Source organism: Eumetopias jubatus, unplaced genomic scaffold (assembly GCF_037043125.1).
Source record: "Eumetopias jubatus isolate StellerSeaLion01/CBP00866 unplaced genomic scaffold, mEumJub1_p1.0 scaffold_12, whole genome shotgun sequence".
Taxonomy (NCBI): Eukaryota; Metazoa; Chordata; class Mammalia; order Carnivora; family Otariidae; genus Eumetopias; species Eumetopias jubatus.
Window position 1 is genome coordinate 104,023,493 of NW_028274818.1, and position 121,896 is coordinate 104,145,388.

The 121,896-nt window shown below is 49.1% G+C and overlaps 7 protein-coding genes, 2 long non-coding RNA genes and 2 pseudogenes across 17 annotated transcripts in view; 5 read left to right on the plus strand and 6 right to left on the minus strand.

Moving 5' to 3' along the window:
• NYAP1 (neuronal tyrosine phosphorylated phosphoinositide-3-kinase adaptor 1) overlaps positions 1-2,655 on the minus strand; it is a 7,871-nt gene extending 5,216 nt beyond the window's left edge. For both annotated transcript variants that reach the window (XM_028110104.2, XM_028110103.2), the window contains exons 1-2: positions 2,591-2,655; positions 1,197-1,348 (exon numbers count right to left, since the gene is read on the minus strand). In XM_028110104.2, the coding sequence (XP_027965905.1) occupies positions 1,197-1,264 (68 nt within the window). In that variant the 5' untranslated portion in view covers positions 1,265-1,348; positions 2,591-2,655. The remainder of the gene's footprint in view (positions 1-1,196; positions 1,349-2,590) is intronic.
• A 3,889-nt stretch (positions 2,656-6,544) lies between these two features.
• TSC22D4 (TSC22 domain family member 4) lies at positions 6,545-16,801 on the plus strand. Its single transcript, XM_028109871.2, has 5 exons — positions 6,545-6,652; positions 7,072-8,105; positions 10,426-10,592; positions 15,710-15,758; positions 16,151-16,801. The coding sequence occupies exons 2-5, from the start codon at positions 7,344-7,346 to the stop codon at positions 16,358-16,360; spliced, it is 1,188 nt and encodes a 395-aa protein (XP_027965672.1). The 5' UTR covers positions 6,545-6,652; positions 7,072-7,343; the 3' UTR covers positions 16,361-16,801.
• Positions 16,802-16,887: 86 nt separating this feature from the next.
• Positions 16,888-21,751, plus strand: SPACDR (sperm acrosome developmental regulator). Its single transcript, XM_028109872.2, has 3 exons — positions 16,888-18,105; positions 18,294-18,611; positions 21,281-21,751. Exons 1-3 carry the CDS (start codon positions 18,052-18,054, stop codon positions 21,512-21,514), a joined length of 606 nt encoding a protein of 201 aa, XP_027965673.1. The 5' UTR covers positions 16,888-18,051; the 3' UTR covers positions 21,515-21,751.
• A 19,989-nt stretch (positions 21,752-41,740) lies between these two features.
• PPP1R35 (protein phosphatase 1 regulatory subunit 35) lies at positions 41,741-42,931 on the plus strand. The gene is made up of 4 exons (XM_028110096.1): positions 41,741-42,044; positions 42,125-42,377; positions 42,457-42,593; positions 42,678-42,931. The coding sequence occupies exons 1-4, from the start codon at positions 41,826-41,828 to the stop codon at positions 42,849-42,851; spliced, it is 783 nt and encodes a 260-aa protein (XP_027965897.1). The 5' UTR covers positions 41,741-41,825; the 3' UTR covers positions 42,852-42,931.
• Positions 42,932-43,943: 1,012 nt separating this feature from the next.
• Positions 43,944-49,415, minus strand: MEPCE (methylphosphate capping enzyme). Its single transcript, XM_028110132.2, has 4 exons — positions 46,428-49,415; positions 44,982-45,200; positions 44,677-44,803; positions 43,944-44,548 (listed from the first exon to the last, which is right to left on the minus strand). Exons 1-4 carry the CDS (start codon positions 48,129-48,131, stop codon positions 44,496-44,498), a joined length of 2,103 nt encoding a protein of 700 aa, XP_027965933.1. The 5' UTR covers positions 48,132-49,415; the 3' UTR covers positions 43,944-44,495.
• Positions 49,416-49,938: 523 nt separating this feature from the next.
• ZCWPW1 (zinc finger CW-type and PWWP domain containing 1) lies at positions 49,939-81,580 on the plus strand. Of its 5 annotated transcripts, none has more exons than XM_088016672.1 (18): positions 49,939-50,089; positions 52,100-52,179; positions 55,991-56,049; positions 56,679-56,902; positions 57,388-57,466; positions 58,321-58,405; positions 58,699-58,856; positions 59,060-59,182; positions 64,766-64,882; positions 65,627-65,747; positions 66,379-66,454; positions 66,860-66,964; positions 68,055-68,138; positions 68,985-69,051; positions 69,482-69,585; positions 79,628-79,688; positions 80,204-80,338; positions 81,092-81,580. In XM_088016672.1, the coding sequence occupies exons 3-18, from the start codon at positions 56,022-56,024 to the stop codon at positions 81,397-81,399; spliced, it is 1,875 nt and encodes a 624-aa protein (XP_087872798.1). In that variant the 5' UTR covers positions 49,939-50,089; positions 52,100-52,179; positions 55,991-56,021; the 3' UTR covers positions 81,400-81,580. The 5 variants fall into 5 exon arrangements, with proteins under 5 accessions (XP_087872798.1, XP_087872801.1, XP_027965728.2 ...); XM_088016675.1 differs by having other exon boundaries at positions 52,103-52,179; positions 80,180-80,338; XM_028109927.2 differs by having other exon boundaries at positions 52,103-52,179.
• Positions 81,581-82,087: 507 nt separating this feature from the next.
• Positions 82,088-100,550, minus strand: PILRA (paired immunoglobin like type 2 receptor alpha). 2 transcript variants are annotated; one of them, XM_028109929.2, is made up of 7 exons: positions 100,301-100,550; positions 99,579-99,968; positions 89,075-89,284; positions 83,546-83,576; positions 82,895-82,944; positions 82,632-82,687; positions 82,088-82,454 (listed from the first exon to the last, which is right to left on the minus strand). In XM_028109929.2, exons 1-7 carry the CDS (start codon positions 100,353-100,355, stop codon positions 82,320-82,322), a joined length of 927 nt encoding a protein of 308 aa, XP_027965730.1. In that variant the 5' UTR covers positions 100,356-100,550; the 3' UTR covers positions 82,088-82,319. The 2 variants fall into 2 exon arrangements, with proteins under 2 accessions (XP_027965730.1, XP_027965732.1); XM_028109931.2 differs by lacking the exon at positions 89,075-89,284.
• Positions 82,894-89,068, minus strand: LOC114214351 (importin subunit alpha-1 pseudogene; annotated as a pseudogene). Its single transcript, XR_015766405.1, has 3 exons — positions 84,608-89,068; positions 83,546-83,576; positions 82,894-82,944 (listed from the first exon to the last, which is right to left on the minus strand). The product of XR_015766405.1 is annotated as an importin subunit alpha-1 pseudogene (transcript).
• Positions 99,302-110,337, plus strand: LOC148162874 (uncharacterized). Of its 2 annotated transcripts, none has more exons than XR_015766407.1 (3): positions 99,302-100,072; positions 106,827-106,941; positions 108,588-110,337. It is a non-coding gene; the product is annotated as an uncharacterized LOC148162874 (long non-coding RNA). The 2 variants fall into 2 exon arrangements; XR_015766406.1 differs by lacking the exon at positions 99,302-100,072 and adding an exon at positions 105,766-106,261.
• LOC148162875 (uncharacterized) lies at positions 104,997-110,337 on the minus strand. The gene is made up of 3 exons (XR_015766408.1): positions 109,494-110,337; positions 108,675-108,812; positions 104,997-105,638 (listed from the first exon to the last, which is right to left on the minus strand). It is a non-coding gene; the product is annotated as an uncharacterized LOC148162875 (long non-coding RNA).
• On the minus strand, positions 106,721-107,434 carry LOC148162876 (NADH dehydrogenase [ubiquinone] 1 alpha subcomplex subunit 1 pseudogene; annotated as a pseudogene).
• Positions 110,338-121,896: the final 11,559 nt, after the last annotated feature.

Consider the following 121,896-nt stretch of genomic DNA (forward strand, 5'->3'; position numbering starts at 1 on the left):
GCGCTTGTGTGGACAGCTTCATGCGCAGGTAGAGATGCAGACAGGCAGCACAGCCCCGCCTGGCACATACACCCGCCGCCACGGCTCTGCTCCTGGCGCGCGCGCCGGCCCACACCTGGCCTCTGGCCTCTGGCCTCCGGCCTCCCAGCGTGTCCGGCTCCTGCGGCCTCCGCTCCCAGATGAGGCCTGTGCAGCCGCATTGGCAGAACAGCCTCCCCCTGCTGATTCTTTTACTCCCTTCCCCTCGCTCTCCCTCTCCCTCGGTGCTGTCCTTTCTCTGTCACCCTCCCAGGCTCACCCCCATTCCCTCTCACTGTCCCTGAGCTTCCGTGTGAGTGAAGGGAGGGGCGGCTGGTAGGGAAGAGGGGAGAGCCACTGTGGGGTGGGCTCTCATTAAGGCCCTGTCTACTAACCCTTCATTAGGGAGAGATCACTGCAGTCATAGCTCTGATTAATCTAATTAACAACAAGAATTAAACTCCACAGTTTCGAGGAGGAAGGGAGCAGGGAGGTGGCTCTGACTCAGGCTCCAAGAGGCTGTGCTGTCAATGGGGGTGAAGAGAGAGGGGAGCGAGAGGGGAGAGGCCAGGGTCCAGGTCCCGGGGAGCGAGAGGAGAGAGGGCAAGCAGGGGGAGATCCCCAGCCCTGGCCCCTCTGCAGGGCCCAGCCTTCACCTGTCCCACCACCACCACCACCACCGCCACACACACACACACACCCCTGTCACTTGGCCACTGACCTCCCCCAGCAGCCGTGGTGGGGAGGGGGCCAAACAGATCTTCTCGGGTACCCCGCAAATGACCCCGTCCCTGGACCAGGAGGGCAACAGGGCCTGCCCCTTCCAAGGTCAGGTGACCTGGAGCCTGGAGCCAACCCCACATTGACAGAAAGAAGACTATAGGCCAGAGGTGAGTCAGGAAGGAGTGACTCGGGCCTCCAGGGGTGGGGAAGAGCCAACAGGGTGCTCCTGAGCTGGAAGCCCCCCCAAGAGGCCAGGACAAGGGCTAGAGCCAGGAGCCAGGAGCAGGGTGGGGACAGGGTGTATGCAATCCCAGCAATTCTGTACTGAGCACAGACTCTAAGATCAGACTCATGACCAGGCTGTTGGACCCGGGAAGGGCAGAGGGAAGTGGCCCCAGCCAGCAGGGAAGCAGACGTGGGACAGCCCGGAGGGCAATCTGGGACTGCAGCCTTACCTCCTCTTGGCCTCCTCCTCCTTGTGCTGCCTCCACTCCAGCTTGGTTTTTCGGTAGAGGAGGTTCATGTCGTGGGGCAGGAGGTGGGGGCTGGGGGGCCCTGCTCAGCGCCACCAGGCCCGGGGGGCGGCCCTCCCTGGGTCCCGGATCCACTTGGTGGGGGAGATGGGAAGGAAAAAAAGAAAGATGTGGGGTGGGTGGGGGCCAGGAATGAATGAGAGAGAGAGAGAGAGAGAGAGAAAGGAGCGGAGATGTGACTTGGGTCCTCAGAGAGTGGAAAACAGATGGAGGCAGAGAAAACCCAACACTACCTCTAGGACCCATAGACAGACAGACACGGAAGGCTATGTGTACACAGAGTCACACACCCTGACAAAGGTGTTCAGAGCCACAAATACACATCCCGGAGAGATCAGCTTGATACAGACTCCCATCCTGTAAATACATCCCGATCTACCACACAGACAGGCCCCACAAACACACATTCAGACACACAAACCACCAGGCCACAGACCCGTATCTACAAACAGAGGACCAGACACATAGATCAGCATGGGTAAACACAACCTAGGAACAGGCAGACACACACAGACATAAACACCCCCGACACACCCACAGCACACACAGACCTCCAGACACACACACCCGGCTACAGGGAACTGGACATACCTACAGACAAGGAGTTCTGCTACGGCCTACTTGCGTACATTGCACCCCACTGGGGAAGGGGGAGATGGTCAGAATCCCCACCCCCTCTTGGGCCCTGAGGCTGGGGGTGTCATGAGGGCAGGGTGGGGATGCTGGCGAAGGGGTGGGGGCGCTCGGAGTTGGGCATCTACAATACGACCCATCCACCTATTTCCATTCCCTGCGGGCAGTTCCCCCTTCCAGTCCTGTGCTGGGCCCGGGGCCTCCGTCCACCCCTATTCCTGCGCCCTGGCCCCTCAGTGACCGGCTCCACCTCCCTCGACGATGGCCCAGATCCCCTTCTTCCTCCTCCAGGATCTGAGAGGCTCCCGGCTGCCCTCTTCCAGTCCCTGCCCTCAATCCCACCCAGGGGTCTCCGGTCTGGCCCCATAGCTACCTTCTGAGCTTCGGCCTCCAGACCTGCTCTGGTTTCCCTCCCCCCAAACACACTCTCCTTTTCGCCGTCGGCCTCACCTCTCCTCCTGGGCGCCCCTCCTCCCCGCCGTCCTCTTCCTTCCCTGTTTGTTCCAAACCTGGCGGCTTCATTCCCCTCTCCATCCAAGGGCCCCAGGTTCCCGGGCACCCCTCCCCTTCCCCTTGTCCTGCTACCCTGGGTTTCTCCGTCCCTCTCGCCCCGCCAATCCTCACTACTCCCTGCCCCCCACACCTCCCCGCACCAAGGCTCCCCAATTTCCACATCACCGTACCTGGCCTGCCGGGCGCCGGCCCCCCCATGCCGGGCTCCGCCCGGAGCAGGAGGAGGGAGGAGGAGAGACAGAGAGAGACCGGGGGGGAGCCGAGCTGGGCCCTGCCGCAGAGACAGCCCCGCCTCCGGGTCCGCCCCCAGACCCGCCCCCGGCCCCAAACCCACCCTTCCACACCCTCCAAGGACGGAGTGGGAGCGGCCGGGCTGCGCTGCGCCGCCGGGCTCGGGTGGGAGGCGCGGGGGACGCAGAGCCCGCGGAGCTCGCGGGGGCACTCGGAGAAAGGCCGCGGGGTGCGGGGGACCTGCCGCCGGCCCGCCCCCGCTTTGAGGCGTCAGCTCCTCGTCGCCCCTCGGCCTCTGCCCGGCCGGGCGGTGTTCGGTTCGGTGTCCGAGGCCCCGGCGGAGCGCAGCGGGGCGCCGCGCCTAGCGGCGCCCCCCGGTGGCAGCCCGGGACCTGCACCCCCCGCGCGTACCCCGCGCGCGCCCGGCGCTCCCTGGGTGCGCACCCCGCGTCCGGCCGGGGCGAGGCTGCGGCTGCGGGGCCCTGAGTGCAGTGAGCCGGCGAGACCGGCAGGGGGTGCCGCTTTCCGGGCCGAGGGGCTCGGGAGAGTCGTGAGCTCTACCATCCGCGTCTCTGCCCAGCAGGGGGCGTATTCCCTTGGCTGCCCCCCATCTTCCTGCCGCCCCCTAGGTGCGGGGAGGGCACCCGGATCCTCGTTTCACGGCCTGGGCTCAAAGGCTTCCGCCTGTCCGCCCTGGCGGCTCAAGTCATCCTCCCGGTAACCTCTGACTCCGCGGCGGCGCCCGCCAGGTCCTGGGTGCCCCGGAGGTTGGCCTCTTGACTGGCACCAGCGCGGCAACGGCCCTGGGTGCGGTCCAGGCAGCCGCTCAGGGTCGCGACTTCGCGCCCCCCTCCTCAATGTCCCATCACCTTTCTCATCAGCTCCGAGAAATCCTCCCTCGGAAATCCCTGTGCCGAACATTAGCTGCAAGAAGATCTGGGTTCTACCCTTACGTGGCTGAAAAACGGACCTCCAAAAGATATCCATCCCTAATCCCCGGAACCTGTGCACTTTTACTTTATGAGGCAAATCTTTACAGATGCGCTGTGTGGCTTTGGGCAAATCACACCACCTCTCTGAGAGATGCCTCATCTCACACCTACCTCCATAAAGTTGTGGGCAGCAAAGGAATTAATACAAGGAGCTTTGTAAGCTGTAAAATACTTAAAAGGGCTATTGTTGCCCCCCGGAGAGGGAACACATTAAAGTACAAAACAATCCTTTCACATTTACACCTTAGTGTGAATGAATTTTTATTTATTCATTCAATAAACATTTCTGCAGAGACCAGCAGTGTCCCAGGGCCTGCAGACACGGAGGAGTCCCCAGCTGGTGCTGAGCGTCTGAGTTGGTGGGAAGGGAAGGGTCCAAAGATAAATTTTGAATAGTTTGTAGCGAGTCAGCGCTGAAGGAGGGAGGATCTGGGGGTGGAGCAGCAGGGCAATGTTCTGAATATTGCCAGAGGGGATAGAGCTGGAGGGTGGGGGTTGTGTGGGAGGCTGCTTCCTGGACCTCAGGACTTGGGAGGTCTTTAGGACCTGGACGTGGTAGCCACTGTTACTATGAAGGGAGGAGTGCAGATGCACTTTAACCAAGAAATTCAGAATAAATCTATAAATGTGGAGGCAGGAGGCACCATTTTGTTTTTCCCTAACCCTAAAGAGTGGTTAAAAAATTTCCATGAGCTAAAGCTGAAGAAAGAGGGATGTGTCAGCCCCAGTCCTAGTCTCAATGCCATCAACTACCAGCTCTGAGGCCTCGGGCAAATAACCAAATGCCTGTGAGCCTTTGTTTCCTCAGCAGAAACACTGGAGTTTAAAACCTACCCCACCCTTGCCCTGGGCTGTTTTGAGAATCTGCGATAACTACATAAAGCAGACGAATATAAGGAATTTTTTTTTAAGATTTTATTTATTTATTTGACAGAGAGAGACACAGCGAGAGAGGGAACACAAGCAGGGGGAGTGGGAGAGGGAGAAGCAGGCTTCCCGCCGAGCGGGGAACCTGATGCGGCACTGGATCCCAGGACCCTGAGATCATGACCTGAGCTGAAGGCAGATGCCTAACAACTGAGCCACCCAGGCGCCCCGAATATGAGGAATTTTCGATGTGCTCAAGAATAGTTCCATATGACCAAAATTAATTAGAATCCATTTCCTTCTGAAGCTAGGAGTGAGGGCAGATGTGGCCTTTATTTATTTTTTTTTAAAGATTTTATTTATTCATTTGAGACACAGATACAGAGAGAGAGCATGAGCAGGGGAAGAGGCAGAGGGAGAGGGAGAAGCAGGCTCCCCGCTGAGCCAGGAGCCCAACATGGGGCTCGATCCCAGGACCCTGGGATGTGGACCTGAGCTGAAGGCAGACGCTTAACCATCTGAGCCACCCAGGCGCCCCCAGATGCGGCCTTTAGACCCTGTTTTTGCTCAGATTGTCGGCTGAGGGTGCCAAAAAAGAGAAAATGGCCGTTGGAGGTTTATTTTTTCACGCCAAGCACACAGTAGGCCCTTCATGCGTGTGTGCAGATCTTCCAATAGCAAAGGAGGGATGGGATGGGAGAGGTGGGGTGCTTTGGGCCAGCCGGGTTTGTCTTCCCCTGCATCTGTGTGGGGGAGTGTGTGTACATGATGTATAAATGTGTATGTGACCAGGGTTGGAGAGAAAGTGCAAGTCAGCACATTTCTGGGCAGATCTCTTTGTTTCTCTATGTGGGGGCCAGACAAGGGCGCACCTGAGTGTGTAGAATGTTCCAGCTGTACTACTGACAGTCTTTCTGAACCTTCCGGGTCTCAATATCCACGTCTAAGCAGGGGGATAGTACGGTGCCTGAGATGTGGTTCAAATACTCCAGCACAACACTACAAAAGGTACTGGGAGTCGAGATGAACCAAGGCTGGTTGTGAGTTTTTCATGTTGAAACTGCACGATGGGGACCTGGGAGTCCACCATATTCTCTCTCTACTTGGGGGCCTGTTTGCAAATTGTCACCATAATCCCCCTTTAAGAAAAAAAAATCCTTATTTTTTTTAAAGTAAGTACAGAGGACGGAGCAACAGCACCTTCCTCGTAGAGTTACTGTGAAAACCAGTGAAGAGACGCCAATAACAGCGAAGCAAGCACCCGTACGGGTACGCGGTGCTTACGGGGTGGCGGGCTCCCACTACAGCCCGGGGTTGGTAAGTTGCTTCCCACTCTTCGCAGGCTCGGTAGGCCAATGGCAGCCAGCGCCTACAAGTAAGGGAATCCCTGGCCTCCCTGCAAACTCCTCCCCTTTCACTCCGCCCTCCACGGCCCCTCCCTCCGAGGAAGCGCGGGACTGGGGCCCAGCAGGTGTGGGGTTAAGCCCGTTCGGGGGCCCCGGGGAGTCGCAGCAGTAGCGGCGGCGGCGGCGGCAGCAACTGCACCAACAGCGGTGGTGGCAGGTCTGGCCCCCGGCCAGCTGGCCGGGAGCCCCAGGAGGCAGAGAGGGCGGACGAAGGGGAGGAAGAGGGGAAGGAGGAGGAGAGGAGCAGTCAGCAGGCCGGAGGAGGCAGGACTTCCTGGTGTGGGGGTTGTCAACAGCCCAGAAAGAGAAAGGCAGAGACCGAAGCGAGAGGACCTGGGGAGCGGAGAGAGACGCAGCCCGGCCACGCGGAGGAGATCTGGGAGACCCACTCGCCCCAACCACCCAGGCGGCTCCACCTGGAGGCTCGGGGCGGGGGGCGCAGAGCCGCCTCTTCCCGCACCAGTCCGGAGACCCTTGGGGCTTTGAGAGGCCGCGCCTGGGCTCCACCAAGGAGGCGGGGGTTCCTTTTCCGGAGAGCAAACTTTTTACTGAGATGCCTTGCGGGGCGAAGTGCGGCCCCCGAAGAGAACTGGACAGCCTCTGATTGCCGCCTGCGTCCTCCCCCCTCCCCCCCCCCCCCCCCCGCTGCTGGGGCCAGGAGGCCCCAGGGGAAGGACAGCCCGACATCTTCGGCGGCCGGGACTCCCGGCCCCAGCTCGGTGGCCGAGGCCGAGAGGTAGGGCTCTGGGCTGGGCGGGGCGCCGGGGCAGCGGGGCAGGGACTGCCCCAGGGATGGGGGAGCTGGGGTGCGAGGGGGGGCGCTGGACACCCAGCAGAGGCCTCTCGGCGGCGGGGCCAGGCTGAGGAGCTGCTCACCCCTGCTCAACCAAGGCCCTGGAGCCCCGCTGCCGTCGGGCGACTGGGTCCTGTGAGTCTGAATCCCAGATAAGAAATACCCAACTTTGGGTCTGGGCCGCCCCTTCCTACTCTGTGGGACTGCTGGGGTCTCCGGGTCTCTGGGTCTCTGGTGGTTTCCCCTTCCTCCCCCATCCTGCTCCCCAGAGAGGAAGCCCCGGAGGTGGCCTGCCCACTGCTTTCTCACACACACACACACACACTCACACACACTCTCTCTCTCTCTCTCTCTCTTTCCAGTTTGCAAACTCAGCTCTGGAGTTGGGCAGCGCCAGCGGCAGGAAAAACCTGCCCCTGCCCCCATCTACCGCCACCTCCCCTGCCGTGCCCCCTTCACCAGCCAGGCACCCCCAGTTCCCGCAAGGCCCTGCTGCCATGTCGGACCCAGATGTCCCCAGGGGCCCTGATGCCCCCGCCATGTGGCCCCCCTGTTCCAGGGGTGCCTGAGCCCTTTGGAGGAGCCCCAGCTGCACCCCCCGCCCACCTTGGCCGAGTCCTGAGCCCCAGGGACCATGAGTGGGGGCAAGAAGAAGAGTAGTTTCCAAATCACCAGCGTCACCACGGACTATGAGGGCCCAGGGAGCCCAGGGGCCTCCGAGCCCCCTGCCCTGCCGGCCCCCACTGGGCCCCCACCCCGTCTACCTAACGGGGAGCCCAACCCCGAGCCAGGGGGCAAGAGCACCCCCCGGAACGGCTCCCCACCGCCTGGGGCCCCCGCCTCCCGTTTCCGGGTGGTAAAGCTGCCCCACGGCCTGGGAGAGCCTTATCGCCGAGGCCGTTGGACGTGTGTGGATGTTTACGAGAGAGACCTGGAGACCCCTGGCTTCAGCCGGCTCCTGGAGGGAGTTCGAGGGGCCTCGGGAGGCACCGGGGGCAGATCTTTGGATTCCAGGTTGGAGCTGGCCAGCCTGGGCCTTGGTGCCCCGACCCCGCAGCCAGGCCTGTCTCAGGGCCCCACCTCCTGGCTCCGTCCGCCCCCCACCTCCCCTGGACCTCAAGCCCGCTCCTTCACCGGGGGGCTGGGCCAGCTGGCGGTGCCTGGCAAGGCCAAGGTGGAGACACCCCCTCTGTCAGCCTCCCCACCCCAGCAGCGCCCCCCAGAGCCCAGGACTGGGGAAAGCGCTGGCACGTCCCGGGCTGCCACGCCCCTGCCCTCCCTGAGGGTGGAAGTGGAGGCTGGGGGCTCAGCAACGGGGACCCCTCCACTGTCCCGATCAAAGGATGGAGCCCTGCGGCTGAGAATGGAGTTGGCTGCTCCAGAGGAGATGGGGCAGGTAAGAGCTGGGTTCTGGGGTGGGGGAGACACCTGAGGGGTGGTGCTGGCTCCTCTCAGTCTGGGCCTAACCTCCAGCCTGGGCTTTCCTGCCTCCACCTCCATACCGCCCTCTCCCCACTCCCTCGACACCGGTGTCAGGTCAGGTAGCCCCTCTTTTCTCTTCCTGCCCTCTCCCTGGGAAGTCGATCCCACTCTTCACACAGCCTTGTTTTCTTTCTCAGGCTCCCCTTGCCCCTACATTCTGCACCTTCTTTCTTTCTCTTTGGCCTTTAATTTGTTACCTTTGACCCCCGCCTCCGTTTCCATATAGCCCCCTCCTGTCCCCCCATCACAGAGATGTGCCTTCCTCACTTTGGCCCTCACCTTCTGTCTTGGTTTCACGTCTTCTGGCTTCGGGCACTGAGGGTGGCGGTCCCAGGTGGGGCTGGGTGCTTGGGTCTCTGGGAGAGGAGCTGCCAGGGTTGGTGGGGAGGGGTAAAAAGTAGGCTTTCCATTGTCAGTCTCCCTGGCAGCGCCATTCCAAAGGTGGGGGTCTGTCTTCTCATTAGCCGCCCATCCCAGCCCCATCTGCAGCTTTGTCCCGAGTCAGATTTCTCCAAGGACCTGAAGGATTGGGTGGGATAGAGGGTTTGGTCGTTTGTCCTTTCCACCCCTAGGTGTCTGTCTGTGGTCCCTGCATCTAGGCCTCTCCACGATTGATAACTGGGGGTGGCCACCAGGGAGTGGGTGAGAGGCAGGAAGCAGTGGAGAAAGAGTTAAATCCTCTGCTCTTTCTGCTTCCTGTCTCCAAAAGAGGAACAAGTCTGGGCTGGGGGGCAGGATGCCTGGGTCCCTCGGGTGGGGGTGGGCAACCAGGGATGTGGGGGATGGATGTGTCTGTCCTGAAGGAGAAAATAACACCTTGGACCTCAGGAGGAAAGGCAGGGAGTGTGAGCATGAGAACTTTTCCCCCTTCCTGGCCTTGGGCACAAACCACAGTATAAAAATAACCTGGGACTGGATGTCTGGGCCCTGTCAGGACCGGTCAGGACCGGCTCCCCCCACCCCCTCCTGGCCTCAAGCTCACATCTCTCATGCTGCGCCCCCTACTTTTCTGGAGCTTTCATTCAGTTCCTACCCTAGGGGAGAAGATGCTCTTTTCTTTACTGGTCCCTGTCCCTGTGCTTTTCCAAAGCAAGCCTTCTTTGCCCCAGTCTCTCTGTGTCCCTAAGCCCTGCCTGAGCTTCCCTAGGGGCCTGCACACCTCTCTCCCCAGCGCCCCCAGACCCCTTTCCTGTGTGCACATCCTGATCCCTTCCTGTGTGCATGCATCTGTGCTGCCGTTTCCTGGCCCTGAAGTCTGGCTCCCTTCCACACACACCCCCACCATGTCTCTTCTCTCTCAAGAGAGAGGCTGGGAGGAGGGCCGGGAGGACACCACCTGGGCCCCCTTCCTCTGCTCTGTCCCTCTAACCACTCTGGACTCTCTGTTCTTGGCTTTTCCGAGAAGCAGGGGCCTCCTGGGGCCTCACAGAGGCGGCTTGTTCCTGTGGCCCCCGCCCTTTTGCAGCCACCCCCAGCGCCTGTTAGGCTGTGTGGGTCTATGCCCAGGCTCCGCCCCCCCCCCCCCCATCTCCACAACCCAACCGCTCTCCCCGCCCCAGGGCCCAGCACAGGAGCAGAACTTCACCTGAATCCGAGAAGTTTGAGCGAAGAGGCTAGAATGGATAGAGTGGGCTGGGGGGTGGGGGAGGACCAGTTTCTGAGGATTCATTCATTCTACAAATAGCTATTAAACAAACTCTAAGCTCTACCCTCTGGAGCTTACCTTCTAGCAGCAGGGAAGCAAAAATACTTTAATTTCAGATACTATTCAGTGCTCTAAAAAAAAAAATAGAGCAGTTCGGTGGAATTCACTAGTTGAATGATGGGGAAATGCCTCTCTGAGGAAGTGACATTTGAATCGCTTTAATAAGTCAGGGGGCAGAAGGCAGACACCCTCTGACTAGCCTCTGATTGGGGGTTCCTGGATTAGCTGGTGGAAGGGTGCTGGAGTGCAGACTAGAGCCCCTCTCTGGTACTCTGATACCCCATGGGCCACTTTCTGGAAGCTACTCACCCAGTCCTCAGGATGGGCACTGTTTTCCTTGCCTCCAATATCTGCCTAGTACCTCGACCAGACCTGGGGGAGAGCGGGCCTTTGGGGCAGGACTCCTGGGTCCTCAGAAGAGAGCAGAAGTACATGGGGAGAGCTGGGGAGGCAGAGTACTAGGCAGGTTGTAAGGTGGCTGGTTCCTCTCTTGCCCTTGATGTGATGGTTCCTACCTCTCTGCCTCCAGGTGCCCCCACTCGACTCTCGCCCCGACTCCCCAGCCCTCTACTTGTTCCCCGATGCCAGTCTGGTTCACAAGTCTCCAGACCCCTTTGGAGCAGCAGCAGCCCAGAGCCTCAGCCTGGCCCGCTCCATGCTGGCCATCAGTGGCCACCTGGACAGCGATGATGATAGGTAGGTGGGCTCTGGGATAGCCGCATGAAGCTGCCCGGTATAGGTGTCTTTCCCCCAAGTTAAGCTTGGAGAGGACCTCTCCAACAGAGAAACCTGGCCTGGGCACAACCGCTGGGCAAAGTTGATCTGGGACCCACTCCCTCTCTGTGGAGAGAGCTGGGTAGGACTCCCTGGCTTAGGATTGTCAAAATCGTAGACTTTTTTTAGAGTTTGAAGGGAGTCATTGTTGTCAAATTCCAGAGCTCTTGCAGATTTAGCGATCGTTTGGCCAACCCTAAGAATTTACTGGCAAATGCGCTTGAGAGGGGAAAAGATCAGCGGGTCTCCTCCCGGGCTCGCACCTCCCTCTCCCTACTGAGGGGAATGGAACTCCTGCCTTTGGAGTAACATCCTTAGGGACCATACGCACTACTTTAGGCTCCTGGGACCTCTGGTACCAAGAAAGTGCATCCCTGGGGTTCTGTTCTCCGTGCCAAGCCGGAGCCGGGACAGGATGGCTGTGGGACACAGGGGAGGCACAGGAGGGCAGGATCGGCTGGGGTTTGCCCTCCAGGGGAGAATGGCCGTTCCGTTCAGAGGCACGGTGGGCAGAATTTCCTGTTTCAAGGGCCAGGTTTCGACAGAGGAATGTCAGCAAGCTGAAAAGGGAGGAACGAAATTGCGAGGCCGATAGGCAGGCTGCTCCCTTCTGGCCGTGGACTGATAGAAGGGCTAGGGAGTCACCACTTTTAGTTTGGAGGGAGGAGTGGGACTTCCTGTTTGAGGCTCGGGGGAGGGACTTCCTGTTTGGAAGGAAATAAGGGGTGGGGCTTAGCCCTGAGTTTTGTGGGTGATGGGGGAACCCATCCCAGGAGGGAGTCTCTCCTTCCTGCCTGCCCCTCGCGTGGCACCCGCCCCCACACCCTCACCCCTCGGAATGAGGGACTAAGTCTCACCATAGAAAAGGGCTTGTGGCCTTGTGGGGAGCCTGAGGCAGAGAGGAAAGAGAAGGGGTGGCGGGGCCGGTGGGGTGGAGGGCGAGGGACCTGGTGGCGGCTGGTGGAGAATGAGGGACACAGTGGGGCAGGGCAGTGCGGCTTCTGGGCTCCCAGCTCTCAGGAATGTGTGAGGTGTGAGGGGGCCAGGACTGGGCGAGTCCACCTGCCCCCGTTGCTATTCTCGGCGCTTCGCACCCGTACTCCCTCCCACTTGGGAGGTTCCCTGGCGCGAGGGCTCCCTATCCCGCCCCACCCCTGTTGATTTCAGAGCCCAGCCTCCCGCTTCTTAGAGGGCTCTGCCCTCCAGGAGCCTCCTCAGCTCTATTCTTTGGCTCGTGCCTTCCCTCTGTCCCACCCCTCCCCACACCCCAGTCTGACCGGTCAGGTACCCAGCCTCCACTTTGTCCTGCTCCACTCCAAGCCTCGGGGGCTCTGCTCTAGCCCAGCGCCTCTCTTGCCCCACCCTGCTGGGCCAGTAGGTAGGATTGGGTTGGGCCACCCCCTTGGCCCCCTGGAATGAGGCATGTAGCCCCCACCTCATCTCTCTGGTATGCCCAGAGCTGGCAGGAGAACAGGGTCTGAGTGGCATGGAATCTCCCTTTCAAGAGGGAGAGTGGGCTGGGGAGTTAAGTGCCTGGATCCCAGTTAGGAAATTGGGGATAATACCTGCCAGTCTCAGAATCTGGGGATGGGAGAACAGAGGGTGCCTGGTGAATGGTGAATGCTCACGTGCTCCTGGCTGGCAAGAACCTTTGTGTCCCTGACACGGCCTGTCAGTTGGAAGGTACTTGAAAAAGTGGATGGATGGACGAGTGGATGGGTGGGTAGATGGCCAGCATGGGGGATCCAGGCATTATAGGGAATGAATCCCAGGGACTTGGGAAAGAAAAAAAAAAAAAACATTTATTTATCCAGTGCCTCCTTTGGGTCAGGTGCTACCTTTTATCTCACTAAAGCAAGCCCATGATCCCCACTTTCCAGGTGAAGAAGCTGAAACTCAGAGGAGGGAGGTTTTAGAAACTTGCCAAAGTTCACCGAGCTAGTAAGGCTAGTAAGTGCTAGGGCTGCATGCAGAGCCTGGGTCTGACCCCAAAGTCACATTCTACATTCTCCTACTGAAATGCCTACGTCCCACGAGGAGGAGGCAGTCATCTCTAGGATGCCTTTTCTCTCCGGGACAGGGGCAGGGACAGCTTTCCTAAGCCGGGCAAGGAGCCACCCCCCCCCCAACTCTGGCCTGGCCCCACCCCAAAGGCACCACAGATCCGGGAGGGAGTAGTGCAGAGAGGACAGCCGGATGCCACTTTGTTGGCCTCAGGCCCATCCCCTGCAGGCTCCTCAGAGCATAGCTAGGGAGCGGGGCTGGCCCTTGTCCCCAGGATCAGAACCTTGCCACCTCTCCCAGGTGTCCTGCTTCTTCGTCTGATCCTCATTTTAAGAGGCTGTTTCATTTGACCTTCAAAAAGGAAGACCAGTCTCTAGGGCTGTCCTTGTCCCAGGCCCGGAGAGTCCTCCTGCAGGGCAAGAGTCCTCAGCTGTGCATATCCTGCAGGCCCAACCCCAGGGGGCGCCACTCACATTTGAAGTCATTGTCATGGACACTTAAAGTCATGACATTTTTCTTGAAGATGGCAGTAAGTGTCTTGAAGGAGGGGGCATTTTGTTCTAATGCACACGGTCACCTTTTGGGCTTGTGGTGGGGGCTGATCCCACACAGCCAGCTCCAAGTTTCGGGGTCCTGACTCTGCCCCGGGGAATTCCAGCACAGTGCCCTCTGCTCGCTTACTTACTGTGGGGCGGGGGAGGCTCTCAAAGGGTGGGTTTGGGTTGCCTGCCAGAGTCCTGGTCCCTTGAAGTGTTAACGTTAGAGTGTGACAGTGGAAAGTGCTGTCAGAAACTCTCCAGCACTAGACAAACAGGAGATAGTCATCTATCAGCCAACAAATGTTTATTGTTGTATTATTCCTTTATTTCTGGCAAGAACAAACAACTTACTTGGCATCTTTACCTGAGTGTCCGCCAAGCAAGGCCGGTGTTCCTATTCCTGTGGATCTTCCCCTCTTTGGTCTCTGTGTGTCTGTGTGTACGGGGGGAGGGGGGACGGGCTGTGTGCCCTGTGGTCGCCCAGACTCCACCCAGGTGTCTCAGATTGAAATAGCTTAAAAACTGCCCTGACTTTCCAGCTGGCCGGCTCACCCTCCACTCTTCAATTTGTCGTCTCCCCCCGCCCCCGCCCCCACCCCCACCCCAGGAGTCCTAGTGTCCTTTCCTCACCTTACCCTGTCCTCCTCTCTCAGGTCTGGCCACCCCTTTGGTTACTCCACCTGTCAGCGCCTTCTGCACCCAGAGCTTGGACAGGAAATGGAAAATTCCCAGCTCCCTTGTGTTCCCTTCCTGGCTGCAGGGCCTCATCCAAGGGTCACCTTGAATTGAGTGCTCATTCCCCCCACGGGGAAGTGAGTTGGAGCCGACAATCAGGAGAGAGGGCTCGACAAGGGAGCACAAAGAGTGCAGGATGCAGCACGTTGAGACCACCCACTCTGAGAGAGGCGAAGCTGGGGGCTGGAGGACAGACAGGCTCGATCCTGCAGCACAGGGAGGCCTGGGTGTAGGGCTGGCCACAGGGCTGACGTGGCTGAGGGAGAAGCTGGACCCGGGTGGATCGTGAGCCTTGGGATGAGGCAGGAGCCTGAGACCTGGGTGGTGACAAGAGGGAGACTTGGGGCGGGGAGGGGGGCGGGGAGGGCAAGGCAGAAAGGCTTGTGCAGGCCCTTGGCCCCGGAGAGGCAAGACATGCTTGAGGGATCCAGAGGCTGGCCCTGGGAACCGTTTCGCTGGGCCTGAGTCGGCCTCTGCTGGCCATTTAGCAAACTGCAGCCAGACAGGTTCTCCCCTGTCATTCGCTCTCAAGGATCTTCAAAGGATCTTCAATTCCCGATGTCCCACCTCCAGCCTCCCTACCTCTCCTCAAGCCTCTGTTCCCTCTAAGACCCCAGCCCCGAGACCCAGGTTCCAGATCCATAGGCTGTGCTTGCCTTTCAGGGCTGTTTTCGTTGCTTTGGTGACCTTTCCATTTTTCTTCTCCCTCACCATGGGAGGTGGGAGATCCTCTCTGGCCAGGCCCCAGGCATCACCCACTATGTGGGCTTTGTGTCTGGGATGGCCGGGGGGGGGGGGTTGTGGGGGGCGATACTTACAGTCCAAGGAAGGTGACAAGTTTTATCAGAAACGCCCGCTATCCCAACTGAGTGGAGCTGAGAGCTTGAGGGAGGCCAGTATTAGCCGAGAGAGGCGGACGGGGTGAGGTAGGGGTAGGTCTCCCTCACCCTTCGCAACCCCACCCCCCCACCCCGACCCAGGCCTCTGGCCTCAGAGCCCCTCCCCTGACCCAGCCCACCAGCTGCCTTCCCTCGGCCTGCCCCCTTCCCTCTGCTCTGGGATTGGTGCCAGGGTGAGAAGGGGACACTGGCACTGACCGAGTCTGGGAATTCCCGCCCACCGTGGAGTCGGTGGGAGGGGGTCCCCGTGTCCCCGAGGAGCCAATAGCAGCCAGGCTTTGCCCTGGGGGGCGGCGTATATCTTGCAGACCAGCACCCCCTAGGCACTGTCTCCTCTCTGCCTGCCTGGCACCAGCCAGACCCCGCTGTGCCCCGGGGGGCTCTGAGCCCCCCAGGCAGTCCTTCTGATAGAGCCCTCTCCCTTTGGAGGGGGCCTCAAGCCCTTTCCCTTTGGGGATGGCCCAGCCGGGCACCTCTGTCAAGTCCCTGGTGTCATCTTATGAGACCCGAGTGGTGGGGATGGCACCGGGGCCTCCCCGGAAAAGGGGCTGTGTCTCCTCTCCTTGCTCCCCTCGGGGAGCATCCCCTATCCGAGGGGCATCTGCACCCCCACCCCGCCGGGGCCTGGGGGGGCCTGGGCAACGGCCCTCACCCCGCCGGGGGATGGACAAAACTCTCCTCTCCCTGATTCTCTGTCACAGGTACAGGCAGGGGTGTGGGTGGGAGGCTGCAGTGAAGGGTTTGTGGAGGCGGCCAGAGCCTGCTCTGAGAAGCACCTGGAAGGCAGCCGGCTGGGGTGTCCAGACACCTGGCTTGGCACCTACTCCTCCTCCTCACCTCTCAACTCCCTGTGTCTCTCCAGCGGCTCCGGAAGCCTGGTTGGCATTGACAACAAGATCGAACAAGCCATGGTAAGAGAAGCCATCTTGGTCCCGGGAGGTTCCAGCTCATGTCCTGCTCTCCTCCTCAGGGAATACCACCTCCTAGCTCCTCAACCCACTCCCCAGCTGGGTTCCCTCCTGTCTCCACCTGAACTCCCGATCTCCCTTGGCCCCTGGCCTGGCCCCCATCTCTGTCCTCAAGCCCTGACCTTGTCTCTGTCCGGCATCCTTGCACACTGCGAACCCCACACCCCCACCCCCACCCCCTGGCCTCTTCCCTGCTTTGCTGCTTCTCCGGTGGTCCTTCATCATTTGGGAGCAGGCAGGGGCATCTCTCACACCCAGGCCCTCGAGGCCCTGGGCAGGGATGAGGTTGGGGTGGCCTGGGACCCCTGACTCTTTGTCTGTCCCCGGGCCCCCAGGACTTGGTGAAGTCCCACCTCATGTTTGCGGTCCGGGAGGAGGTAGAGGTGCTGAAGGAGCAGATCCGAGACCTGGCCGAGCGGAACGCCGCGCTGGAGCAGGAGAACGGACTGCTGCGTGCCCTGGCCAGCCCCGAGCAGCTAGCCCAGCTGCCCTCCTCGGGAGTCCCACGGCTTGGGCCCCCTGCGCCCAACGGGCCCTCCGTCTGAGCCTCCCTTCCCTCACAATGTGCCTTTGGGGGGCTGCCACGGCTGCCTGCCCCCCTTCCTATGCAGCTTTAATGCCTCCTGATCCCTGGGGATGGGAGTTGAAGGCTCAGACTTGGCCTGTCCCCCCGATTCTTCCTCAGTCTCCCCCTAGTGCCCAGGGACTGGGCGGGGGCACCCCCAGGCCTTGAAGGAGGAGGGAGGGCTTCAGGATGGGGTGTTGGATGGAGCCCCCCTCCTGCCTCCCAAGGTGTCAGTGTTCTGGGACCCCTGGCAGTCGATGGCTGGGGGAGTCTCCCTGGCAGACACCCCATCCCCACCTTGTTCCCTCAAAGTACCCCCTCTCCTCTGCCCAGGGGAGGGAGTGTGGACAGTCTGCAAGTTCTGGGATTCAGGTTGTTATTAAAATAATAATTATAATTAAAAAATCCGGAGAAACTTGAATCTGGAGGTTGGCATCTCGTTGCTTGTGTCCAGATGTGGCCTGCAGTGGCATTTCCACGTGTGGGGGAAAGACGGAGCTGTGGACTCCCTTGGAGATCTTGTCCAGACTGGGGAGGTTGAATGTGGCTTAGACACAGTGGTCAAAAGAGTTGAGAGGGGGGGTGTGCCAAGGGCCCAAAGGGGAGTCAGCGGCCTGGGTCCTGGGAAGGGGCAGGCAGGGTGGTGGGGGGGCAGGGGCGTCAGCCCACGTGCTGAGGGGGGCCAGGGAAACAATGAGGCCTTTGGTGATTGTGCAGGATCCACCCCCAGCTTCCCAGTGTGTCCCCTCTGTGGGCTGGATCCCGGTGGCGGCGGCTTGGGGGGGCGGGGCTGGGGGCCCTGAATGGGCCCCTTGTCTCAGCGCTGGGTGTGGGCCAGGTTCCCCGGGCACACGGTGCCCTCGCCAGGCCTGGCCAGCCTCCGTGGCTTCCACCCTCCGCTGGATGAGGACGGGCCCTGTGGGTGAGGGGGGGGCCCCCTCCCTGACAGCCTGGGCTGGGCTCCCACCCCGTGGGGCAGCAGAGGCAGGTAGGGAGAAGGACCCCATCTAGTGGGGAAGGGGGGAAAGCAGCAGCCTCCGCTCAGAGCACCCGGGGCCCCAGACTAAAGGGGCCCCGTGAAGAGTGGGATACTGGAGGCCACCCCAGGTTGGACTTCCCGCCCTATAGCTCCCTAGATTTACGACCTTGGGCAGGTTCTTTGTGGTGTCTGCATCTCAGCTTCAGCTTCCTCGTGGGTAAAATACCTACCGGAGGGCCGCTCTGCTGATTATGTGACATCATACGTGGGGAATGTCCAGGGAGGACCAGGTGCTCAGAAGCCCTCCCTCCTCCGTCAAGGCCTGCTTAGTTTCCCTCCCCTGGACCTGGGGGAAGGAGGGCTGAGGGCGCAGGGATTGGCTCCGCGGATCCTGGAAGGGCCTTGGGGGTTGGGGTCAGGGCCAGGCAGGCTCTCACAATGGGCTAGAACTCTGCCTTCCTCTGAGTTCTTATCCGCTTTGACTCCTCTCCCTGTCTCAGGGAGGGGAGGAAAGACTTAGGATGAGTCGTTGGTGAAGGCTTTCCCCCTGGATTCTCTCTTTCTTCTCGGCTGTGCCTGAAGCTCCCAAGGGACCTCTCAGGTGGTAGCCACTGGCCTGCAGCCTGTTCCCCTCCCCCCTTTGTACCAAATGCTTGTCCTGCCCCCTGCTTGGTGTTCGTGTATTGGGAGAAATGGCTGTGGTAATGCGGTTCTTCCGATGGATTTGGCAAAAGATTACTCGCTGGGTGAGTTTCAGAGAGTGCCCCTTCCTCATGACATGCTGGGGTGGGAGGTGCTGCTCAGTGACCTCTAGGTCACAGAAACCCATTTGGGGGAGGAGGTGGGGACACTCACGGCCCCTACCCCTCTGTGATTGCTTTTTGCCAACCACACGCCCCTCTCTTGTCTCTCCTCTCCCTGTCTCGGTTCTTAGGTTTTCTTCTGGAAACACAAAGCTAGGTCAACTGTCTTGGAACACCATGACTCCCAGAAAAGTGTAGAGGAGGAGAGTCCCAAGGTGATTGAGACTTTCAAGTTGGTTGAGCCCTGCGAAGAGGCCAAGGTCTCCAAGACAGCAGAGACCCCCAAGGTGGCTGATCCCTTCACGTTGGTCAAATCAACAGATAAGGATGAGGTGGAACAGAAACGTGTGGGCCGGTCCCTGCTGCAGCTGCCCCGGACAGCTATCAAGTCTGTCTCCACACTCATGGTCTCGGCCCTGCACAGTGGCTGGCAAATGTTCAGCTGGAAGGTGAGCACCCTATTACCTGGTTCCCCGTGGTCCTACCACCCTCCCTGATCCCCCATGACTCCCCCCCCCGCTCCAATCACTTGATTGACATTTATTTTGTCGGCCTCTCAGGCACTGAGGCGGGCAACTGAGGCTACACGGTGAACAAGATTTAGCCAGACTAAGGGAGCTACAGACAAGATCATAGGCATTGTTGGTTCAGTGTCTTAGGGGTATGACAGGGGAGGTCAGGGGTCTGGGAGCCCAGAGGAGGAGCATCTCATGCAGACTTGGCGAGTCAAGGAAGGCCTTCCTAGCAGAAGAGAGGGTGAAGCTGAGACCTGAAGGATTGGCCCTGCCTTGGGGTGGAGTGGGGTGGGGAGGAAGTGAAGGGGGGCATTCCATGAAGACAGAATAGCAAGGGGGCTGGGGTGGGGGGGTGCTGGCCCAACGTGATGGGTTTGGGCAGTCCTGGGGCCAAGGGCCAGCTTGTACAAGGCAGAGTGGTTAGCCATCTGTGCAGTTTGGGTTTTTTGTTTTGTTTTTTTTAAAGATTTTTATTTATTTATTTGAGAGAGAGAGAATGAGAGAGAGCACGAGAGGAAAGAGGGTCAGAGGGAGCAGCAGACTCCCTGCCGAGCAGGGAGCCCGATGGGGGGCTTGATCCCAGGACCCCAACACCATGACCTGAGCTGAAGGCAGATGCTTAACCAATTGAGCCACCCAGGCGCCCCAGTTTGGTAGTTTCTTATCAAACCAAACCTGTAATCATCATATGCCAAGCAGTCATACTCTTGGCATTTATCCTAGATAAATGGAACTTTATGTTCACACAAAAGTCTCCACATGAATGTTCAGAGCAGCTTTATTTGTAATAGCCAAAACCAATCCAAATTCCTTCAGTGGTTGAATGGTTAAACTGTGATGTCTCCATACCATGGAATACTTCTCAGCCTTAAAAAGACACAAATTATTGATGCACCCAACAACTTAGATGAGTCTCTGGAATTATGCGGGGTGAAAACAATCCCCAACCCATATATACACACACACACATATATATAGTGTGATTCTATTTATATTATATACCACTCCTGAAATAGCAGAATTATAGAACTGGAGACTTGATTAGTGGTTTAGTGATTGCCAGGGTCTAGGGGTTGGGGGTTAGCAGGTAGGTTGGGTATAAAAGGAATGAGGAATTCCTGTGATGGTGGAAATGTTCTGTGTGTTGACTGTGGCAGTTGGCGACATGAACCTGCGTATGTGAGATAAAATTGGGTAGAATTTAATACACACTCAACTGAGTGCAAGCAAAGGGGGACATGTGAATAAGATCAGTGGATTGTATCAGTGTCAGTATCCTGACCATGATTCTATATTATAGTTTCGCAAGATTTTACTGTTGGGGGAAATTGGGTATAGAGCATACAAGGACTCTAGTATTTCTCACCACTGACTGCATCTGATTACAATTATCTCAGAGTCAGAAACGTAATTTTAAAAAGGGAAGTGTCTAGATCACTACCAAACCAACTTATTTTGGCCTTGAATGAAGTATTACAGCACTGATAATAAAGTTCACTTGGCGCCCTGTGATGGGCAGGTCAGAAAAGGACAAGAAGAGAGGCAGGGTATTTAAGAGGTAGAACTGTTGTACCAGCTGGTTGATTGGGTGACGGTGAAGGGGGAGGGAGAGAGAAGTCAGAGCAGGCTGGAGCCATTCACTGGGGTGGAGAATGAAGGAACAAGAGCAGACTTAGGGGAGCAACTGATGAGTTGAGGGCATTGGGACAAGATGAGTTGAGATGTTGGTGGAATATTTGCATGGAGATATCTAGGAGACAGTGAGATATACAGGCCTGGAGATGTGGAGGGAGCTCTGGACTAGAGATGGAGGTCGGGGCCATTCTGACCTTCATTTTGTTTTTTCTTTAAGATTTCATTTATTTGACAGAGACACAGCGAAGAGAGGGAACACAAGCAGGGGGAGGGGGAGAGGGAGAAGCAGACTCCCCGCCGAGCCCGGAGCCCAATGGGGGGCTCGATCCCAGGACCCCGGGATCATGACCTGAGCCGAAGGCAGACGCTTAACGACTGAGCCACCCAGGCGCCCCATTTTTTTTTTAAGATTATTTATTTATTTGAGAGAGAGAGCGAGCGAGTGAGAGAGAGCACAAGCTGGGGTGGGGGGCAGAGGGAGAGGGACAAGCAGACTCCCTGCTGAGCAGGGAGCCCCACACCGGGCTTGATCCCAGAACCCTGGGATCATGATCTGAGCTGAAGGCTTAACGGACCAAGCCACCCAGGCGCCCCAAACCTGCCCTTCATTTTAACACAATCTCCAGGAAACCCTAGTGAGGTCTCAAAGATGGGTGGGACATGGTGCCTGTCTTTCAGGAGCTCGAATTCTAGTGTTGAAAACAGACAGGTCTGCGGAACAAAGAGCGGGTGTCATGCCAAATGTTGAGGCAAACACAAGGGTAGACACAAAGAACACCTAATGCAGCCTGGGAAGGCTTCCTGAAAGAGGTGGCTCCTGAGCTAGGCCTGATGGGAGGACTTGGCTCTAGAAAAGCCTTTGCTGTTCATCTGGCAGTGGTTGTATCCCCGATTTCTCCCTAGACGAAGCTATTTACGTGTGCACGTCTCTCTCTCTCTCTCTCTCTCTCTCTCTCTCTCTCTCGTAGTCCTCTGTGAGTTCTACCTCCATTTCCTCCCAGATGAGGTCTGGGTCCCCTCTGGAGACGCCGGAGGCTGAGATGCTGCGGGAAGTGTACCTGGTACTGTGGGCCATCCGGAAACAGCTTCGACAGCTTGCTCGCAGGCAGGAGAGGCGGAGGCGGCGCCACGTCCGGGCCCACGCTGGCCCCGAACCTGACGCAGTTCAGGGCCTGAAACAGGATGCCCGGAGTCCCCTCTAGGGGGGAGCCCCTCATCCTCCAAAAAGCCCCACCTCACTCTTAGGTAAGGTTGATAGGAGAGGTTAGGGCAGCAGGCCAGGAGTGGTGGGTGAGGAGAAGTTTTCGTACTGTCACCTCTCATCGGGAGCCCAAGTCCAGGCCCGGGGTCCCACTTATTCCCCTTCATTCCGTTTATTCACTTTGTAAAAAAAAATTATCAAAATGTTGGGAAATAAATATCAGATATTTCGGAGTAAATATAGAGTGTGTTTGTGTATAGCCAGAGGCAATGAGGGGAACGCGGGTGGGGGAGGGCGGGGCACCTCAGGGGCTGGCCCAAACGTGTGGGAGTAACTTGGGGGCTTGAGGGGGACCCCCACGTCCAGGGCCCCCTGGGCCCAAACCCACTTCCAGGGACTGATTGCCTTTGGCAACTCTGCCAGGCCAGCAACTCCGGGCATCCTGTCCGCAGCAGCACCCCTTTACTGAAGATATGTGGCGCCTACCAGGTCCTGAGCCCATGCTCTCCCTGGCAATCCTACAAAGACGGGCGTTTTACAGAGGTTGAGGGACTTGAGCAAACAAGACCTGCTGGAAACTGCCCACTGCCACGCCCCTTTGGCCCTCTGGGGCTCCCCCATAGCGAGGTCAGTGGGTCTGAAGACTGACGCGGCGGCGGCGGTGGCGGCAGCCAGACCCGCATCGGTGGGGAAGGCTTGCAGGCCCTGCTTGCTGGCCGCGCCCCTGCCGAGAGCGGCCGAAAACTACACCTCCCAGGATTCCGGAAGGCGCCGGGGGCGGGGCTGCGGCCGCGCGTCTGCGCCTGAGGGCCGAGCGTGCAGCTGCGGGCGAGGGTGTCCGCCTGGCTCCTGGGGAGTTGGGGCGGGGGGAGTGCAGGGGGCGGGGGGGGGGCTCGGCGGGAGGCCGTGGCGTTTTGGAGGAGGCTGGGGGGCGGGAGGCAACACGAAGGAAGACCCCTCTCGGACTCAGTCTGTCCTCTTGCCCGGCCACACGAAGGCGCAGCGGAAAAGCAGGGATATTTCACAAAGACTGCAAAATTAGGGCATTTCAGTGTCCACAGGGCTTGGGGGTGCGGTGGGGAAGGAGGAAGGGATGCCAGCAGAGGCCCCCGGGAAGGGGGAGAGATGGAGAGGGGGAGGAGGAGGAAGGGTGCGGCTGGTTGTGCTGCTGGGTCTGGCTCGGGGAGTTAGTGCGAATAGCAAGCAGGTGGTGGGCGTGAGCAAAGCTGGGGTAGTGAGCAAAGGGGACGGATTGTTGGAAGCACCCAATTCCCTAGAGAAGTCAGCAAACTACTCGCCTCCCCCAGAACCCCCTCCTCACCCCCCACTGCTCTGGAAGAGTTTGGGCCCCCTTGCTGGGAATCCGGGTTGCCTTTCCCAGAAGTCCAGAACTGCACCAGGCTGCCCAGCCCTATAGCCCTGCTACCCTGAGCCTATTAGCTGTCCACCGCACCTCAACCTTGCCAGCCACAGGAATACCTGTCACCGCTCATTAAGCTCCTACTGTGACTACTTTTAGGTCTTCTCCTAAGTAATTCTCACAACAGCTTTGTGATGGAGTATTACTGCTTCTGTTTTTTGGAGGAGAAAACCGGGGGACAGAAAGGTCATGTTTAATAAGATCATGCAGCTTTCATTGATCCAACTGATGAGTCTAGGTCACACTGGACATGTAACATACACGTTACATGCACACATACACATTACACTGCAGGTGTTCAGTACATGAAATGGCTTCACTGGGAATGTGTCTTGAGTTTAGCACGAAGGCAAAGCCTGTGTTCGGGTGGGGCTTCAAAACAGGCTGATACACAGTGGCTCATTTCTGGGGCCTTCAATCACCAATTATTCCTCACCTCTCCCTGTGTGCCGGGAACCATTCTGGGGCCCAATGGCATTGTGGCGCAGGGTCTGTGTCCCCGGGTGCCCAGAGGCTGGAAGGTGCTTCACTGTGAGATTCAAGATCAGCCCCTCCCAAGTCCTTAGAGACAGGCTCCTCTTCCAGTTGGGGACCTTAAGGTTTTCAGTGGGAGGATGGTGGGGTAGGGTGAAGGGTGGCCTGGAGGGTCACCGGTAAATAGCCTTGCAAGTAGCTACAGGTCCAAGAGCCAATCCAGGCTGGAGGCTGGAGGCTTGTGGGAGGGAATACTGCCTTCATTTTTCTTTGGCTTCTTTAGCATCTTGGAAGTGGGAGGGGAGGAAAGGAAGAAGGTGAGTTCAGCCAGCAGCCAAGGGAGCTGTTGGCACCTCCCACCGCTCCCTCCCTCCCCAGACATGATGGAGTCCTGTCTGGGCTTGGCCAAGCAGGGGAATGGAGACTTGCAGGAGAGAAGGGGGCAGGATGGAAGAGAAGTCCACAGACCTTGCTTTGCCTAGATGTCTCCTTGCACCCAGGTGGCCTCCTTCCTCCCCATCCTAAGTAATCCAGCCCAGAGCCCTGGCGGAAGCCCTGTGGTGGGGCCTGGGGAGAAACTTTCCAACTGGGAGGGAAGCATAAGGAATCTCCTGGGGGTAGTGATTTGCAGGGAAGGATGCTTACTCACCCCAGCCCTCTCCTGGTAGAAATAAGCGGAGGACAGAGTGACCTCCGCAGAAATCTGCCTCCTGATGACAGTCTTGTGAAAAACTCCCACCTTGGACACCCTCCCCTCCCATCCCCATCAGACCTCAGGCACTTCTCCCCCAAAGCTGCTCGACTGCATGAGGCCAAAGTAGTAGGGCTATGGGTGGGCTGAGTTGGGACCAGAGTCGTCCTTTATTTTCAAAAGAGAGGAGCCCTAGGAATGTGGGGAGCAACATGAGAGTGCTGGTCCCCGATGCCCTCACTCTCTGCGCCATCTCCCCTTCTCCTCCATCATCATCTGATTGCCTGAAAATTTCAAATCTTTTGTCCGGCTCCACCACACAGCAAAACATGTCATACCCCGCTGAAACCTTCCAATAGTTTTCCATCCTTCTTGGAAAAAAATCCATACTGTTCCCTTTGTCTAAAATGCCCTTCTCTCAGATCTTGGCACCGTGAGCTCCTTGCCAGTCTGGATTCTGTACAGATGTCGCCACACGTCTTCCCGAACCCTTTCCCTGATGGCCTGACTTAGAGATCAAGAGAGACCCACCATCCTGGCCATCCTCTGTCTCTCGCCATGCTTTGTCTTCGCGTAGTACCTAACAGCATCTGAAATTATATTTACTTATTGGCCAGTATACTTGGGAGGCCATGCAATGTAGTGGTGAAGAGCATGGGAAGCGATTTGAACTAACACTTTCCGGATGTGTAACCTTGGGTAAATCGGCTAACCTCTCTGAGCCTTGGTTTCCTCATCTGTAAAATGGGGAAAGTAGTAAGTAGTACCTGTATCACCGGGTTGTCATGAGAATGAAGGAAATGATGCTCCGCACAACACAAGGACTCAGTAAATGTTAGCTGCTATGATTATGATAATGGTTACGATGTACGGTGTACGGTTTCTATCCCCATGGCCTAAAACAGTACTGAATAAAACAAAGTAAACGTTCATGTAGGGGCGCCTGGGTGGCTCAGTTGGTTAAGCGACTGCCTTCGGCTCAGGTCATGATCCTGGAGTCCCGGGATCGAGTCCCGCATCGGGCTCCCTGCTCAGCAGGGAGTCTGCTTCTCCCTCTGACCCTCTTCCCTCTCGTGCCTTCTATCTGTCATTCTCTCTCTCTCTCTCAAATAAATAAATAAAATCTTTAAAAAAAAAAAAAAACGTTCATGTAGTATGTGGGAAGCCCACTCCGACCAGCTGTCTCTTGGATGCCACGCCATTTTGGAAGTGACCAGAAATGCCATGTGCAGCGAGTAGCAGGAAGAGCACTTGACAGAGAGTCCAAAAGCCCTTGGTTCTGGACTCAATATTGCTGCCACTGGGCCTTGGGCTCTTCGAATAAAATAATGGGTTGAAGCAAATGGTTCTGCTCCCTGCCGGCTTCCGGGGGTTCCGGTTTGAGCCCTGGGCTCCCTTTATCCACCACATGGTCTTCAGGGTTGGGGACACATGGTGCCTTCAACTCCCCTCAACCCCATCTCCTAAGAGCCCAAAGCTGCCGCGAAGAGGGTCGACCCAGGGAAAACATTCTTGGTTTAAGCCCTCGAACCCAGAAACAAAGTCTCAGCCCTGGACAGCGGGTCTTCTCTTGACCCACGTCACTCCCTCCCCTTTGGCCTCATCTGCTCTCCTATCTGACCGCTGGGGGGAGAGCCAGCCCTGACTGAGCCCCACTGGGGGCCGGACCCAGGCCTGAAGGCTGAAGGCTGCGGCCTCACTTACTCTCTGACGGTGCAGACAGGCTGTGTGTGTGCAGAAGCACGCGCCTGTGTGCACTTGTGGGTATCTGTGGCTGTATTTTGACTTGTTCCCGCCTTCCCCCTCAGGAGTGGCATGACCGAGATTAACTAGAGGGCTGCTAATGCTGTCTGCCCCTTTGCTGGAGCTGCCCCTGTCTGCTCCTTGGGTCAATTCCGGGGGTACTGGGCAGCCAGCCTGTTAAGATCTCCAAGGGGGAAATGGACCAAGGGTAGGGATCTCCTCCTGTCTCAGTCCTCTTTGTCTCAAAAGCTGAGCCCACCCGTCCCACACCTGCCTGCCCACCTCACCGGGGATGCTCGGGTCTGTGTCCCTGCCGTAGCTGAGTCATGGACATCTGCCTATTTCCCTTTCCCTCAGTGCCTCCCAGGGCGAGTGGCTGTAGAGGGGCAGGTTTTGCAAGACAGGCTTGGTGTTTTGTGTTGAAGGAGGAGTGTACAACTGAGGTGTGGCCGCGGCTGGCTCAAGCTGGGGCGGAGGAGGCCCTAAGAAGGCCGGTCCCCGGGATGCAGGGGCTCCGAAGCACGCTTCGCAGGCTTGCTTTCTCCCCTCCAACTTAAAGAGCCAGCTGTTTTTCCTTTATTGTTTATATGCTCTGACACTTTTTCAACTGGGTTATGGGTCTTTTCTAGAGGCCCACGGAGTTCAATATAGAGTTTAAGAGCCTGCCCTCTGGAGCCAGACTACCAGGTTTTGAGTCCTGGCTCTACCACTTACTAGCTATATGGCCTTGGGCAAGTTGCCCAAGTTGCCCACTGAGGTGCCTCAGTCACCTCAGCAGCAAAATGGAGGTAATGTAGGGATGTTGTGAGGATTGAATGAATTAAGGCACAGAAAAAAACTTAGAACAGTCCTTGCCACATATTATGTGCTATAGACATGCTTGTTTTTATTATTACTTCTTATCGATATCTAGAAGCTCTTGATATAGCAAGGGTGTTAACCCTTTGTGGGATATGAGTTGCAGAGGTTTTAACACAGTCTTCTGTTTTCTCTTTTAACTTTTTATTTTGGAATAATGTGGATTAGAATGCAGTCATCAGAAATAATATCCAGTTTTCCCACGTAGACGTGAAATCTTTACAAAAATTACTTGGCATATATACTTCATTTAAAAAAAATATTCATTATCAACGTGAGATCTTATGGTATTTGCCTTTCTCCGCCTGACTGATTTCACTTAGCAGGATGCCCTTAAGTTCCATCCATGTGGTCACAAACAGCAGGATTTCCTTTTTTTATGGATGAATAATATTCCATTATATATATATACAGTTTCTTTATTCATCCACCAATGAGCTTGTAAGTAATGCTATTATAAATAATGCTCTCTTTTCTCCACATCCTCACCAACACTTGTTATTTCTTGTCTTTCTGATGACAGACATTCTAACAGGTGTGAGGTTATTTCCTCTTATTTTTTACCATACAGAGTTTTGACTTTTTTTTTTAAGATTTTAATTTATTTGTTTGTCAGAGAGAGAGAGAGCACAAGCAGAGGGAGAAGCAGACTCCCCGCTGAGCAGGGAGCCCGATGCAGGGCTCGGTCCGAGGACCCCGAGATCATGACCTGAGCCGAAGGCAGATGCTTCACCGACTGATCCACCCAGGTGTCCCGAGTTGTGAAATTTTTTATGGGGTCAGAGAGATCTTTGTGGTGTAACTCGGGAGCGCGGCATCTCTCCGTTAAGTAAGACCTTCCCAGGGTGTCTTGTAGCAGTTAGGATGAAATCCAATCTCCTTACCTCAGCTCCTGGCTGGGGTCCCTTGCCCACCTGCCTGACCTCATGTCTCCAGGTTTGCCTGTGCTGTCACTTCCACGGCGCTTGGCTGGTTTCCATTTATTTCCTCTAACCCCCACCCGCACCCCCGGGCCTTTGCAAATGCTGATTCTTCAGTTTTGGAAGTTGTTCCCCCACATTCTTCTCCTGGCTGGCTCTCTATCCTCCTTCAGAGCTGCTGCTTCTCCAGCTGCCTCAGAGACGCCTTCCCGGAGTCCCTGCCCACCCTGTCCCTTGGGCCGTGTCCCAGGGCTTACCTCAGCACAGAGCCTGGCCTGCAGAGGTGCTCAGTGGATGTTTGGGGTAGGGAATGCCCTCCTTGGTCCTGGCCTGTCCGCTCGATGAGTTCAGCATGGGCTTCAGGGTTCAGGCTTCAGGGTTCAGACTCACTCCCTTTGGGGTCCTGCCTTTGGCTCCCTGACTGGGCCCCCTTTCCCAAGAAGATCTTTAAGACCCACAGGCAAGCAGGGCAAAGCACAAAGCTGGGGGCTGCAAGGGAGAGGCGGGGGAGAATAAGGACTGACCAGAAGGACGCGGTGTGAAATAGACACGAGGAGGAAGTCACGGGGGAGAACCCCCCTCATCCCTAAAAGCCCATCCAGACTCCTTCTTTCCCCCGCCACACACACTGTCCTCTACCTGCTTGCCTCTCCAGCCCATCCACAGCCCCTGAGGACAGGGTGCTCCTCAGGCCCTGTTGGGGCAACAGCTCCAGACAGCATTGACAGGTTCCCCAGGCACCTGTGCGACACTGACCCCTCCTTTCTCCTCTCAGGACCCGGCAGCCCTGCCTCCATCCTCCTCTGGTGTCCTTCCCTTCTCCCGTTCCCTGGTGAATGTCCCAGAAACTCTGGAGCCAACCAGGGAGAAGCCAGAGGATCGTGGCAGAGGATGCGAGCAAAGGAAGGAGGGGTCAGCACACACCACAGGCTGGCTTCTCTGTCCCCTCTCCATGAGTTCTCTGCACAGAGAACCTGGCACCCAGCAGAGTCAGTCCCCTGAACCCAGGGCAGTGTGGGAGGGGGACTTCAAAGCCCTATCCGGTACCTTCTCCGGCTTCAAGGGGTGCCGGCTTGACTTCTAGAGACAGACCGAGCCCCTGGGAGCAGGTAATTAGCAGTTCACAGGAGGCAGGGCCAACTCAGAAACACCTGGGTTCAAATCCTGTCCTTCCTGGTTGTGTGACCTTGGACAAGTGAGTGAACCTGTCTGAACCTTACTTTCCTTACCCAGAAAATACGGTAGATATTTATTTCACGTGGCTGTAGGAATGTGAAGTGTCTTGCTCAGGGCTTGGTACCTAGCGAATGGGCAACGGGTGAATAGCTCTTCTAACTATATTGGAGAAGTGGTTCTCAGGGTGTGGTCCCAGACCAGCACCCCAGAAGCTGGCGGAAATGCAGACTCTCAGACCCTACCCCAGACCCACTGAATCAGAAACTCCCAGGGCAGGGCCCAGCAATCTGTTTTCAGGAGACAGATGAAGTTTGAGAATCACTGCCACTTTGGGAATGCAGACCGTCATATTCTGAAGTCTAGGACACATCAAAATCACCTGGGAGTTTGTTAAAAATACACATTCCTGGCCTGAAAGCCAGGGATTGAGGTGAGGCCTGGGAACTGTATTTTAACCTGAGATGAGTTTGAGGTTGGGGGGAGGGCCGAGCACCAGAGGCTGCCCTGGGGGAAGGTCATGGAAGGCACTTCAGGTAGTCGAAAGCTCCAGCCCTCGGGGGCTGAGGACTCCCATCGGGTGGCAGAGGGGATATAAAGCTGGAAACTGAAGGAATTTGCACTTTAGCCTGAAGTCGCTGAGCAAGAGGGAGGAGGACGGGTACGCAATGAGGGCAGTGCGTGTCAGACCCGGCCACCCGCCCAACCCCGGGACATCACCCCACAAGCCCGAGGACCCTGGCCGTCCGGGGCTGTCCCCGGCCTCCTCTCTCGGTCCCGCGGCTGCAGGTGGGGGGAGAGGCCCGGCCCCGAAGGCACCACGCTCCGGGTGGGACGACAGCAGGAACGGCTCCTGGGCTCCAGGTGGCGCTGCGGTGCGCGGACGCGGGTTCTGCCCGGGCCTCCCCCGGGACGCGAGCTGGCGGCGGCGGAGGCGGCCGTGTCCGCGAACAGGGAGGGGACCCTCTGTGAGCCCCCCCGACGGCGTTAGCCCGCGGAGGGGCCGCCCGCCATGGCGACGTGGGCCGTGGCACCCTGGTTCCACGCGACAGTGCATTTCTAGTTAAAACGACTACTCCGCAAGCTAGTGAAACCCGTCCGCTGTCCTGGAACAGCCGACCCCTCTTTTCCTCCCGTGTGTCGGCGGCTCCTGTTCTTGTTGCCATGTCCACCATCACGGGGCCCCTTACTTCAGGCCTAGCAGAGCTTTGCATCCATAATCTCATTTCGTCCTGAAGGCAGACCATTCCTTAGGCCCGAAAGCCGTCACTGCCGTTTTCCGAATCAAAAAATTACCCTTTAGAGGGGTTCAGTAACTCCTCTAAGAGCTCACAGTGATATTGGACGGGACACAGGTCTGCCAGGCTGGAGCCCTCTCCATCCTTCAGGGCCACCCTTTACTGTTGTGTAGGTTGTGCACTGCACAACTCTATAATCAACAAAGACGTATGGAACCATTAGGGCAATTTTCCAACCCATGGCAGTGAAGGGCTTTGCAGGAGGGGCGCATTTTTCTTTTCTTTCTTTTTCTTTTTTTTTTAAAAAAGATTTTATTTATTTATTTGACAGAGAGAGACAGCGAGAGCAGGAACACAAGCAGGGCGAGTGGGAGAGGGAGAAGCAGGCTTCCCTCTGAGCAGGGAGCCCGATGCGGGACTCGATCCCAGGACCCTGGGATCAGGACCCTAACTGAAGGCAGACGCTTAATGACTGAGCCACCCAGGCGCCCGGGGCGCATTTTTCTAATTTGCCCAGAATTGCTTTCTGGGCTGCCCTAGTGTCCCTGCAACCTTCTCCCCAAGTTTGCTTCTCCTCTTCCCAGCAGCTGCATCTGGCATCAAGATTCCACGGTCGTGGGCTCCTGGGTGGCTCAGATGGTTGTGTCTGCCTTCGGCTCGTGTCATGATCCCAGGGTCCTGGGATCGAGTTCCGCGTCGGGCTCCCTGCTCCTTGGGAGCCTGCTTCTCCCCCTGCCTCTCTCTCTCTTTCATGAATAAATAAATAAAATCTTAAAAAAAAAAAAAAAAAGATTCCACGGCCGCCCTTGGCTTTCTGCAGGAGCCTGGCCCAAGCAAGGTATCTAATCTCAGGTGACATGGCATGACACTACTCCTCAGTGGGATCTGTACCTATTAATAAATCCAGGCTTGTGTGTGTGTGTGTTGGGGGTCACCGCAGCTGCCAGGCCATAACTATGCCTTACAGGTGAGAGTGTCTCGTGAGCAAGATGGGATTTTCTTGGCGGGATTCCTTGGGAGGTACAGGCCAGGTGGATGAGCCCTATGAACCAGGCATGTTGATCTTCCAAGCTGTTACTCTAAGGGCTAAGAGGAGGAATTCTCCCCTTCCCAGGGACACACTGGGCACCCTGCAGTTTTGAGGGTGGACGGGGGGGATCTGGAGAAGATAGACATGGTCTCAGGAGCACTGAGCTCGTTGCATGGATGGTTCCAGCACCAAGTGGGGCAGAGATGATGCTGGGAGTGGAGTGACAGAAGCTGGCCTGGTGTCTGGAGTAGAGAAGGAGAAGGGTATGGAGGACCAGGGCGCCTGGGTGGCTCAGTTGGTTAAGCGACTGCCTTCGGCTCAGGTCATGATCCTGGAGTCCCGCGATCGCGTCCCGCATCGGGCTCCCTGCTCGGCGGGGAGTCCGCTTCTCCCTCTGACCCTCCCCCCTCTCATGTGCTCTCTATCTCTTATTCTCAGGGGGGAGGGTCAGAGGGAGAAGCGGACTCCCCGCCGAGCAGGGAGCCCGATGCGGGACGCGATCGCGGGACTCCAGGATCATGACCTGAGCCGAAGGCAGTCGCTTAACCAACTGAGCCACCCAGGCGCCCTTAAATAAAATCTTAAAAAAAAAAAAAAGGATAGGGAGGGCCAGTCTCCTGGAAGTGGAGGAGGGGAGAGATACCTACGCTGCACTGGGCAAGGGGGAACACCCCAGGCTGGGACCCCCGGCCTGAGGGTGGAGAAGGAAGAGGAGAGTTTGATCGGATTGGGGGACCCTGGTCTGGGTGCCCAATGTCCCAACGTAGCTTCAGGCGGTGGTGGGGCTCTCTTGGAATGGTGGCTTCCCATTCCAGGGCTTCCTCTGCTCCTCCCTTTGAGCCTGCACCCTGTCTTACACCTCAGTTCCTTGCTCAATGGATGACTCCCACAGCACAGGACCTGCTGCTCCCCTCCAGCTATCACTGCACCCACGTTATGCTTCCAGGCTTTTCTCTATTGCCAAGGAGCAGCCAGGACCTCAGGCCTGACTCTTTTAAGTTGCATCAGGATACCTGCTGCTTCCTGCCGCGCCTGGTGGGCCTGGCTGTTGTGGGCACATCCATACAGGCATCCTGAGCTGCTGCTTCTGGCTGGGAGTGAGGCTTGGGGGGCTGGATGGGGAGGCTGCCTTGGCCAGTGGGGTGGGGCGGATGCTGGAGTCCTGAGAAGTGAGGATCCTGGGCAGGAGAGGGGAAGAGGCTGGTTGCCGGGGATGCCAAGGGGAGGGGACCAGTTCTTGGGTGGCGGCAAAAGAGTGAACTCAGTGTGTGTGAGTGTGAGTGTGAGTGTGTGTGAGTGTGAGTGTGTGTGAGTGTGTGTGTGTGTGTGTGTGTGGTGTTTTGGGGAGGGGTTGTTCTGTCTGGAACACAAGCTGCTCAGAGATCAACTAATATAGCCCCGCCATTAAAAATGAGAAGACTGAGGCTCAAAGAGGAGAGAGGTGGTGTTGTTGGAGGGGGTTGGGGGGGTGGGAGGGCGGTCCTTTGACTTCTGGCCCCAGGCCCAGTCCTCTGAGGGATGTGAGTCCCTCCTACTCCTCTCTCTGTCCCCAAGAACAGACTTTGGACCGGGGGCTGCAATGTGGTATCTGTGTGCACATGCACTTCTTCGGTGGCCCCGCACTGGTGTGGAAGGCCTCTCTCTGCCACGTTCACTTCTTGCTGGGCTACCCCGTTCCCGCTGGCAGCCCCCTCCACCCCCCCAGCCCAGCACCAATCGACTCCAGCTCTCTGCTCATCCCACTGGCGCCAGAGCAACAAGCCTTCCCTCAGCCTAGGACGTGGGTAGGAAATGCACTGGGCCTCTGGGGGTTTTCTTAGGTCGAAGGACCGACACTGCGCATGGCAGAGACGAACTTGTGAGGAGGGGGCCCGGTGCTGCTTCCTAGGGCTCTGCTTGCAGCCCAGGTTTCGCTCTCCTAAAACTCAGTGTCTAAGGCCTCAGTTCCTTGAGCATGCTTCCTGGTCACCACGGCCACCTGATACTTTGGATACGATCAGAGACCAATTGTGCGGCCCCCCCACCAACCCCAGGCCTATAAGTTGTTGGAGGCCACTGGATGGGCATGGCTGGACATAGGCCCTCCCCATTAACTTCTTCACATGGAGCTGACGTGGCTCCCGCACAGGGGGACCCCCGGTCAGTCATTCCTCTATAATGTCAACACCCGGCTCCCCTCCCCAGTGCCTCCAACGCTCCACCCGCCTCCTCGCTGTTTCCTTTGGCAACTCTGTGGAGCCTGGGAAAGCCCTCTCAGGACAAGATGATCCTTCAAGACCAAATCCTTCCCACTATGGGGCCTCCAGTCTCAGCTCTCCAGGGATGGGGATGCTGCCAAGATGAGTGTGTGGGTGGGACCCCGGGGAACATGGTGACCAGAGTCCAAGGTGCAGCCCAGACCTGTCCTCCCAGCTGTATTAGTTTTCTGGGGCTTCTGGAACAAGTTGCCACAAACTCAGTGGCGTCAAACACGAGAAATTCATTCTCCTCCAGTTCTGGCGGCCAGAAGTCTGAAATCCGTTTCCCTGAGCCGAAATCAAGGTGTGAGGAGAGTTGTGCTCCCTCCCGAGGCTCTGGAGGAGAATCCATTTTTTTTTTTGCTTCGTCCCGCCTCTGGTGGCCACATCACTCGGATCTCTGTCACATTGTCTCCTTCTCTTCTGTGTCACGTCTCCTGCTGCCTCCCTCTTTTAAGGACATTTGGGATGGGACCTCATATTTCTGGGAGGTCATTATTCAGCAGCATCCTATACCAGCAAAGCCTGGAGGGGATGGCCACATTTCTCCCCAAGTTGTGCATCCCCAATAGTATTTGCCCAAAGGCCTCTTTCATGCCCCCTGCCCCACCTGCTGGTTGGGAAGCGGTAGGGTTTGTGGGTAAAAACCTGGGTATTCAGACAGACCCCAGCTGTGGTTCTCAAAGTGTGCGCCACGCCAGCAGGATGAGCATCACCTCGGAGTTTATTAGAAATGCAATTTCTAGGGGCGCCTGGGTGGCGCAGTCGGTTAAGCGTCCAAATCTTGGTTTTGGCTCAGGTCATGATCTCAGGGTCCTGAGATCTGAGATCCAGCCCTGCACTGGGCTATGTGCTCAGTGGGGAGTCTGCTTAAGATTATCTCCCTCTCCCTGTGCTCCTCCCCTGCTCACATGTGCACTCTCTCTAAATAAATAACTAAATCTTAAAAAAAAAATGCAATTTCTTGGGCCATGCTACAGACCTACTAGATCAGAAACTTCATGGTGGAGCCCAGCATTCTGTGTTTTAACAAGCCCTCCAGGAGATTCTGATGCAGCTGGAGTTGGGAGAAACCACTACTTTCAACTCCTCATTTAGAAAAACACGAATAAAGGGGCGCCTGGGTAGCTCAGTTGGTTAAGCCTCCGACTCTTGATTTTGGCTCAGGTCATGATCTCAGCGTTGTGAGGTGGAGCCCTGCATCAGGCTCCGTGCTCAGAGCAGAATCTGCTTGTCCCTCCCCCTGCTTGCTCTTGTGCACGGGCTCTCTCTTTCTCAAATAAGTAAAATCATTTAAAAAAATGTGAATAAGACTTAAAGCAAACATACAGTGATTGGTAGGATTAAAAGAAGTTATGTCCACGGAGGACTTACTGCATGCCTGGATCTTCAGAGTAGCTGCTCAATAGATATTTGTAGCATAAATGAAGGAGCTATCCAATGGGTAATAATGGAGTATGAATGGTGTTTTTCACTTACTCGACAAACATTTACTGAGTCAGTTTGGGTCCTGCCTGGTGTGAAAGGTAATTCCCCACAGTCCCTGACCTTGCCAGGTCACAGTGGAGAAGGAGTAAACTGATGTTCACAGTGCAGGGTGAGAAAGGCCCCAGCTAAGGGGTGTTTGGATGGGCTGTACGAGACGAGCTCACAGATGGAAGGAAGGAAACCATTGCTTTTCGTGCTTTCACACATGCATTATTTTTTCCAACTCTGAAAAGAGCACTAGGGTACGGTCTGTTTCCTATGCTGACTTGCCGTGTGCCACGAATGAAATGCTTGGCCTCTGTGCACACGGATGCATTTCCTCATCTGCAAAATGGGAATCAGCACACCCCACGGGGTTTTGCTTTAAGCAGCATGCACAACGCCTAGCTTAGGTTCTGAAAGATGTTCAATCTCTTCTTGTAATTTCCCCCAGCAATCCTGTGATGTAGGTGTTAACATTCATTTTAAGTCCAGAAGGGAGAGAAACCTAGGCCAAGGTTAGTTATTGCAATTGGCCGGGGCAGGGCCCAAACTGAGGCCTTGAGCCCCCCAGCGGCAGGGGGGCAGAGGATGAAAGGGATGCTTACTATCTGGAGAGCTCCTTAATTTTCATAACAAAAGGAGGCGTCCGAGCTCCTAGGAGGAACCCTTAGGGCGGCTACCCCCGGGCTGGCCCTCTCCCGCTCCAGCTCCCAGCTAGAGGCTTGTGGGAAGCACAGTTTCTTCAGCAAAGCTGCAACCGAGTCACAAGCCGGCTTTGATTCAAGGGGAGGGGACACAGACCTCGCCTCTCAAGGAAAGGAGTGTCAAAGATATTTTGGCCATTAAAAAAAAAAAAAAATCGGGCGCCCGGGTGGCTCAGTTGGTTAAGGGACTGCCTTCGGCTCAGGTCATGATCCTGGAGTCCTGGGATCGAGTCCCGCATCGGTCTCCGTGCTCGGCAGGGAGTCTGCTTCTCCCTCTGACCCTCTTCCCTCTCGTGCTCTCTATCTCATTCTCTCTCTCTCAAATAAATAAATAAAGTCTTTTTAAAAAAATCATCACATCACACAAATCCCAAATTGTCAGAATCAGGGATAGTGTTTACAACGTGAAAAGAGTAATTTTCTCTTATTCTTTTTTTTAAAGATTTTATTTATTTGACAGAGAGAGACACAACGAGAGAGGGAACACAAGCAGGGGGAGTGGGAGAGGGAGAAGCAGGCTTCCTGCTGAGCAGGGAGCCCGATGCGGGGCTCGATCCCAGGACCCCGGGATCATGACCCGGGCTGAAGGCAGACGCTCAACAACTGAGCCACCCAGACACCCCAAGAGTACTTTTCTCTTATTTGACATTTATTTTCTCTCTCTGTGGCAGGCCAGGGGGCTTGGAGTCAGTGTGCTGGGCTGCAGCCTGAGCTCTCCTCTCTGGATCAGGAGAAAGGAGTGGTGGGCTCAGGCTCCAGTACTTCAGGCTTGACCTTCTGCTGCGGGGAGGGGGGTCTATCCTGCCAGCCCTGGGGATCAGGCAGGATGGGAAAGGGGGGCTGGGAGCATGGGTGTGTGTGGGGCTGAGGGTGGGTTACAGCTGTTGGAAGTGCAAGGTCAGCAACCCATCCTCTGTCACTCCCTGTGTGACAGGGACACAGTGTGGAAATGTCTCTGGGCTGGCCCCCACCTGTAGGCAGCAGCCAGGTGGGGAATGGGAGATGGGAAGTGAGGGTCCCTGCAGGTAGGGTTTGCAGAGGGAGGGTGGTGGGCGAGGGCGGTTGCCTCATTTCTTTGACTTGGCTTGGCTGTACTGGACGGTAGCTTCCTGTGGGGCCTTTGCCCTTCCCCTGCCCTCTCCTCCCTGGCAGGACTCCTCAGCTGCCCTCTGCAATGGTCCCAGCCACTCCGTGGGTCACTGCATTGGCGCTCTCCCACTGCCACTCACCAGCATGGTCCCTTGAAGGACCTCTGACCCTATCCTGTCTCCAGTCCCACCTAACCCCCCATAGCATCTGGCCCAGCAGAAGCTCAGGATGACCTTGAATGACCCCTTCCAGCGCTCAGACTCACCTTCCCCAAACAAGGATCCAGGTCTGGAATCACCCCTCTCAGATGACTAAAGGGAACATCAATACCTGGTGGGGTCTAACCCATCAAGACAGAACCTAAGGGCCTCAAGTGTGACCTCTTTCTGGGGGCCTGTGTCTCTTTCCCTCTTCCCTCCTCTCCCCACCCTTCCCTGGATGGGAGATGATGCAGAAGTGGGAGCTGCCCAGCCTGTGGGGGGCAGGGGAGCGCTTAGTTGATGAGAGCTTGGGCACGGCCCCCTCACTTGGCAATCTCAAGTAGTGGGGTCAGGGAAACTTCTCTGCTTCTCCCCTCTTTTGCTTAGAGTAGAGGGGTGGGGGCAGTTACTGGACAATATTTTAAATTTCTCTCCTAACTCCTTCCTCCAGGGTTCCCCCTTCTCACCTTCTGCTGTCCCCAGACAGGGCTTGGTTTGGTGTGGCATGTAATTGAAATCCCTCTTTGCAGAAGAGGGTCCAGCTCTAGAACATGCCACCATGAAGAGACTCTATTTTTTTTTAAGATTTATTTTTTTTTTTTTAAAGATTTTATTTATTTATTCATGAGAGACAGAGAGAGAGAGAGAGAGAGAGAAGCAGAGGGAGAAGCAGGCTCCCAAGGAGCAGGGAGCCCGATGTGGGACTCGATCCCAGGACCCTGGGATCACGACCCGAGCCGAAGGCAGACGCTTAACCATCTGAGCCACCCAGGCGCCCTTAAGATTTTTTTTTAAATTTATTTGAGAGAGAGAAAGAGCACATGAGAGGGGGGAGGGTCAGAGGGAGAAGCAGACTGGGAGCCCGATGCGGGACTCGATCCCGGGACTCCAGGAACATGACCTGAGCCGAAGGCAGTCGCCTAACCAACTGAGCCACCTAGGCGCCCCCATGAGGGGACTCTAAAGTTAAGGATAGAGAAGGAGTCACTTGTCAGTACCTTCTTTTTTTTTTTTTTTTAAGATTTTATTTATTTATTTGACAGAGAGAGACACAGCAAGAGCAGGAACACAAGCAGGGGGAGTCGGGGAGGGAGAAGCAGGCTTCCCGCTGAGCAGGGAGCCCGATGCGGGGCTCGATCCCAGGACCCTGGGACCATGACCTGAGCTGAAGGCAGATGCTTAACGACTGAGCCACCCAGGCGCCCCTCGTCAGTACCTCCTTAAAGGGGAGTTTTGTTGTTTATTTTTTTAAAAGGAAAAGCAATTCTAAGCCTCTCAGCTGGTCCAGCCAAAAAATATCTTAGGAAGAGTGGGAGCAGGACCAAGACCCCCTCCTTCCCTCACCTCCACTCCCCATCCTCACATTCTATTGTTTCTGTAATGTCATTTGGTGGTGAACTTTCCACTTCCTGGAGGCCACCCATAAGCTGGCAAATAGAATGGCTTGTTCTTATTTCTGTGTCTGCACCTAGGAAGAGGTAGTGGCTAAATTTTAAGGCTGAAATTGAGCAACTGAACTTACTGAATTCATGGCTAGGGTTCCTGTAGGGCCTTTATATCCCTTAGTAACCAAGGCCTGCGGGTTAGTTTCAAGTTTCAGCTCTAACACTTCCTGTGTGCAAAAGCTATCTCAGCCTCCTTTAAACAAACAAACACAACTTTTTTTTTTTTTTAAGATTTTATTTATTTATTTGACAGAGAGAGACACGGCGAGAGAGAGAACACAAGCAGGGGGAGTGGGAGAGAGAGAAGCAGGCTTCCCGCTGAGCAGGGAGCCCGATGCGGGGCTCGATTCCAGGACCCTGGGATCATGACCCGAGCAGAAGGCAGACGCTTAACGACTGAGCCAGCCAGGCGCCCCCAGACACAACTTTTTATCATAGAAATGCTCAAATATATACAGAAGTAAAAGAAATAGTATAAGAACCCCCCACGTACCCATCATCTGTCTTCAACAATCACCCACATTTGGCCAGTCCTGTTTCCTCTTCACAACCACCCTCACACACTGCTCCTCTTCTTCAAACCAACATTACTTTTAATTAACATTTTTATTAAGATCCTTGTAGATTCACATGCAGTTGTAAGAAATAACACAGAAAAATCCCTTGTACACTTTCCCTAGTTTCCCCCCATGGTAACCGCTGGAGACTGAATATTTGCATTCCCCCTTAAATCCATATGTTGAAACCTAATCCCCAGTGTGTTGGTCTTTGGAGGTGGGGTTTTTGGGAGGTGATCAGGCAATCAGTACTCTTATAAAAGAGACCCCAGGGAACTCCCTCGCCCTTCCAACAAGTGAGAAGACAAACCATCCACAAACCAGGAAACCATTCCTTCCTAGACATTGAATCTGCCAGCACCTTGATCTTGGACCTCCCAGCCTCCAGGACTATGAAAAATAAATTTATGTTGTTTATAGCCACCCAGTCTATAGTACTGTTACAGCAGCCTGAGCAGATGAAGAGAGCAACATTTTGCAAAACTATACTATCTCAAGGATACTGACATTCGTATAATCCACCAATTATTTGGATTTCCTAGTTTTGTACTCATTTGTGTGTGTATATTAATTCTATACAATTTTGTCACCCGTGTAGGTTCCTGAAGCTACCACCACAGTAAAGGAAACAAACAGTTCCAACACCAAAGGATCTCTGGTATTGCCCTTTTATGACCATGCCCACCTCCCTCCCTCCATTTCATCCCTAGCACTTGGCAATCACTAAATCTGTCTTCCGTTTCTAAACTCCTGTCATTTCTGAAATGTGTTAAGATAAATGGAACCATGTGGCATGTGGTATTTTGGGATTGGCCTTTATTATTATTATTATTATTATTATTGCCCAGCATAACCTAGCCAATTCATCCAAGTTGTCATATATCAATAGTTTGTTCATTTTGATTGCTGAGTAGTATTCTATGGAATGGATAGACCATAGTTTAACTCTTTACCTGGCGAAGGACACTTGGGTTGTTTCCAGTTCTTGGCTGTTATGAATAAAGCTGCTATAAACATGTGTAGAGGGTTTGAAGTGCTCAGGGAAATGGAATTAGCTACCACATTCTGGGGACCACAGGTGCTTACTGGGTCCATCATTGTTTTAAGGGCTTTCAAGTGGACAGAATTAGGATATACTTTTCGGGGCACTTGGTGGCTCAGTCGGCTGTTTGCCTTAGGTCATGATCACAGGGTCCTGGGATTGAGTCCACCATGGGGCCCACTGCTCAGCGGGGAGCCTACTTCTCCCTTTCCCTCTGCCTGCCACTCCCCCTGCTTGTTCTCTCTGTCAAATAAATAAATAAAATCTAAAAAAAAAAAAAGAATTAGGATATACTTTTCAATTTAAACTAAAATACACCAAGAGTTTGTAAGCTACTTCCTAAATTCAAGACAACAGGGAATTTGTATAACACCATTGATTTTGTGTATGTATCTCTTTTCAGCTATGCCAAAATTCCAGTTCTGATAATATCAACATAATTATGTTTTATCCTACACATTTTCACAGGTTCCTAACATGACTACTGAATATAATTTAAAATTTAAGGCAGGTTTTTTTTTTTAAGGTTTTATTTATTTATTTGTCAGAGAGAGAGCACAAGCAGGGAGAGTGGCAGGCAGAGGGAGAAGCAGACTCTGCGTTGAGAAGTGACCTAGATGCTGGACTCTATCCCAGGACCCTGGGATCATGACCTGAGCCGAAGGCAGACACTTAACCGACTGAGCCACCCAGGCGCCTAGGGTCTGATTTTTAAAAATTAATTTTTGTCATATAATAATGGAAAACATAGGTTTCCAAAGTCAAATACACAAAACAAACTATATTCAAAGTCTAGCCTGTTTTCCTTTTATTCTGTTCTCGCCTTCTCAACGTCAGTAACCATGAAAAGTTTTTGAATTATACTTCCACCTAAAAAAAAAAAAAAAACCCGCAAGTATTTACATTTGTATCTCTCTACTCTCACAAATGAATAGTAGAGGGAATTTTCATACTTTCTTTTTCTTCTCTTCAGCAGGAAAGCCTGCAGAGTGTTTCACCCCAGAGATCCTCGGGAACATTTTCTGTGTGTAAAATGCGGGCAGCTATGCATTCCACCTGATCTTCCACAGCAGTTTCTGGTAAGATAAAGCACGAGAAAACTATCAAACTGCAAAGTGGTACCCAAACGTGCCTGTTGACTGAATATTAATCCCTTTTGGAGAGAGCCTCAAGAGTCAGGCGCCCGACTTAGCACATTTTGCACAAGAAGAAACAGAGGCTCACAGAACTGAGAGGACCTGCCCCAAGGAACACAGGGAACGGACAAGCGATCCAGTCTCCTGCCCTGTAGTCTAGAAGTCCAGGATAAATCCACCGAGACTTTCTTTTTAAAAACTGTATTCAACATACAGATACGTATTTTTACAGAGACGAATACTGTAGGGAGCCCTCGAAGGGGGAAAAGTCACAAAAGGCCATAAGGCGGAACGAGGCAGTTAGCCCCTGGGCAACCACGAACGCCCAGAGTCCCGGGAAGGGGCCCGGGGCTGGGCTCGGCGAGCCCCGCCCTCAGTCATACTGGGAAACTGGTCCCAGTTCCGAGGAACGCCAGGAGATGCTGCGGAGGCGCTGACGAGGGAGGGCCAATGCGGGGCCTCCTGACCTAAAGCTGTCTATTTGGCACCCCGACAGAAGGGACTGACAGACACACTCTGGACTCGAGCAGAAGTCAGGTAAAGACTCTGCAGGACACAGACGCCACAACCAGGTTTCCGAAGGAGAAATGGTCCTCGTGAGGACCCGTAGGGCTTCCGCGGGAGGCGGTTCCGAAACTCCGGCCTAGGGGCGGGGCCGAGGCTTTGCAGGCGGGAGCCTGCGGGAGACAGGCAGCCGAGCAACGGAAATGACGCTTAGTAGCGCCAATGGGATGGAGCGGGGGCTGGTCTTCCCGCCCCATTGGGTAGGGGCAAGCGGTTTCCGGTAGCGGCATCCGGGAGGGGCGGTTGAGGGGGCGGGGTGGCGATTTCGTGTCCCGTGACCCCTGGCCTCTAGAGACCTTGCACCCCGGCAGCCACACCAAGATGATGGGCTGTAGGGAGGTCGAGCTGGAATCGGTCGGAGGGGAGGGGGCATTGGCGGCCCCCGGGCCACCCCCAGAACCCCGCGCCCCGGAGCCCAGAGCCCCAGTGCCCGAGCCTGGCCTGGACCTGAGCTTGAGCTCGCGGTCCGAGACCCCCGAGCGTCCCGGCCAGCGGAAGGGGCGGGCGGACCGGCGGGGCGGGGCCCGTAAGGGGCGGCAGGTGAGCTGGGGGAAGGCCTGGCCGCCAGCCCGCAGACAAGCCCGTGCCCGCCAATTCACCGTCCCGTTCTCTGCTCCCAGGTCCGCTTTCGCTTGGCGCCGCTCTCCCCCGTGCGGTCCGAACCGCCGCGGGCCGCCGCAGCATCTAGCGAGAAGGCCGCGGCACCGCAGGCCCTGGGGGCGCCCGCGCAGCAGAGCAGCCTGGCTTTGAGCCTCGAGTTGCAGGCGGCGCGGGCTGCAGCCGGCAGCCAGTTCGATGCCGCGAAGGCCGTGGAGGAACAGCTGAGAAAGTCGTTCCAGACCCGCTGCGGCCTGGAGGAGAGCGTGGCCGAGGGTGAGAGAGAGACGGCCGGCGGGGCGCGGGAGTGGGGATGAGAGGCGCCGCTCACCCCCACTCCCTACTGCGGTCTCAGGGCTGAACGTGCCGCGCTCCAAGCGGCTCTTCCGAGACCTGGTGAGCCTGCAGGTGCCCGAGGAACAGGTTCTCAACGCTGCGCTGAGGGAGAAATTGGCGCTCCTGCCACCGCAGGCCCGAGCCCCGCCCCCAAAGGTGAGGGACCTGGGCTTGTTTCTGTGTCGTGCCCCCTTCCCTTTCCCGAGTGTGACCTTGGCTTTGGGCTCCAATTCCCAACAGGAGCCACCTGGGTCAGGGCCAGACATGACCATCCTTTGTGACCCAGAAACATTATTTTATGAGTCTCCACACCTGACCCTGGACGGTCTGCCTCCTCTCCGTCTTCAACTCCGGCCCCGCCCTTCAGAGGATACCTTCCTCATGCACCGGACACTGAGGCGATGGGAAGTGTAGACGTGGAGGCTCCCTGGATTGCTAATTAATATTTTTGTGTTAAAACTATTTTTCAGAATAAAGTGGTTTTTGCTAACAAATGGGACTCTTCTTGGGAGCCTTAAAATGGGGTCAGGCCTCAGGACGAAAGCTGTCTGGAAGTCAAGTTTTTGGCCTTTTTGGAACTTGGTAGTGATGGCAAGTTGAGAACACTGTCCCACCTCTTCCCCTTTGTTCATAGGTCCACGTCGTTTCTTTGCACTTTTTTAATAATGAAAGCATGCGTGAGGGGTAGGGGGAGATGGGAGGGGGCAGAAGGAGAGCATCGCAAGCAGGTTCCACACTCAGCGCCAAGTCAGAAGCAGGACTCCCAAGAGTCTGATGCTCAACCCACTGAGCCACTCAGGTGCCCCTGCACTACTTATTTCTGATCACTTTAACATGTGGGTGGGTCTCAGTCTGTTAAACTTCAGGGAGTCCTTCCCTAATTACCTGGCTCAAGGACCCTGCAAGGCAGCTGGCTATTTGCACCCAGTTATTGAAATTACTTTCTTGCTTTTACCTCTAGGGGCCTTGCCCATCTTGTTTACACCAGATCCAAGAGTGCTTAATATTTGTTGAATGAATATTCAAAGTTCCAGGAACACCATATGGCTTCTGGGCCTTTTGGCTAAGATCAAGTGCAAAGTTCCAGGAACACTTGAGCTGCTGAAGAGTTTCTTGTTAATTGCCTATTCATCCAGTTGCACATCACAAAAAAGGTGGGTGGGTGGTCTGATTAGTAGTGCCTTTTCCTAGCTCCACTTCAGCTCCACTGTTAGTTCTTCCAGAGTTAGCCTTCTGTCCAAAGCTCCCGCAAAATAATTGTCAGTGGGTTTTTTGGAGGGGGGAGGGGAGATGGACTCTTTGCTTCAAGTTTCACATAAAAATTTACATTGTATCCCTCCTTCCTGATTGTTTAGTTGTGTGTAGATTTGACTAGCATTCAATACTCAGTCTTCCCAACCACTGAAAAATCTGTCCTCTTTTTGAGACTGGTTTGGGCAGAGGAAGCACAGGTTGTAATGGGAGGCACCATCCCTTCCCCATTAGCTACAAAGTGCCAGACACAAGTGTGGGGGCCACTGCCCTAAAACATCAAATTTATTGTGCTGTTCTTACATTCCAAACCCAACCCCCTCTCCCAGTGGGGGTCAGCAGAGGGAAGGATTTTCACAGTACCTGCATGCCTCCCTGCCAAACTTCCCCCTCTTAACCCTCAGTCCACCATTTATCTGTGGTCGCTGAGATGCAGCTAGGGACAAGGGCTGAGGAGAAATGGAAATCTCCTTTGGAGAACAGGAGGAAGAGGCTAGAGAACTTGATACCCGCCACCCCACACCAGAGGAGAACAGAGGTCAGCAAACAGTCCATGCCATCCAGCCCAGTGAGCTGGGGGAGAGAGGAAGATGTTGGTAACTCCAGCACAGCTGGGCTTGCTGCTTAGGGTGCCAGAGGTGTAGGGAGGAGGCTGGGGCAGCAACATAGGAAAAGCGTTCTCTGCAGATCCATGAAAGAAAACTCTTTTTTGGAGCCAAAAAGGAAAGATCTTGGGATACTTTCCTTTCCCCCCAGGTCCTTAAGAGCAGTGGGCAGCTTCTTCACACTTTCTGTTCAGGGGGCCACTTAGTGGCTGGGGGAACGGGCCTTGTGGAACAGGTACACAGAACGCTGGAAGCCTGGGGAGAGAGTGTGCAATCAGTAGGGCTGGCGGGACTTCAAGACTCTACAGGATCTGCATCCTCTCTGCCAAGACCCACCTCACCATCCGTGGCCCCCCATCCTCTCCCAAGCCAGCCAACCTTACCTCTGGAGGTGTTGTGGGGTGTAGCCACAAGCTCATAGCTGGAGAAGCCCACCTCTGGGGATGTCAGGTAGGAACTGAACTGCTCTGGCCTCAGCTGGATTCGATAGTAGTTCTTATAGATTGTTTCCTAGGGAGAAGGGCAGGGAACCACTTCAGCTTGCTGGTTCTCTCCTGGTGTAGAATGATGAACATCTAGGGGAACTATTCACCTTGTTCAGAAAGTACTTCTCTTTCTGTTTCCTTGAGGCCTTTCTTGCCCCAACTAAAGGAAGGATATCCCAATATCCACCCGAATCCCAACTCACCGTGAGAGTCTTTCTCTTGCCATAGGATGACCAAGGTTGGGGCTCTAGGACCAGGATGCCCCCAGGATGTAGATGCCGATAGATCCGGCGAAACATGCGCTTTAGCCCCTCATCTCCCCAGTTCAGATGCACCCACTTGGTGAGGCTGAGGCAGAGCACCACATCATACTCGGGTGTTTGGGCCTCCACCAGCTCATCTCGATCCAGCACATAGTTACCCTGAAGCAAGAATTGGGGGCAAGGTCAACAGAGGCAATAAAAAGAACCACTGCCCCCCCCAAACCTGCTCTGCAGCCTCTAAGACAGAAAGTCCTATAGCCTTACCTTAGCCCTCAGCCACAACCTTCTCTGACACTTGTCAGACTAACTCCCAAATGGTGCCCTCTTGACTCTCATTTTCTTGCTTTACAACCTCCTGCCCCTGCTTTCTGTTGGTGGTAAGCCAAACATAAAAAGGGAGCGTGGATAATTTTAAATTGAGCAAAGCACCCAAGAGGTCTCCAAAATTTCAAAGAACAAGGGTTCTCCCAAGACTCCATCCAGTACTTATTCCCACCCCACAAACATTAAGCTGAGTAACTCAATGTTACGCAGAGGGACCTAACCCAGGTTTGAAAGGGAACCAACCTGTGGTTCCTTCCCTGGAGTTGGGGCTGGCAAAGTTCCAGGCCTATTTCCTTTCTCAGGGAGAAGAAAAGAGCCCCAGCCCTTAGAAAACCTTTTCTAGATGATAAGCTCATCAACATCTTCTACAAAGCCTGCATTCTTGCAGGCTTAACCCAACCCGCCACCACCAACTGTTCCTGCGGATGGCCAAACCGGAGTGTTCTATGGAGAGCTATGTGCAGTCAGGGGACAGACACTCTGAAGACACAATACCCTCCCCTCTTGCAGAGGACTCTGACTCTTCCCCATCCCACTATCTAGGGTCAACATGAGGTTGACCAAGCCACTTGGGGTTCTGACCACCAACATTCTTCAACCAACTCTGGATTGAAGTCCCTATCAAAATATTAGGCACTACCCTAAATCCTGCTCCCACCCCAAGGCATTCCGTGTCTGACACCTATCCTTTCGTGCACCTCCATTCAGTGCGCTGGAGGACAACTTTCCATCTGGATCAAGTCTCCGAGTGAGCAGCAGCAGTAAGGGAAGGTGGACTAGTCTGGATTACAGTCCAGGCCGGGAGCAGGGCAAAAGGAGTCCAGCCCCATCTTGAGGCCAGTAGTCACGACAAAGGAGCCCAGGTGAAAGCCCCCACCTTTCCAGGTTATAGAAAGGGAGACACTCAGCAGAGTCACTCAGAGATTCAGACCCTTGAGGATCTGCTTCTAGCAAAGAGTGCATGCAGAAATCCCTCTGGGTCTTAACTTTCCTGGGTCTTGTTCCCATTTAATCTCATCTTCACACCTGGCCCCTATCCCAAGAGACTTCGGACCCTCTTACCGTGACGAAGACAACATTGTTGGGGAAGACTGATGTGTCTGCTCCATCCAAGGGCACTTGGGGTGCAGCAATGGGACCCCGGCTGGCTGTCAGTGAGGCTGGGAAGCAGCTTCTCTTTCGGACGGTTACAGTCCCTTCCTCACTCTCTGCTCCTGGGTCCCCCTCAGAAGTCTGGGATGGCAGACGCAGCTCCTCAGACAGGTAGTGTCGAATATTTTGGCGGGCTGAGTGGATGAGCCGGGAATCGATATCCAGGCCCACCATGCGGGATGGACCCCACTTACAGGCAATGCTCAGGGTCAGATGGCCCACATTGCAGCCCAGATCTAGGACGTCCCGACCCCGAAACCACTCAGGCTTCAACACTCGAAGGCGCCCATCCTCACAGGAAGGATTGCGGTAACCATAGTACTTGCAATAATTCCCATACTGGAACTTGAGCTGTTGCTTTTTGAAGCCTGCTGCAGGTAATGGGTGGAGGTGGTGGTGGTGGTGATGGTGGTGGTGGTGGTGGTGGTGGTGGTGGCGGCCTCCCCCACTCCCTCGGCCCTTTTCCTTGGGACCCTGGCCTCCACCCCTAGCCCCTGCCTCTGACTTGCTGGAAGTCCTGCGACGTTTGCGATGTCGTGAGGAGGAAGACGGGGGTGCAGAGGTAACTGAGGCAGCTGGAGGGGCTGAAAGGGAGCCTGAGGGACCCTGTAGGGCAGATGGAAGGGGAGACACGACCTCATCCCTGCAGTTGATGGCTGTGTTGAGTTCATAGGGCTGGGGGGCATCCCGGTTCTGGCCCCTATGCCGCTGCTGCTGTGTGGTGCCCTCCCCATGGAGTGAGGGAGTGAGGGGGGCTGGGGGGAGCACAGAGTGGCTATCATTCCCTCCAGTTGCCTGCTGCTGCTGCTGGTGGTGCTGTCCCCGGTGTCTATGCCGCTTCCGACCAGTCTTGAGTGGCGATGCAAGAACTACCTGGGCCTCATCAGTGCAAGTATTGAGACTGAGCGGGTCAGTAATATCTTTGGGGATGAGGATTTCCACTGGATCTCGCCCCTTGGCCGGAAGTGGAGACGACTTAGGGGTCTCTGCATTGAGTGCGCGGCTCACTTCCTCATCCAGGAGACTATTCAGGTTCAGTGGATCAAAGATATTGCCCCCCAGGAGAAAATTGGAGGGTAACACAGAATCACAGTCCGAATTAACCCGCCTGCGTCTCTTGAAGGCCGGATGTTTGAAGCCTCCACCACCCCCCCCTACGTTACAACTATTTCTCCTCTTGCCCCCGCCTCCCCCAGGGGGCCGGTGGGGCTGATAGCCATTTCGGGGTCGAGGAGGGGCAGGGGGGCCCAGTTCTGTTCCGCCCCCTCCCCGTCGCTCCTCCCCCACGTCAGGGGGAGCTGCTCGCCCGTGGGGATCCGACAAGCGCGCCTCCCCATGCGACTGCGCCTGGGGGCCGCCCCCTCGTTGCTGCTGCGACTGGCCTCCCCGAGTGGATGTAGCCCCAGGGTTCTCCTTGCCAGCCCCAGAAGCCGGGGACCCCGCCGAGTGTGCGCGCGGGCCCGGCCCACGCTGCGTCCCGCCGCAGAGCTCCCCGGAGGCGGCCTCTCGGTGCGGTTGCACCGTGGGGCCGCCCCCTCCGCCCGACTCATCTTTGAGCGGCGGCGGCGGGGCCGGCACCAGAAACGGCTCCTTCTCCGCCGCCATCTCGATCATTTCCTCCCCTTATTCCGTCCCAGTCGAGGGCAACGAGGGGGGTGCCTGGGGGCTTAACCCCCCTCCCTAGAGCCCGCTCCCTTCCCCCCCTTCCCCGAGTGCGCGCGCAGCTCTGCTCTCCTCGCCTAGTCTCGCGCCCAAGCACCTCCCCCGAAGCGCGCCCCACTCGCCCGCGAGACCAAAACAAGATGCCCGCGAGAACCGAACTCGAGGAATCAACCGCGCGTGCGCCGACCTCTTTCTCCTCCACCACTACCGCTTCGCCGCGAGCGCGCACTGCTAGAGCGCGTTCCTCTCGCCCCTGAATCACGCATGCGCACTCCGCCACCACCCTGGTTGCGCGCGCATGAGTACGAACCAACTTAACGGCTCCGGGAGTTTAAATATAGCCCACCTCAGCCCCCCCCAAAAAGCCCACCACCCCAAACTGACACCCTACTTCCCTTCGCAGCTCTGTCCGTCCCTACTGATATCCTTTGTCTCTGCCGCGCGATCCCACCCACCGTAGGCGGGGGACGGGGAGCTGGTGTGAAAAGGTCTCCTTGACACCCGACCCTTGTTCCTGAGGAATGAGTCTCAGCGGTCTCCGCCCGGCTCTAAACCCAGCAACCTCCCTACCCCGCCTCCTTCCTCCCCCTAGCGGGCAGCGCCTGCGCACACCCTTTTAGGCTTGCGCGGGTAGATACAGCACGTGCTGGAGCTAACGCCCCGCCCTCCACCCTAGGGGCGGGGACTGTTACGTCGCTTCCTCAGATTTGGTACACGCAACGTGCGTCAGCGCGACTTGGAGGGGGCGTGTCCAAAGAATGGGGCGGACCTCATGAATTATTCATAATTTGGTCGCCTTCCTCCCCATTACCCCCCCTACTTAGAAAGGCTTCCGAGGGAACGGAGGGTGAACCTAAAAGTAGAGGAAGGGAAGGAGAGGAGCGTACAGACAGTTTTCCTACGAACTGTTCTCAGTAAAATACAATAAGTCATTGTAACTCACCCCCCTGGGAAATAGTCTCTGCTGAACTGAAAAAAAAAAAAGGCACTAAAACAGCCGATCTTGTCCAACTTCCTCTTCCCCCGAAATGGCCGAGTCGTTCTCTCGCTCCTCCGCCTTACCCCATTCGCGATCACCTGGGGACACCACGCCCTCCTCTCCGACTCCACACCCACAACCCTAGCACCAACACCTCCTCCCACCACCCGACGCCTGCGCGCGAGCCCCCAGCCCGCGGACTGCGACCCGACGCCCACCACAGCCACCAATAGCAGTACATTCACTACCACCACCGCCACCTCGCACGCAGGCCTTCCCAAACACACGCTGGCTTCACGCAGCCTTATATAAAAACGAGTGTGGGCGGGGAAGAGGGTTCGGCCTTGGGCCCCCTGCCTCGGCCAATGGGGAAGAAGCTATTCGGCGCCCTTTCCACAGGGTGCTAAGGTGGCGCGTTCTCCCTGCCAACAGAGCTTGGGGAGTGGGTCCTGTGGCAGAGAAGAAGGCGGGAGAGGCGAGAGTGGCGTTGCGGATAGTCTCAACTAAAATATCAAGACAGGGCGTGAAGGAAACTAAAAGGAAGAATAGGAATCAGGAAACGAAAAGGAGAAGGAAAAGGCAGTCTGGGGTAGAAAGAAAAGTTAGTAAAAGAAAGATGTGCTTCATGAACGATCAGGCGCTGCTCCTGCCGCCTAAAAAAGTGAGGCCACTAAGGATTATGGGATTTGTAGTTTTACGGGGCATTCGAGTGGACTATGGCGGAAGTAACAGTTGCGCAAACGCAGAAGCAGCTTCAACTGCGCATGCGTTTCAGTCCTGGACGCATACCGCTGGGGTGGCAGCGAAGCTAGTGCGAGTCCTCACGCCTTTTCTTGGTGGCGGGAAGACTGGGTCGCGGTTGGAGGGGTTTGCAGAATTGCTGCAGTGGCTCATTCTGCTCCTTGCCTTTAGGTTCTCCTTGTTCCAGAAGGTAGCTGGCTCTTTTCTGGTTGCAGATGAAAGTGCTAGGCGCTGCAAATCATCGCACCCGTCCCCTGAGGAGTTTTCTCTTCAGGAGCTCAACCAACTCTCATCCCTCCTTAGAATCTCTACCGCAAACCTACCCGCAACAAACAAAAGTCACCCAATATTCTGGCGGGCAACGACGGGCTGAGAGGGAATGAGGATGCTGGTGCCTCCACCGGGGGTGGGGATGCGGGCAGGCAGCTGAGGGGAAATTATGGCGGGGGTTCCTGAGGTGAAAGGGAGGCTAGCAAGCCATTGTTCTGTCCACTGAGGGGAGTCAAGGACTTTTTGGCTCTGGTACCTTCGATCTTAATTGCCGTCCTTAAGAGCAAATTGGTGAGGGAAGAGAGCGGGAAAATGCGGATCCCCAGAAATTCTTCCCTCTGGTTTGAAAGGCGAAATTAGGACTTTTACTGTTCCAGACCTTGGGACCTTGTGAGGGGAAATGGTGCAGGGATCTGGGAGTTCATAGGAATGTGCTGCTTTAAGTGAAAGCAACACACAAAGTCGAGTTAGAGGTCGGTAACGGGCACCTGTGGAAGTGTTGCAGCTGGCAGATAGCAAGAGTGAGAATGAAATCAGCGCTCACGAAAGAAAACCAGCGTTTTGGTGCTAAGAAGCCCTCTGAACGAATAAGCCTCCGTTCATTTATTGATAGGATTCTGTAGAAGGTTTAGTTCAGGCAAGTTACCACAGTAAATGTCTTGTTAGGTGTGGGCAGTAAAGGTAGCTGGAATCTTGTTTTTACCTTCTTTCTTGTGAATTTATGCTGGCTGAGGAAAAAAAAAACCCACTATGGTTATTAATGGAGGCATGAAAATAAGCAGGAGTCCACATGCCGTTAGACATTGATGCCAAAAGGAAATCAGGCTCCAGCTTAAAGGAGATTTTAAATAACCTGTTCCACGCTCGTGGAGCCTGTGCAGACTGTGTGTCTTGAGGACAATTCTAAAGGGTTTACTTGTATTCTCTTAGACCAAGGATTCCAGGAACAATATAAAGAGGGAATAAGTTGGATAGTTAGGAGAGAGAAATTTGTGAACACATTCTAAATGGGGGGAGGAAGGTTAATGGTTTTTGAAAAATATTGACATGACTGAATTGTTATTTAGCTAGAGCAGTTCTCAAGCTTACTGGTCTCAGAACCCTTCTATACTCTTAAAAGTTATGAAGGATTCTAAAGATTGGTTTATAGCTATGTATCTTTTATATCTATTGGTATTAACATTAGAACTTGAAATGAGAACACTTAAAGTATTTAATTTTAAAATAATATGTTATAATTAATTATGTTGGTATAAATATTTTTATGAAAAACATTTTCCTAAATGAAAGAAATTTAGTGTGAAGAATGGTGGTGTTTTACATTTTTGCAAGTCTCTTTCATATCTGGCTTAATAGAATACAGCTAGATTTTTATCTGTTTCTGAATTCAATCTGTTATGATTGCTTGTTTTGGTTGAAGTATATGAGAAAATCCAGCCTAACATGGATATGTAGTTGGAAAGGGGAGGGGACCCCCAGGGGTCTTTGGATCACACTTCGAGAACTGCTGAAGGAGATGATTTCATTTTAAAATCACTGTGATGACCTTTAGTGTTCTAAGTGAAAGAAAACTTACTCTTTTTTGGAACACCTCATTCACCTTCCCTTAGTTCCCTTCATTCGTTATTTCCAAGTTCTTTTTCCCCTTTTCACCTTTCTTACTTATGTTGAGTGGGTAGGATCTGATAGTGCAATTTTCCTTTACCTTCATACTTAAAACTTTATTGGATTTTCCCCCTTCTCTCATCTGAGGTAAAAGCAGAAACAAAACAAAAAAAACCTTCATATATTATTCCTGTCTCCAGAACCCTTGGTTATTTAGTAGCTGGTCAGATGAAAGTTGGTGGTATTTTGTGTATTTATTAACTGTCTGGTTTTAAAAAGTTTTCTCTCTCTCTGCACTACATTTTAATATTTCTTATTGTGGAAGAAGAAAATTCATCTGAAACAGAGGAGCAGAGACTTGAGTTGTCAGAGTGACTTCTTGGCTTTCCCTTCTCTATTGATCAGGTTAGATATTTTCTTTAAAAGTAATGTTCTTCATCAAACACACTGTAGATTAAGGGGAATTATTATATAATGCTGCTAATAAATTTACTGTATCTTATTAACAATGATCCACAATTTTATCCAGTTGGTTGGGGCGCCAGTAACATACTTTGGCCTAGAGAGGTCAGTATAGGTTTAGATAATGATTTGAACCTAAATGCTGGAAAATTTTCCATTTTTAGGTGGATCAAAACACTCTTTTATTTAAAGAATTTGGAATAAAAAAATCACTTTTGATGTGGTAACATCGGCAGGTTATAAAATGCTAGAGATATGCGGGTGGGGGGATGGGTTGGCCTGGTGATGGGTATTAAAGAGGGCACGTTCTGCGTGGAGCACTGGGTGTTATACACAAACAATGAATCATAGAACACTACATCAAAAACTAATGATGTAATGTATGGTGATTAACATAACAATAAAAAATTTAAAGAAAAATGCTAGAGATATGCAAGGGGGTACAGTAAAAAGCTCTTTTCCACCCCCAGCCACCCAGTTCTATTTCCTAGAGACTCACTTTTGTCAGTTTATTGTGTATTCTTCCAGAGATAGTTTATGGATAAACAACCATATTATGTAGATGCACATTTTAAAAAATCAAATATTGTCGTCTCAAATAGACTAATTTTCGTTTTGCTTTCCCCATTTAGTATAGCTCACTTTGTAATTTATATTACCTTCATAGGGACTTTTCATGATCTTTTTTGGAATTCTGGAATCTGAGAGAAGTGTTTGTCATTTGTGGTCAAATTAATATTCATTTTGCAGCCTAATTTTATTCAGTTTCTGGCTTCTATTTAGAATTATCATAAAGAAGACCAAGTTGCTGCTGTGTTTCTCCCCCAGTTACCCACTTGCCTTTTTTCCCAGAGTCAATCGACTTAGGGGTTGGTGGTGATGAGTTAAGATGGAAATAGTGAGGAAATGTGCTCCTTAATACAGAGGAAAAGTAGTTGCTGCAGAACTGCACACCTGAATTATTCACATTTATAGAAGTAATACAAGGAACAGAAAAATACCAAAAGATAATTTGAAAATACACTTAGCCATGTTGTACACACACTAAGTCAAGCCCCCAATACCTTTTTTTTAAAAATTTTTTATTGTTATGTTAATCACCATATATTACATCATTAGTTTTTGGTGCAACCCCAATACCTTTTGAATTCATCTTAGGATCTAGAGGGAGGAACTCTATACCCTGAGCAACTGAATGTTCACTATAGTTTGGTCATTTGAGGGTCTAAAATTTTCAAATCCTTTAAAGGGATGTGTATATATCTTATATATAAGATCCATTTTATGCTGCTTTTGAGTCTCTTTATAGTGGGAGATGACATAGTTGGAAGATTGAGTTTCAGTTCCAGGGCCTTCAAATTACTCAAAACCAACAGCCAGAAATAAGATCATTGAGCAGAATAGGTGTGTTATTAGTAGAATTTAGAGGCAAAAGGCCTGGGTTCATCTTGGCTCTACCATGTATTAACACTGAGGCTTTGGGCAAATCACTTAATTGCGTTTTGTATATATTTTTTTATCTGTAAAAAAGGGAGCTGGCACTTTATGACCTCTGTAGACCCTCCCAGAGCTACAATGCTTGTTATAAAAATAAGAATGGCTTACATGTGTTGAGCCTAAAGAAAACTGGGTAGAAGGGTTTTAAGAAGTTTAAGCTGATAAAACCAGGGCATTTTTCGGGCGCCTGGGTGGCTCAGATGGTTAAGCGTCTGCCTTCGGCTCAGGTCATGATCCTGGAGTCCCGGGATCCAGTCCCGCATCAGGCTTCCTGCTTGGCGGGGAGTCTGCTTCTCCCTCTGACCCTCCCCCCTCTCATGCTCTCTCTGTCTCTCTCTCTCTCTCTCTCTCAAATAAATAAATAAAATCTTTAAAAAAAAATTAAAAAAAAAACCAGGGCATTTTTCTTCTAATTGCAGAGTAGAAATAGTATCGATAGTGGAAAGCAAATTGGAAAAAAATGTACAAATTATTGCAACGTCACAAGATGAGCCTTGGCACTCTGCTAGGCGGCAAATGGCTTATAGCTGTGTGCAGATACTAATCTCTTCAGCCTTTGATGTGGCTGGAGGTCCCCCTACTCCCACCCTTCAGTCGTCTATGGCTGTGAAAAGCCTGATCCTTTTAATCCAGAATACCGGGAAATACAATTTTCTGTGTATTTCAGCGTGTCTTTTTAATATATGCTTTCTATGTGTGCTGTGATATTAAAATGGGTTTGAAGCACTGAATTAGACTACTGGGATATACCATGCCACAGTTAATTAGTGCAGACTTTCAAATCCTGAATTATCATCTATCAATTACCTATTATGTTTGAATCCCTCTAATCCTCAATTTCTCCAAGTATAAAAAAGTACGATCTCAAAGATTTACTCTGAGAATTAAATGAGAAGACATATGTAAAGGGTAAAGAATAGAGCTGGTGCTCAATAAGTGTCATCTATTATTATTAGTCACGATTTTGGTAATGATAATGAAGCACACTGATGTAGTATAGAACATCTGCGAGTAGATAGCTATAAGATATAGAGTGAAGGTATTAGATTCCTATTGCTAGCTTCCCTGGGGACCTCTGCCGGTTCTACCAAATATTTTTGAGCCACGAATAGAGAGAGATTGCTAGAATCCAGCACATTGGAAAATTTATTGGACTAGAAGATCTAAGTAAAGGGAAGATAAAGATTATGGTGATGTTAAAAAGGGGGGTTCTCTAGGCAGAGGGACCTCTGAATTAGGTCAGAGAATTGCCAGATTATTTGTGTCTTAAGTATTTAGGAGAACCTTGTGAGATGAGTTTATCCTTCTGAAGAAAACTGTTACTTTTTTTTTTTAAAAGATTTTATTTATTTATTTCACAGAGAGACACAGCGAGAGAGGGAACACAAGCAGGGGGAGTGGGAGAGGGGGAAGCAGGCTTCCCGCCGAGCAGGGAGCCCGATGAGGGGCTCGATCCCAGGACCCTGGGATCATGACCTGAGCCGAAGGCAGACGCTGACTGAGCCACACAGGCGCCCTGAAAACTCTTACTTTTTAACTCCCAGGACTGTTCCTACTACAACTACTGATGCTTCCATCTGTTAACAACAAGACAGGAGGCCCAAAATGCAGTTGCTTCTATTAAGCCCCATGTCACCAAAACAAGACTTAAAGTTTTGGCTCTCCCAGAAATAGAATCTTAGTTTACAGCCCATCAGGAATCACCTGATCAGCACTAGTTAGGTAATCTGCCTAAGAGACCCCTACCATCTCCTACAGGAAAGTAAACTTGGGATAGCTAATTCGCTTTTTTGCCTAGTGTACCTTCCTTGTTCCTGCTCCTCCTGCCAGTACAAGTCTTTCATTTCGTACAGCTCCTCTGAGTTTCTTTGTACCCACTAGATCAGATGCTGCCCAATTCATGAATCATTGAATAAAGCCAATAATATCTTCAAAATTTATTCAGTGAATTTTTTTTTTTTTTTAACGCATTGCTACCACTACCACTTCCACTATTGACTAGTACCTGCCTTATGTTGGACAGGACTCTAGGCACTTAAAACACTGAGGATTGTTGCTTATCTTTAAAACAGTAACTCTCATTATCCCCTGGCATGCGACTGACGCTGCTGAGGAGGTAGAAGTGTAGTCCAGAGGGCCAAAAATGTAGTTCAGGAGTTCCAGGCAAAAGATCCTGAGCCCAAGAAGACAGAGAGAGAAGAAAGTTTAAAATCATGTTCAATCGGAGTTCTAGCAGTTACTTTCTTTTTTCTAACAGAGGCACAAAGAAACTGTAGCTTCTGAGCTGAATGATGACAACATTGCAGAGTAAAGAAGGTGAGTCAAGAGTGAAGGAGGTTCACATTTTGTACGTTTCTCTCAGTTTTCCCTTCTTTCTCAGTCCTTGGTCATTTCGATGCCCTTGCCACCAAAGGGAAGCTCAGTCCATATATATTTTAACATCTATAACACAAGTTTGAATGTGGTAAATGCCACCAGAGAGGCATGAAGTGTTGTGGAAGCTGAGAAGAAAAAGATATTACTTATACCTGTGAGGATCAGTGTAATTTTCATTGTACTAGTTTGTTTTCTTCCCCCCCCGCAATTTTTCTAACTTGCCATAAAATTTTGTTTAAAGTTAAGATGAGCAAATTTTAAAAATTTCCATTTGAATTACTCATCTTCCTGCATGTTCACATCTGTCACCTTTGAACTACTCAGTAGTTCCTAAACTCCATCAGAATAATCTAGATGGCCTTGTAAAATGACAGATTCCTAGGCCTCACTCCCAACTATTTCATCTGAATCTCAGGGGTGGGGTGGGAGAGGAGAGGCCTAGTAATCTGATTTTGTTAAAAAGCTCTCTCTCGATAATTCTGATATCCCCAGTCAATGGGCAGTGCAAATGCTTTCTGTGCTAGACTCTGTGTTTCATAAATTCCATTGGATAATCAAATTTCTTTCAGAATATGGGAAGTGGCCAAAGAAAACCTTTGCCCCACCTGCACAAAAATTGCATAGCTTGATGTGCTATAGCCCTAACTCACCCAAGGAGGAGACCCTGGGGATCAGTTCCCCAAAGGCCAGGTCAGAGAAGAAGGAAGAGAAAGCAACCACAGGAAATGGTCCAAGCAGTGGCCTGGAGAATAAAGGAAAGCCTCAAGACAAGCAAGCAGAGAAGAAAGAAAAGGTATCAGGCTCATTGACGGGTTCTAGTGGGACAGTTCCTCCTAGATACCCAGTCTAAACGATCTTTTATGTTGGGGAACTTTCAGTTTTTATTCCTTTCTTGGGGCTTCTATTTTCTTCTCAAAGAGGTAAAACAAAAAATCTTGATGAAAGCCTTTAGCTGGAAATCGCGGCTGGGTAGGGGTTGAGGTGGGATGGAGGTGAGAGTAGATGTGGTCAGAGACTTTATTTTTTATTTTTATTTTTAAAATTTTTTTTGTAATATTTTATTTATTTATTTGAGAGAGAGAATGAGATAGAGAGCATGAGAGGGAGGAGGGTCCGAGGGAGAAGCAGACTCCCTGCCGAGCAGGGAGCCCGATGCGGGACTCGATCCCGGGACTCCAGGATCATGACCTGAGCTGAAGGCAGTCGCCCAACCAACCGAGCCACCCAGAGACCCCGGGATAGATGAGTGGTTTTCCTCTTCTGCCCTTGTCTCTGTAGGAAAGAGCAAGTCTCACCAATGCAGAATTTGAGGAGATTGTCCAGATTGTGCTACGGAAGTCCCTCCAGGAGTGCTTGGGTATGGCTTATAGGGAGAGAAGATGATTTCGGTTAGACAAACTGTTATCTGAGGGGTAGAGTAAGTTGACGTCTGTTCTCCTTCCTTCCAGTTTCCTAAGGAAGGAAATACTAGATGGACTTTGAAATATGTTTGAATAGTTCATCTTCTACCAACAGGACTATAACTAAACCACCTTAGACAGGGGGTACAGGCTTTTAGAAAAGTGAGTTACATTGACTTCAGAATAAAAATACAGTCTCAGATTGTTTTTTAAAATGTAACTTAAATTCATTTTTACATGTGTACAATCTACTTAGAAAAGATAAATTGTATTTCTCGGGTTCCAAGAACGTAGTTTCCATCTACCCTTGTACATTCCTGTTTCCAGTACTGTTTTAACATTATGTTCAGGGATTTGACTTTTGGAATAAAGAACTCTATAGTACAGGCCCTGAGGACTTCACCATATGTCCTGAGGAGAAGGGGAATAGTTTGACATTTTTAGCTATTCTTAGGTGTACTTCTGTTCTTAGAGAAAGTATCAGGAACAAATGATATAAAACACAGTGGCGTAAAATTTCTGGTATGTACACAAAATAAAATTGACATTACCTGGCCATCCTGGAATAAGGCAGATCAATCTGGAAAGGCTTGCCGAAAGATACAGATTTGTAGTTTTTTTCTGAGAATTTGAAGACTTGAAGTTCTGTGATATGACAAAACTCCAAAGGTGGGCTCTTCCAGACAACAGGTGGAAGACATTTTAAAGGAAGGCTGCCATTTGGAAATAATCGAATCAGTATTTTCTTAATTGCTTCTCTGCATATAGTATTTTGTTTTGGGAGAGATGGGATCTAGCCTTGATTTTGCAGAGACTTCCTGTGCCCAGCCCATAAGATGCACCCAATTAGACAAGGAACGAGGAATTTCTTCTACTGATAATGATGATGCTGATGGGTAAGTTTATCCCAGTGAGGCAAGTTGATCACAGGGTGGACTTAGCATCGGTAAATGGTTATCTGTCTATCTAGTCGTTCTCATATCTCTGTGGATTTCTCTCAGCTCAGGAAAGATAACTGTTTGAATTGGGAAAAATAGGCAAGTAGATGGATAAAATGGCCTCAGGAGGGCTTAGAGAGCCTAGGATTCTTCTATCATCCTGACTTTTGCCCTTGGGTGTTTTTCAAAAGGAGGGTATGATAAATTCCTCCTTCTTGCCTTTTCATTAAAGAAAAAAATATTATTTTCAGAGAGAGGGTAATGGTACCTCATATTCTAGAGATTTCAGCCACTGAGGAAGCTGGAGTAACCTCTGTGAGAAAGACATCTAAGCCAGGCCAGCCAGATCCTGCACCCTCTCAGAAGAAATTCAGTAGACCTTCCCTAATCAAAGGAAAGAAGAGAGCTCGTAAGTACAGTCAGATATACTTTCACATCTGGCTCAAGTACCTATGGCACAGAATTAGGGAATGGGACAGTGGGCAGGCAGAGAATCTTCAGCCCAAGGCTTGAAACTCTTAGGCTATGATTCTTCTTCCTTCTTTCACTGGCCCTTACTATCTACATTCTCTTCATCTCCCTACCCTACAATGTTTTGTTTTGTCTTCCCAGAAAATGAGAAAATGGAAAAGGCCCAAAGTGGACATGAGCAGAGACAGAAAAACCAGCTGAAAAAAACAGTTCAAGATGATTCTCAGACCAGAAACCAACAAAAAGGAGAAGACGGTGGTTTTAGTGAGTTCAGCATGGTTTGGAAAACTTACCTGGGCTTGAAAATTGAAGATAGAGATGGAGAGAGGCAAGGGTCAGGTTGCTGGAGGAAATTCTGCAAAGACTGTAATTTATCTCTCATAGTTATTTGTCAGGGATATGCTGTGGAAGAGAAAGAATTCATTAATTCATTTATTCAGCGTATAATCCATAGTTGTTGGGTGCTTACTATATACCAGCAATTTTAGGAGGTGCTGAATAAATTCAGAAGAAATTAATATATGCCTGTTGGAAGGGAAGCGGGCTTGTGAGGAAGGCAAACAAGAAAGCTGCAAGTTGGGAGTAGATCTGGAAAAGTTTCCAAGAAAAGATACGGTTTGAGCCATATGTCAGAAGTATAATTTAGTCAGGTGAACCGAGGTGGGGTTGGGGGTCAGAGTGATATTTATTGGCAAAGTTATGGAGGAGAGCTAATGGTTGTAGCTTTTGGGTGTGTGTGGGGGTAGGAGGTTATAGGGGGAGATAAGGCTAGAAGCATGCAAGGGCCTTACATGTCAGGCTAAGGAATTTTAATTTAATTTAATTAAAAAATTTTTTTGAATTTTATTTTAAAAGTAAAGAGGAGGGACACCTGGGTGGCTCAGTTGTTGGGAGTCTGCCTTTGGCTCAGGTCATGATCCCGGGGTCCTGGGATTGAGCCCTGCATTGGGCTCTCTGCTCTGTGGGAAGCCTGTTTCTCCCTCCCCCACTCCCCCTGCTTGTGTTCCCTCTCTCGCTGTCTCTGTCTCTGTCGAATAAATAAATAAAATCTTAAAAAAAAAAAAAGATAACCTGCTCTCAGAAGATGTTTAAAAAGAAAAAAAAGAAAGAAAAGAAAAATCTAGGCAGGGGCACCTTCGTGGCTCAGTAGTTGGGCATCTGCCTTTGGCTCGGGTCATGACCCCCGGGGTCCTGGGATCGAGCCCCGCATCGGGCTCCCTGCTCAGCTGGAAGCCTGCTTCTCCCTCTCTCACTCCCCTTGCTTGTGTGCCTGCTCTCGCTCTCTCCTTCTGTCTAATTAATTAATTAATTAATTAAAAATCTTAAAAAGAAAAAGAAAACTCTAGGTATCACACAGGATAGTCCAAGGCAATAAACTGCTTCTTGTGTTATGATGACATGGTAACATAAGGAGCCGGAGGTGTAAGTCTCATTTGGGCAATTGGGTGGTCTGGGTGGCGGTGTTCCATCTCCTGCACCTCTCGGTATTAAGGCAAGGATTGGATTTTCACTGGGAAATGGAAATCACTCCTTAGGCAGCGCTCATTGAGTCAAATTGTAATTGTCGTGAATGTGTAAGCCTCTGGCTATAAATGGACTGCTCTTCCTGTTTCTTCCAGTTGCCAGGGACAGGCGGGTCCTCCTGGAGTCGGAAGGAGAAAGGGCGGTATCCGATAAATACAATCCATTTGTATGAAGTGAGGGAAAAGAATGGAGTGTCATCACAGGAAATAAGGGAGACCTAATCAAGATTGGGCCAGTCAGGGAATGCAGCTGTAAGGAGATGGCTGTTAAGCTGAAATCTGAAGGAGAAGCAGGGAGTAGGAGAAGGAGTTTAGGGAGAGTGCAGTTTGGCATATGCTGCGTATTAAGAGGAAGTCAGTGTGATTGGAGTTTGGAGAGCAAGGAGAGGCAAGGCAGGAAAGTGGCTCTGGAGGGAGGTACAAAGTGAGGATTTTATCCTCAGTGCAGTGTGAAGCCACCGGTGAGTCTTCACCAGGGGAATGATGTCATCAAATTAGTATTTTAAGAGACTCCCTTTGGTGATTAATTGGCGAATGAAGTATGTAGGGACAAGAGTAGACAAGTGAGTCCTAGGATTAGATACTTTGGTGGCTTGGAGGAGGAGGATGAAAGTAGAAACAGAAGTGGATGGTTTTAAGATATGTTTTAGAGGTAAACTTGTCAAAACTTGGTAGTGAATTGGATATTGTGTGAGAGAGAGAGAGAGACGAGAATATGTTAAAGATGATTGGTTTCTGGCTTGAGCAGTTACATGAGAGAAGGTGGGGAAAAGTGGAGGAAGAACACATTGTGGGGTAAAATCAAGCATTTGGGTTTGGGCCTGTTAGGTTTGAGATCTTTGTGAGACATCCAAATGGTGATGTCAAAGAGCGAGGTGCCTGTAGGAATCTGGAGCTCAGAACAAAAGCTAGAAGTATTATTCATCTGTGTGTGGTCAGTGTGGAGATGGGTCTCGAACCTGTAGGAATGGGCGAGCTCGCCTCAGGAGAAAGTGTAGCATGGGAGCAAAGGCCCGTGACTGGGCTTTGGGACCCCAACATTTGGAGACTGAGGGGTGAAGGAGGAGGAAAATGCCAGAAAGAGTGTGTGTGTGTGTGGGGGGGCGAGACGGAAGGAGGAAGGATCACAGAACCCAAGGAAACGGGTGTCCACTGAAATGCTCTTTGTGTGTCTGTGGCATCAGTCTTCATTATCATAGAGCTGTGTCGTGAGCCTCAAACAGTTTTCTGGAGCACATCATCCTCTCTTCTAAGTTGTTTGAAAGGAAACTTTAAAGAACCGTGTGTTGCTGTCATTAGAAATTTTATCCCAGGCCACACACATACCTAGTTCTACATCATTAGGATGACTTCTCCCCATTCACTTGCTCAGAATATTCATTATTTTCACAACCAACCATTTATTTTATTAATCTGTGTTTACTTTTTTTTTTTAAAGATTTTATTTATTTATTTGACAGACAGATACACAGCGAAGGAGGGAACGCAGGCAGGGAGGGTGGGAGAGGGAGAGGCAGGCTTCCCGCAGAGCAGGGAGCCCGATGTGGGGCTCGATCCCAGGACCCTGGGATGATGACCCGAGCCGAAGGCAGACGCTTAACGACTGAGCCACCCAGGCGCCCCAAATCTGTGTTTACTTTTATGGTCCCTGGCCCCTTCTCCCACTCTTTTTTCTAGTCTTGCTAGGTCTCCTCTATAAACATCAAAAACTATCATTGGCAGCTCTTTTTGTTTTGTTTTGTTCTGGTTTGGCTTTTTTGGATGATATTGTTTTTATGTATACAAAGTTTCCAGATTTTATATTATCATATCAAAGACACAAGATGCCAGCACATAGTGATCAGAAGAAAACCCAGGTAGGAAGCCAACACAGAAGGTTCCAGTGGACCTGGGCTAGCCGGGCCAGTGCAGAGTCCTGATACCACCGTCCATTGGCCCAGAGGCAGGGCTGGCTTGGTGGGCACCCTCACAGGAGGCCTGTGCCTGAGCCAGGTCCACAGGGGCTCTCTGTGGATTGCCCAGAGGCATCCGCCTCTAACTCTGAATTATAGTCCTTCTGTCTTGGTCCTTGCTCAACTTTCTCTGGTTGCTGAGGCAGAAGGTAAAGATCTGTTTGGGCTAGACGTTCTCATCATCATGGGACGGGGGTGGTGGCAGCGATGGAGGGGCTGCCCAGGAGCGCAGTGTGGAAGAAGGCAGGCCCCAAGTGGCATGGCTGCCTGTCACTGCAGGCTTTGCCTACCAGCATTACCGGAGGCGTGGATCTCACTGACCCACGGTGGTTGCTGTGGTGCCGCACACACATGTGTGTTCCAGGCTCTGCTGCTGTCTTTTCAGACTAACGTATTGTTCCTGACCAGTGCTTTTTTCTTCAAAATAAAATAATTCAGAATGTGATGCATAATAGGAACTACCTTGAAAGGACCCAAATATAAGTCAACTGCTTCTCTGAGGCTGATTTCGGGGGGATGGAGGGCATCCCTTATATTCAGGCATGGAAGGTAAAACTTGACAGTGAGCAAGTGAACTCATTGGAGAAACATATTGGTTGGTATTGTTAATTGTGATGGTATGGTGTAGACCCATGTGCCTGGTTATGTGGTATTTCTCTAGCAATGCTCAGTTGAATGAATGTAGGCACAGAAAAGGTAGAATGTGTTCATTCAAGGTTGTGTTGGGCCAGCTAGGTGGGAGGAAGGACAGAGGGCAAGGGAGTTGAAGATGTCTGCAAGAGAATCTAAGGAGTCAAACCTGAGTAGGTATAGTGAAGAAGGGAGGTCGCTACTAGATTGGGAAGAAGTTAGGGGGCAGTGGATTGGTGATCTAGATAAAGTGAAAGTTCTTTAGAGGTCTTTGGGCAAGTGAGGTGGAAGGATGGGGCATTTTTTATCAGAGAGGGATGTTTGGATAAGTGGGTTCAAGGGTGTGTGAGGTCCCTACGGATGACTGAGTGGGGCATGCAGGAGGGGAGTGCATCACGGAAGTGAAGTGCATTACTGAGGTGTCATGGAGGAAAAGACCAAGGAACTCAGAGAATGGGGTGCTTCTTTGAGTTACCTCTTGAGAACAGCAGTCATCTGGAATGAGGGCAGGAGATGGATAGGAGGAGAAGGCTGAACCAGATGCCAGCATCTTTTCAAGGGAGATGAGAGGGCGGTGTAGTCCCATGGCATGGATCTCAAGGAAGGAAGGGTTTGTTTGTTTTCTTTTTAAAAGATTTTATTTATTTATTTGAAAGAGAGAGCACACGAGCAGGGAGAGGGGCAGAGGGAGAAGCAGACTCCTGTCTGAGTGGGGAGCCCGATGCGGGACTTGATCCCAAGACCCCAAGATCATGACCCGAGCTGAAGGCAGATGCTTAACCAACTGAGCCACCCAGGTGCCTCAGGAAGGGTTTTTATAGGAAGGGGGATAGTAATGGTCTGGAAGTGGTGATGAGTAAGGAAGATGCTGACCCTACTCTCTGGCCTGGGGTGTGAGAGAGGGAACAGACTCCACTTAGAGGGCTGTGGGTGGGGTGGGGTCGGGTAGGGGCATTGTCATTAGTGCATCACCAGGTTTCTTAAAGGAGATGGATGTTCAGAGAAGTTGAAGATATGTGGATTTTTTGTTGCTCTTGTCTAGAATTCTGAAGAACATAGTGGAAGGCTTTGGGACAGAGAGAGGAGAGCCTGTGAGGGGCATTGGGTCAATTTAGCAGATGTTGGGATAAAGAAAGGTGGTAAAGGTTTGGAAGGTAATGGTTAAAAGGAATGCTTGGCCTTTGAGCAAGGCCTGAAGTAAATAGTTGGTTGAGTTGGTAGGCTTATCTCTGTCTTTTGGAAGGGGTTAAACTCAGGGCTGTTGGTCCCAAAGACTGCAACTTGGTGATTTGGTGACAGGTAAATCAGCTGGGACTCAGGAACTCTGGATGTTGTACATAAAAGAGATGCTGGTTAGCTCTTCAAAAGAACTTTCCAGTAGTGACAGGCCAGCAGAGAACGAGGCACTAGCTGGAAAGATGCTGGCCAAATTTTTCAAGAACTGTCAATACAGGAAACACTTCTTTTCTCCTCAGGGGAAGGAGAGATTAATAGTATGGCATAGGAGAAAGATTGATATGTGAGACCTGGGGCCCGAGTTTAGCTCTGCTGCCAGTTTAGACTGATCTTCAGCAAGTCAGTTATCTTCTCTGAGCTTAGTTTTCCCATTTGTAAATCTAGGATTAGACTAGTTGATCCCTAAGGCTGTGTGATTTTGAAGGGAGTACAATTGATTTTAGTTGGACTGAAGAAGGAAGGGCATATTTTTGTTTCATTTCAGTTTTTTTTTTTTCTTCTTGCAGGTCAATGTCTCGTCTGGGTCCAGTGTTCCTCCCCAAACTGTGAGAAGTGGAGGCGGCTTCGTGGGAACATTGACCCCTCAGTGCTTCCTGATAATTGGTCCTGTGATCAGAATACAGGTAGATAGGACTGGAGATGGTTGGGTTTCTTTTTTGTTTTTTAGTTTTTAATGGTTCTTCCCTTTCTTTCTCTGTATGTATCCCTTAGATTAAATATGTCATAAATGTAGTTATAATTCCAGGGGTCCTTGTAGTGTTTGGGAGAGAGGAAGGGATCATCCTGTAATATCAAGATGAATCTGGCATAATGGGCTAGAAGAAGACACCCTGAAGAGTTATGTTGTGGGAAGGGCCTGGGATCTAAATGTAGATTCTGAGTGAATTCCCCTTTCTTCAGCATTAGTCTGACCCGGTTGATCCTGACTAGATTGTTGGTATTGGGTTGGTGGATAAGAAGGGATATGGGATATTTGGGGGGAAAGTAGGTGAGAGAGAGCCAGTCGCTTAGAATTCTAGAACGTTTGAAACCACTTGAAAGAGATTATGATGATCTAAGCCCAGCCCAATTATTTTCACAGATGAGATAACAGAGTCTCAGAAAAATGACTGTCATGATGTTATATAGATGGAAGCACTGTCAGATAATGTGGGGTATAGGCCCAGGTTTAGAATCTCTGTAAAGTACAAGGAGGCAGCACTCCTCTACCTGCAGTTGCATTTCCTCCACGGGTCTTTGTTCTTCCTCCATGCCTGTCTCCCAGGTGCACTTTTGGTCCCACCTGCTGCGTATTCTTGTCCTCTCTTCTGCCCTCATCCAGATTTTTCCCTGATGAGGTTCTTTCCTTCCCTTCTCTCTTTTGCCAGACTCGAGGTACAATCGCTGTGACATCCCTGAGGAGTCCTGGACAGGGCGTGAGAGTGATGTGGCCTATGCCTCCTACATCCCAGGATCCATCATCTGGGCCAAGCAATACGGTTACCCCTGGTAGGGCACCATGGCATAGTCAGAGCATCCTTCATGAACTTGGAGGTGGTAGATTCAAGCGGAGAGGGAAGGAAATGGAAAGTATTTATAATGGAAATGGTACCTGCCTTAGAAAGAACATGGGATGAGAGAAAAGATAAAGTCCCAAGCCTGGAGGCTTTGAAAGAATGCATTTTCTAGAGGTTTCACAGGGAGGTATCTCCCTGGAAGAAAAGGTCTACCAATGCTACCCTGAGTGGATAGAAAAAGGAAGGTGGCTTTAAGGCATTTTTTAAACATTGAGTTATGACATACATATAAAGTAGAGAGAATGAAGATGGGTAGGATAGTTTCTTTTCTGGAGATGTCCCTAATCAGAAGATTTTTTCTCAGGGTTGATGGAAGGCCTAGAAGGGTAAGATACTCTTACTAGGAAGATTTTGAGTTTCTTTGTACACTGATAGAAGTCTCTTTAGTCATTTGGTAGATTACTGAGGGAGATCCACAAGGAGGGGTCTATCTTTGAGATCCTTTTTTTTTTTTTTTTTTGCAAAACATATTTCCCCTTTCTGTACATGTGTATTGATGAGTTTATGTTGTGTTCATCTGAACCCTTCCTCTTCTGTCCCCTAAACCTGTTTGTTTTCTCCAGGTGGCCAGGCATGGTAGAATCTGATCCTGACCTGGGGGAATATTTTCTTTTTGCTTCTCATCTTGATTCCCTGCCGGTGAGTTTTCCTGGCTCAGGCCAAAGTAATGAGCAAATCCATCCTAACAGGGGTACAGAATTAGAAGCAGACGTAGCCAGCAGACATCAGCAGAAACAGACACTTAACTAGAGTGACAAAGACAGAAATAACTACCCACATATAAAAATCAACTTGTATCTAATTAAATATTTAATCATTACTAGGACATTTATGGTTCTGGTAACTGTGCGTTGCTTAGGTTTCCTGAGGTCAGGACGGAAGAACAGACTGAGGTGGGGTAGGTGGGTCAGGTTTATGGCATCAGATGAGGCCCAGCACCTCCTTCCTTTTATGAATGCTGAGTTCTTCTCCCACCTTTTCTGGCTAGAGGGCCAAAGCAAGGAGAAAGACAAGAGGCCGTAAGAAAACCATTTTTTATTTCAGTCTAAATACCATGTGACATTTTTTGGAGAAACAGTCTCTCGTGCTTGGATCCCAGTCAACATGCTAAAGAACTTCCAGGAGCTGTCCCTGGAGCTAGCTGGAGTGGTAAGCAACCCCTGGGGGTCAGTTGTGATACAGGGAACCTGAAAACTAAATCTGCCTTTTACTTAACCTGATTTTCTCCCAGGGGAAGCTGTGTTGGGAGGAAGTCCATGTCTGACCAAGTGTGCAAAGGTGAGGTTATTCATGAGGGACTCTCCTTTCTACCAGGATTGCAGCGGGATAATGATTTTTCTTAGTCTCCTTCCTTGCCTGCAGGTAGGGGGTCTTCCTGAAGACTGCAGTTTTCTACAGTTTAGCCAAGGCAGGTGTGGCAGAAATGAGGGCACATACCAACTCAGGGTTTCTCAGTCAGGTACCATTTGGGGCCTGATAATTCTTTGTTGTGGAGGGCAGTCCTATGTATTTTAGCATGTTTAACAGCATCCCTGGCCTCTACTGACATCTAGCCAGGGGATGCTACTGCCCCTGGCCTCAGTTGTGACAACCAAAAAAATTGTCTCTAGACATTGCCAAATATCTTCTGGGAGGCAAAAACCTTCCTTGGTTGAGAACCACTGAATGAACTAAATAATATTTCCTGCCTATAATCACTTTGGGTTCAGCCAGCCTTAGAAATAAGCAGAGGCCCAGCAGCTCTGGGGCCTTCAAAAATTAAGCAGTATTAAATCAAGTCACTGGATCTAAAGAAATTTGTGAGAAGCTTAAAAGTGGAATCACCTGAGCTCCTTTAATCTTGCCTCTCCAAATTTCCATGGGATTTACTGTGGAGAGGACACCAAAATGTTGGTTGACTGTATTGCTAGCAATTGGTAACAGGTTTGTTATGGGGGGATAAAGGGAGATTGTGTCTCTAAGCTCAAAAGATTAAGAATAGGAGTATCAGATCAATATCAGGAACTGGAAATAAATGTAGTTAAAGATCATGTCTGGTGAGTAGCAGTATGTTGGAGTCACTTCTTTTTTTTTTTTTTTTTTTAAAGATTGAGCAGGGAGCCCGATGCGGGGCTCGATCCCAGGACCCTGGGATCATGGTCTGAGCCGCAGGCAGTCGCTTAACCAACTGAGCCACCCAGGCGCCCCAGGAGTCACTTCTTTAATATTTATCATTGACTTTAATCTTCCTCTATTTCAGAAAAAGTGCAGGAACAAGGACTGCAACCAAAAGCTGGGAGCAGCCCTGACGATGGCTCAAGAGGCAGAACAGATCAGTATACAGGTGAGTGTTCAGACTACACACCTGCTCCTCTTTGGGACTTGGGACACAAAGCAAACCATATACTCTGTACTACAGAAAAGTGACTTGTACTTTCCCATCATCCTGTCTTAGTCTTAGAATTAGTCTTTTCTTCCCAGGCCAGATTCCCTTGACTCCTTAAATCATTTATTCTTGGGGTGCCTGGGTGGCTTCGTTGGTTGAGCGACTGCCTTCGGCTCAGGTCATGCTCCTGGAGTCCCGGGATCGAGTCCCGCATCCAGGTCATGATCCTGGAGTCCCGGGATCGAATCCCGCATCAGGCTCTCTGCTCAGCAGGGAGCCTGCTTCTCCCTCTGACCCTCCCCCGCCCCCATGCTCGCTCTCTCTCATTCTCTCTCAAATGGATAAATAAAATCTTAAAAAAAAAATCATTTATTCTTTCCCCTACCCTTGGACAAATGGGATCTTCTCTCATCCCACAGAGAGACAGTTTGTAGTAGGGGGCATCCTACCTCCCTATTTAACTTTAGATCTCAGATGTATGTGTCTTAACCTCTCTCTTATGCAGGGTCAGTGTTTACCCTCAAATTCTGCCTTTGGGGGTGCAGTGGAGAATGACAAACTGAATTATAAATAAACTGGAAGAAAGAGATTATAGTAATATAGCGTATAATTATATAACATAATATAAATATTATAAAGATAATATAATAGTTAATCTTCACAGAAATTGAGATAAACAGAACATGAAATTTCAAGTAAAAATGGTATAGAATATGAATATAAAGTCCATAACTAAAGTCTTAAGGACAGCAAAAATCATCCCTGGGAGATAGTGGATGATGCTTTTTTTCTCGGTTGCCTCAGGAACGGGTTAACTTGTTTGGTTTCTGGAGCCGATACAATGGATCTGACAGTCGTGGGGAAGGAAAAGGTAGGCTCAGTAGGAGGATGAGGGCCAGAGAAGGAGGTGAGGAGAGGACATAGAGAGGGAGGTCCTTCATGCGGGCAGCAACTGAACCTTTATTTTATATCCAGTGTCATCCACCTAGTTCTGGATTCTAACAGGAGGCTCTGCATGAATGCCATTGACCAAGTGTCCAGGGTGGATGGATGGATAGATGGATGGGTGAAGAGAGGAACGGAGAAAAAAAGAGGGTGGGAAGGGAGGGTGCATGTTGAAGAGTGGTGGGACTTTGGAAAAGGTGGTGCTGTGATAATCTAGGGCCATGTTTTATGGAGAAAATGCCGCTGGGACATGAAAGGCAGAGTTAGAAGACTGCTTCTCTGGGATCAGTGCCATTAAATCATCATCTAATTTATTGGATAAATTCTTTAGCCTTTCCTTCCTATTCCTGTTCTAGACTTAAGGCTTTCTGGGGCTAACAGCCCAGATTCCTGCTTGGAGAAAGAAGAGGAAGAGTCAGAGTTGGAGGCGAAGGAGTTGGAAGAGGAGGAAGAGAAAAAAGTAAGATTGATCTTGGGAATTGCTTTTAGGAGATTCCTGTAGGACATCTGGTTGGCATGGATTTATACTTACTAGGGAACCATCCTGTGCCTGGCTTAGGGTGGCCCTGACTCGCTGGTCTTATCTCTTAGGGGTCTTCAGGGAAGGGGACTCTCCTCTTTCCTCATTTATTCTCTCTAATATATCACATTTCTAGGAACTTATTTCTTGGTTATCATCTCAGTTCTTAATGTAGTGCTTTGGTTCTTACTGGAGCAATTTCAGCGAATAGGAGGTTGCCTCTCTTCACTCTCTGTCCTCCCCTGTGTGGACACTTAATCTTAAGTGTCTTAATTAGTCATTCACTTGCCTCCTTAGGCTCTTTTCAAGCATATGAAATATAGATTTTAAAAAAAATTTTAAAGGGGCGCCTGGGTGGCTCAGTCGTTGAGCGTCTGCCTTCGGCTTAGGTCATGATCCCGGGGTCCTGGGATTGGGCCCTGCGTCAGGCTCCCGGCTTAGCGGGAGGCTTGCTTCTCCCTCTCCCGCTCCCCCGGCTTGTGTTCCCTCTCTCCCTGTGTCTCTCTCTGTCAAATAAATAAATAATTTTTTTAAAGATTTATTTATTTATTTGAGAGAAAGAGAGAGTGTGGGGGATGAAGAGGAGGACACGGGATGCAGAAGGAGAGGGAGAGAGAATCCCAAGTAGACTCTGTGGTGAGTGGGAGCCCAGTGCAGAGCTTGATCTCATGACCCTGAGATCATGACCTGAGCCGAAACCAAGGTTGGATGCTTTAACTGAGTCACTCAGGCGCCCCAGCCTGAAATACAGATTTAAAAAAAAGTACAGAGAGTTCCCGTATCCCTCCTGTCTCTACACGTGCACAGCCTTTCCCATTATCAACACCCCCGCCAGAGTGGTGTATTTGTTTACAGTTGATGGACCTACACTGGCACATTATAATCACCCAAAGCCCATTGTTTACAGTAGGATTCATTCTTGGAGTTGTTATATTCTATGGGTTTGGACAAATATAGAACAATATGTATACATCATTATAGGATCATACAGAATATTTTCACAGCCCTGAAAATCCTGTGTGCTCTACCTATTCACCCCTCTCCCTGCAACCCCTGACAACCCCTGATCTTTTTATTGTCTCAATAGTTTTGCCCTCTTGAGAACATCATATAGTTGGAATCAGACTGGCTTCTGAGAAATATACATTTAAGTTTCCTTCATGTCTTTTCATGGTTTGATAGCTTGTATCTTTTTTTTTTATCTGAATTTTTCCATTTTCTGGATGTACCATATTTATTTATTCATTCACTTACTGAAAGATATCTTCGTTGCTTCCAAATTTGGACAATTATGAATAAAGCTGCTATGAACTGCTGCATACAGGCTTTTGTGAGAACATAAGTTTTCAACTCCTTTGGGTAAATACCAAGGAGCTTGATTGCTGGATTGTATGGTAAGAGCATGTTTAGTTTTGTAAGAGAACAAACTGTCTTCCAAAGTGGCTATACCATTTTGCATTCTCATCAGCATTGAATGAGATTTTTTGTTGTTCCACATCCTTGCTAATATTTGGTGTTGTCAGTGTTCCACATTTTAGCCATTCTAATAGGTGTGCAGTGGTATTTCATTGTTGTTTTAATTTGCATTTCCCTGATGACGTATGATCTGGAGCATCTTTTCATATTCCTATTGGCCATCTGTACATCTTCTTTGGTGACGTGCCCATTAAAATGGTTGGTCCACTCATTTAATTGGGTTATTTATTTTTTTTATTGTGGAGTTTTATGAGTTGTTTATATTTAGGTAACAGTCCTCAATCAGATGTGTCTTTTACCAATATTTTCTCCCAGTCTGTGGCTGTTTTTCTCATTCTCTTGACATTGTCTTTTGCAGAGTGGATGTTTTTACATTTATTTATTTATTTATTATTTTTTTAATTTTTAATTTTTAATTTTTTTAAAAGATTTTACTTATTTATTTGACAGAGAGAGACACAGCGAGAGAGGGAGCACAAGCAGGGGGAGTGGGAGAGGGAGAAGCAGGCTTCCCACAGAGCAGGGAGCCCAACGCGGGGCTCGATCTCAGGACCCTGGGATCATGACCTGAGCCGAAGGCAGGCGCTTAACCATCTGAGCCACCCAGGCGCCCGATGTTTTTAATTTTAATGAAGTCAGTCTATTAATTGTTTCTTTCATGCCTTTGGTGTTGTATATAAAAAGTCACTGCCATACCCAAGGTTATCTATATTTTCTCCTATGTTATCTTCTAGGAGTTTTACAGTTTTACATTTTTACATTAGATCTATAATACATTTTGAGTAAATTTTTGTGAAGGGTGTAAGGCTATGTCTAGGTTCATTTTTTTTGCATGTGGATGTCCAGTTGTTCCAGCATATTTGTTGAAAAAACTGTCATTGCCTTTGCTCTTTTGTCAAAGATCAGCTGACTTTTTTTTTTTTTAAAGATTTTATTTATTTATTCATGAGAGACACAGAGAGAGAGAGAGATAGAGAGGCAGAGGGAGAAGCAGGCTCCCAAGGAGCAGGGAGCCCGATGCGGGACTCGATCCCAGGACCCTGGGATCATGACCTGAGCCGAAGGCAGACGCTTAACCATCTGAGCCACCCAGGCGCCCTCAGCTGACTGTTTTTATATGGGTCTATTTTGGGGCTCTCTGTTCTGTCCCATTGACCCATTTGTTCTTTTGCCAATTCTACACTGTCTTGATTACTATAGCTTTATAGTAAGTATTAAAGTTGGCTAGGGTCAGTCCTCCACCTTTGTCCTTCTTCAGTATTGTGTTGGCTGTTCTGGGTCTTTTGCCGTTCCATATAACTGTAGAATCAGTTTATTGATACCTACAAAATAACTTGCTTGGGTTTTGTTTGGAATTGCATTGACTCTATATATCAAGCTGGGAAAAACTGTTGAAATATTAAGTCTTCCTGTCCACAAACATGGAATATCTATTTATTTAATTCTTTGGTTTTATTCATCAGAGTTTTGTAATTTTACTCATACAGATCTTGTACATATTTTGTTAGAATTATACCTAAGTATTTAAATTTTTTGGTGCTACTATAAAGGTTTTTGTGTTTTTAATATCAAATTCCATTGTTCATTGCTGGTATATAAGAAAGTGATTGACTTTTATATATGAACCTGTATCCTGCAACCTTGCTATGTTTATTAGTTCTGGAGTTTTTGTTGATCCTCTTGGATTTTTCTATATAGGCGATTATGTTATCTGCAAACAGAGATTGTTTTCCAGTTGGTCCTTGAACAGGTTTGAACTATGCGGGTCCACTTATATGTGGATTTTTTTCCCCATAAATATAGTGCAGTACTGTAAATATATATTCTCTTCCTTATGATTTTAATATCTTCCTTTCTCTACGTTTATTGTAAGAATACAGTATATAATACATATAATGTACAAAATACATGTGAATCATCTGTGTTATTGGTAAGGCTTCCAGTCAACAGTAGGCTAGTAGTAGTTAAGTTTTGGGGGAGTAAAAAATTATACACAGATTTTCCACTGTGTGAGGGGTCAGCTCCCCTAACCCCTGCACTGTTTAAAGGTCAACTGTATTTATTTCTTCTTGTCTTACCGCATTAGCTAGAACTTCCAATATGATGTTGAAAAGGAGTGATGAGAGGAGACATCCTTGCTTTGTTCCTGATCTTAGGGGGAAGGCTTCTAGTTTCTCAGCATTAAGTATGATATTAGTTATAGGTTTTTTGTTTTTGTTTTTGTTTTTAAAGATTTTTATTTATTTATTTGAGAGAGAGAATGAGATAGAGAGAGAGCACGAGAGGGGAGAGGGTCAGAGGGAGAAGCAGACTCCCCGCTGAGCAGGGAGCCCGATGCGGGACTCCATCCCGGGACTCCAGGATCATGACCTGAGCCGAAGGCAGTCGCTCAACCAACTGAGCCACCCAGACGCCCTAGTTATAGGTTTTTTGTAGATGTTCTTTGTCGACTTGAGGAAGTTACCCTCTCTTCCTAGTTTACTGAGAGTTTTGACCATGAATGGGTGTTGGATTTTGTCAAACGCTTTTTCTATATCTATTGATAGGATCATGTGATTTTTCTTTTTTTGCCCCTTGATGTGATGGATTACATTAATTGATTTTCAAACGTCAAACCAGTCTTGCATGCCTTGAATAAATCCCATTTGTTCATGGTGTATAATTCTGTTTATACATTGTTGGATTTAATTTACTAATACTTTGTTGAGGATTTTTGTATCTCTTTTCATAAGAGATATTGGCCTATAGTCTTTTTTTGTAGTGTCTTTGACTGGTTTTGGTATTCAGGTAATGGTGGCCTCATAGAATGAGTTAAGAAGTATTCTCTGCTTCTTTTCTCTGAAAGAGATTATAGAGAATAGGCATAATTTCTTCCCTAATTCACCAGTGAACCCATAGGTCTGGTGCTTTCTGTCTTGGAAGGTTGGCTACAGGTTACTGATTCAATTTTGTTAATAGATATAGACCTATTCAGATTGTCTGTTTCTTCTTGTGTGAATTTAGACAGATTATATCTTTTAAGGAATCGGTCCATTTCCTCTTGGTTATCAAATTTGTTTGCATAGAATTATTCATAGTATTCCTTTATTATCCTTTTAATGCTCATGGGCTCTGTAGTATATTTTCCAATATTAGTAATTTGTTTCCTCTCTCTCTTTTTCTTGGTTAGCTTGGCTAGAGGCTTATCAATTTTATTGATCTTTTCAAAGAACCAGCTTTTTTGTTTCATTGGTTTTCTCTACTAATTTCCTGTTCTCATAATACCATCAATTTCTACTCCAATTTTTATTATTTCTTTTCTTCAGCTCACCTTTTTTAAAATTTTAACTTAATTTATTTGATTTTTGAAGGTGAAAAACTATTTGAGGAATCAAGTCAAACACTAATGGGAATTGTGGTGGGGAAACACAAGGCTCGCTTTGCTAACAAGCAGTATTTGCTGGAAGAATTTCAGAAAACAGTGCCAAGAGGCCAGCCTAGCTGTGTGGCCCTAAGGGAAGTCACAATACCTGAAACCCCAGATCTGCTTATCTGTAAAATGAAGAGATTAGGCCAGGTGACATCATCACCTCTAAATGCCCTTCCAGACTTAATTTCATCCTGCTAGGCTCAACAATTAAGGGCAAAGGACCATAGGGAAAGTGCTGTCCAGTCAGGAGCCACACAGAGAAATTAAGAATTTTTAGAAAAAGCTTCAGGGATCTCTCATCACTTCATTCAATCTTCAGCTCACTTTGGATTTAACTTGCTCTTCTTTTTCTAGTTTCCCAAGGCTGAAACTTCGACTACTGATTTTAGATCTCTCTTCTTTTCTAATATATGTGTTCAATGCTAAATTTCCCTCTAAGTACTGCTTTTGCTGTATCCCACAAATTTTGATAAATTGTGTTTTCCTTTTCATTTAGTTCATATTTTAAATTTCATTTAGTTCCATATTTTAAAATTTCTCTTGAGATTTCTTCTTTGACCCATGTGTTATTTAGAAGTATGTAATTTAATCTTTATGTATTTAGGGACTTTTTAGTTATCTTTCTGTTACTAATTTCTAGTTTAACCATGTTGTGGTCTGGGAGCAGACACTGTATGATTTCTATTCTTTTAAATATGTTAAGTTTTGTTTTATGGCTCAGAATGCAATAAATTTTGGTGAATGCTCCATGTGAGCTTGAGAAGAATATGTATTCTGCTACTGAATACAATGAAGTAACTTGTAGATGTCACTTATATCCAGTTGATTGATGGTGTTGTTGAGTTCAGCTACGTCCTTCCTGATATTCTGGTGTCCATGGATCTGTCCATTTTTGATAGAGTGGTGTTGAAGTCTCCAGCTATGATAGTGGATTCAACTATTTCTTTTTGCAGTTCTGTCAGTTTCTGCCTTATGTAGTTTGGTGCTCTGTTGTCAGGCTCACTTTAAGGATTGTTATGTGTTCTTGGAGATTTGACCCCTTTATCATTATGTAATGCCATTCTTTATCCCTGATAACTTTCCTTGCCTTGAAATCTGCTTTGTCTGAAATGAAATAGCTACTCCTGCTTTCTTTTGATTAGCATTAGCATGGTGTATTTTTCTATTTACTTTTATAATGTATTTATATATCTTTATGTTTAAAGTAGACTTCTTGTAGACAACATATAGTTTGGTCTGTTTTTTAATCTACTCTGACAATCTGTGTCTTTTAATTGGTGTATTTAGACCATTAATATTCAGATTATTTATTAATATAGTTAGATTCATATCTACAATATTTGTTACTATTTTCTATTTGTTGCCCTTGTTCTTTCTTCTTATTTTTGTTTTCCACTCTTCTTCTGCCTGAAGTGTGTGTGTGTGTGTGTGTGTGTTTTTAAGATTTTATTTTTTAAGTAATCTCTACACCCAACGTGGAGCTTGAACTTACAACCCCTGAGATCAAGAGTCTCATGTTCTACCAACGGAGCCAGGCAGGCACCCTCCAAGTGGTTTTTTGTTTTGTTTTGTTTTGGAGAGACAAGAAGTGTGTGTGCAAGTGGTGGGGAGGGGCAGAGTAAGAGGGAGAAAGAGAATCTTAAGCAGGCTGCATGCTCAGGGTGGAGCCCCACTCAGGGCTTGAGATCGTGACCTGAGCCAAAACCAAGAGTTGGATGCTTAACTGACTGAGCCACCCAGGTGCCCCTCCCCACCCCACAAGTGTTTTTAACTGAGCATTTTATATGATTCTGTTTTCTCCCCTTCCTTAGCGTATCAGGTAAGATGTTCTTTTCCTTTGGCTTTTTCCAGGGCTTTTTCTTTTTTTAAGGTTATTAAATTCCAGGTAGTTAACATACAGTGTAATATTAGTTTCATGTGTACACTCTAGTGACTCAGCACTTCCATACATCACCCGGTGCTCATCACAGTAAGTGTATTCCTTAATCCTTAGGGCTTTTTCTTTATCTTTGATTTTTTATAGTTTGTAAATAACATGCCTACATGTGGTTCTTTGGCATTTGTCCTTTTTGGTGTTCTCTGAGCTTCCTGAATCTGTGGTTTGGTGTCTGACCAATGTCTGAGAAGCTTCTCAATCATTATTGTTTTTAATATTTCTTGGGTTTCTTTCTTTTTTTCTTCTCCTTCTGGTATTCCCATTGTGCATATGTTACACATTTTACAGTTATCCTACAATTCTTGGATATGTTGGGGTTTGTTTTTTTTTTTCAGTCTTTGTTCCCTTTGCTTTTCAGCTTTGAAGTTTTCTGTTGAGATAACCTCAAGCTCAGGGATTCCTCCTCGTCCATGTTCAGTCTACTAATAAGCCCATCAAAGACATTTTCTGCATTTCTATTACAGTGTTTTTGATCTCTAGCACTTCCTTTTGATTCTTTCTTAGGATTTTCATCCTTTTGCTTACATTGCCCATCTGTTCTTGCCTCGCTGTTTTATCCATTAGAGCCTTTTGCATATTAATCGTATTTGATTTCAGTTTCCAATCTGATAATTCCATGCTGTGTCTGGTTTTGATATTTGTTCTGTCTCTTCAAATTGTGTTTTTTGCCTTTTGATATGCCTTGTAGTTTTTTCTTGATTGCCAGACACAATGTACCAGGCAAAAGAAACAGTTGTAAATATGCCTTTATTTATTTTTTAAAGATTTATTTATTTATTTTAGGTGGGGAGAGGGAGGGAGAGTGTGAGTGGGGATAGGGGCAGGGGAGAGAGAATCTTAAGCAGACTCCCCGCTGAATGTGAAGCCTGACTCAGGCTTGATCCCACAACCCTGAGATTATGACCCAAGCCAAAAATCAAGAGTCAGACATCCAACCAACTGAGCCACCCAGGCATCCCTAAATATGCCTTTAGTAATGTGGTGGTAAGGGTCAGGGGAGGGGATGTTTTCTATAGTCCTACTATTAGGTCTCATGTCTTTTTTCTTTTTAAAAAAATTTTATTTATTTAAGTAATCTCTATACTCAGTGTGGGGCTCGAACTCACAACCGTGAGATCAAGAGTTGTACCCTCTTCTGACTGAACCAGCCAGACAACCCTAGAGCTCATGTCTTTTTTTTTTTTTTTAAGATTTTATTTATTCATTTGAGACACAGAGATAGAGAGAGAGAGAGAGAGAGAGAGCATGAGCAGGGAGAGAGGGAGAAGCAGGCTCCTTGCGGAGCCAGGAGCCCAATGTGGGGCTTGATCCCAGGACCCTGGGATCATGACCTGAGCCGAAGGCAGACGCTTAACCATCTGAGCCACCCAGGCGCCCTAGAGCTCATGTCTTTAATGAATCTGTGCTCTGGACTGTGAACTTCAAAGTGTTTCTTAGTGTTTCACACACACACACACACACACACACACACACACACACACACACCAGACTGTGAACTTCAAAGTGTTTCTTAGTGTTTCTCACACACACACACACACACCAGACTGTGAACTTCAAAGTGTTTCTTAGTGTTTCTCTCTCTCACACACACACACACACACACACACCAGACTGTGAACTTCAAAGTGTTTCTTAGTGTTTCTCACACACACACACACAGACACACACACCAGACTGTGAACTTCAAAGTGTTTCTTAGTGTTTCTCTCTCTCTCACACACACACACACACACACACACACCAGACTGTGAACTTCAAAGTGTTTCTTAGTGTTTCTCTCTCTCTCTCTCTCACACACACACACACACACACACACACCAGACTGTGAACTTCAAAGTGTTTCTTAGTGTTTCTCACACACACACACACACACACCAGACTGTGAACTTCAAAGTGTTTCTTAGTGTTTCTCACACACACACACACACACACACACACACCAGACTGTGAACTTCAAAGTGTTTCACACACACACACACACACACACACACACACACACACACACCAGACTGTGAACTTCAAAGTGTTTCTTAGTGTTTCTCTCACACACACACACACACACACACACACACACACACACACACAGACCCCCGATTAGGTGGGACAGGATGGTTACAGTGGGCTGGGGTTAAATATTTCTCTTCCCTCTGGACAGTCAGGCTCTGATAATATCCTGGTAGATTAGGCTGTGGTTAACTAGTTTCTCCTGAGAACAGGCCTTTGTCAGAAGGATAGAGTGCTCTGGTATATTTCAAAGTGGTTCCTTTCCTGCTCCTCCTGCTGGAAGCATGAAGGGATTTTTCTCTGATATTTTCTGTAAAAACCTGGTCAGATTCCTGGAGGTCAAACTCACAAAAGTCTGGGAGCACCTATAAGACTGGGCACCACTGGAGTTTTTAACTCCCAGACTTGTCTGCATTGAACAATTTATTTAGTACTGTTGAGGTTTTCCTGCCCTGGAACTGGTTCTTGTGAGAAGGACTGGTTCTTCTGCTTCTGAGTCTGTGCTCTGGTAAGTTATGACTTCCTGCATTTGCCTCTCTGTTTCTTCAGGGTTGGTGGCCCTGTGTCCTTCCCTCTTTGATCAAAACAAAAAGAGTTGTTGATTTTTCAGTCTGTTCAGCTTTTTTACTTGTTGTTAGAACAGAGTGATGACTTCCAAACCCTTACATGTAGAACTGGAAACTGGAAGTCCTGAAATACAGATTTTTTACTTTTTTTAATTATTTTCTTATTGAGGAAAAATTGGCCTGTAACATTATATAGGTTTCAGGGTACAACATTGTAATTCAATATCTATATGCACTATAAAGTGATCAACACTAAGAGTCTAGTTATTGGTTTAACTTTTATTTTTTTTGTTTTGGTTTGGTTTTTTTTTTTTTTTGGTTTAACTTTTAATTTAACAGTTTTTTTTTAAATCATGCTCATGGCCTAACTTTATTTCTTTCTCTTGTGCTTAAAGCCTTGTACTGACTAATACCAAATAGAATGGAAAGGAGAACAGTTTTATCTTTGTTATCATTGATTTAAACAGTATCAGGCTACAGAACCCAATGTGACTCCCCTAACCACCCATCATTTCTATAGCATCCCACTCTATTAAAAACACAGTTATATGACTTCATTTGTATTTTCTTTTTTTTCTCTCCCATTCTCAGGACCCAACTTTGTCCAGTCCCAAGCCAGCCAAAATTCAGACCAAAAAACCCAAGGCAAGAGGTAAGCAAGCCAGCTGGGAACAGGTATGTGTTGCCATTAAGGCAGAGCAGAAGCAGACAGTGGGAGGGGTCTGCAGGTCACCGGATCTTACTGACTGTCTGAGCTCTAAACTCTGCAAAAATGGTCAAGATTCCTACTAGTGTCACCAGGGAAGCTGTAGCCTCCTTGCTTCTCTGTTCTGATTATAAAATCTTAGGTTAAATGTGGAATGAATGTCTTAAATTCTTAGCCAAGAAGGATGACTTCCTGGAGGAGGCAGGCTATGAGGAAAAACATAAGAAGAAGAAGGTCCAGAACGAAAAAAGGCCGGGGGGTGGTGGAGAGGAGGGAGGGAGAGAGAAAAAAAGAGAAATATTTGGGAAAAAGGAAGGAACTGAGAAAACTCACTAGATTGAGAATGAGCAGAGGATGCAGGGCAGAGACTAACTGTAGGGAGTCCATGGACCCTTGCCAAACTGTCATTTAGAGAAAAATAAACAAATGTCCTTCATGGTTGGGGGGTGGGCGTGATACAGGCCTAACAGATGGACAAGATGTGACCCAGCAAAAGAAGACAATGAAGAGAGCTCTGGGAAATAAATCTGCAGCCTCTCCTGTACCCATAACAGGAAGGAAAGAAAGGCATGGGAAATCGGAGCCTGACCAGCCAGGTAAGGCTCAGGGCCTGGGCAAAACTATGGGAAACAAGGTTCAAGTCCGTGTCTCCACTTCCTGGATCATTTCTTAACTTTATAGCTTCTCATTATTTTTAAAAAGAATAAAAATTAGGGGCATCTAGGTGGCTCAGAGGTTAAGCGTCTGCCTTTGGCTCAGGTCATGATCTCCAGGTCCTGGGATTAAGCCCCATGTCGGGTTGCCAGCTCAGTGCAGAGTCTGCTTCTCCCTCACCCTCTGCCTCTCCCCCTGCTTGTGCTCTCTGTCAGTCTCTCTCTCTCTCGAATGAATGAATAAAATCTTAAAAAAAAAAAAGAATAAAAATTAGGTATCTCAGATTGCAGAGTGTAGCACATAATGGTTATTGATGTCATTTGATCCAAGAACAGGAGGATGGTGAGGAGTGGGGGAAACTGACGTTTATTGAGTATTGCTGTGAGCTGGCTAGATACTTCTTGCTGGTTCCCATTAATTCTTTCAATATCTCTATGACTAGATAGTTGCCATTTTAGAGATAAGAGGACTAAGGCCCAAAGGGTTTAAAATTTGTTCAAGACCCAGGACTAGCATATGGCTAGATCCGTGGCTTAAATCCAGGTCTTTCTAACTCCAAAGCCCATTTTCTTTCTATTGAGAAAAGTCATCTTTCCTAGAGATTTTTTTGGAAATAGGAATTTAGGAGTTTGACTTGTAAAAGGTAAGGCCAGCTGGCCTAATAGGACTCTCAGTTTCATCATTTTTTCATCCAGGCCCTAAGAAAAAATTTAAAGCTCCTCAAAGGAAAGCCTCAGGAACCAGCTTGTCTAAGGACAAAGAAGCTGGAATGGTGCCCAAGGGCCTGACCCCACCAGCTCATCACGGGGTCTGTCCCGTGGGGGGGAAAGAAGGCTGGAAGTATCCTCTGGCGGCTGGAAGTGTCCCCCCTGATGATGACATCTCCAGTGACCTGGACTTGGAGCAACTCCTGGAAGATGTTGGAAAAGAGCCAGAGCAACTGGAGGGGCCGCAGTGTGGAGATGACCCTGGGGAGTTCACGTTGGCCTTCTTCGAGGAATAGCTGTGTGCACCTGCCTCCCTGCTGCTCTCTCACTCCCTTCCCTGCCAGCAGCAGGGAGAGGCCCTCAGAGGGTCCCTGAGAGGCTGCTAAGTGTGGCGCTTGTTCATCGGCTACAAGTCACCTGGCTGAAGTCCCAGCTGTGCAGTTTCCATGTTAATAAAACAGGTTATGGCTTTCCGTAGTTGGTCTCTAACCACATGCTTCCCTTGGGCTTCCCTCCCTCCCCTCCGCTCCCTGTAGCACGTCCCTGTTTCCATGGGAGGCCAGCACAGTATAGGGATCTGGGAAGGTGGGGACACCCAAGTCCTGGGAGAAGGCTGTCGGGAAGGGCAGGTCTGGGTTGAGACCCCAGCTCAGCCACTTACTAGGTGCGTGGCCTAGAGAAAAGCGCTAACCATTGTGGTCTTGTCACGCCTCAGGTGAGTGCGTCCAGTCCCGGCTCAGCTTTTTGGAGATGCTTAAATGAGGTGGTGCACTTGACACATGCTCGTTATGATCGGAGGGGAAGGAGAATGGGTAGAGGAGGGGCAGACCCTGGGTTCTGGGCTGGCTACCAGCGTTCTGGGTTTACTATTCCCCGCCTCAAGGCAGTCACCTAACTCCAGGACTGGGGGAGGGATCTCGGGTGTGAACTCTTTATTATAGTTCATTTTTGGTGAGAAGGAAAAGACAGAAGTGGAAGGTGCCATCAGTTTTCTCCTTAGATGCCTTGGGGCAAATTCTAGGTACTTTTATTCTTGTGGGCAAGGGCTGGGAAGGCGGAGAGGGAGTTGGAGCAGATGGCTCTGTTTTTCTGCGGTCCTTGGTGGCCTTCCACACCTGCTGACTTCTGAGTCTTCTGTGTCTGGCCGGGGTTATTATCAGAAGCTGTGACCCACTGGGCAGTTTAGTCTAAGGAGGTCATCCTTCAGTCCCACTCATCAGGCCTTTATGAGAGAGTATAGGGTCTCCTCCTGGGGCCTCTCCTTGGGAGGGATGCAGGGAGATGCTGCCAGTGATGAGCTGGAGAGAGTGAGGGAGGCGTAGAGGATGCCGCTGTTGTTCTGGGCTTCATCCTGGTGAGAAGGAAGGAGAAGGGGGTGAGACAGTGAAAGGGGAGCTGTCCCCACCTGAGAGCAGTAACCCAGCACCTGAGGGTTCCACCGAGGCTGTGAGCAGTCCCTCTATTTCCTCCATCCCACCTTCTCCAAACTTCTCTTTAATTCCTTCAGTCCCTAGTCTGAGATGCTCACCTTGGGCTCCACCTTGGGCTCCAGCTTGGGCTCCAGCTGGGGCCCTGTTTGTTGTCCTAGAAAAAAATCAGGGTGTGCTGGGGTCAGGTGGCATGCCAGCCAGGGTAGGGAAATGGGCAGGGGCCTCCAGCAGTGAGGTCATCTGCTGCGTAAGGACCAGGGTCAGGCAGGAGGGATGGGTGGGGCACGTGTGTGAGCAGGGAGTGTGTGGGGACGGATAGGCCAAGGTGGAGGGTGGGGGAGTGATGGCCATAAGAACTTACTTTTAATCCCAATGTTCTCATATTTCTCCTCAGTGTTTTGGAAGGATCCCCTGTATAGGAAGGAGAGGGCGGAAAGTGGGTTAGAGGCTGAGCAGAAGAGAATTCAAACCTGTGTGGGGCTGGTTCTTTGTGTGGGGGCTCTGCGACCCCCTGACACTCTGAGGTGAGCTCTCATTTGAAGCTCTCTAGAGGCCTCCTGGAAGATCCAGAGGCAGTTTGCCGTGTAGCCAGCAGAGGTCCCAAGGACCCATTGCAGGCGGATTGTCCTGGAGAAGCTGCTTTGTTGGAAGAGCCCTGGAAAGGGTGAAGTCTTGTCTGCCCTGCGGTGTTGGTACAAACTAGAGAGTGAACAGCAGCTCCACCCATCTCAGGTCTTCTGGAGGGTGCCTAGGCCGGAAGGGAGAGAGGGGAGGAAAGGGGCTGGAGAGAAGGAAAGAAGTCGAAAAGATGGGCTGGAGGGAAGGAGAGGGGGGAGGGTGGAGAGGAAGAGGGCTCCAGCGGGAGGGAGGGAGGCGAGGCTGGGAGCTGAGGAGGGAAGTGGCTCTGAGAAAAGAGACACCCACTGGGAAAGGACCAGGAGAGCGGAGCGATAGGTGCCCTGTGCTCTTCCCATAAGGGACTTCCTGTTTCCCAAGCAGGACAAGCACTCACCTGGCTACAGTTCTGGCTTTAGTCTGCAGATCTGTAGGGGAACAGCAGTATGTCAGGGTGCCATCCATAGAGGGCGCCTCTCCTCCCTGCCTTCCTGCTCTGTGTGCTCTGGGACCAACCCCCAGAGAGACCAGGGCAGTGGAGCAGCTCTGCTGAACACACCTGGGATGCCTGAGGCTGCCCAACCCTGTCCTGTGGTTGTCCTCAACACCAAATTGGGAGAGCTGCTCTTACCTGCACCTTCTCTCTCCCTTCCTCCCTCCCACTCTCTCAACTTTTCCCTTTGTCTCCTTCCCCCTTCCTTGAATTCCCTAAGCATCCCTCAACCTTGCTCCTTCCACTGCTGAGGCCCTGCCCACCCATTCCTCTCCTTCCACCCTTGTCTCAGACTTTCTGCTTCCTCCTGCCCTGAAACACTGGCTTTTTGTGCTTTCCTTAGTGGTGGTGGTTTCTCTCCTGCCTTGTGAACCTCATGGCGGGGACCTGGGTCTGAACCGCAGCCCGTTCCTCTCCACCCTCTGCCACTGAAACCCACCAGTCCGCCCACCCTCTTCCCCCCTCATCCTCCTGAATTTCTCGGTGGCATCTCCCAAGGATTGGCCCGTGCTTCACAGACATCCCCTCCATCACCCAACACCCCATCCTAGGAGGTCCCGTCATCCACGGAGACAGCCCTCTGAACACACGGGACTCCTATGTCTCCCAGACTCCAGGGCCTTCTACTCCACCATACCCTGGACTTTTTTTTTTTTTTTTTTAATCTCTGGGACTGAGAACTCTGAAATATTAAACGCCAGCATCATTTTTATGCTACAACTTTCTTTCCTTCCAGCTTTCTCTTACCACCATCCTGCTTACTATACCTGTGCGTTGACCCCATGAACTCTTGTGCCTTAATAATCCACTTTCTTTCGGGCTGTCCAAGCTCCTCGCTGATCCTCTACTCTCCACTCCCCTCTCACAAGCTCCTTGACCTCTCCTGTTCCCCTGTCCTTATGCCACACTTAGCTGACACATCTTTAATTCTGGCTGTGGCCTATGGCGGGGGTGCTATTTGCTTACCCAATATCCATCCATTTCTTCTTACTCAGTTACAGAACCTTGATTTTATTTGGGGTGGCAGTGTGCTCCCCTCCTGATAGATGTGGGACACATGACTACATCCTCGCCAATACAATTCAAGGGGAAGTTGTGGTCTTTTTGTCCTTTCTTCCTTCCTCCTGTTTCCTGCTTGGATTCAGAAATAATGGCTGGAGTCTGAGCAGCCATCTTGGATCATGAGGCAACCTTCAGGATAGAAGCCAGTAGCCAGGACAGTGAGCAGGAAGATGGAAGCCTGAGTGCCTGAGGACACTGGCCTCTGCTATCCGCCTCCTCACCCTTTTTTTTTTTTTTTTTGGAATGTAATCTTTATTTATAGGACACTGCAAGAGAGGAGATTCTACATAGAAATAAGAAACCCACTGAGGAAGAGCTTCATACAGGTTGTACAGTTTGGAACTGGTCAAATAGAGTTTTGTTGTAAAAAGTGCTACAATAACAAAACACATTTAAAAAGAGTTCTTAGTAGAGAAACAGTAAGACAAACTTCTACCAAACAGAGTACACAACAAACAACTTTCTGCCTCAGCTGTACAATCTAAAAGTTAAAAGTCCCAGGAGTGCCATCCTGAACTTGGAACGTATAACCTTCAGAGGTAGTTTCTGGCACAACATTCTAATCTTCCTCTTCCTCTACAGAGAAATACTTCTCAATCAAGTTTAATGAAGCTTTGTACACAGACTCATTTTCATGGTTTTGTAGAGCTTCAATTTTGTCCAAACCTCCACATTCTTCAATCATTATACTAAGTTTCTCAGTTTCACCTAGTTTCTCAGCAGCCTGAAAGATGTTTGAAATGGCATCCAGAATAACCAGAATAATTTTGGTGTCTTTTGCAGTTAAGAGGTTCATCAATGGTTCTATTATGCCACAATGAACGAGGTATACAATCTGTTCAACTGTCCCACCACTTGTATAGTTGGTCACAGCCCAGACAGCTTCCTTTTTTGTCTTAAAGTCTGCCTTAGAGAGTACACCAACGAGGAATGGGACTAATCCATGATTCACAACTTGCTGTATCTGGTCCTGGCGACCAGCTGTAATGTTTGACATTGTCCACGTAGCTTCCTTCTGAATATTAGTTTTGGGGTTCGTTAGGAGGCTGGGAAAAACAGCAAGTGCTCCTGCATCTATTACAACCTGAGTCTGTTCATCTGTCCCAGTAACGATATTTCCTATGGCTCTTAGTGCAGGAGTCACAATGGGCAATTCAGTAGCTCCTAGAAGCTTCACAAGCTGGGGCACAACTCCTGTTTTCACAACCATTTCAATCCGTTCATTTGGACCATCAGTAAGGTAGGAAATGGCCCAGCAGGTATCTGCCAATACTTCTGGATCATCATGATGCAGGAGACGAACTAAGGTAGGAAGAATCTGCTCAACAGCATCTAATGGGGGTGCAGGATTCTTGTTGCGACAAAGGTTTGAAAGTGTCCAAGTAAGGTTACATAAGTAACCACATGCTAAAGATGACATATCAGGAACTGCAAGGAGAGCCAATAGTGGGTCAACTGCACCATACTGGATAACCAAGTCTCGAAAAACTGAACCATCACCTGCAATGTTTCCTAGAGCCCATACAGCTTGTTCACTGATGTGGGCATGGGAAGATGCCAACAGAGAAATGAATGCTGGGATAGCACCTCCATCTACCACAGCCTTGGTCTGTTCTGACGTCCCAGAAGCAATGTTAGTGAGAGCCCAAGCAGATTCAAACTGAATGGGACTACAATCAGTTCTGCCCAAGAAGGACACAAATTTTGGAATCAAACCGGCCCGGATTCTGTTGTCTATGGGGGGCTGTTTTTCCCTAGAAAGCAGTTTCCTAGCAGCTTGAGTAGCCTGGAGCTGGCTTTCCAAATTGTTGCTATTTATGCCTTTGACAATGTCATCAACAGACCAATTTACATGTAGCCCTGGTTGTTGCAGTTTTCCTGTAGTGGAGAGGTAGCATCATCAGGAAACGAGCTTACGTTTCTCCTTTTCAGCATCTGGTCATCCTTCTTAGCTTTCCTTAGCTCCACATTAACTTCTATTCGGCGCCACCTCATTTCTGTACTGTCTTTCCCCTTGTTCTTGAATCTGTTAAGGCGAGCAGCTGGTGAATTAGCATTCTCGTTGGTGGACATGGTTATGAGACAAAGGGAGAAAGCTACACAGCCGGCTCAGGCTTCCACAGGAGGCGGTCTGGGGCGCGCAAGCCGCAGGACAGCTGCCCTCAAAACGTCCACCACGGAACACCCCAAAGACGGTGTGGCCGCCTCCTCACCCTTTTATATGAGGGGAAACAAGAAACTCCGTCTTACGTAAACCCTGTTATTTTTGGTCTCTGGTGCCAGCAGGAAAACATAACTTCTAACCAACAAGTTCTAGAAGTTTCTAAACCTGCATGATTGAATACTGCGAGGGGAAACATGATCATGGGCCGCGAAGCTTTTACAGAGCTCTGGCTTCTCATCTGGGTGGAATCCTGAAATACCATCTTCCATTCCCTCAGTGACTATCACAGCTCTTCATCTCCGACCCTCATCCTCACTCTAGGGACAACTGTGATTTTTCCTCTGCAGAATTAGAAACAATTTGTATATCATTGAGTTTATCAATATTTTTATTCATGGCTTTTAGGTTTTATGTCATACTTAGGGAGGCCATCTCCACTCCATGGATATAAGATGGTCTCACATGCTTTCCTCTAGTACTAGGGTTATTTTCCCCTTCATTTAACTCTTGGATTGATCTCTGTGGAATTTATTTTGGTACAAATTATGAGATCACATTATTTTCTCGGATGGCTGCTCAATTGTTCCAGCACCATGTATTGAATGACTCCTCTTTCCCCATTGATTAGAAATGCTACTTGTTAACCTACTAAATTCCTGAATGTATTTTGATCTGTTTCATCCTGCCTATATTTGGGCTTTTCTCTTTTCATATATTGGTTCATCTGTGTTTCAGTATGACAGCATTGAGTCATTTTAATTATTACAACTTAACACTTGCAGGCGCTAATGCTCATGTGGTCCTTATTCCGTGCCAGGATCTATTCTCAATGCATTACATTTAATTGTCATGACAACCCCCGGGGTAAGTATTATTACTCTTCTCATTTTACTGATGAGTGAGTTGAGGCCCAGAGTAATAGTATCATTGCACCAGAGTTTACTCAGCCAGGATTTGACTGCAGGCAGTCCAGACTCTGTGCTCTTCACCTCTGTGCTTTAGTGTCTGATGGGGCTAATCTCCTCTCACTGAAAATTTTCTTCAGAGGAATTTCAAGTCAATATTGGAGCGTGTTGGGGTGTAAATAATGAATGCCTCTAGCCCTGTCCTCTTGAGCTGTAAGTGCATACATCCACATTTCTGATGGACATCTCTACTCAGATGCCGCACAGGCATCTCTAACATATCCCAAACTAGAGAACCATCGTTCTCCCCCAAACATGGTCTTTGACCTTCTGTGTTCTCTAATTTGCTTGGTGGTTCACCATGGATTCATTCACCCGAGTTCTTCTACTCCCTCACCTCTACACCAGTCCAATCACCAAGTCATACTGGTTTTCCCTCTTAAACTGTTCCAGGATCTGGCTCTCTCCCTCCATCCACCGCCACCGCATTAGACTGGCCCCGCCTGGCCCACCTCTGGCCCCTCCACCACAGACTGATGTATCTGTAAGGCAGAGCTGAGGTTGCCTCTGGGATCAGAGGCTCTTGGGTGTCATTTACAAGCTTCTCTTCTCCCATCTCCAGCCTCCCCCACAGCACTGAGCTACTTAGAGTTCCCGCACTGATTTCCTGCACCAGCGTGGACAGTGACCTCACCACCCTCACCGTTTGCCTGGCCAATTCTCTTATATTCTTTGAGACTTCTTGCAAGCTCACTTCCTATGGGAAGTCCTCCCTGAGTCCCCTCCTTTCTCCCAACCTACCACAGCTCTTTCCAAATGAGGCAGTCACTCCCTCTCCCCTCCCTCCACCCCTGAGTTCCTTGAAAGCAGGACCTATGCTTTATTTACATTTGTAATCTCCAATTACAAGCCAGCCCCTGGAAAATAGGCCCTCAACCAATGCTTGATGAGCTGAGCCAACTTCCTGTCCCTTCTGTTCTTGCCTTACTCTTCCCAGGGCTGACCCTCCCCTCCAAATGAACCAAAAGGTGAGGATTGATGAGAAATGATTAAGTCAAAAGACAAAAACTAGAAAATGATCAAACTTGTGGAGAGGGATTGGTCTGGAGCAGTGGTTCTCGAACTTGATGACACAGACACCACTTGATGAGACCTTTAAAAATGCAGATTCCCAAACCCACACTTCAAGCCCAGCAGGGATCTGCATTTTTTAACCAGCACCTGGGGTCGTTTTGATGCTGGTGGTTCTGAAAAGCACTCAGTTGGGAAGCTTGGTGGGGGGTGTGGCCCAGAACCACTTACCTTTGCTTCTCTTCCACCAGAGGTAGAGTATCAGTCCCAAAATTGCAAGTATGAGCACAGCACCAGCCAGTGCCACCCCAACTGCAGCTCCCACACTCAGGGGTGAAGACGCCGAACTCCCAGTGCCTTCCAAGACACTGAGGTCAGTGGTGGTGGGGGCAGTGGTGGTGGGGGCAGTGGTGGTGGGGCCCTCGGTGGTCTTCTCGGCAGCTGAGAAGACATGAGAATTTAGCAGATTCTCCCCTGGAGGACTGGAGGTTTCTGGATGAAACTTGTCACCTTGTTCCCTAGTTTGGGGAATATTGGGGGTGGGGAGCAATTCTCTGAAGCTCTCACACAGGGAGGGGGTAATGAATTTTCATCACCCCAGCTTAAATGCTGACTCTACCTCCCATCAGTGGTGTGACCTCAGAACCTCATTTCATGGCCGACAAATAGGGATCACTAAATCACAGGAAGAAAAAAACATTTTTTCATTGTGGTAAAATATAGCTAACATAAAATTTACTGTTTTAACCATATTTAAGTATATAGTTCAGTTGCATTAAGTACATTCACAGTGTTGTGCAACCATCACCACTATCCTTCTCCAGAACTTTTTCATTTTCTCAAAACGAAACTCTGTCCCCATTCAACACTAACTATGCACCCCCTTCCCCAGCCCCAGACACCCACTGTTCTGTTCTGTCTCTATGAATTTGACTGCTCTAGGGACTTCTGATAAGTGGAACCAAACAGTATTTGTCCGTTCTAGATTGTTTTAATAAGTGACAAAACAACTGTAAAGCACCTAGTTAATATTAGGAATATGTTTTTAAGATTAAATTAATATATATTGAACTTTACTTCCTACAAAAAGATTGTACCTTTGTAGATGTTTAATGCACTGTTTAAAAACTGACAGAATGCTAAACCACAGGAAAAAATTCAACTCCAATAAAATCTTCTGGTTAGTGTGGACCAAATTTTCTGTCGACCCTCATAAGAAAGGAATAATAAAACCATCTTTTAATTGAGATAAAAATTTTAAAGTCTTAAACAAATGTATATAACATGCTATTTAGAAAAATAAAAACCAGAGGAATACATATTAAAAAAAAAAACCTCCTAGAATGTGACTAAAGCCACACTCTAAGCTAAATTCATAGTATTAAGTGCTTTTATTATTTAAAACAAGAAGAAATTTGAAGAATGAACAGAATATATTATTCCTCAGAAAAAGTACCAAAACCACAAAGAAGCCAGCCCTAAGAAGACTCAGAGGAAAATAGTAATGAAACCTATGTAGGAATAAATTTATTAGGAATCAGGACAACAGAAATAAATGCAGGAAGTAGTTATTTAGGGGAAAACCAAACAAAAAAACAAGAAACAAACAAGAAAATAGACAAGACTCTTGCAAACCTAACAAGAGCCTGCTGAAATCATTTGTGAGTGTATGCTCAATTATAGGTTGATAAATTTTAAAAACTGAATTGGATGATTTTCTGAAATAAAAATTTTTGAAAATGGAGTTAAGTAGTACACTTTCAGTGATAGGTAAACAAAGAAGTAAAAACTTTAGGGACGCCTGACTGGCTCAATCAAAAGAGCATGAGACTCTTGGTTTGGGGGTCATGAGTTTGAGCCCTACATCTGGGGTAGATTTTGCTAAAACAATAAACTTGAAAAAAAAGTGAGAACTCTATTAAAGAACTACCTATCATAATTAGGATTCCAAGCTCAGGAGGTTTTATGGGTAAATTCTTTTTTTTTTTTTTTAGATTTATTTATTTTTTTAACAGAGAGAGAGACAGCGAGAGAGGGAACACAAGCAGGGAGAGTGGGAGAGGGAGAAGCAGCCTTCCCGTTGAGCAGGGAGCCCGATGTGGGGCTCGATCCCAGGACCCTGGGATCATGACCTGAGCCGAAGGCAGACACTTAACGACTGAGCCACCCAGGTGCCCTTTATGGGTAAATTCTTATGAAAATTTAAGGAACAAATAATTCCCAAATAGATTCTAGAACACAGAGAGATATGGTAAACGATGCAATTCTAATTCATTTCATAAAATGATAATGTAATCCTGACGCTACTTTCCATTCATAATTTTTTTTTTTTTTAATGCAGGTTAAAATGATAAAGGCCTATGTTTCTTACTGATCTGAGGGGAGGAAAATACCCAGGACCGGCACATTGGGAACGTAGGTTGACACAACCTTTGGGAGTGCATTTGCAAAATGTAACATACCCAGGCATGCCCTTTGACCCAATGATTTCAGTGCTAGAAATTTATCCTGTGGAAATGCTGAGCAAGTGTTCAAAGGCCTGTGTTTAGGGGTGTTCTTTGCAGCTTTGTTTGTGATGTGGCAGCAACTCAAGACAGAAGACTGAGTAAGTAGATTGTGATACATTGCTGCAGCGGGGACGCCCTGCAGCCTTTTTTTTTTAAAAAGCAGAGTTGTACATGTACTGAAAGGAGAGATATTTTGTGGTACGGGCAAATGTAAACAAGTTGTAGAGCAGAATAGTACACGGTTTGATTCTATTTGTGTTATGTCTATATCTATTATCTGTAAGAGAGAACATTTTGCAGAAAGAAGTAGTGGCTGGGGAGATAAAGTACAGAGAAAAAAATATAGTTTTCATTTGACTCCCTTCTGTATTGTTTGACCTTTTTTTTAATGATGTGCAAGTATTACCAGTACCTTTATTATTTTCAAAATTTAACATTTATCAAACTTGTATAGGCACATAATTGATTTTTTAAAAAAGATTATTTATTTATTTAAAGATTTTGTTTATTTATTTGACAGAGAGACAGCGAGAGACGGAACACAAGCAGGGGGAGTGGGAGAGGGAGAAGCAGGCTTCCCGTGGAGCAGGGAGCCCGATGCGGGGCTCGATCCCAGGACCCTGGGATCACGACCTGAGCTGAAGGCAGACACTTAACGACTGAGCCACCCAGGCGCCCCAGAAGATTTATTTATTTATTTGAGAGAGAGAGTACGGGGTGGGGGGGCAGAGGAAGAGGGAGAAAGAGAATCCCAAGCTGACTCCCCGCTGAGTGTGGAGCAGGACATGGGCTCAATCTCAGGATCCTGAGATCAGGGCCTGAGCCAAAACCAAGAGTCAGTTGCTTAACCAACTGGGCCACCCAGGCGCCCCAATAGGCACATAATTTAAAGAGTCCACAAATTCCATACAGTTTATAAAAACAGTAGCCCCTGCATAAGCCCACCCTTAGCTATTTCTTCTGACATTAACCTTGTATTTCTTTTTTTTTTTTTAAAGATTTTTTATTTATTTATTGAGAGAGAGAGAATGGTAGAGAGAGAGCATGAGAGGGAAGAAGGTCAGAGGGAGAAGCAGACTCCCCGCTGAGCAGGGAGCCCGATGCGGGACTCGATCCTGGGACTCCAGGATCATGACCTGAGCCGAAGGCAGTCGCTTAACCGACTGAGCCACCCAGGCGCCCTAACCTTGTATTTCTAAATCACATGAATATATAGCTGTTGCTTGACTTGTCTCAAGTCGTGTTTATTTACTTCCTCCCACTGAAATCGAGGATTTAGATTTCTCACACCCTCATTTTCTCCATTTTACTTGACAGTCCAGCATCCGATGTTCTTTTCACGACATGGGTTCTTCACTTGCCTTCTGGAACAACATTCTCTCTGTTCTTTTCCTGTGTCCCTAGCAGCTCCTTCTGTCTTCTTGTTGATTCCACCTTTCCCTAACCTGTAACAGTCATGGGACCTCCTTAGTTCAGTCTAGGACCCCCTCTCTATCTACACTCACTTCCCAGACAATTTATCCAGTCCCATGGCATTAATTACCAGCAACATGCCATTCCTGCCCAAATTTACATATCCAGCCACCTCTCTCCCCACGCTTCCGACTCCTGCATCTCACTGCCTACTCACACCTCCATTTGTTTGTCTTATAATGTCTCAAATTTCAGATGTCCAGAACAGAACTCTTGATTTCCTCCCAAGCCTGTTCCTCCCCCATGTCCCCCTCTCTGTAAATAGCAACGCCATCCTTCAAGATGCTCAGGCCAAAAGCCTTAGAGTCACCCTTGCTTCTTCTCTTTCTTACCCCCACATCCCATCATCTGCAAATCCTGTCTGCTCAGTCTTCAAAATATAACCAGCATCTCCCCTGCCCTTGTTATCACCCTATTCAACACATATCACCTCTCACTGGTGTCCCTGCTGGTGACCTTACTCATCTTTACAGTCTGACTCTCCATACAACAGCTGGAGGGACACTTGTACAATGCACATCAGAGCACAGCAGGAAACCCTCACTAGACTCATTGCGCCGAGTGAAAGTTCTTTCCCTGGCTTTCAGAGCCACACAGGACCTGCCCCCACTGCCTGTTCTGATCTCACCTCCTGCCACCATCAGCTTCTTCATCTGCTTCGGCTGTACTTGTCCCACCTCATGGCCTCTGCCCTTGCTGATCCCTCTTGACTGGAACATTCTTCTCCAGACCTCTCCCTCACTTCCTGTAGATCTGTGACTAGGCTGGATTTCTCAGCTGCCTTCTCTTAGATCCACTCCCCAACTCTTCTCCACCTGCTTTGTGCCTTTGGAGGCTGGTTTTAGTGGACTCCATCCATGGGCTCTCTCACACACTGGTTCCTATTCAGTGGCCAGTGGGAGTCACCATCAGGAGATAGAGGGAGAGGGGCGCCTGGGTGGCTCAGTTGGTTAAACGTCTGCCTTCGGCTCAGGTCATGATCCTGGGGTCCTGGGATCGAGCCTCACGTCGGGCTCCCTGCTCAGTGGGCAGTCTGTTTCTCCCTCTCCCTCTGCCCCTCCCCACGCCACCCCCCAACCCCCGCTCATGCTCTCAATCTCACTCTCTCAAATAAATAAATAAAATCCTAAAAAAAAGAGAGAGGGAGAGAGGAGGGTAGGTCATGGCATAGCCCTTGGCCCCTCTCCACTGGGTCTTGTATTAATCTGGGTTCTCAGAGACATAGAACCAATGGGGTATAGAAAGAGATGTAGAGTTTTGAGGAATTGGTTAGTGTGATTATGATAGCTGAGAAGTTGTAGTTTGCTATCTGCAAACAGGAGGCCCAGAAAAGCTGGGGTTTTAGTTCCAGGTCAGACCTATAGTTCTGAGAACCAAGGAGACCATTTATGTAAGCCCCAGTGTGATCCTAAAGTCCCAAGAACCAGAAGCTCCAAAGTCTGAGGGCAGGAGAAGCAGAGGTCCCTGCCCATCCTCTATTTTTTTGTTCTTTTCAGGCCCTCAAGGATTTGGATGATGCCCACCCACTGCTAAACTCTTCTGGAAATACCATCACAGACATATCCAGAAAGAATGTCTTACCATCTCTCTGGGCATCCCTTAGCCCATTCAAGTTGACACGTAAAACTAACCATCCCAGACATGTTGACTCTATCTCCCCAGAGGCTACAGCTCCTCTCTGGTCCTAGTACCTTCTCTCTACCCTGCTCGTCAGTCATGGGGTTGGTTGCAGGTGTCTCCCATCCCTGACTGGTTTCCCTATCCTGTGCTCTACTCAAAACTCTCCTCAGTCCCCCTGTTGCAGTGGCTGCTTCCTCCTGGCTCTGACTAATATCTCTGGGGCCTTTCCGTTCCAGCTGAATAGAGTAGCACCCCTAGCAACCTTTATCCCCCAGATCCTGCTCCATTTCCCTCCTTTTCTCTTTTCACCACCATTCAACACACAGAATTAATTTGTTGGCTTTCTTTTCCGTCTTCTTTCCACATTTATGTGCAAGTGGCATTGTTGTGAGCATGTTTTGCTTTTTTTTCTTTCTTTCCTGCTGTTTCCCCAGTGTCCGTATTAGCACCTGACACATAGTAGGTGTTCAATCAATATTTGTTGAATGAATGAATGAATGAATGAATTTTCTCTTAGAATTTCAAGGCATTCAACCATTGTCTTCCAGCTTCCTCTGTTACTATGGAGACGGCCAAAGCCATTGTGATTCCCAAGTTTCCTGTGGTCTGTTTTTTCCTCCTTGGAAATTTTTTGGATCATCTTTTTGTCCCTGATGTTTTGAAATTTCATGTTGCTGTGTCCCAAGGTAGGTCTTTTTATTTTTACCCATTTCTCTGGACTCCTTTGTTCTGGAAAATTTCTAGAGTTATTTGGTCAATGTTTTCTTCCCATGGCCTTCTCTCTTCTCTGTTTCTGGAACTCCCATTATTCAGAGGCTGGAGCTCTTGGACCAATCCTCATTTTTTCTTTATATTACTTTCCTATGGCTGCTGTAAGAAATGACCACAAACTGGGTGACTTTAAACAACCGAAGTTTAGTCTCTCACAGTCCTAGAGGCCAGAGGTCGGAGAGCAAGGTGTTACTAGGGCCTCACACCCTCGGGAGGCTCTGGGCGAGACTCTGTTCCCTGCTTCCTCCAGCTTCTGGAGGCTGCACCACTGAGTCTCTGCTCTGTGGCCACACTGCCCTCTCTTCTGTGACAAGTCTCCCTCTGCCTCCCTCTTAGAAGGAGGCTTGTGTTTGCATTTAGGGCCCTCCCAGAGAATCTCAGATAACCTCCTCACCTCAGAAGTCCTAACTGACTCATATCTGTTACCATGTAAGGTAACAGTCCCAGGTTCTGGGGGCTGGGATGTGGACACGTCTTTGTGGGGGCTGCTATCCAACCCGCTGCAGTTTTCAGATCCATGACTCTTTGTCGGCTTTCTGGGACATTTGTGTCAAGTTGATCTCTCAATCCTTTTACCAGGTTTTCCATTTTTGCCATTATAGCTTAAATTCCCAAGAGCTCCTTGTTTGTTTGGAAAGCTCCTTCTGTTGCTCCATGCTTGTGGTCTTAACTTTCTGAAGATGGTAGTTATCTGAGTTTTATTCTCCCTTCATTGTTTTGGTGTCTTCCAGGTACTTCCCTTCGCTCCCCACCTCCCCATTTGTTTTGCTGTGTGTTTCGTGGGGGAAGGATTCCTTAAGTGTTCAATGTAATCATAGTTTTAAAATGGCGTATCTAGCCTCAGGCATCCCAGGCACAGCAGAAGCGAGGGGTCAATCATCAGGGCTGGAGGATTCCGTGTGAGGCTGAGACCCCATGTCCTTGGCCACTTGGCGGCCAGCATGCAGAGAGCCATGCTGATTGGAAGCTGTGTGTGTGGTCTGGGAGAAAGTGCTTGTCAGCTAGTGGGCTGTAGGATCTGTTAGGATTTCTAGATCCTTTTGGGCCCATCAGATAGATTTTCCAGAGAAGAATCTCCTGATTTCTTGCCCTTGGTTCGGTGGGGGATACCAGCTGCGTTGCTGGAGTCCTGGGAGGCATCTAAGGGGTGGGGGGCAAGACATTTAGTGTCTCATCAATTCACCAAATCTCCAGTTTTAAGGACTGAACCCTTGCCCCCAGTATGCCTGGGGTACTGCTCCCAGAGTCCCTCTTGTCCATGCTTTCTGAAAAGCAAATCTCCAGTCTCTGCTGGGTGGGGAGGGGGCAGAGAGGTTTCCCTGCTTCTTAAATAGATTCTCACCTAGTCCTTTAGCTTTCTGACCCCCTTTCACTCCCACTGTCGGGAGGTCTGCGGTCGCCCTTTTGCAGTTTAAAAATCGCCTTTCTTCTGGGTCTCCCCACTGCCAGTTTTCGGCTAAGCTCCCCAGGTCTCCTAGGCCAGTTACATTAGTCTATGTATTTCTAGCTTCCCAAATATTGTTTCTGACCACAGGACTCACATATTTTTTGTCCTTGTAGATTTTGTCTTAAAAAATTCCCTTTGCTGTCATTTTAGTAGGATTTGGTAGAGAAAGGAAGTAAACGTGCATATAACCCACCATTTGGCCAGTATTTATGCAATATTTTCTAGAGAAAATAGAAAATGAACATTCAAAAAATAATGTTGCATATTAGTATAAAAATAAAAGATTTAGAGGAAAGCATCTCATGAGATATTTACATGGTCTTTAGAAGAACACTCCCCCAAGGTTACTGAGGTATATATAAAATAGGGGCCATTCCTGGGTGGGAAGATTGGACTTACACTGATTTCCATTTCTGTCAATTGCCTTATAGGTTTAATGCAATTCTGATTTTAAAAATACCTGTTGGTGTTTTCTTCAGAACTTGGCAAACTTACCCTAACATTTATGTGAAATAATAGGGCCAAAAGAATAAGGTTTTTGAGGAAGTAACGTGGTTCTGATGGACATAGTCTTATCATCCACTGAAACATGTGAAGTTACAATCTCTAGAACAGTGTGGTAGCAACAAGATAAAAGACAGAACAGGGAAATGGAGTTGACAGACCAGAAGTGGGTGCTATCCGGCAAAAAGGCCAGGCCTATGAGTCAATGAAGAAGAGAAAAAAGATTCCATAAATGCAGTTGGGATGATTGATTTGTTTCTTGGTGTAAAGATCAAATTAGTTCTTTACCTCAAACCATATACCAAAAGAAATCCTCAATACATTAATGAGTTTTACTGTCAAAAGAAAGCAGATAAAAATCAGGAGAAATTAAAATATTTTCAGCTCCTAGTACAATACAGGATTTTGGGCTAAGAAATAAAAAGAGGAACTTACAAAGGAGAGTATAGTGAGAAAACATCTGTATGTAAAAAACATTATTATGCCAACCACAAACTTATCAGTTCTATTAGCAGCAAACATTCCTTTAGGGTGATGTTTTTGCATGGTGATACTTATCCTGGGTAAAAACATTTCTTTTTATTACTTTCCTGTATTTAAAAAATATATATGAGCATGAATATCCAATTAATTGCATTAATTGAAAAAATTAATTTATTGGGCGCCTGGGTGGCTCAGTCGGTTAAAGCGACTGCCTTCGGCTCAGGTCATGATCCTGGAGTCCCGGGATCGAGTTCCACATCGGGCTCCCTGCTCGGCAGGGAGTCTGCTTCTCCCTGTGACCCTCTTCCCTCTGGTGCTCTCTAGCTCTCATTCTCTCTCTCTCAAATAAGTAAATAAAATCTTAAAAAAAATTAATTTATTGATGAAACTCATAGCAAACGTGACTGAAACTGAAAAATGAGAAAAGTCAGGAGGATTATGGAGGAGGAAGGGGGGTCTGAGAGCCAAAATCTCCCCAAAAAGGCCATTTAAGGGAAGATGGAGGAGGTGCCAGAAATATAAATCCAAGGCTGTCTTGCCTAATTCAGGTTGTGAGCCACTGTCTATTTGCTCTAAAACCAGTATGGTGGTCCTACGGGGCAGTGGTTACCAAGAGTGGGGACACAGAGAGTGTCCTTCCCACCAGGAACAGTGATGCATTGCTCAGACTTGGCAGCACAAGTGATTGTAAAAAGCAAACCTATGATTTTTAGTTTTTAAGGAACTGTCTACAGACAATACACCCTCCAGTCCCTGCTCCTCAGAGAGACGCCCTCCCCACACTGCTCTGGGGACAAACCTAGGTTCAAGTTCCCACGGCCTGCTGAGTAACATGGGAAGATCTATTAATGTAACACATCCCATTATTCGGTGAACAATAGGTCAAGACAATGATATGATCAGGTCAGCCGGTGAGGCTGAGCAACTACTGGTTAAGAGTGGAGGCTCTGGGCTTAAACTGGGTTCAAGTCCCGCCTGCACCAGGACTGTGGCTTTGGGCAAGTCAGTGTTTAGGTTCCTGGAGCCTCAGCGTCCCAATATATCTCTAACAGGAAGATGACAGCAGTACTTACTGTTAACTGTGGGGTCGTGGGGAAGGTTAACTAGGGCGATGCATACCAGGTTGCTCGACCCGACACAGTGCACAGTAAGTGGGAGCTGCCCTATTTCTGCTGCAGACGCGCCTCTCAAAGGCCAGCACGGAGCAGCGAGATCGGAGTGGGCAGTGGGGACAGTACAGGCAGAGGTGGGGACTAGGGATGGGGGAGCAAGGCGGGTAAAGACGATGGAGGTGGGGAAGAGGGAGATGGGGAAGGAGAGGAGGGCTGGGGCTGGGGCGGGGAGCATTGTGGGCCGGGTTCCGAGGAGCAGAGCAGGAGAAGGAAGTGGGGGTTTTGGGAAAACAGGTAATGGGGTGTTGCCAGGGGACCGGGGCTCTCGGTCATCGTTGGGTACCTGCTGTGTGTGCTGGGCGGAGCCCATGGCTGTGGGGAGACGTAAGACTCAGGGCTGGCTGGGGCTGCATGCACGGACACATGACAAAGGGAAGGCAGCCCACATCCTGAAGAAGTCAAGTCCACCTGGACAGCATGGGGGGGGGGTAGGGAGGCAGGGCTGGAGCCCCAGCTTGGAGCAAGAAGGGAGGGTAACTGGGAAGCCCAGGAGGTGCTGAGGCCGGGGCCTGGGGGGCCTGGATCAGGAGCGGGCAGTGAGGGGGGTGGTCAAGGAGGGCAACCCAGGCCTGGGGTGATGGAGGAGAAAGAGCAAAGTTGGCAGAGGCCTAGGGAGGGGGTGAGTGTGGGGAGAGGAGTCTGAGAGAAGGGGTGAGCAGGAAGATCGGGGCCTGGCCAGGCCTGGGGGACGAGGGCACCATGGCCTTTAAGAGCCTCAGCAGGGTGGGTGTGGCGGCTGCCGGGGCAGCTGGACTCACCATGGGTGACGGTGAGCCTGGTCCCCTGGAGGGACTGCCACACCTGCATGCCGTTTCTTAGTGTTTTCACCTGGATCCGGCAAAAGTATATATTCTCATCCTCCTTCCGCAGGTTCGATATCCACAGGGAGCCAGACTTCTGACCCGTTGGCAAGTTCAGGGAGATGCGGTTCTTGTATTCCTCATGGATGAAACTCTGAGTACTGTTGTAGATGACCTGCCCATGGAACTGTCCCCGTCTCAAGGCTATACTCACTCTGGGATCCTTGGCCAACTCCCAGCAGTAATAGAAGGAGAAACGGATATGGACGGAGCCACCCATGGGGGCTGAGAGGTGATCTGGTTGCTTGATCCCATAGTCATATTTTGAATCACATTCTTCTGACCTACCTGCAGGACGGGGGAGAGGAGAGACTTTGAAGCCACTGGGAGAGATGAAGAAGATAACCCCAGACCTTCTGACACCCTCACCATGGGCAGTAGTGTGACAGATGGTATACCGGACTGGCTCTCTGGCCTGGGTGTCCCCGTCGCCAGACTTGGGGTAGGGGGGAGGGCGAAGGGTTGGGGCTGACTAGCACTATGGGACCAGCCCATCGCTTACTGGGGTTGGGAGGCCTGGCCAGCTACCCCAGCAGACCCCTTCTCTAGCTGCCGAGCCTCAGCCCTTCCTGGGGACTCGCTGGGCCTCGGGGCAGAGCCAGGGTGTCCCGGACACTCACCAGGCTGCAGACATGTCGGCAACAGCAGCAGAGACAGCAGCAGGGACAGACCCATTGCCTCACTCTCCTCCCAGGGGAGGAGAAGACAAGCAGCTCTTCCAAGGCCAGAGGGGAGGCCCTAGGGGGTGCCTCCGTGGGGAGTCAGGAGGTACCTGGAGAGCGTGGATCAGGCCTCTTCAGAGGAGCAAGGGAGGGTGAGAGCCTTCCCCAAACTCACCCGTACCCAGAGTTACCAGCACTTCCTTTATCAATCCGGTTTCTTCTTTTCCTACGTTGCAAAAGTGCTTCCTTGTGGTCAGAGCTCAGAGAGCCACGACAGAGGCCCTCAGCCTCTATCTTCACGCTGAGGGCCATGGTTCTGACCTTGGCCATGTGTGGCCTCTCCCTTCTGCCTCGACTCCTGGCCATTGCCAGCATCTCTACCTCCTTAGGAGTCAGTGTCTGTCTCTCTAGCTCTCCTTTTCATTGGCTGAGTGTCTCCTGGCCTCTGTCTGTCCTCCCAGATGAAGGGGCGGCAGCAAGACCAGCTCCAGCTCTTGCAGCAAGATGACAGGCAGCCATGAGTCTCTGCCCAGCTATAGCCCCCTAGAGAGGAGGAGGAGGGAGCCACTGGTGGTCAGATGCCCTTGACCTCCAGCCCCAGCAGCAAGGACTCCTAGCTTGCTCTTGGTTCTTCTCCCTCCCGGCAGGGGCTCCCCTTCAGCAGCCCCTGGCAGTCCTGTGCAGGACCCAGGCCTTCCAGGCCCCTTCCCTGCCCTGATCAGCTTCTTTTGTGGGGTCTCACACCCTCCCTGGGGTTAAGAGGTGAGGGTGGGCCTTCTGGAGGCCACTCCTTGACCCCAAGATGCAAGACTGGATCTGCAGGTCCTTCTGTCCCCCACTCTAGTTGAGGAGACCCAGGCTCAGAGAAGCCCTGCCCCAGGTCGAATGACTCTCAAGTGGTAGGTCTAAGACTCAAACTCCAGTCTCACTGAGTCCACAGAGCATTCTGCTCTTCCTGGATGCTTCTGCCTGGTTGCACCACACAACCTCAGGGCCTCAGCTCCCAAGAGCAGAGTTCTGGGGGGTGACTCCCAGGAGGCTCTATTTTTATAATGCTCCTTAGATGATTCCCTCCCCAGCTGTGAGAGCCTTGGCTAATCCAGACCTTCCTTGACCAGGGGCGATATAAGGCCCGGAGCAGTACAGTCACCCTGGTGACAGTCCCTGGACCATCTCCAATGGAGGGCACTGCCAGCCTGTGACTGGTGGTGGGTGGGGGTGAGAGTGGGGCTGGGAACTTTGGTGACTCCCTGGTCAGGTTGTAGGAGGCTGGGCTCCCTCCTGCCCCTGGATGAGGTTGGCATTGGCTTACTGAGTAGATGGGGAGGGTGGGAGAGCATGATTTCATCACAGGAAGTGGCCTTGTATTCTGGAGGTGGCAGCAGGCAGAGTGACTTCCTTTCTCGTTTTCTGTTTCTTCCTCAAACCTCACAGTTTTCTGCCATGCGTCTCCCCGGGCCAGCCAGGCAGCCCCTGCCCTTTCCCTGTGTCTGTGTTTCTTTCTTTCTTTCTTTTTTTTTTTAAGATTTTATTTATTTATTTGACAGAGAGAGAATGAGAGAGAGAGCATGAGAGGGAAGAGGGTCAGAGGGAGAAGCAGACTCCCCGCTGAGCAGGGAGCCCGATGTGGGACTCGATCCTGGGACTCCAGGATCATGACCTGAGCCGAAGGCAGTCGCTTAACCAACTGAGCCACCCAGGCGCCCGTGTCTGTGTTTCTTACACTTCCTCCCAGGCTCGACAAGAGAAGTTCTACATTTTCATGGGATCCCCTTATCTGAGCCAGGCCCTAAACATCCATTGCCTCATTTTCAGCTCTACAACATTGTGTGGTGGACGTATTTTCACTAACAGGAAACTAAGGCATTGTCAAGAAACTGAGCCTTAATGTCATGGACTCCTCTGGGCTGTGGAAGGTGCTTGGGTAAATGGTAACTGCTGGAAAGGTGGACAGAAGACAGGACAAGGGAACAACTGCCTTTTTGATAGCTCCTCTAGAGGGTAGCCTGCCCTGTCTGAGGGGTGACACCTGAGTTCCATTCCCACCTTGTCTCACTAGCTGTGGGACCTGGCTGGACAGTCTCCTCTTTGCCAGGCCATCCAAGGAGGAGGCTGGACCCACTGGAGGGTGTCCCAGCCCATTCCGTTGGGCAGCATGGCATATTTACTAAATACAAATGTTTACTAGATTAACTTTGGCAGAGTACCTGTTGTCCAGGTGCTTCAGGCTCCACTGCTCCCACATATGGCCTCCCTGGGTGCAAACTGCGCATTTCATGTCCTGTTCAGGCCCCTGGACCCAGTTGGATCCCCATGATGCCTGGAATTGTGAGGTGTGATTTTCTGCTCACAGATGATGTGTGGTCTCTGGGTTTGCTCATCCTCACTTCTCCCAACAGCAATGAGAAGGCCCACTGATCAGCCTTGAGCTGTGGCTCTCACAGAGGGGGCTTCTGGTGGGAGAAGGGCCTGGAGTTTCATGATTCATAGATGGGCAGAGCCTAAATGCAGCTCTTTAGCCCAGAGGGTGGCCATGGGGGTGGGGGTCAGAAGCCACGTGATGAGGAGAAGAGAGCGCGTGAGGACTATGAACTGTGGACCATATTTTGAGAATACTACCTTGGATCTACCCCCTAAGGTCTCTTAAGTTTCTGTTCTCCCTTCCTCATTGGCCACATCCATCACTACCTTTCCCCCTCCGTGGTACCTCACCTTGCTCCTGCTATCCCCCCTAAGACCAGGAGTAAGGCAAAGATATCCACTCTCACTACCTCCATTTATTATGTTGGAGGTTCTAGCCCATGCAATAAGGCAAGACAAAGAAATAAAAGTGTTCTGTGTTTTCTTAGATTCTGTATTTATGTATTTGGCATTCATTTATCACAGGTATTAACTATTTTTTTAATTTTCTGCATTCTTGATGCTTAGGCACTTGTGGCCTGGCTGACTGGGGAGAGACGGCCCCTCCCAAGGCTAGCCTATTCTTAGAGCAAAGGGCATTCCTAGGAGCATGCCTCTCCTATGCAAACTAACCAATCCAGGGCCCATACTCTAAACCACCTCCTTTATCTAACTCTCACCTACCAAGCCAATATTTCTTCTGCCCTGAGTCAACCCTGTGGTTGTGTGGTCTTTGCCTTCCCCCTTGGTCTTGCCTCTTCCTCCTCTACTGCTTCCCCAGGTGGCCGGCCCTCTATGGCATGGCATTTTCCTTCTCTGCAGGAAATGAAGTTATAAAAACCTTCCTTCAGTGTCATTACCCTCTCTGTGTCATCATTCAGTCACCTGTATAAATTAAAACGCTGTGAGTATAAGAATTGAGCCAAAAGGCATCCATATTGCAGGGCGCCTGGGTGGCTCAGTTGGTTAAGCGACTGCCTTCGGCTCAGGTCATGATCCTGGAGTCCCGGGATTGAGTCCCGCATCGGGCTTCCTGCTCAGCAGGGAGTCTGCTTCTCCCTCTGACCCTCTTCCCTCTCGTGCTTTCTATCTCTCATTCTCTCTCTCTCTCAAATAAATAAATAAAATCTTTAAAAAAAAAACAAAAAACAAAAGGCATCCATATTGGAAAGAAAGGAGGAAAAACTCTTCATTTACAGATGACTTGATTGTTTATGTAGAAGATCCAATGGAATCGACAAAAAAAGCTACTAGAGCTCTAAGTGATTTAAGCACAGTCACAGGATACAAGAGCAATACATGAAAATCAATTGTTTTTCTATATACTAATGACAAAAAATGGAAGTCAAATGAAAATGGTATCACTTATGATAGCTTCCAAATATGAAATACTAGAAACAAATACAACAGATGTGCAAGATCTGAACACAAAAACTATAAAACATTACTGAGAGAAATTAAAGATTAATGAATGGAGATTTCATACATATGTATGAACAGTGTTCAATACGGCTCAGATGTCAGTTCTCCCCAAATCAACATGTAGATATAACACAATCTCAACCAGATCCCAGTAAGCTGTTTTGTAGAAATTGCAAGACAATTCTAAAATTCCTGTAGAAATTCAAAGTACTTAGAATGACTAAAAGCTTGAAATTGAAGTACATAGTTGGAGGATTTACACTACCTGCCTTTAAGAATTACTATAAAGCTACTGTAATCAAGATGTATTGGTGTCAAGACAGATAAATAGATCAGTGGAACAGAACGGAGTACAGAGAGACTCACAATTATGTGGTCAATTTATTTCTAACAAAGATGCAAAGGCAATTCAGTGGAGAAATTAGTCTTTTGAACAACTGGAAATTTAGATTTAAAAAATGAACTTGAATTCATATTTTGCACTACCTACAAAAATTAACTCAAAATGAATCATCAGCCTAAATGTAAGTCCTAAAATTAAGTCAAGGAAGAAAAAAAAACAAAAAACCAGGGCACCTGGGTGGCTCAGTCGTTTAGCATCTGCCTTCAGCTCAGGTCATGATTCCGGGGTCCTGGGATTGAGTCCTGCAGGGCTCCTTGCTCAGCGAGGAGCCTGCTTCTCCCTCTCCCACTCCCCCTGCTTTGTTCCCTCTCTCGTTATGTGTCTCTCTGTCAAATAAATAAATAAAACCTTAAAAACAAAACAGGAGAAAATCTTTGAGACTTTGGGTTAGGCAAAGATTTCTTAGATTCAACACCAAAAGCATTAAAGAAAATATGACAAATTGGAGTCCCTCAAAATGAAATGTGTTCTTCAAAAGATACCATCAAGAAAATGAAAACAGAAGCTACAGACAGGGAGACAATATTGGCAAATCACATAACTGACAAAGGATTTGTATCCCAAATATACAAAGAACCCTCAAAATTTGTGGGAAAAAAATCCCAGTTGAAAATAGGAGCTAAAGATTTGAAGAGATACTTTGTCAAAGAAAGACATACAGTTCACAACCACATGAAAAGATGTGTAACAGCATTAGTCATTAGGGAAATGTGAATGAAAACCACAGGGAGATCACATTGTATATCTGTTAAATGGCTCAAATTGAAAGACCAGCCATTCTGAGTGTTGGCAAGGAAGTGAAGCCACTGGAAATGTCCTACACTGCTGGTGGGAATGTACAGAGGTGCAATTATTTGCACCATTCCTTAAAAAGTTAAATATATACCTACTACAGGTACACACACACGTACCTCATATCACAGTGCAGACCAGCCACAAGTGGGAACTCGTAAAAAGGAAAAGTCTCAGGCCCCACTCCAAGCTGTTGAAGTTTGAGAACCACTGCCCTGGGGCAAGGACGCGGACTTTGAGGACCTGTCTTGTCTGCTACCTTTCCTTTTCAGGGCAATCCTGTGAGAAAAAGGAATTTTATTCCCACCCAACAAAGGAAGAAATGAAGGCTCAGGGGGGTCACCGCATCACTCCCGTTCCCTCCACCAGGCAGGTCTAGAGTCTGGACAATGCTCAGGGCTGTGTGTCTTGTGAGCTTGGTGATTTCCCAAATGATTGTCCTTCTTCCCAACTCCCCCAGCAGCCTAACTTCCCCCACCTTCTCTCTCCTTCCACGGCCCTTCCTATGAAGGCCATTCGTCAGTGCTGCTTTCATCCGGCCACTGGCCAAGTTCTGGGGAAAGAAAGGCAGCAGGGATGAGAGTGTGAGGAGGGGCAGGCCATGGAGGTATGGGAAGATGAGAAGGGGTCTCTGAGAACAGAGAAGGAGGAGAAACCGGGGGCCAGATCTTGGTCTCTTTTCTTCCGCATGTCTGCTTGTGCGCCACGGCTGACATCAGCACTCTGTTTACTTCCTCTTGTTTTCCACTGGAGGAGGGAGGACGGGCCCAGAGAGGATGTGTCCTGCCCTGGGTGGGGGCAGGCATGCAGTGAGCCCTCCAGAAATGAGAGCCCAGCTGGGAAGGGAAGACTCCCCCATGTGAAGCAAGTGGAAGGAGGCCCCAAAGTTAATGCTGGAACAGGTGGGGATGACACCTCCCACTTCCTGGGTGCTGGGTGTTTTGCCGGTTTGCTGTATTCTTGATGCTTTGACATCTGGGGCCTCACTGACCAGGGAGAGACTGCTCCTTGCAGTGTTAGCCAGCTCCTGGAGATAGCAAAGACTTGCCCAGGAGCATGCCTTTCTTTTTATTTTATTTTATGTATTTTTAAAGATTTTATTTATTTAAGAGAGAGCGAGCTAGTGAGAGAGAGCATGAGCGGGGAGAGGGAGAAGCGGGCCCCCCCACCAAACAGGGAGCCCGATGCGGGGCTCGATCCCAGGACCCTGGGACCATGACCTGAGCTGAAGGCAGACGCCCAACCGACTGCGCCACCCAGGGGCCCCAGGAGCATGCCTTTCATATGCACACCAGCCAGTCCAGAGCCCACACTCCAAACCACCGCCTCTATCTGATGCTCCAGGAGGGCGATATTCCTCTACCCCATTCCCCCCAGGGCAGCCCCTCATCCCCAGAACCTGCTGAAATTATTCCCACTGGTCAGTCCCAAGCCTGCTTATTCTGCTTTGCCTTGCCTTTTCCACAGACACTGTGATAACGTCTCCAGCCCCTGTTTCCCCTTCACTTCCTCGGCCTCCTGACCGACTTTGGTGCCTCCCGACATGGCCCCGCTCAGAATTCTGTGCCTCCTGTTTCTAGAGGTCTGTGAGCATGAATTCGTATTTCACGGCAGTCATTTCTGCGTCTTTGTGTCTTACCATACCCGATGCAAACAAATCCAAATACGATTTGATTTGATTTTTTAATTTTTTTTTTTTTTTGCTTTTGGTTGTTTTTATTACGCACTGCATTAACACACTGCATAACCTTCTAGAAGGGGTAGATGAGTATGACTGAGTTATTTTTCATCAATCAGGAAAATGCTTCCTTAATCGACATTCTCCAAACCCTTTGTAAAGATTAACTCCAGAGATCCGCCTATCCCTTTGCATCTAACTCCACTGATACGGATAATAGGCAACCCTGTTTTCCTTGCCCCCGTTACTGAACCCGTGGATGTGCGCCGTGGCATAGCCGGGGATGACCAAGCACACGGCCATGACCCCGATCCCGGGCAGGATCCCGAACCACATGGCAGCGCGGTTGCCGGGGCCAAACCTGCCTTCCCGGCCCGGTAAAGGTGACCCGGCCTCGGCCCCCTTCCCTATAATTCTATTTTAAAACAGTAGTTAAGTCTCCCCAAGCCCCAGGAGGTAGGCAGGGTCTGTTACGGTCCTCATTTTACAAGAGGAAACTGAGGTCCCGTGGGAGGCTATGAACATCGCTTAAGGTCACATTGCCAGTAAATATCCGCTGTGGTGTGGGGTCTGCTCTTGTGCACGGTGACATTTTCCCCACGCAGTGACAGAAGTCAACAGTCCTCTGACCCACATTACAGCCAGGGTTCCCTTGTCTGGGTTGTCTTCCTGCTACACAGGGAGATGCTTAAGGACAGACTGGCTCATGGAGCTTTGGGTCCCTGTCACCGGCTTTATGCACAGGGCAGTCAGGGCTGACTTGTGTGGATGGAGAGAAGGCAGAGAGGTCTTCATCTTTAAAGGGTGGGCGTCAGGCGTTGAGGATCCATGTAGCTCTCCAGTCAGTGTGCAGTGTTTTCTGTGTTGCCTCATTCTGTCCCCACTCAGACCCTCTAAGGGAGGTGGCTGTTATCCCCACTTGACAGACGAGAAAACGGGCTCAGGGAAGGGAAGGCATTTGCCCAGCTGTCTGACCCAGAGCCTGCCTTCTGTGGAGTCGGCCTCTGTCACATTCACACGTTTCATGTGTGTCATGTGGCCGAGACTTCCTCACCTGTCAGCCTCCTCCTCATGGCCCCTGGCTGCACTCCAGCTCCTGACCAACCTGACACGTGCAGACTGAGCTTCTAGATGAGCACAGAGGGCAGAGACCTGGGAGGCAGGGACTGACCCCTGACCTTGCTGCGTTCCCAGCTGGGAGGAGAGAAAGGATGCTCACAGAGGAGACCTCAGTGCAGTGGAGGGCTAATAAATGTTGAACAAACAGCTCTCCAGAAAAGCAGCCCCGATTCATAGCGTTTGCCCATTTCCATGGTGTAAAAACTCCCACAGTACTGAGTTAACTACTACACTGTGGACCGAATGTTTGCATCCCCACTCCACCCCCCAAATTTACATGTTGAAGCCCTAACTCCCAGTGCGGCTGTATTCGGAGATGGCGCCCCTAAGGAAATAATGAAGGTTAAAGGAGTCATGGGGGTGGGGAGCCGATCCTTTAGGATCAGGGTCCTTATTGAAAGAGTGCTTCTCTCTCCCTCTCTCTCTCCAAGTGCACAGTCTGAGGGAAGGCCTTGTGAACACATAGCAAGATGGCACCACATACAAGCCACAGGCCGTGACCCCAGAATGCAACCTACCTTGCCGGCACCTTGATCTTGGACTTCCCGGACTCCAGAACTGACAGAAACTCCTGTTGTTTAAGCCACCAGGTCTGTGGCACTTCACTGTGGCGGCCCGAGCAGACCACTCCCACTCCCAATGTGAAGTCGCTGAATCTGCGTCGAGAAGAAATGCACAGCAGCGGTGTACCTTTCCCGCTCTACAGACACAATAGCAGGAATAACCGCGAGAGCGTAGAGCACAGTAAAATGTGGTAAAATAAGTAGAGAGGGATGAGCTTCCTTCTTTTTAAATATAATTTATTGTGAGTTTATATATTTAATTTTTTCTTGATTACAATTTTTGTATTGTGATAATGCTCACCTGACGAAATTTACCATTTTTAAGTATACAGTTCAGTGGCATTAGGCACTTAGAGTGTTGTGCACAAACTTAAATTTTAATAATGGCTGCGTTGGAAAGGGGCTCACAACATTCCCCAAAACGTAACAGTCAGCTCCAGCACACTTCCCTCTGTGGGATTCCTGGGTGGTCATTAGGTGACTTAGCAAAATTAGAAGAAAAAGCCAGGAAATGAATTTGCTTATATGCATTTCACGGAATTCTAACTTAAGCTGAATTAGGATTGACACGTAGGTCCTCTTCCTCTTTTTTCCTTCATTTGTAAAATGGTTTTAGTAATCTGAGCTGAGCCCGTGCCCCCAAGGAAACTGGCAAGCGGATCTCAGCTGAGGTGGGGCTGCAGTTCATGTTAGCTCCAAAACCTCATGTCACTGCATGTCCAGCCATGGTATTTACGTGGTTTGGTTTGAAACAGCAGACGTGTATTCTCTCACCATTCTGGAGGCCAGAGGCCCAAACTCAAGGTGTCAGCAGGGTTGTGCCCCCTCTGAAGGCCCTGGAGAGCGTCCTTCCCACCTCTCCCAGCTTCTGGAGCTCACAGGGGTCTCCCAGGTCCTTGGCCGGTTGGCACCTGGCAGGCCCTCCTTCCTGTGTCTGCCTTTCAGTGAAGACCGGCTTCACTGATTTCCCAGTTCAGACGCAGAGTGCATCAGGGCCCTGGGCGTTCATTGGAGGGTGAAAAACTATGAGGAAGTGGTTAACAAATGTGCATGGGGACAACACAAGCGTGTGCTGAGGGTGAGACCCAGGAGGACCGAGAGAGGGGGGGCTTGCATCTGAGACGAGCGCATGGGGGTGGCGACGGCAGCAAGGACCCCAGAGGGAAGAGGCTTCTCCAGAGTCAGGGCACGGTAGCTGAAAGCACCCCACCCGCAGTCCTGTGCCCAGCACACAGTCTGTCACGGGGCTTGACTAACTTGCGGTCTCTGGAGAAAAGTTATTATTTGGTACAAGGAAAGGCCATGTTCCTTCATACATATTGGTGAATGTTGTTTCTGAAGGCAGAGAAGAGGGAGCATCTCTACGTGCTGGATGGGATGCTGCCTGATTCATGAATTACATAAGAAAGCCAATTCTAAGAAAGACGGAGAAGATACCAAAAGCACAGTGGCATCGCTCAGAGTTGGGCTTCCTGTAGCAAAGCAGGGCACGAGTCCTCCCGTCGGCCCGCGTTCTCCCTCCCACAGCCGCCTGAGTGCTGGTCCCACCTGCTCCTCGGGGGTTGATGGGCTGATGCCCCCTTGTGCTGAGCCAATGGAAGCGGTGGCAGGATCCTGATTGGGGGGGGGCGGGGGAGCGAGGAGAGTGCGGTCACGTGGGGGTGCCTGGGGTCCCTCTGGCCAGTGGGGGTGCGCCCTGCAGGGCTGTGGTCAGGTTCACTGTGGGCCGGTCACCTTCCTTTCAGATGGTGGGTTTGCCCCTATCAGTTGTGAGACCTGGGCCAGAGCCCTACCAGAGCCCCATGCCTTACGTCAAAATATTTAAGTTATCATTATCTGCCAAATAATATCTCACTGCCCAGAGAAGTATACCTTCCTAATACAAAAGTGAGAAATGTGTTTTTACACAAATGAAAGTCAGCAAAACAAAGACAACGTATTATTATTACATGAGCCTGGATGATCTGTTTTGGGGTGGTGATATTTGCAGGAGTTTTAAAGACGTGGAATTCTTCAAGTATTTCATATTTATATTGCAAAATTGTTTTTAACATCTCCCCGTAAAATCACTAAATATGTTATGATCATTATTCTCATAGAATTTGTTTCATATGGGTGGTAATGCCAAATTAGACCACGTTTCTTGGATCATTGTAGCTCTGAGAAGCCTCTTCCCTCTGGGGTCCTTGCTGCCGTCGCCACCCCCATGCGCTCGTCTCAGATGCAAGCCCCCCCTCTCTCGGTCCTCCTGGGTCTCACCCTCAGCACACGCTTGTGTTGTCCCCATGCACATTTGTTCAACTTTCCTTGAACACTTGAAACATAGTTCTACTATCTCCATCTGGAGAAACCACTGTCTGTTGAGGCAGCAATCCGTACAATTCTTAAAGCAAACTTAGATTTGGAAATGTCACGCATTTTACACAATATATACACTGCTGTGGTGGGGTCATATATCACAAGTTATCCTGGTTACAGAAAATATTACAAAATGTTTAAATTTTATGATCTAAGTTGTTACCACTTACGTCATGATTTTAACCACATTTTAAAGCAACTTTGGTAGCTTGCTTCATACCTGATATGTCAAACTCATATATATATGTGTACGTGCACATATACATGTATGTAGTAATGGATATGTAATAAGAATTGTTTAAAGATAAATTGACTTTTGCAGTTGACTTTTGCAACTCTTAGAGCATGCTAGTCTGTTATCTCTAGAACTGTGAAATGGAACATGAAGAAAGAAAGTGGGTGTTCGATACAACTAGGGGACAAGTGTTACACAAAAATCTATTGCATGCAAGTTATCTGAGGGAAAAATTTAACAAGTTAATTAGTCTTTTTGTTACTTAGGTGGCTTTTCTGCTCCTTTCCTTCATACAGGCCCATGCAAAGACAGTTTTCTGTGTCAACAGGCCACAACCCCCACCCCTGGCATTGGGTCCAGTTCCCGCTGTGTCAGCGCGCTGGGTAATCTGGGAGCCAGGTTTCTCTGGGGCCAGAAGGGTGTTACAGGCTCCAGGTTGCACTGGGCCAACCCTGGGGCTTAGAGTCCCGGATGTTCGTGTGTCTTTTATAAATTCACTTGTATGTTTAGGTTCAAGACTTTCTAGAGCCTGGCGCCAGGGTGGGATCCCTAACTCTGGATGTGGTGTTGGTCACAGCCCGGCAGGCAGCCGATCTCCCCACCTCTCTCTGAATTCTGGTAACTTAGCTGCTCTCTCTGGAGGTACAATGGGTGACTTTACTGGAGTGGCCATGGGCCTCCACTCTGTCTCAATAGCGTGTTCCTATACTCTGTAAGCATTCCTTTCCTAAGCTCTCTGTTCCAATTGCCTGCATCTGAGAGAGCCATCTCTTTCCCATCAGGGTCTGCCCTGCTTCACGAGGGGACAAAGGCATGTGGGGTGTGAATGTGTTGTTGGCAAACATGCAGTAGACACAAAGGGTGAGGTGCTCAGCGGCTATCTGTCCTATCGATTGCTGAAAACTGCTACAGGAGAGGGACAACCACAATGTAGGTTGGAAAATGTAGACTGGAAAAACTTTTTTCATTCCTGGACCTGAGATGCACGGGATAAAGTAAATCCCACCACTGCTGTGACACAAGCAAGCCGAAAATGCTCATGGTTTAAGACAATGAACGTCAGTCCTTGATTGTACAACATCCCAGTGTGATGTTCCTGGTCCAAGGCACTCTGGGGCAGCAACTCGTCCCTCCTGTACTCGGTGATTCAGGAACCCAGGCTCCTTCCATCTTGCAGCTTCACCTCCTCTAGTTCTGTGGGTTCCTCGCCACTCACCTGGCAAATGGGGAAAACAGCGCGGAAGATTGCATGACAGAGTTTTACATTACTTTCTCTGGGGGTAATATCCATCCTTGTTCCCACGCTGCACAGGCTAGATATCGGCTGTCTGACCCCGACGTGTCTGTGAGGCAGGCTAGGAAATGTGTTTAAGTGTGGGACCAGGATCAGGATGAGACAGGTGAGGCACTCACTTCTGCTCAGAGCCTTAAGAGGATTCCAAAAAACTCAGTAGATTTTGGAAGTATTATTGATGAGTTTGCTTCCATTAAACCCAGGAAGGTAAATTATAACAAATTCTGTTTGGGGTATAAATAAAATATTTAAACTTAAAATAGTTTTGAGAGTTTTAATGACCTACTTTTTAATGTTTCAGTATTTTTTCAACTCTTGAATGTTCTGTTAAGAATTAACCATTAAGGGGCGCCTGGGTGGATCAGTTGGTTAAGTGTCTGCCTTCAGCTCAGGTCATGATCTCAGGGTCCTGGGATTGAGCCCCGAGTAGGGCTCCCTGCTCAGTGGGGAGCCTGCTTCTCCCTCTCCCTCTGCCCCTCCCCCACTGCTCAAGATCTCTCTCAAATAAATAAATAAAATCTTTAAAAAAAGCAATTAAACATTAAAAATGCATGAAACATACATAGGGGCCCACTTTTTTGTGTGTCCCATAGGAAAAGGTGTTAAGCTTTGAGGAACATGCAACAGTCTCAATCCTCAAACTTTATTTTTTCTTTCTTTCTTTTTTTTTTTTATTTTTCTTCTTTAATACCAAACGCCTTTAAGAAGGGACACTTTCCTTGCGTCCAACGGTGTTGTTATGACAGTGTTTCCCTTCTTGTTGCCAAGTAGTTTGTTACTTCCTTTTTAATTTCTTTTTGATCTAAGATTTAAGAGTATGTCTCTTCCTTTCCAAGGACATGTAACTAAGACTTTTTGTCCCATTTGAAAAAGGAAAGTTCTATCAAGCCATGATTCACATACCATACAATTCAATCATTTAAAGCATACAATTTGGGGTGCCTGGTGGCAGGTATGCTGGCGGGAAGTTTTCCTTCATGGGAGAATATCTTTCTTTCGCCTTCACTGCTAATGGATGTTTTTGCTGGATAGAGGGTTCTGGGTTGACGGCTCTTTCTTTGAACACTTGAAACAGTTCTACTATCTTCTGGCCTCCATGATTTCTGATGAGGAATCTGCAGTTCTTTGAATGATTGTTCTCCTGAATGCAAGCTTTGTTATTCTCTGGCTGCTCTCAAGATTTATTTATCTTTGGTTTTCAATAGTTTGATTATGATGTCTTTGAGTTGATCCTGTCTGACATTCACAGATCTCCTTAAATCTTTAAATTTATGTTTTTCACTGCATTTGAGTTTTCAGCCATTGTTTGTTCAAATATTCCTTTCTGCATTGATCTCTGTCTCCTTTTCTTCCAGAATTCCAATGACATATATGTTTGATCTTTTTTAGAGTCCCATGGGTTTCTAAGACCTCTTCATTTTTTTTAAATCTTATTTTCCCTGGCTGTTCAGGCTGGATAATTTCTTTTGATCTCTTTTTAAGTTTCCTGATTCTTTCCTCCCTTATCTCTATTCTGTTATTGACAGACTTCTAATTAACTTTTTGTTTCAGTTATCATATTCGTCAGCTTTAAAATTTCCGTTTGACTTTTTTTATGGCTTTTATTTTCTGCTGAGAATTTCTATCTTTCCATTCATTTCAAGACTCTTTACCTTTATTTCATGGGGCATGCTGTTAAAATAGCTACAATGAAAGTCTTTGTCTAATAATCCCAACATCTTGGGGTTAGTGTCTTTCATCCGGGGACTATTGAGGTTTTCCTGTTTCCTTGTATGTCAACCAATGTTGGATTATATCATGAACCTTTTAAGTATTATTATTCTGTGTGGTGCCGGGTCCTGTTAAAATTCTATGGAGAGGGACACCTGGGTGGCTTAGTCGATTAAGCATCTGCCTTTGGGCTCAAGTCATGATCCCAGGGTCCTGGGATCGAGCCCCACATCAGGCTCCCCGACTTCTCCCTCTCCCTCTACCCGCTGCTCCCTCTGCTTATGCTCATTCTCTCTGTCTCTGTCAAATAAGTAAATAAAGTCTTTTATTTATTTGACAGAGAGAGACAGAGTGAGAGAGGGAACACAAGCAGGGGGAGCAGGAAAGGGAGAAGCAGGCTTCCCGCGGAGCAGGCGGCCCGATGCGGGGCTTGATCCCAGAACCCTGGGATCACGACCTGAGCCGAAGGCAGATGCTTAACGGACGAGCCACCCAGGCGCCCCTAAATAAATAAAATCTTAAAAAAAAAAAATCTATGGAGAATGTTGATTTCTCTGTTTTGGCAGACAATTGAGCTAAGTTCAGACCACAAGTCCCAACATACCTTCTGTGGGCCATGGTTCCAATGCCATTATCTTGGAGGTGGGCTTGGGGCTTCATGCTTCATATAAAGCTGATGGAACCCTTTTTCAAGCTTCCTCCTTTTAAAGATAGAAGGCCAAGGTTTTAGTTTCCTCTTGCACTTCGTGTTGTGCACTTCCTGTGACTGCATCTGTCCTCAGGGAAAGCAGTGAGAAAAAAGGAAGAAAAAAAACCAAGGGGGATTCCCACCCCCCACTCTTTCCCTTTGCCAGTTTCTATCAGGCAAAGGGCTTTTTTCTCTGTCTCCTGGTTTCTTGAGGCCAGTGTAGTCATGTCTGCTCCTGGACCTTGCCTCGGGGCAGGCTTGGGTGGGATTAAAAATAAAAACAGGGTTTCCCTCCCCTACTCTCTCGGTCCTAGTTCCTTGACCAGAAAAAGAGAGTTTCTCTTGGAGCTTTTTCTTCCTGTGCCCGCTCTGTAGTTCCCGGATCCAGGATGCCCTGAGTGTGAGCTGGAGATACGGGATGATAAAAACCAAAGAAAACCATCAGCTCACTGCCATATCTTTCCTTGAGTTTTGATTTCTCTCTCCAGTCTGTCTGTTATTACTTACTTTTCAGTCTTCCATTAGCTGCTTTTTGGGTATCCTGTCCAGGGTTTTTGTCGTAATAGTGCAAGACGTGGGTTGGAGTATTACTTATTCCATCATAACCAGCACTGGGGCCCCTACCTTGGTATTTTAAATCCCACGAATTAGGCATTGTTGTTGCTGTTGGATGTTGCTGTTTGATAAGCTCCATTTGTTTTGATTTACTAACAGGCTTCTTTCTTCTCCCCACCCCCTTTTGTACCTCTGAACTTACTTCTTTCTGGTACTTTTATTTTGTCTGAAAGTGTCTTTATTTTTCTAGTGCTCTTAAAAATAATTTATCTGGGTGTATAAATCGAGGCAGACATTATTTTTTCTTCGTAATTCAAAGACAACATTGCACTATCTTTTGGGTTCCATTGAGAAGTTAACTGTATGCTTGTGGCTACGCTGTAGATACTGTTTTGTTTCTGTTTTTGCTTTCCATTTTGCCTGCTATTAACATCCTCTCTTTGTTTTTGGTATTTTGCTGTTTTACCAGACTGTTTCTGGTTGTGGACTTCTTCATATTTATTATGCTTGGAATTTATTGGGCTTCCTGAATCCATACTGGAAAATTCTTTTTTTTTTTTTTTTTAAGATTTTATTTATTTATTTGACAGAGACACAGCGAGAGAGGGAACACAAGCAGGGGGAGTGGGAGAGGGAGAAGCAGGCTTCCCGCCGAGCAGGGAGCCCGATGTGGGACTTGATCCCAGGACCCTGGGACCATGACCTGAACCGAAGGCAGACGCTTAACGACTGAGCCACCCAGGTGCCCCCATACTGGAAAATTCTTAACCATTGTCTCTTCAAATCCTGCTTCTTCCCCATTTTTTCAGTCTTTCTTTCTGAAGTTCATGTTATTAGACGCATCCAACCTTCTGTCTTTTATGTTTGATTTTTTTTCTTCATATTTTTCACCTCTGTGTTTCCATGCTGCATTCTAATCATATCTCTGGATCTGTCTTAGGCTCATCCAGTAATTTTATCTCTTGCTGTATCTAATTTGCTGTTTAATTTATCCTCTTACTTTCTTATTCTACTTTAAAAAAAAAAAAGATTTTATTTATTTGACGGAGAGAGACACAGAGAGAGAGGGAACACAAGCAGGGGGAATGGGAGAGGAAGAAGCAGGCTTCCCGCCGAGCAGGGAGCCCGATGCGGGGCTCGATCCCAGGACCCTGGGATCATGACCTGAGCCGAAGGCAGATGCTTAACCGACTGAGCCAAACATTTCTTATGGTTTGGGCCATTTTGATTTTTTCTTCTGTGAATGCCTCTTTGTATTTATTTCTTTTCTATATCTATTTTTAACTTCATTTGCCATTGAATAGATCTTTTGATACCTGATTCCTTGTCAGTTATATATGTTGCAAACACTGTCTTTCTGTTTGTGGCTTATTATTTCATTTTATCGTGCCTTTGAACTATAGAAATTTTTTTAAAGATTTATTTATTTATTTGAGAGAGAAAGAGACAGAGGGAGAGGGAGACAAGCAGAGTCGCTGCTGAGCGGGAAGCCAGACGTGGGGCTCGATCCCAGGACCCCAAGATCATGACCTGAGCTGAAATCGAGAGTCGGATGCTTAACTGACTGAGCCACCCAGGCATCCCTCAATGGTTTTATATTCTTTTTCCAAAAAGATCTTATGTATGTTTTGTTAGATTTATTCATTTTATTCCTATTACCTTATTGTTTGCTGTTTTAGATAACTGTGTCTTTCTTAAAATTGAATCTGGTCTGGTTTACATACAGTATCCTTTTCAGGTATTGTAAAGCAGTGAGTTTTTAAAAGGTATAAGGGGGGGTGCCTGGGTGGCTCAGTTCGTTAAGTGCTCCACTCTTGATTTCAGCTCAGGTCTTGATCTCAGGGTCATGAGTTCAAGCCCCACGTAGGGCTCCACACTGGGCTTGGAGCCCACTCAAAAAAAAAAAAAAAAAGAAAAGAAAGAAAAAGAGATATAACGTTGTATAGCTGCCAACACAATCCAGATACAGAATATTTCCACTACCCCCAGAGCTCCTTCGCACCCCTTTGTAGTCAATCCTCTCTCCCTAGCTCCAGGCCCTGGCATTCAGGGCTCTGAGTTCTGTCCCTATAATTTTGCTTTTTCTAGAATTTAACCTTCAAAATAAAACTGCCAGCTATTTTACCAGCAAAAACGGGTTTGTTCAGGAATAGCGGAGGATTACAGTCTGTGACAAACCAGCTATAGCAAAATCAGAGGCAAATCCGTCAAACAAAAGAGAGGAACACTTTTTTTTTTTTAACAGAGGAAAGGGGGAAGCTGGGGGAGGCTGTTATAAACAAGTCCATTGGAGTCACCTGGGAGTTCGAGCTACAGTGGCTTCTCATGGTCTGGGTTGTCGTGGGGGGAGGGGATGAAAGCCTTTCTTCCAGCTGCTGGGGTATTAAAGTAGCTTCCACCTGAAAGGCCCGGCTCTTCCCGGTGGATTTGCAATTGATAACACAGCCTCCACGCTGCTCTGCTCGCTGCTCCAGGTAGGGCACGAGAGGGCTTCCCTTCCCAACCCCCCCACCTTTATTTTAGTGAAGTTACCCTTTATTAATTTTCACAGTCGTATACATGGGATCTTAGCCTTTTGGGTTTGGCTTCTTCCACTTAGCAGAATACTTTTGAGATTTCTTCACATTTTTACACGCACCGGTGGTTGATTCCTTTTTATTGCTGGTCATAGTGCCTTGTGTGGATGTACCACGACTTGTCTATCCTGTCACCAGTTGACCGGTTGGTGGACAATTGTTTTTTTTTTTCCCCCACAGTTTTGGGTGATTACGCATAAAACTGCTGTGAACATTAGGATGCCATTTGTGTGAGACCATGTTTTCGTTTCTGTGGGGTAAACACACAGCAGTGGGACTGCTGGGTTATATGTGCATATGTATTTACATTTATTTTTTTTTATTTTTATTTTTAATATTTAATTTATTTATTCATGAGAGACAGAGGGAGAGAGAGAGAGAAGCAGGCTCCCAAGGAGCAGGGAGCCCGATGTGGGACTCGATCCCAGGACCCTGGGATCATGACCTGAGCCGAAGGCAGACGCTTAACCATTTATAAGAATCTGCCAAAATGTTTTTCAAAGTGGTTGTACCTTTGTTGTTGTTGTTGTTTTGTTCCGTTGGCATCCAGAGTCCACACCCTTCAGCACCCCGGGCCTGAGGGCCTCTGGAATGTTCTTGCTCTAACTTAGGTTTGTACCATTTTGAAGCCCCGTCGGCAAAGTACAAGAGTTTCAGTTGCTCTGCATCCTCACTAGCTCTCGGTATTGTATCTTGTTGTGGTTTTAATCTGCATTTTCCTAATGACTAATGATTTTGAAGTTCATTTCATGTGATTATTTGCCATCTGTATCTCTTCTTTGATGAAGTATCTCTTCAAATCTTTTGTCCAGTTTGTAAAAATTGAGATTTGGGTTATTGAGTATTGAGAGTTCTTTATATGTTGTGGTTACATGTCCTTTATCAGATGCACGTTTTACAAGTATTTTTTTCCAGTCTGTAGGTTTTTTTTATTTTTTTAAGATTTTATTTATTTATTTGACAGAGACACAACGAGAGAGGGAACAGAAGCAGGGGGAGTGGGAGAGGGAGAAGCAGGCTTCCCGTGGAGCAGGGAGCCCAATGTGGGGCTCCATCCCAGGACCCTGGGATCCTGACCTGAGCCGAAGGCAGACGCTTAACGACTGAGCCACCCAGGTGCCCCTGTTTTTTATTTTCTTAATAGTATCTTTCAAAGAGCAGAAGTTGTTAATTTTGATGAAGCTGGTTTATCAATGTTTTCTTTTATGGATCATGGCTTTGGTGTTGAATCTTAGAGATTTATGCCTAACTTATAGTCACAAAGGTTTTCACCTGTTTTTTCTTCTGGAAGTTTTATAGTCTTAGGCTTAACATTAGATCTACAATCTAGTTTATGTTTTTAGAACATGTAATGGAAAGTATGGGTCAAGGTTCATTTTTATTTTTTTGCACATGAATATCCAATTGTTTCAGCACCAGTTGTTAAAAAGACTCTTCTTCCCTTGTTGAATTACCTTGACACCTTTGTTAAAACCTAGTTGACTAGAAAGGTAGGTAGGTAGGTAGATGTCTATTTCTTTATTCTGTTCCATTGCTCTGCTTATTCTTTCCCCTCTCCCTCACTGTCTTGATTTCTTTAGCTTTACATAAGTTTGAATGCAATAGCATGAATCCTCCAACTTTGTTCTTTTTCAAAATTGTTTTTGGCTTTTCTAGGTAATTTTGTTTTTCCACATAAAATTTAAAATCAGCTGGTCAGTGTCTACAGAGAAGCCTGCTGGAATTTTGATTAAGAAAGTTCTGATTCTGTAGATCATTTGGGGAGACTAGACCTTTTAACAAGGAGCCTTTTTTATTGTTATGTTAATCACCATACATTACATCATTAGTTTTTGATGTAGTGTTCCACGATTCATTGTTTGTGCATAACACCCTGTGCTCTACGCAGAACGCGCCCTCCTCAATACCCATCACCAGGCTAACCCATCCCCCCCCCAGAACCCCCAGTTTGTTTTTCAGAGTCCATAATCTCTCATGGTTCGTCTCCCTCTCCGATTTCCCGCCCTTCATTCTTCCCCTCCTGCTATCTTCTTCTTCTTCTTTTTTTTCTTTTAACATATAATGTATTATTTGTTTCAGAGGTACAGATCTGTGATTCAACAGTCTTGCACAATTCACAGCACTCACCATAGCACATACCCTCCCCAATGTCTATCACCCAGCCACCCCATCCCTCCCACCCCACCCCCACTCCAGCAACCCTCAGTTTGTTTCCTGAAATTAAGAATTCCTCATATCAGTGAGGTCAGATGATACATGTCTTTCTCCGATTGACTTATTTCACTCAGCATAACACCCTCCAGTTCCATCCACGTTGTTGCAAATGGCAAGAGCTCATTCCTTTTGATGGCTGCATAATATTCCATTGTATATATATAGCACTTCTTCTTTATCCATTCATCTGTTGATGGACATCTTGGCTCTTTCCACAGTTTGGCTATTGTGGACATTGCTGCTATAAACTTTGGGGTGCACGTACCCCTTCGGATCCCTACATTGGTATCTTTGGGGTAAATACCCAGTAGTGCAATTGCTGGATCGAACGGTAGCTCTAATTTCAACTGTTTGAGGAACCTCCATACTGTTTTCCAGAGTGGTTTCACCAGCTTGCATTCCCACCAACAGTGTAGGAGGGTTCCCCTTTCTCCACATCCCCGCCAACATCTGTCATTTCCTGACTTGTTAATTTTAGCCATTCGGACTGGTGTGAGGTGGTATCTCATTGAGGTTTTGATTTGGATTTCCCCGATGCCAAGCGATGTTGAGCACTTTTTCATGTGTCTGTTGGCCATTTGGATGTCTTCTTTGGAAAAATGTCTGCTCATGTCCTCTGCCTATTTCTTGATTGGATTATTTGTTCTTTGGGTGTTGAGTTTGAGAAGTTCTTTATACATTTTGGATACTAGCCCTTTATCTGATATGTCATTTGCAAATATTTTCTCCCATTCTGTCGGTTGTCTTTTGGTTTTGTGGACTGTTTCTTTTGCTGTGCAAAAGCTTTTTATCTTGATGAAATCCCAATAGTTCATTTTTGCCCTGGCTTCCCTTGCCTTTGGCGATGTTTCTAGGAAGAAGTTGCTGCGGCTGAGGTTGAAGAGGTTGCTGCCTGTGTTCTCCTTTAGGATTTTGATGGACTCCTGTCTCACATTTAGGTCTTTCAACCATTTTGAGTCTATTTTTGTGTGTGGTGTGAGGAAATGGTCCAGTTTCATTCTTGGACAGCATGTGGCTGTCCAATTTTCCCAACACCATTTGTTGAAGAGACTGTCTTTTTTCCATTGGACATTCTTTCCTGCTTTATCAAAGATTAGTTGACCATAGAGTTGAGGGTCCATTTCTGGGCTCTCGATTCTGTTCCATTGATCTACGTGTCTGTTTTTGTGCCAGTACCATACTGTCTTGATGATGACAGCTTTGTAATAGAGCTGGAAGTCCAGAATTGTGATGCTGCCAGCTTTGCTTTTCTTTTTCAACATTCTTCTGGCTATTCGGGGTCTTTTCTGGTTCCATACAAATTTTAGGATTATTTGTTCCATTTCTTTGAAAAAAGTGGATGGTATTTTGATGGGGATTGCATTGAATGTGTAGATTGCTCTAGGTAGAATTGACATCTTCACAATATTTGTTCTTGCAATCCATGAGCATGGAACGTTTTTCCATTTCTTTGTGTCTTCCTCAATTTCTTTCATGAATATTTTATAGTTTTCTGAGTACAGATCCTTTGCCTCTTTGGTTAGATTTATTCCTAGGTATCTTATGGT

Excerpts from the sequence above, each read along its gene's own strand:
- PPP1R35 (XM_028110096.1), top strand. The coding sequence starts at position 41,826 with ATGATGGGCTGTAGGGAGGTCGAGCTGGAATCGGTCGGAGGGGAGGGG. Across the intron at positions 42,378-42,456 it reads GGAGGAGAGCGTGGCCGAGG|GGCTGAACGTGCCGCGCTCC; the intron begins GTGAGAGAGAGA and ends CTGCGGTCTCAG. Across the intron at positions 42,594-42,677 it reads CCCGAGCCCCGCCCCCAAAG|GAGCCACCTGGGTCAGGGCC; the intron begins GTGAGGGACCTG and ends AATTCCCAACAG.
- SPACDR (XM_028109872.2), top strand. The coding sequence starts at position 18,052 with ATGGCTGTGGTAATGCGGTTCTTCCGATGGATTTGGCAAAAGATTACT. Across the intron at positions 18,106-18,293 it reads GGCAAAAGATTACTCGCTGG|GTTTTCTTCTGGAAACACAA; the intron begins GTGAGTTTCAGA and ends CTCGGTTCTTAG. Across the intron at positions 18,612-21,280 it reads GGCAAATGTTCAGCTGGAAG|TCCTCTGTGAGTTCTACCTC; the intron begins GTGAGCACCCTA and ends TCTCTCTCGTAG.
- PILRA (XM_028109929.2), bottom strand. The coding sequence starts at position 100,355 with ATGGGTCTGTCCCTGCTGCTGTCTCTGCTGCTGTTGCCGACATGTCTG. Across the intron at positions 99,969-100,300 it reads GCCGACATGTCTGCAGCCTG|GTAGGTCAGAAGAATGTGAT; the intron begins GTGAGTGTCCGG and ends CCCGTCCTGCAG. Across the intron at positions 82,688-82,894 it reads TGAGAACATTGGGATTAAAA|GACAACAAACAGGGCCCCAG; the intron begins GTAAGTTCTTAT and ends ATTTTTTTCTAG.
- MEPCE (XM_028110132.2), bottom strand. The coding sequence starts at position 48,131 with ATGATCGAGATGGCGGCGGAGAAGGAGCCGTTTCTGGTGCCGGCCCCG. Across the intron at positions 45,201-46,427 it reads ACAATGTTGTCTTCGTCACG|GGTAACTATGTGCTGGATCG; the intron begins GTAAGAGGGTCC and ends TTCTTGCTTCAG. Across the intron at positions 44,549-44,676 it reads ACCCCACAACACCTCCAGAG|GCTTCCAGCGTTCTGTGTAC; the intron begins GTAAGGTTGGCT and ends CTCTCTCCCCAG.
- TSC22D4 (XM_028109871.2), top strand. The coding sequence starts at position 7,344 with ATGAGTGGGGGCAAGAAGAAGAGTAGTTTCCAAATCACCAGCGTCACC. Across the intron at positions 8,106-10,425 it reads CTCCAGAGGAGATGGGGCAG|GTGCCCCCACTCGACTCTCG; the intron begins GTAAGAGCTGGG and ends CTCTGCCTCCAG. Across the intron at positions 15,759-16,150 it reads ACAAGATCGAACAAGCCATG|GACTTGGTGAAGTCCCACCT; the intron begins GTAAGAGAAGCC and ends CCGGGCCCCCAG.
- ZCWPW1 (XM_088016675.1), top strand. The coding sequence starts at position 56,022 with ATGATGACAACATTGCAGAGTAAAGAAG. Across the intron at positions 58,406-58,698 it reads GATAATGATGATGCTGATGG|AGAGAGGGTAATGGTACCTC; the intron begins GTAAGTTTATCC and ends TATTATTTTCAG. Across the intron at positions 59,183-64,765 it reads AGGAGAAGACGGTGGTTTTA|GTCAATGTCTCGTCTGGGTC; the intron begins GTGAGTTCAGCA and ends TTCTTCTTGCAG.